Genomic DNA, 144,179 nt, shown 5'->3' with positions numbered 1-144,179 from the left:
AATCACACTCTAGGACTATATCATGGTAAGATATTGTTCATCTGTTTTAACTGTAGTCAGAAATGTACCTAAAAGGTATTTCCTAAACACATTGTGTTGCTAAAACCTTTTCTCAGAGAACACACACATTATATATTGAGTGTTTCCACAATGGTAATACCAAAATGACATTTTTTAAAGTCACAGTGAGGACACTTTGCGTACTTCTATGTATCAGCTTACGTTCTTCTCCCAATCAGTCTGTCACTAAAGACATCACATAGACTGAAAAAAAGGTTAGAAATATCTGTAAAGGGAAAAGTAATTAAAATGGAATGACATTTCAGCCTGGTGTCTGACAGATTTCTGTGTTAGCGCATAGTGTAAATAATGACCTTTGGAAGTATTCTTGTATCTAGGGCATGTAAGTAACTTGACTCTCAGTGTAGGGCTGTTTTAATTGGGAGCATTAAGAGTGTAATTGGTGTAATAAGGAGACGGAGAGCCCCCCTAGGGAGCAGTCTTCCTGACTATGGACAGTATCACTGTGCCCTGGAGCCACTGTGGCTGTCTGTTGACTGCCTGTGCCCCAATGTTCTCTATAACATGTCCTCTCCAAGCCTATATGACACACTATAGTTCTGCATCTATCTCCCATAGTGTGATACTGTTTCTGCTAATGTTTCTTCTTCTTCTTCTTCTTCTTCTTCTTCTTCCTCTGCTTCTTCTTCTTCACCCACTAACTGTCAGAGTCTTTCTTTGCATCTAACAACTCAAATTTTTAGAATCTGTCTTGTTGGCCATGGAAACCATATATTTGAGATAGCTTTCCATTTTCTTTTCTTGAAGTCAAAAATGACACTGCAACTACCTTGATACTGGCTCCTCACCAAAGTAATAGAAATAATGAAAGGATAATTGCCACTCTGAAATGCCTGTCTGAGAATTTGGATTCATGAACTGACATTAAGAGATTAAGGGTCAAAAATTGTCATTTGAGTCTTTGTGTTACATTTTTTTTCTTTTGAGAAAGACTACCAGCAAGACAAAACCTACATGACTTGTGAATGTAAGCCTAAATTAATTCCTAATCATTTTAATGTCATGCAGATGATTTTAATTTAAAAAACATGGGCTTGTGTAGGGACAAATGTATGATGAAATGCATGGTAAATTTAACCTAGAAACATTTTTCGAATTATTCAATAGGCCATATGTTTGATATCAGAGAACGACAACAGCACACGGCCAAGACTTCCCCACTGCTCCAAGGTTTTCATTAGGAGTGAAACCTGAGCAGATTTTTCAGATTTTCAAAATTAATACCGGAACTAGACTATTGGAGGCATGGGCAACCCACATTTTTGCTACCAAGGTGATTACCCTCTTTCTCTCAACATGAAACACGTCTCTTTCAACAGGAAGAGCTGCATTGCTGTCAGGAGCCATTAGAAGGTCAAACGTTCTGGCGCTTGGGAAAGCTCCGTCTTCATTAGGGAATTAGAATCAAGAATGTGCCAGCTAATTCATGTGTGAGAATTTCCCTTGCAATCTCTCCGGATGTGTTCAAATCCAAAAATGTTCAAATCCAGAGTATGGGGGCTAACGGTTCTCTTCACATGGAGCAAATCTCTACAGATGTACAGTCATCTCTTTAAAGCCAAAAGACCTATCAAGTGTTTCAGTGTTATTGCTGAGTAATAAAGGACTTAAATTGAATCATGACAATTACTTAGGTAATGTACTCTGGGACAAGATCATTCCTTGAAACATCGGAATATATTCTGCACTGTGTGTAAAAAAAAAAAAGAAAGAAAGAAAAAAAGAAAACTGTGAAAACAGTGAAAGAGTTTGTAGAGGGATCAGTTAATGACTGACAGGACCTCTTTCCCCTGGGTAATGAAAACAGTACAGCTGGGATTTGATTTCTAAAAACTGAAGTGTGAATTTCACAGTGTCTCTGTTCAGCTGCGGATCTCTTTCAAATCGAATACAGTAGTTTCAAGTTTTAAGTCTATGCTTCCCCGAAAACATGATGGTAACGTTTTTATAACCCTGGCCTGACTCCTGACATTTTCTACTTTACTCTAAAATCAAGCTATTTCATACCCTCACCATTTCTATGACTTCCATTCAGTAAACTTTTAATCAAGAACGTGCTATAATGCTTTGAAGAGAGCCAATGGACACTGCAGAGACACACTGTATGAGTATTGCCTTAATGTGCGAACCATTTTGTTTGGGACATTGCTGGGTTTCACTTCACCGTAGACCTCCAAACTCCAAACTGTGAAAGATAACATCAGAAGAGTTCCAATATGGCATGGGAAAGGACAACAGATGTATTAGTGGAAGCGTGTTGGACTGAAATTCCAGTGGCAAGAATCAGAGAATCAGTGCAATGTAAAAGTCAGTTTCATAACAAATTAAACCATACATTCATCTTTCTGCCAAATTTGGATTAAAAGCCAAATCCTGATTTGCTAATTAAAACAATTAAAATAAAATACTAACATACCACAGAAACTGCACTCTCTGCTTGTAAGTCCCTTTTCATTTGTAGCACTGCAGTAATATGCAGGCTGTGCTTAAACAAAACTCTTAAAATGCAACTGGATAATCAAACACCTTAGGACAAAGGGAGATCATTTCATTTAGTGTCAGCCAAACTTTTGCCTTGGGACTAGTCTCTTGCCATTTCCAAATATAGGAAAGCTATTACCACAAATATGACAGCTGGAGGCTTCAGGGTAAAACTCCTGGTTTGTCCTGCTAATTGAAAGCAAAACAGCCTGTGGCCTGGCAGAGGTAATGATGCCTTTTGCTATGGTGTGTATTGATTACAGGCTGTGTCCAAAGCCTCATAAAGTCCTCCCCTCCCTAGCCTGTCAGAGAGAGTTATGCTCCTGCACCATGAACTGCGCAACCCCTCAGCTAACTCACCCAGGGCTAGTAAAGCAGTAAAAGGGCTCCACGGTTGTCTGTGTAGCAAACTACCTCACCATCACCTGGGACAATGTTACCTCAGTGACGGACCAACCAACTGTTTTAAAAGACACCGCCAGCCATGAGGAGGAAGCATATTTCATGGTGAATTCTCAAAGGTTCTAGATGTTTCCCTGTTAGCTTGCAGGCTACATGAGAATCCAATGTTCTATTGATTTCAAAGAGATGTTGGCCAGGTCTGTTAGGGGGATATATGGTGAGATCTCTGTGAGCATTTTTGTGTGTTACTCAATAAACAGAGCTATAATATGCTTTTAACCAGAAAATAGTTACTTTCATACAGTTAAAACATTTGGCAGTGGATACTCTTCAAACTACTGCATGAACTCCTTCCTCCTCGCAAAAGATTTTACGGGCAGTGTAGGGTTGACAAGTATATTTTGATAAGTTGCAGAAATAGCGAGGAGCGAACATCAGAGTATCAGATGGCCTGTGCACTTGGGAAAACTGGAGGTATGAAGGGCACAGCAGAAGGGTTATCTGAGGTCTGATGATGCTATGACATTGTTTATGTCTACATATTTATTCCATTTTCACATGAGAGCTGAAAGAAACCTTCAGAGTTTCCTCATCTAACAGTGCTGCTTTGAGACATGATTACGCAGTGCTCACACATGTCTGTCCTTGGATCAGAGGCAGATGGTAGACACATGCCGACGGGTGAGGGGAACCTATTAAAACCATCCTCTGCTTCACTCATAGCACGGTCATGACTTCAACCCCCCACCCTACTACACCCCGCATTCTGCAAACTTTGACAGGTCCCCATTGAAAGTTTAAAACAGATATGTGGTCCTGAAGTACTGACAGTTAAGACTGTAAAGAAGAGACTCTTTATGGAGATGAGGACTGCATGTAGTAAAAAAGAAATAGGTATAGCTTGCAAAAATGATGATGATGATGTTGATGATTATGATTATGGCGGTGATGGTGGTGACAAGGTAAGCAGATATTCATTAAGGTGTTCCATCTACGATGAAAAACTTCACTTATCAGTGGACACCTGACTAAAAGCTAAACTGTAGCAATAACAGTGCACAGAAATTTCCCAAAGACACCCTACTAGTTTACAACTGAAAAGGATCAATTCAGACTAGAAGAAGGAGTCTATCCAGAGTACATGGGTTATTACATGAAGAACATTCATGAAAGGCACAGACAGGGAGAAAAGGACAGTGAGAGACAGAGGGAAAACAGAATGAGAAATAAGAGGAAAAAAAGCAGGAGCTTAAAGAGAGTAGCTTAGAATGTGTTGGGGGGGCTTTTTGCCTGAGGAGTTATTTTAGGAGTTGAATGGGGCCTGGAAAGACCCATTAGTCAGAAGAAAGCAGGACCACAATCAAAAACAGTCACTAGCTATTTCAGATATTTAATATTCGGTTTTAACCAGACATGCACCCTTCCTTGAGCTATTCTCTGTCATACCACCTTAAGTGTTTCCGTGGTCAAATTATAAAATCAGTATTAGGCTGAAAAAGCTGTGCAATGTAAGTTGTGCCTTCTACTAATTCACTTCACGAGCATAAACTCTTAACAAGCATTCTAGAGCTAGAGCAAAGACAAATCTCTGAGAGTGTAAGTTTTGATATACAGTTAGATTTTTCCCGCTGACAGACAAAACATGAATTAGTGTTACTGAGGACACGACAGCAGAGTCTGCTGAGGGGCTGAGATCCATGATTTAGAGCAATTCAAATAAAAATTAAAAAGTTTGGGTAACACTTTATTTTACAGTCTGCTAATTACCAGGTATTAAATAGGAAATGAGTTGGTAATAAAAGGAAAGTGCCAAAAAAATGGATAGGAAGTACTAAATAATGTCCTGATAAGTAAATAGAAACCCACTAGGAAACTAGATGGCAACAAAATATAGTTATTTGGAAAGTACCCATTAGAAATTTATAGTAAGTACTACGTTATTATCTAGCAAGTACATGGAGACCTACTAGGAAACTAGATGGTCAGGGTTAGGGTTAGGATTGTTGCCATCTAGTTTTCTAGTGGGTTTCTATGTACTTACCAGGAAATGATTTAGTACTTCCTATCCTAATAACTGTATTTTATTACTATCTCATTTCCCAGTTAATACCTGGTAATTAACCGACTATGAAATAAAGTGCTATCAAAGTTTGTATCCCCCCCCCCCCCCCCCCCCCCCCAAAAAGATCTTTTTACATAGATAGTGGAATTCGCAAGTGAGATTCTATTGAAAATGTTGAAATAGCTGTTTAGTGAGGTAACTGAAGTGTGCATCGGTGTGAATGGAAGAGGTTTACACATTCTACATAATAATGGCATGATAATTCATCACAGTCCCATTCATATCCAGATAATCAGATTTTCAAAGAAGAGTCCCTTTAAATGAGCACAGCTTGATAGTATTCTGGGTGGTTGCCTGGTAGCAAGTTCTGCCTTGAACATTTCAGCCCGACATTCCAGTCCAGTTTCTTACGAGTCAGAAGAGAAAACTGTATTTATGTATTTACTTATGGATCATATAATTTTGATTTAACTTTGTTGTGGACATGCAAAGCCCTTTGAGACTACACATAGTGATATTGGGCTCTAAATAAACTTGTATTATTATTATTATTTAAAGGGTGATGTTGGTTATGATAGAAAGGATAACTGAAACTGACATTAGATAAGATCTAAGAGCTGCTGTTTCTTGTGCAGGGTCATATGTGCTGAGGGTGTAGAGTGATTCGTACTGCTGAGAACACCCTGTGAGACTTCTGCCAACATCTAACGGGAAATCCTAAACCCTAAATCCGGTTTGTGTGCGAGACTGTTATTAATCCAATTATCAATGAGAAAATGTCAAGTCTAGACGCTACAATCACCGTTCCCATGGCGCTAATGGAGAATGACTCTGTCAGTGTTGTATGGATGCCAGGAGTTAAGCTTTCAGTGCATGGCCAATGTCTGTCTAATTTGTACAGATTAAACAGCATATCATTACTTAGTGGGTATGTGTGGTAACATGGCCAGATGGTTTTAAGACTGTGGAATTATCAAGTGAACTTCGCCACAAAAGAATTTGGTTTTCAAATCAGAATCATTTTCCCTCAATAGCAAGAAAATAATTTAAAATGTCTGTTTACTCTAATGCAAATGTAGGTGCTAACCTGCCACTGCATCCCATTCTGGAGTGCCACTTGTTTTTCATTTGTCACTCAGAAGATTCATGTGTGGTTTACTTTAAGGCCAGATGAAGTGAGTCATACTTGTTCGGTGCTTTTCTAACTGTTCTTACAGGATGTAGAAAGCACGGAAAGTAAGGTTAAAACCCAGCCTGCTTTTGAGCGAGACCTGGGTGCACCGAATTATGTGATTCAGAAGTGCCCACCTACCAGCAAATGATGTAGAGTAGAGTAGATGTAGTATCAGTAATAACTTAGTCTTGTGTGGATCAGTAATGCAATATATAGGAGCAGGAGACAGAATATTACTTTTAACTGTCCAAAACATTATGGACATACGTGGATTAGGAAGAAATCGGTTGCCAATATTAACTTGACTTTCTCTTATTCTAAAAAAGAGCCACGTGTGCACATTCATTGGCAGTGACAGATTCTGTGTGCCATGTAATATGTTGTCAAAAAAAGATGTTGAGAGCTTCTGAATGCACAAACATGGGATAATCTGTCAAGATGAGAGGACTCCTTGCAATGTGTAATCTCAAATCGCTTCATAAATGGCCAGCATCTCTCCAAAGCAGATATGGAGATCTGGTAATTATCAAACATCAACATAAGATAATCCAAAATGCCAGCCTGACCTGACCCTACCACTGTTTACAAATAAAAAAAAAAAGGTCAAGACTAAAGCCTGACTTCAGGGTTAAGACACGCAACGAGAAAATGCACAAAAATACCTAAGGCATCGAATCTATGATGGCTCACTTCAGTGAAAGGCAACAGATGAATTGGCCATCAAATGATACCCTTCAAACGATAATTGGGTCTTACAATTTCATATTAAAGCACTTCAAAAGTGGACTGTTTCCAGTGTCTGAAACCTAGTATCTAACCATATTAAAGTTGTTTATTCCAGATTTCAGAAACAAAGCAAATGTCACCTACACTGACACAATGTCAGAAAACAAATGGATAATTATGATCAATGTTTTCATGTGTGTGCTGTGCTGATTAAACAAAAACTTCGTCAGACGGAAGTTCGTGTCAGGGAATATTACCACATGAAAGCACAATAAAAGAAACTCTGAAAATGAAGGGTGGTTTTCATTCATGCGGAAAGGAAGGGTAACAGATATCCCACAGTGATGTAACCATACTGATGAACTCAAATATTGCTTGACTTTTGCATCATCTTTTGCTTCTTTTTGAAGTCTTGAAATACTGTAAATTTCAACATCAAACAACTTGAGGTTAAGACATTATCCAAAGTCTGGTTCAGTTCAGCACACACCACGGACAGGCTCCACCTTCAATATACCATAAAATAATCTCTCTCTTTCTCTCTCTCTCTCTCTCTCTCTCTCTCTCTAGTATTAGTTCCCGGTACTGTTGTTGACCCATAACTCACAGATATTGGATCCTCCCTACTGATTTAAGGCAGACCATTTTAATCACATGTCTCTCCAGTTTTTTTTTCTATATAGAATTCTGGGAGGTACACTGTACCCCCATAAGATGCTTTTAAAAATGGGCTCATTGGCCGTTTGGTCTTTCGCTTTTCCCCACCGTGACTAAGCATTTTCAAGTGTCCTCTGTTCTTCTCAACCTTAAATCCCCCTAAAATCGTCTGACTGTTAGTTTGTGCCTGTGTGTTTCTGTGTCCTTCTCTGTCTGCTCTCTGAGGGTTCAAGCACAGGTGTGGATTACCTCTCTCTCTCTCTCTCTCTCTCTCTCTCTGTATGTGTGTGTGTGTGCGTGCGCATGTGTGTGTGTGTGTGAGTGTGTGAATGAGTGTGTGTGTGTGCCTGTGTGTGTGTTTGTGTGTGTACATAAGCATGTGCGTGAGTGTTGTGATCTCTCTCTCCATGGTGGTCATAAGTACTAGTCCATCAGAGGTCAGACTGTGGCTGATGTGTTGGCGCCTGGCCAGTGCCCAGATGGTGGAATTAAGTCACACCTGGGTAAGAACTAAAACATTTAAGAGAGACCAGATGGAGATGATGGGGAGACATCCTACCAACCCACAAATGGTTCATTCAGTCATTACATTGTAATGGTTTTAATTAGAGATGAATTCCTCTTTTTCATTTTGATCCTCTTCTAAACATGACTGACTATGGTATTAATGTGTTTTTATCCGGAATTTACAAGTTACATAGAAGGCATTTAGATGGTGTAACCAGTGAGAACCACCGCAAGCCAAACAAAAGAACTGAAAGTTCTCCAAGAGTCAAAACCAGCAGGCAAATTTAAGCCTTATGTGGGTTTATGAGGCAAGATGAACACTAATACATTTCTCAATTAAAACTAATTGAGTGTGTGTGCGTGTCTGTGTGTGTGTGCGTGTGTGAGTGTGTGTGCGTGTGTGTGTGTGTGTGTGTGTGGGTGTATGTGGGAGAGACGGAGAGAGAGAGAGAGAGAGAGAGAGAGAGAGAGAGAGAGAGAGAGAAAGAGATCATATGTAAATGTGTATATCCCGGTGTGAGAAAAACTGACAATAGCAACTAATATATTCTATGCTGGGTGCAGCCCACAGGTCAGCCCAAGCTAAAAGCCTCCACTCCCTGGGTAACATGTTCAAGCAAAGCCCTGTCTGTCCTACACACCCTGAGCTTGTAAAACCTAAAGGTAAAACTCACTCTCTCTCTCTCTCTCTCTCTCTCTCTCTCTGTCTTTCCCCTGTTTTTCCTGAGCCTCTGGAATCTATCATTTTGGCTCACAGCAGCTAGCAGTTGTGAAAAATACAATTTCAGGAAATCAAGGAATCCAGTCATGAAATCTCAGTAGCCTACAACCTACAAGGCTTATATTGTCCTTTTTATGTCATTCACAGCGCTAATTACTATGACACATTACGGTTCCCAAACCAGTGTCAGTGCACTTTGTAAATATGGCTTAGGACCAGATGGCTCTTGAAAGGTCCCCAAAATGCCAAATACTAACATGGAGAGAGAGAAACTGAGCCACAGTTGTAAATTGGTAACATTCTGTTGAAATTACCCTTTTTAACAGTCTTCACCCAACATCACACCATTTTATCAGCCATTTAGCTTTTCACTACAGTGCAATTGAGGTGTCCAATATTGCAGTGGTCAAAAAAAGAACTGGTAGAGCTACACCCATAATTAGGAGCTTGTGTCAGTTTTTTTCTTCTCCTTTCAGGAGGAAAAAGTGTGTGTGCCAAATCCTGAAGGCTGGTAATTGTTGTGCTTACACTGAACAGGAAGAGAATATTCAATCTAACATGGCAATCACAACAGTAGCCATAACGACAGTCTAGAAACACACACTATGGTCCCACTACGTCAGAATAATTGCCCAGTGTAGCCACCTGAGACATTTTCCATCAGAGAAGACCATCTCTAGAAATTAATCAAGTAAATACATTTACATAAATGAGAGCAACCTTTTTTTTTGTAAGAACAGCCAACAATACGCCTGTTCTTCTATGACCTATTTTACTCAAACCTGTTGCAAATGCCTTCATGCACAATAATGTAAATGTTGACATGGATTCCTCTGGAACAAGTTCATTCAGAGGGACAGAGGCCATGAGGACTGCATTTACAGTAGAGGCTTTTGTTCAAACAGAAGATCCATACTTTTTGAACTGGTAAGTCTTCAGACTATTGGAATATGGGAATACCTCCAAGTCAAGCTGTGCCCTTGTACATGAGATAAATGAGAAATATGCATAAGCCAACCTCCATCTGTCATTTTGATAATCCCCATACTGTTACTACTCAAATACAGCCAAGAGAGTGTCAAAGAGAATGGAAATTAACCGACACAAATTAATCCTTTTTACCCAGCTCTAAATTCTTTAGATTGGCCACTCATGTGACTTTAGGACTTTTCAATAAGGGTATATAAGAAAACATGATCAAATTTGATTTAGCAGTCGAAAAAATATTCTCTTAAATGCATAAACAGTATTGAACAATAGTTTGAGTCATTTACACTTCCTCCCTTTGATTCTTACAGTAAGCCATAACAACAGTGTTGGTGTATTGATGTCAGCCTTTGCCAACTGTGAAAGATTTTTTTTTTTTTTGGTATAATTAATTTTTTTTTTTGAGGTATAATTTTCAGATTCTCCCCTGATAAACACTCCTCACCCAGCATTATTTCTGAACTTTGAGGAGATGTTTTTGGAAAACAGTGTATGGCGACAACATCTTCTGTTTTACTTAAATGAGCCAGTGAAATGATTATTATATTTACCCTGTCAGCTGAACAGTGCACTTACGTTTGATGCAGCGATTTGTCCCTGGAGCGACAGCCCATCCAGAACAACACTGTTGCCCCCCACACACATGTGGCCTGTAGCAGTTAAAGGGAAAAAAGGGGTTACAAAAACAGTTGCTCACCATAAACAACATAAACCAGTACGTTATGAACAGCGCTCCAATCACTCATAAAGGCATAATGGTCTCAGTGTTCAGAGTGCAAACTGAAACCTTAACATTTCAGTTGTGACCAAAGAATCAAACATGCTAAAGATTTTCATAGAGAGAGAGCTGTTATGGTTTCAGATTGCTTTACTGCAACAGGGGCCAGAGAAGGAACCTCACCTCTGAGAGGTATACATAATTGTATTTGATTTAATAACATTTTTCAAGCCTGTGTGTGTAACTGTATCTGTCTCTGTGGTTCTTCATGTCCCCAGCTCCCTCTCTCTCTCTCTCTCTCTCTCTCACTCACTCTGCATGGGTGTGTGTGTGTGTGTGTGTGTGTGTGTGTGTGTGTGTGTGAAAATGAACTCTGAGGTCTATCTGACGGAGAGAGGAGCACCAGTGGATATGAAAACGTACCCCTGTGCAGTGCATAAATCTCCACACAAATGAAGGGTGACAAGTTTAAAACGGTAATAACTGGATTCCTCACATAACTTTATCCGCAAGCGCCACTCTGCATAGCTCGACTGACAGTCTGTGACACATGAAAAGACACTGTGGCATTAATATAACCTAAAAACAACCTAAGTAATGTGGCATGACCTTGGCTCATACATAGCCATTTATAAAGAATTTATACCAGCCTCACAGTGTCTTATTCAGCCTGTCATAACAAATTAGAGCAATTAAACCCAATTTAAGAGTACGGATACGAATCTAAATTTCAATTATGTGATAGCTCACATCTTATAGCACAAACTGTATGTAAAATAGGATTCTTACACTTTTTCTCTAGGCTACATGTGTGGTACATGTTACACATACGACCTCATGCTTGATATCACATAAATTCATAGCACCTCAGAACATCATATTGCAAACAAATGGCAATGTCTGGATTGTTGCATTCAAGTTCATTAAAACCAAACAATAGAGGTAATTGTTTGTCAAGTATCACCATCTGTTCATCTGACATTCAAATTCCGAATAACTTAATATAGTTCATCCTGTATAGACCTATGATCCAAACTCTAGATGGGAGTGAGTTACTTTTGAATGGAAGGCAAACACAGGATAGAAAACGCCCAGGGAGTCAAATGTTAATTCTAAAGCCACATAGACAAGGCTGATAATCTCAGCGCATCATATAACTAAGCGGAAAAAGGTGGACTAGTGAGTGCCAGACAGAAGGGTGTTTGGTACACTCCACAGCGGTCTTCATCCTGACTGTTTGGATGTGCAGTGAGTGGTGTATGGCACATGGTTCAAAGTCAAATATAATAGGGATGTGGAAATACTACATGCAAAAAGAGGCCTAGGTCTAAGAGGGATGGAAAGGGAAAGAGAGAGAGAGAGGTTGGAATGAGTCAAATGAGTGGGAATTTTCAGAGGAAATGTGTCATGCAAACTCACTCACATTATTTGCCTGTATATGGTGATTCATTTGAAGTTGAAGGACCAAAGAACATATGAAAGAGAAAGTGAATTTGCCCAGATCATTTTTTTACACCTACTCATGATGCTCTCCTTTACAGGAAATTCACACTCATGGTTACAGATGCTGGTTGAAGCTTACATTTCTAAACCTGGCAACCTTTCTACTGATTGATGCTGAAAAATTCCAAGAAAAATGAGAAACCAGAGGATAACCAAATTACTGAGAAAACGATCCAAAAAAAGACCACCTGAATGAAGTATTGAATTATTGGAGATTTAGACACTTGGGGAATTCTATGACATAGAGTACAAGACAACCTGAGTATTCCATAACATTGATTCAGAACCGTGTTCTAGGCCTTTTGTCATTAGACTACTGTGACAGTTCAGGTGCCCTGGATGGGAACAGCTTATATCCACAAATAATAAACTGTCATGACATGCCGTCAGGCTAATTACTGGCCATTCAGGGCAATGATATGCAACATAATCTCTTTTCTCAGAATCATCTGCCTTTCCCATTCAATATGCAACAACTGATTCATACACTGCTTTCAAAACAGTCTACACACATACACACACACACACACACACAAACACACACACACTCACACACGCACGCACACAGGCGCACACACACACACACACACACACACACAAAACAATATTAAAAAGAATTCAAATTCAGAACAGGCCGTATATATGTATATATACGATTCCCCAAATTCATGTTAGCCTGTCCAGGCATGATACAAAAGCACACACACACACACACTTAGACAGAGAGGGACAGACAGAGACAGAAAGAGCAAGAGCAAGAGAGAGAGAGAGAGAGAGAGAGAGAGTATATTACATTTAAATAAAGAGTGTGTTTAAAAAAGACCTCATAACAATTATCAGATAAACACATTTATCCTTGTGCATGCACAATTCTTTGTCCATGTGACAGAAAAATGGGGTCATCACATGACAGTTGATTTAGTGAAAAGAACAAAGAATGGGTGGATTCATGGGGACTACTGATGGATCTGTTTGGAGTTACAAACCAAGAAAAATGATCGGATACTTTCTTTTTTTTTCACTTTTGAGAGGGCTGTCAGAGAAACAGGTGCTTCTGATCACTAAGTGAATTTACAAATGTGCCAGAGCTTTGTACAGAACCACATGGTTGTGTGCTTTGAGCATCCCCAAAAATACACACACACGTGCGCACACACACACACACTCACACAAATACACACAGGACTACAGGAGTGGCCCGTGGGCAGCTACACACAATAGCCTGTATGTGGGTCAGATGTTCCCTCTAAAGAATAGGCCCATACACTACTGTAAATATCCCATGTTGCCAGTCCTTTGACATCACCATGTTGAAAGAAAGAAAGAAAGAAAGAAAGAAAGAAAGAAAGAAAGAAAGAAAGAAAGAAAGAAATTTTCATTTGTTTATTAGAGAACAGGTGACCAAACGCCACTGAACCACAGTGAACTGAGCAAAACAAAAACAAACTATTAATAAGACTGACACAAGAGCTACAGGGGTTCACCCCTAAGTTTTCCTTAAAACAGGGAGATGCTAGAGCACTAATTTAGGGAGCAAGCACAGAAGCAGTGAAATAGCCATCACAGCAAAAAGTCATCATGAAGTTTGCAATTTCTCTACAGCACAAGAGTATGTCCTACTGACACAGTCAGTCTAAAGCCTACCCAGTGCTACGTTCCTGCACTCTTCCATGCCATGTATTTAAAGCAGTCGGGATGTCAGTATGATTTTAAAGGATTCCCAGTTGAGCTGCATAGTCCCACACTCTCTTCTGGTAAGAATGTTTACCACTGCATACTGTAGGTTGCCCCATCAATCTTTCACTATGATCCCTGAAGAGCCTGGTAGAAAAGGGGCCACCATGAAAACCAAACAACACGTTTACAAATACCAGCAGCTTGGAGAGTACTGCTGAAATGTTTTGCCAATATTGGTTTTTAGGGGGTAAGGGCTTTGCTAACATCTATATGTGACTCCTCAGACCTCCAAACCAACAGAGAAGTGTGCCTACCTTTGGCAAAATAAATGAAAAAAAATAAAGAAAATAGGTAAAAATATATATATATACATATTTATTAAATTAACCCCAAAACGCTTCCACATGCAAAACCCAGTTCGCAAACACCTACATAAGAACTGGTCTAGAACATGTGTTGAGAATAAGCAAAAACCTGGACTGCAATTATCATCAGGTGTGAGCTATATATTTACAAATAAGGTAATTGGGGGTTGTACCTTACCCAACAAGTCGCCTCGAGGCTGAGGATTTCCTCTCATGACTGGGTGTACTCTGTCTGGTGACAGTATGAGCTCTCTGAGGTGCGGATTGAGTTCTGCCCAGTTGTCGTGGTACTCTGCGAGGCTTGTTCAAGGGCACAGTGGCGCATTCGTCCTGTGGAGAAACCCTAGCTATTGCTGCAACATTTACGAGTCTGCTCTTGGCATTTTGTGGAGATTTAATCTCCGAGACAGTCTCTGAGAGTCTATTTTGTTGGAGACTATGACTTGTCAGTTTGTCAGTGGTAGACCCCATTTCCATGGTTCTCAGTGATGGACCTTTCAGTTGCGCACGCAGCTGTTCGGACGCTGCACGAGGTGCGGCAGCCTCGTGCCTGCCACCTGTGTTATCATCCTTGTGACTGTCGCACGTCTGCAACTGAGAGATGGCTAGTGCCGCTGAAAAGACCAAGATCCACACACAGGTCATAATTATAGACGAAAAAAAAGTATGTGAAACGATATGAATGGAGATTCCAAATATCTGTCTCCGAACACAGTCAACAGGACTCAAATCGCCCAAAAGTCATCTACGCTCAAGAGTTTAACTGACGCAATGACCCCAAAAAACTTTGTCCCAAAAAACTTTGTCAACGGACTCGAATCCAGTTCAGAGAGCGAGCTCTGTCTCTCATACTGTAACTCACAGGTAAACTACGCATAGAGCGGCTGAATGAAACAGAATGTCCAGACTCCTTTTCTCCTTTTAAATAACTATGCTTTCGATTAACGCATACTCAAATCCGCTGGTTTACGGAGCTGCTGGTTATTTACAATCCACGCGCAGTGTTTCATGGTTGTTGCGTTCCAGTGAACTGAGAAGTCCGGTAAGCCACGCGATTTCAAATAGGCTACTGAAGCTCTGATGCGACTCAGCGTTCAAGTACTCCGGTTTGAATCGTGCTGCCGCTTATCTGACCACCTCCTTGGATCTGAAGTCATAGGGAATTTTTGGACGGCTTGCGCTCTCGTAATCGGTAACTCCCCTTTCCCTCTTCCTCATGTCTACGTGGTTGAATGGATTCGCAGCCTGTGCAGGCTGCGCTTCACCTTGCCGTTAAATTCTGGAGAGTTACATGGCATCCTTCCAATTTCTTAAACTTCACTTTTGCGCACACATGTACAGCAAAATCATCCCGTGAACGGAGAAAATATGTTGAAATTCATTTTCATTTAGGTAGGTATCAGTAGGTATTTAGACGCCTTGCACATGTTCATTTTGACGGGGATTATCATTTGCCGGGGCTATTAAAAGACACTGCCACATTTTAAAAATTGACTTTAAAGTATTACAAGGCATAAAATGCTCTGCAGGGGCTTTGGTTTGATACTTTTGTTGCTGGTCGTTTAGCAGTAATTCATTGTGTCTATATTACTGCCCTTAAGTCTCTCTGTCTCTCTCTCGGTCTCTCTCTTTCTCTCTCTCTCTCTCTCTCTCTCTCTCTCTGTCCCTCCCTCCCTCCCTCCATCCCTCTGTGTGTGTGTGCGTGCGTGTGTATGTGTGTGTGTGTGTGTGTGTGCGTGCGCGTGTGTTAGTGCATGTGTGTGTGTTAGCGCAGCTAGTGTGTGCATTCCTTCTTAACTAAATAGAGTTCTTGGATAAAAACAGTCTTATATAATTTGTCTCATTCATTCTTTGTAGCCCATCCATGCTGTATCATCACTTTTTTCATTTTCTGTCTGGAAACAACACTTTTTCCCTTCCTCCCTGAATATCCCTCATTCCCTGAAGGTTTTAAACCATCCAAAGAGAATTGGCAAACATATCTCTCCCTCTCTCTCTGTCTGTCTCTCTCTCTCTCTCTCCCTCCCTCTCCCCTCTCCTCTCTCTCTCTCTCTAGCTATCTATCTATTTATCTATCTCTCTGCTCTCTCTCTCCCTCCCTCTCCCTCTCCCTCCCTCTCCCTCCCCCGTCCCTCTCCCCCTCTCCCCATCTCCCCTTCGCTCTCTCTCTCTCTCTCTCTCTCTCTCTCTCTCTCTCCCTCTTTCTCTCTCTCTATCTATCTATCTATCTATGTATCTCTCTGCTCTCTCTGTCTTGCTCCTCATCTCCTCCAAACCAACCAAGCCCCATTAGATACTCTCCAAAGAACACAACTGGGAAGGCTAGCACATTGAACTGGACATTTCCCCCATTCACTGGAAATTGCATAGCACTGAAAATTGTGAAACAGATATCTTACATCTTCTTGGAAAATGCCAAGTAAAGACTGATCAAGTGGTGGACTAAACTACAACTCATCTCCACAATAAATGTTAATGCAAGTCAATTCTATTAATCCATAACCACAACTGGAACTGCTGTTGGTTTTGTGGTTGTGAAAAAAAAAGATCTTAGCTCAGAGAAAAAGGACATCCAAAAAAACTGAATATTCAGTGGAAAAGCTCTAAACCTTTGTGAACTTTGCGAAGAAAAAGTACAGTCTTTTGAGGCAAAGAAGCACAAGAAAATGCCAGTTTTCACTGAGGAACTGCATGGAGTCCAGGTTACTATGAGACTGTGTGAAAGAGAGGAGGGGGTAACCATAAAGCTGAGTTACGGCACATTTGCATCTGAGCTAAAAAATTCTTCCATTATTATTTACAGTTCTGCCTATTTGCTGTATGTTAAGCTAAGCATTTCTATTTGTTAAAGTTGAAATTGTAAGATACATTTGGGTTGATTATGCCTCCATTTAAAAAATCACATGAAGAGAGCATCATCCCAGCAATACACAGTCATGACAGACAGACTATATTTCTTGAGTGAACAAACACATCAAGCAAACAATTCACATAAACATGGATGTCAGGTAAGCTTTTCTACAGAACACAAATATGTCAAGTAGGTTTTTCATTTTCTGACAATTACAGTATGTTCAATTGTCACTCTTCAGAACCTGCCCTATCACATTCCACTCTATGATTTTAAAGCCGAAAAAACATTCATGCACTTTAGCAAGTTGCACTCTGAATCATTAGCATAGCACCCCTCCTCTCGTCCACAGTAAATCTAATTAGGTAGAAGAGGCTCTGGTTGTCTTATGACTCTCCTCTCTCCTCTCATTCCAGGCCCTTGGCACTGGCTGACCCTGACATTAGGGGATCTTCCCCTGATTTTTTCTTAAATCACCATGGAAATGTATGCAGTTGTGTGGGTTACTTTTGACTATTTTTGGGATACTTTTGGTTTGTAGTGTTTAATAATTGTACTTAATGCCATTTGGCTTGATTAAGTTTTAAAAAGTTTAAAGTTTAAAAAAGCGACTTGTCTAAAGTTTATAGATATTTAGATAAAAACATTTAGGTCTTTTTTGTATTAGAATGAATTTATGTGATTTTAATTAATTAAGATAGTGTTTAGGAATTGTCACTGAACACATTGTGGCTACCTTAGTGCTTGACAGTGAGGATTTTATTAATGATATTGGTGATGACATTGCTTGAAAGAGGTTCATTTGTAATTAATTTGATTTGACACTTTGATGAAACTTCTACTAGCATTTTGTCAGGGTAGGGAAGGGATTTTTGGAACTGCCAGCTTCGTTATGAATGCACAGTGTTAATCTGCTCCAATTTGATAGAGTTTGCTGCATCTGGAATGACTCAGAGATGAATATCAGGAGGATATTGCTGGCCGCATCTGAGATCTTCACACAAAGATTCCTTATAAAAGTTCAGCATGACAACGAGGCCACTCCTCAGAAATGGCAAAACAGAAAACCAAATTAAAAAGATTCAAGTGGACAAACAGTTGAGCCACTTAGTGAAGATGAATCACAGTCACAAAAATGTATTACGCGCCACTGAGATCATTGCAATATTTAAATGAGTTAAACTGTCTACAGGGAGAGTGGTGTTATATCTAATTCAGAGTGTCCTCCTATGACGTTGTATCAAAGTTATGAGAGTATTCCACTTGGCTTGTGGATTTATCATTTGTCTTGTAATAGGTAAGAAGCTATTATATGATAGTGTTTATTTGTGTGTGTATATTCATGTCTACATATTTGAGTGTAGGTGTGTTTGAATGTGTGTGAGTCTGTGTGTGTGTGTGTGTGTGCGTGTGTGTGTGCGTGTATGGACATTTGAATGAAGTCTCTGATTTCTCCTTTGGACTGTTTTTCACTTATTGTCACACAATCCAAGCAGCTGCAGCAGTGTCCTAATGATGGATGGCATTCTGCAACCATTGAGTCATCATCATCTCAAACTCTGACAACCCTTAATCAATTTTAGAGGGGTAACAAAATCCAATGGATTGACCTGTCAGCGCCAAATCTCCCAGGAGGGCCCCATTTGCATTCATTTGCTCAGAGTTAAAATGACTGAATGCCTCTTCGCCACCAGAGAGCTAACCAAGGGGTCAGAGTTCAAGTGTACCCATTAGAAATCCAAATAGTATCGTTGCTCTGCAAATGTAGGGACCTCATTGTGACTTAGCCTCTGTAGCGCATTTGGAGGCATGGCCATGGAATCTTAAGTGCTCCATTTCAATTGACCCTTTTGAGAAATTTCTTGGTGGTGCTACACCCACAAAAACACTGCCCTTCTCTCCGCTGGGCCGGCAGGATGGTGCCCCAAGTGGCAAACAAAACCATCAAGAAAAACGAGGCCAATGTATCAGAGGGTTACTTTTATTTTCACATGTATACATGTAAGTAAACAAATAGAACAATCTAAACCACTAGACCATATTAAGGAAAGAGTATGATAGAACATAGAATTAGTTCTGCAGATCTCAAAAAACAAACAAAACTATTATAAATCCCCCTTTCTCAAAAAGAAAGACAAAAAAACCAACAAAACAATCGACAACTGAAAACCAATAATCACAATGAAAATAAAAAAAATAAAAATCTTCCAGGGCTCTTACTGCTTTCTCATCCAAAAAAAGGGGAGAGGTACAGAACATGATGTTCCAAAAAAAAAAAAAAGTCAGGATCTCTTAAATTTTCCCCAGGTGCAGGTAATCATCTTGGTTAAGGAAAACCAGTAAGAAGAGAGAGAGAGAAAAAAAGACACCACCAGAGGGAGGAACTGGGATAAACCGAGTATGTTAGACGAGAGGCAACCAAACGAAGAATAAAGTCTCCTACATTTTTGCTATTTGTCCTCAGCTGGCTTCTCCCTGCTCAGAGACAGTCATAATGCTGATATTGTTCTGGAGGGACCTGCAGCTGAGCCCTCTAAGCTGAGGTGAAAGAATACAGAACATATTTGTAAAAAAAAGTGTATTTCTGTTCTTTTTCTTCCCTTTAAGCAACAACGACTTTCATGGAGCAGACTGTGCTCTTTCTCTGTTAGGTCCATATTTTCTCTTATTGAACATGACAGCAGCACTTATGACTGAGGATATTAGAGGAGACTCTAGTTGCTGTGTGTTAACGTGTGGGAAAACTTTGAACAGACACTTGTGGAAAAGAAAGAAAACTGGAGCTATATTACATAGATAACTAATTCTGTTCCCCCCAGCCTCTGGGAAATAACCTGATTTGAGGTGAATATGATGTTCGCTGAGATACAGCTTGCATAGACTCTCTATTAAAAAAAAGATTTATTCTGATGTTAGCCTTAGTCTTAACCATACTGTGTCACTGAGATTCACACATTATCACACACTTTTGTGTGTGTGTGTGTGTGTGTGTGTGTGTGTGTGTGTGTGAGCGCGCGCACGCGTGTGTGTGTGTGTGTGTGTGCGTATGTGTGTGTGTGTGTGTGTGTGTGTGTGTGTGTGTGTGCGTGTGCATTCATATGTGTGTGTGTGTGTGTGTGTGTGTGTCTGTTCACATAATAGGTTTGGAGCAGTGCACGCCCAGCACAGAGGTACTTGTCTCTTCCCACAGTGGAGACAAAATGGAAAAATACATCAAACTATTTGAATGAACAAAGAGCTTCAGTAAGACCTCAAAGTTAAACTGGCCTCAGCATTATTGCCAATGTATTTTCTGTGTGTGTGTGTGTGTGTGTGTCATCCAACATTGGCACTGCTTACTTAAAACAATATAGTTCAGTTGACTGACTAGGTCCTCCATCAGGAGTGTGATTTGTCCGTGGTTTACAATATGACTTAATACACCAATTCATCCATCATGAAAATGTTTCAAGAATATGTCTGTATTTCCAAATGTTTATTAGTATCAGACTTTGTTTTGTGCTTAAATATCCTAAGAAAGGCTTTTTTAGAAACTTTTTAGCTTTGGTTTTCCAGTGCCTGTGAGAGCAGATGCAGCATCAGTTTTTCCCAGTTCACTCAATCAAGACCAGTATCAAGACGAACAAACGCACAGAGCTGGAAACATTCTTGAATAAAACCACTAGTTATAAACATAATACATTACACACACACACACACACACACACACACACACACACACAAACTCTGTCCTCAGGCCCGCATAAGTCTATAATCTATAACAGACAGGACTTTACAAGCATCGTATCTGGCGTCAAATCAGCCAAATGCATTTAGCCCTCCTGAGAACTTAGGAATGTATCATTTAATATCGGCTATGATTTCAGTATCTTTTCTCCATGATTCACCAGTGAGGTATGACAGGCCTCAACATGTAATTGTTTAGTACAAACCCCTCTGCTGGAGTTTAAATAATCCCTCCCTTTGTCCTTTCCGTGTGGCAGAACACCCTTTTGACCTCCTCTGAACCATGGGCTGATAGACAGGTGTTTGTTTTCTCTCTGGTGCTGAACTGACCCCCCAAGTCGAACACATATGTCATTTGGAGTTTGGGGGGTTCAGTGAGTGGTATGGCTCACTCCTGGCTGGATGGAGTGAGCTTAACACCAACGACAGCAACTGACACCGAGTCTTCATGTTAAGGAGTCTCACAGCGGAAACATAGATCAGCACCTGGACGTCCCATTTATGACAGTCTTTCTTTATAACTGATGGTGTTGGACACACTTTCAGACACGGACCCCACACCACACACACGATACATGAACACAGATTTGTCAACTCATTCTACTAGAAAGAATTCTTTATGCTTAAAGATGCCAATCCACAGTTTGGGAGGTAGGAACACCTCAGTAGACGCTCTGGTCAAGTTGAGGAGCTCTGCATGTGTGTTTGTGCGTGTGAGTGTGTTTGATTAGTCCAACGCTGGTTTTTGAGAAGGTGCCGTTTTTGAGGTGTTTCTAACCTAAATACCCCAAAGACCATACAGAGCCCACCACGGCCTAAATGTGGTCTCTCTCCAGTAGTCATGAAAAGATATATTGGTGTTGATGGCCCTTTATTGGATGAAACACTATACTGTACAGTCAGCACAACTGACATCAGTGGGAGAGAGAGAGAGAGAGAGAGAGAGAGAGAGAGAGAACACAGTAAAACAATATTTACCAACGCTTTTTTGCTGTTTGAATTTTGAAATCCAAAAAGTATATAAATGTGGAACTTGTAAGAGTTAACAGAACACAGAACAAGTTTTACATCCAGTATTAAAAAATAGTTTATGATTTGCTCTCAAAATGAAAACCAATGAGAATAATATCAACATCATTATATATTATTGTTACTATAATATTGCACATCAAACAGAAAACCTCATATTAACAAGAAATTCACTGAAGACAGGGCCATTATGTCAATGATAAATCAATCAGTGTAGTTTTGAGTGCTTTTCAGAATATGAAAAATCATCCATGTTAATGACAGTATGTCAAAAAAAAGGATGAACCTCTCCTTTACTGCTCAGTCCTAAACATAGACTTCTGCTTTCCTAATCCACAGATCTCAGCTGATTTCATTGTTATATAATATCAGACCACTTCTCCCTTTGATTTTAGCGTGCTAATAGAAGATGTTGTTCAAGTGTCAAATACACATCAAAATCCAGGGCGCCACTTAATCAACTGCTATAATCAAACCATAATTAAATCAATTAAAATCCTCTTTCATATGTCATTCTGAAATCACACAGAGTCTGTGACTGAGATGCTTGTGTATTGGTTAAGACTTTACTGAGGCTTTAATGCATCCCTGATATTAAATGTGTGTTGGATGATCTCATGGCCTTGAGAAATATAGCAAGAGCAAGCACAGATTCAAAGCTTAAGATGTTTTGAGCCACCAGTTAGATCAAGGAAAAAGAGACCCTGCCATGGGCTTGCGGCAAGTATACTTCTTCCAAAAACAAGTTTTTTTCCTCATCAGTACAATTTAGGCATTCCCTCACTCAACATCTAACACAGCTGAAATCAACACAATGGTAAACAGCCAAAGCACTTCTGTGAATAGAGAGCTACTTAGCAACACATGGGTGGACACACACGTACAACGGAAATACAAGGGCTATTCAAATGAAAACAGGAAAAACGGGACAACATTTGCAGTTTCACAATTACGATGAAATTGTCGTCATGTCACTGTATTTTTAAGGGTGCTTTCAATCAAATTAAACACTATAATCATTAGAATTCTGAACGTATCTTTAAGTCATCCTTGAGGCTTGCTGTGTTTACAGGAAGACAGCTGTTTAATATATCTTTGACATGAAAAAAAAAATACGTTTTTAAAAAATAAGTTGTGACATTTATGTCTTTAGTGTGCAGAGATGTAGCGTAGGTAGCCGTTTTTGTTCGACTTCTGTCAGTGGACCTTGGTTGGAACATTTTTTTTTTTTCCCTCCTGGTATAAAGTTGTGAAGATCTGACCAATGATGGATGGGGGTGTGTAACACAATCTGCGAAGGGCTTCTTCCCCATACATGGCCCATCTCTCCGTCTCTCATCTGACCTGGTCGTCTGTCCCGGGCTGTCTTCTGCTTCCACTTAACACCCATCCCTTCTACGCGCCTCCTCAGGAACCTCGGCCATGCCCCTGCTTCAGCATGGCTCCAAGAATACGTTCTCCAACAGAGCATGGAAAATTAAGGTCAACCTTTTTCCACATTAGGCAGTTTACTGCCCAAGATGATGGAAATGGATATGTTCAGCATTACACGCCCAGTGGAGAAAGCGGAGGGGGGGGGGGGGGGGGGGGGGGGCTAACGGGACACAACGCCATTCACTCATAATGGACTTTAGCCATAGCTCAGCTAATGACTACTGTCAACAGTGTTTGTGAAATACCTGAAGACTGAAAATAGCAGAGCGCATGACATTCAAGAGGGACTAAGTTGGAGAGGAAACTTAAGGATACAGGTTTAGAGTTGGTACAGAAGGGACTAAGTTGGAGAGGAAACTTAAGGATACAGGTTTAGAGTTGGTACAGAAGCCTGCACACACCCGCACCAGCTGCTGCAAATTCTGTAGTAAGGCTGAGCCAGTCATTCAAGCTCAGTCTGATTCATACTGTTCCTCAAAGTTTGTTTCACAACATCCACACACGCTAACACCCACTAACGTGAACGTTCACATATTCTAACAGTCTCATGTCCTGACGGCACACATCCTAGCATTCACGAACCCTAACATTCTTGTATGTATCCGAACATTCATGAATCATTGTTGGGAAAAAGGTTCAATTTGGGGGTGATCAGGTGGAATGTGTGTCCCATACAGTTTTTAGTGAATCTTAAAATGGTGTGAGTCATTACAGCTGTGTGATGAGAGTGGCTGGATGACTTTGCGTGTTTAGAAAGACACATATGCCGGTCTTTTCTTCTCTTTTCTTTGACTGACACTGGGGCTCTGGCATGATGGGAACTGAAGATAGGAGAGAGAAATGACAATTCTAGATCAGCAGAACGGGGGGGGGGGTATATCTTCTCTGCAATGTATTGTTGTGTTACAGGAAGCACATGCTGGCACCAGTTGTTAGTGATGATCAGTATTGCTTTAGCAATGTTCATTTATGGTTCGATGATCAGTTGTAGTCCAGTAGTGCTTTGGTACAACTTAGTAGTGACTCAGTATTGATCAGTAGTGTTCAGTAGCAGCTGGATTGAATAAGACAAATAAAAATACTGGAAAGGTTACATAAGGACTTATGTTTTCAACTATTTTGTGTGCCAAGGAGATCCAAATGAAACAGATTTTGTATTTGGCGAAGAGCCCACTCTGCCAACATCTGCACGAACAGAACCATACAAGTTTACTTTTCCTGTGTCACCTAATTGCTCAGGAAATAATTTACATTTCAGCCCTGCATTTGTTGAACTTTAAAACAGAAAAATTACCCCTGTTGTTTAACAAGGCAGCATAAACATTTCTGCATGCATGCAAATGTATTTATGACCTGATGTCAGTTTAAATCATACTTATGGCCACAGGCAAGCCATTGACGCCCTTCTGTGGGCCCATACGTATCATTTAGGGTGATACTTAAGCAAACACTCACATTGCTGTGGTATTGATGGGTAAACACAAATTATAGTTCAGTCTAATTCTCTTGCCAGTGAGTGTGTGTCATAAGATGACTGGGACATCCCTGACAGTAATTGTGATCTACCGAAGCAGAAACACGTGTTTACTGATTAACCATCCAGAGAGTTTCTCTCCATTTCTCCTTCTGTTTCTGTCTCTCTGTGTCTTTATCTTACTCTCTCTCTTCTTTCCCTCTCTCTCTCTCCTCTCTCTTGCTTGCTCTTTTTGTCTCTCCCTATCCCTCTTGAAAGTCAAAGATTCATTTATGACTCTTAGTCTCTGTGTAGTAGCTCTGCATTTCTATTCATTGTTTGGCACTTAGTAGTTTAAAAATATAATTATGAGTTTTACTCACAGATAAAGACTTTTGTTTGAACAGTAGGTGATACAATCGCTGGACTAAATAAGATAAAATGGAGGTTTGGGGATTGTTAGGATATATTTGGGCAGAGAGAGAGGGTCATTTTCAGACTGTGATTGCTGGCTCTGTCAACTAGTTGATGGCTTAGATGCAAATGGCATGCAAAGTAGCCATCAGACAACACAAGAAGGAGCGCTCTTTGTCAATTTCTCTGAATGTTACCCTGGGAAACAGTTTAAATCATTCAGGACCGGAGCTGGGGAACTCTTAGGGAGTTCCTGAACAAATTGTTTATTAATTTTAGCCTTGAGGCATTTCAATGAACTGATTGCCCTGAACATTCCACAATGCATTTGCTAAAACATGTAACCAGCTTTGTTATATTTATATTACAAAAAGAAAAAAAGCTCACGAAGCTATTCCTTAATTTTTTCATACCCATGACCACTGTGGCATTAATTGTGCAGTTCATGTGTCTGTAGCCAAACTCAAACCAACCTACTCGGATAACTCTACTGAATCCTATTGTTTATTAATTTCCCTTCAGTGTCATGAACATTCATAGCCAGCCTATAGGCTGCTTTTTATCAAGTGTCCATTTGGGAACCAGACATCTTGGCTATGAAATAAACAAAGCGAATATGTCTCCCGTAAGACATTCTCCAGTTGCTTTTGTCTCAGGGAGGAATACATGTCTAATTAACTGTGAGCACCAGATCATGTGCTTCTCTGATTTGCCAATTGAGTGAATAATAAAGAATGAGTTTCTCCTATTGAGTCAAATTAATGACTAAACTCTAACCCTGGGAGGCTGTGATGAGATTCAACCTTCCCTGTTAAGCCAATTTGGCCTAAATTAAGCATGAGATATGAGTGATTTATCAAACGATTTAGCATTGTTTTGAAGGAGGAAAAAAAAGCCTGGACAGACCAAAGATTGTGTTCAATAGCTGAGTTTGATTCCAAGACCATAGTGCAATGGAAAATATCTAATAGTTTAAAATGTCCAGGACATCTGGGATTGCTCCAAGTCACAATATAACCTCCGTCATTTCACACATTAGCTATTTTCTTCAACTACTAATTCAGAGGCTTGATGTTTGGTTGAACAAGATCTAAGTGTCTTGTATAAAGCAGCCATGAATTTTCTGACGGATAATGAAAGAGGGATTTAGTCAATGCTACCTCAACCTGACATACTGACCCTAGGTCAGCTCACTATCCCATCATCTAACGTTCTCCGTAGGAAGAACTGGTCCTGGGGTCAGTTCTTAGCGGGTAGGACCATGTTTGCTGTGTTGGCTGTTACAAGGTCAGAGATCTCAATCTTTCCTTTCTCATACCTCAGACAGATGTGTGGAAAAAAGGCCCTCATCAGTTACACCTCCTTTATTGCGTCTCTTTGAACTTTCTCTTTAGTTTTTTTGTCGGTTTGCCCTCAGGCTTTGCAGCAACAGCTCTGTCAGGTGGAGTGAAGAAGTTGGAGGCACTCAGTTTCAGGGTGTACTGCCAAACTTGCCCCCAGAGCTGAAACGAAGGTCGGTTCATTGCCTGCCCTTGAACAACATCTTTCTTTGAATATCTGTTGCACTAAGTATGCCTTCATGTACACAAAGCAATAGGGATCAACTTATCAAAGGGTCATTTCATTGACACCACTTCTAAGAACATGTGGTTTGCGGTTTGGCTGATGTGTTAAAGACAGTTATTTGTACGAGAAGAAAGACTAGGTTCAGACTTTCTTTTTTCCAACAAACATCATCTGTCGTACTCCACTTAAGTTTCACTGGTTTGTATGAAAATGGCTTGAGTAACTAGCTGACAATGGCTTAATGTTGTTCTCATGTTTAGGACCTCTTAAACCAACTTTTCTCATTGAACACAGGGCTCCTGATATACAAGAGAGAGAGAGACTGAGAGAAAATCAGATAGCAAGAGAGAAACATTCTGAAGGATGTCAGTGAAGAGACAGACATATGAAGAGTAAGAGCATTCAATCTTCCTCTTATTTTTCCACACTTACATTTCACTTTAGTTGTCTTCAAGATACTAAAACCTAACCAAAATGTCTTGGAAACAACCTCTGGGTAGAGAGCGATAATGAGAGCACAGGCACAGATAAATTCAAGTCCATATTACCTCTTTACAGCCTTTCTAAATTGAATTGTAGGAAGTATCTTTGTAGAATGGTAATATTTGTTCAGTAGTGTGGGCATTAAACTGGCAGCAGGCCTCTCTGACTGGGCGTAAAATCATTCTGCACAGCATTTTGGGTTCCCAGCAGTGTCTTAGAGGTAAATGCTCATTAAACTGTAGAGTTTTAATAAGCCTGCAGTCAGACATGCTGACACAGAGCCTGAGTGCCAGGAAAAGGCTTTTTAGTTTTTAGCCTTCAGAGACTGAGCATTCACTCAGCCACTCATTCACACACACGCACACACACACACACACATGTGCACACATGTGCGCGCACACACACACACACACACACACACTCACACACAACAGATAGGGGGCAAACAGTGGTGGGACTTTATCTAAGTATTTTGACTATCAGAGAAGACAGGTGTTCTGTCAGAGTGGTGAATGCATCAAAGTTTATGTTTCTTTTCAATTTACCTGGAAGGCCTGTTGGGCAATACCCACTGTAAATATTTTGGAAGCATTTACACTTTGTTTTGACCTCTATAAGATCGGTTGAACGTGTAATTAAACCTATATTAACATGCTATATGACTTGGGGCAATTTGCTGTTGTTGTTGTTGTTGTTGTTGTTGTTGTCGTTGTTGTCGTCGTTGTTGTTGTTGTTGTTGTTGTCATCGTCGCTAAGATATACTCAACATTTAACCTCTGGCTCACACTTGTACACCTACACTTTCATGCACTGACATATAGACAGCCTCACTCTTTCACTCATTCAATCACACACACTCACTCACTCAGTCTTGAGTCCATAAAATATTATCATCCAAAGAGGATTGTTATTCGTGGGTAATATTCTTGGTTGATCTGGATTTGGGCTCAGAGAGCATGGAATACACACACACACACACACACACACACACATTTGAACCAGATGTTCACTGTAACCTTTGGGCATGAGGAGTAAGCTGGATAGGTCTTTTTGTACATTTGGTCCAACTTGAAACTGACTTACTGAAACTAACTACACACCATATGGTCTATGCACACAGACACACACCAAAGCAATAAGCAGTACTCAGCATTACTGACATTATGCCATAGAATCTCAGCATGATTTGTAACAAGTACTTTCCCAGAAAAAAACTCTGTAGAGCAATATTTGTATATGTGATCCAAGTGACTGAAATGTTACAGTATTCAAAACAAAACTCTATTAACTGTATTCATCTTAACATCTCCAATTTTTTGGAATTTGTCTTTCATCTTTACCTCATCATCTTGGATTGTATAAACTGGCCATCTCATTGCCTTTCTTCTTCTGTAGTCAAAAACTGGATCATTTATTAATAATAAAGTGAAGAAAACTTTTATTATCCTATATTAAAAAGAACAGAAGTATCACTCTGTGTGATCAGTGTGTGGAAGTATTTGATGACAGTTTGAATGAAAACTGGATGAAACAAAATTAACAGACGTCTTTCAACATATTGCACTTAAATGTACAGAAGTTACCCAGTGAATGTTGTACTAATCTGGCACCAAAGGGACAAGAAAAACCTCAAACTATGGACTCTTTTTTTCACCTTATAACATGTCTGTGTGATGCCTGAGAGACAACTGTGTTATTAACTAGATTGAATTTGCGTCTTTTGAGAAAAGAACATTTGAAAAGACATTTGTTAGCTCTACAGTAGAACCATCTCATAGCTCTGCCTGAGAAGTGGCATAATTTCTGTATAACCATATTAGAAACATTGCCATTCAAACCAAAGAAATCAAGTTGCGCAACTCTGATAGTATTTTGCTGTCAGTGTGAATGGTCATACCAATAACAGTGTTATGTCCAAGCTGACTAAGGGAACACTGGTTGAGGAATGTTCCTTCAGGCAGTTAGTACAGTTGAACAGCATGGTAGCAGCATCTGTAATTTTGTCCTCTGAGTTACAAAAGTCAAGCTGTGAGACTTTAATGAGTGGGTACCCTCTGAAAGTAAACACTGGACAGTGTTTTGTGGTGCAGATGGTGGTGATTTGTTTTCTGAGTGACAGCTGCCTATACCTCTCTCAAAAGAGAGGATGGTCACTAGACTAAAACAGACTCTGGCCAGGTGTAAATCTCTGGTGGTCTTCTTTTACACCTGGACGAAGCAGGTATTAAGCCATCTGGTTCACTTTGATGGTCTGTATTTTACTTGGATGTCTGCATTTTTGCATATTTTTAAAAGTAAAATATTATCAGAGCAGATTGCAATTTTGGCAGAACTGTGGATTCTGGATAAAGTCACAGCAGTTTTGAATTAGAATTGTGGATATGTGCAGCTCAAGATGTTCATAAGTAAGTTTTGTAATACTGACCAGACTGATGGATTTCAGCAGTTCCTTTTGTCCTGACACACAGCTTGCCTTTCCTTTGCCGTAGGGCAAGTTTTTGCAACTCCAACAAGCTCACCAACTTCTTTTCACCAATGCAACATTTTTTTATTTTTTTTTTTCACAGATAACTCCGTAACAGTCAGTGTGTTGTACCATGATTTCAGTATACTTTAGATGCTGCCTAGGTTGTCAGGATGTAAATGGACTTACATTTCACAATATTCAGATGGTGAATGAAAACAATTCTAATTGGATCTGGTTAGTCTTCCTAGTATTTTCTTTTACATTACAGTTTAACAAGCTTGCCTCCGGGGCTTAATGATTTTTAGTAAGATTCAAATTGATTTCCTTTGCCTGGTTTCCAGATGGTACCCAAACTGAGATTTCCTCTCTCTCTTTCAAATTGCACATAATAACCCAATGATAGTAATCTATAATTCTTATATTGGGCCAAATTAAACAAATGTCTAACAGGTCTGTTTGGTACAATACCACCATTTGGTACTCTTTATTTGTTCAGTTATTGTTGGGTAGAGCAGTACAGTTTTTCCCTCAGATACTCATGTTTTCGCTATTCATTGTGGGAAAATGTATCCAACCATCTGTGCACCATACTTAGTAGAATAACTTCCTGTGTGTTGTGATAAGTTTATTTATCTGCTCAATTCATCCATGTTTTCAGCTGAGCTAGAAATGGCTTTCACTCCAAGAAACTTTGACAAATAAGTAATCAGTTTCCCAAACAAGAAAACTACAGTAATGATTATTCAAACACTTATCATTGGTTTCTGACTGTCATGCTCCAATTGCAGGCAACAAAACTGCAATCAAAAATAAAAAAAAGAAATAATAGCAGTTTGGATATCTACACGTAAACAAAATATGTTACTTCACAGTTTGTGAGAATCCACGCTATTTTGTATGTTACGATATTTACATTTGCTGATGTAAAACGGGTTCAAAATCATAAAAAAACTACTAAACAAATGTCTGTCAGGAATTTAACTTCTATCATGGCTTTTTTGGCCCAACGCTGTGATCTCTGCAGCGGAATGGCTGCAGAATGGAATGTTTCAAAATGGCATAGACATTCCATGCATTTCATCAATTATCTTCAGTAATTGGCTCCTACCGAAGGAGACATTTGGTATGTGGACACCTCCACTGGAACTACTAGAGTGTGTGTGTGTGTGGACGTATGTGTGTGTCTGTGTGTCACACACACACACAAGCACACACACTCACACACTCTCATAGTTCCAGTTGACAGGCACATAAGGACACACTCATGCACATCACCACTGAGGTTGATAAATTAGAGAGTATCACTAAATAATAACTTGCTAGTCCTGTAAATATGGCAAGAGAGAAAGCAAACAGCAGATCTCTTGTGGAAATAAACAGAGATTAACAAGAAATTTCTCTCTAATGTTATTTGGACATTACTGGAACAGCCTTTAAAATGTTACAAGGAAACAGAAGTCAAGGACCTGAAACACCCAGTTATTATGACAATACAGAGATTATCGACAAGACTGGTTAATACCATAATACCCCAAGAAAAATCTGCCAGTGGATTCTCTGTCCTGAGGAGCTGCAGCATGACCTTCATGCACCTTCTGGCACCAAACAAACATTTTGAACTTTCCTGCTTTCTCTGTCATGATCACTATCTCAACGATACAACATTTCAATTAACAGTCAAATGTCCTTCAGACAAACTCAAATGAAAGAGGTTCATGTAGACAGACGCTCCGCTGTTCACAATTTCCTCTGAATGGGAGCAAGAGCTGGACATGAGTTCTCAGCAGAGATGGGATAGTCACAATTACTGACTGAACTCAACAATGAATTCTTGCTCTCTGATGTCTGCTTTGAACTTAGATTATTGTCATTCAGTAAACTGAGTTTTGATTTCATTAAATTGCTTTAATGTTTCCTTTAGCAGCAAATATTCCTGTTTATGCACAAACAGTTCTATGTCTTTGAATATTTACGTGCATTTTTAGTGAGAACAGACAAAAAAAAGAGTAAGAAAAATCAAACAAACAAAAAAAGAACTTGTTTAGGTTTCAAGTTTCATTCATGCAAAACAAATAAATGACGTCCATAAAAATTAGCAGTATTTCTAAGTTAAAAAACTGCATTGCTTTAAATATCAAAACATGTAACCTCCTTTTTCCAGACACCATGTTTCTATAAGAAAGTCATTCCCAAATGTCTCACTGAGGGCCCATATTTTAATGTAAATGGGTAGTAAAAATGTCAGGATTTTCTCTCTGAAACTCTGAAGCTTAGAGGATTTGTTTGCACATTTCTTTAATAAGTGTCTCTGGTCAAATAGTGAAGTGAACAACCACCGTTCAGTCCATTCAACCAGTCACTATTAAAGAAACAGAAAAAAAACAGTACAATGTCTTTGCTACGATTCACAGTCCTGAACCAAATCAACATGCTAGGCCTTGTCTGTGGCCCTTGTCGTGTAATGACATGTTTTCTGCTGAAGTTATACGTTGACTGGTTTTTATATGATCCTCTTCCCAGGTGTGTGGGATATGCTATCCTCATCAGTGAGATGGAGAGAAAGGGCCTCATTTATCCCTTCTTTTCGTGTCTTGGATACTCTTGCCTACTGATCCACAGATAGAGTTATGTCATTTTGCTCACTCCTGTTGTATCTGTTGCAAATGGAGAAACCTGCTCCCAGATCAGTTCACTTTAAGTCTGTGTGGAGCCACAGGAAGCAGTTGCATAATTGAATCTGAGGACTTTCTGACCAACTGTGGAAGGTGGTATTTTAGAGCAACCATGTCTATCCATGCGAATAAAAGGGTATTCTGTTATCTAGCACATCATCAGGTTCTCAGAGACGCTAGAGGCTTCCGAGGAATCCAAGCAGTAAACAAATCAAGCAATAATATTATTTTGTCCCAGAAACACAGCCTATGCTGCCATGATTTTAAAAACTAAGGAAACAGCTGCTTGCAGAATAACAACAACCGTTATTTTTATCGTTGACTAAGTAACAAACTCTCTGAGTGAGCTATTTGTGCCGTGTATCAGCATAGTATCAGGACTTTTCTGTAAGTTAGACACACAATGTAGTACAGACCTCTAATTGAGATTTCATTGGCATGAACCTACACCATGTAAATAATAATGTGAAAGCAACTCTATAATGGGGTCTGTTTCAATCCACAGTGTTAGTCACTGGAATGTCTCGCTGTGGGCTATGCAAGATTAGGCTATGTCAAATTATATCTAAAGTAGTTACAGGGCATATGTTTGAGCATTTTAAATACAACCAACTGACAGTTGCCTACACCTTGCCACAAATTAGCGATTTACATAGTAACTGTGCAAGCTAGATAAAAGCTCGACCAAACGGATCACCATCGTGTCTTTGTCTTTGTGGTCCTGTCTTTGAAGCCCTCTAGACGCCAATCTCTCACAGCTCTTCCCACGGACGGTGGGAACATTAAGGCCGTGGCGCTACCCCACAACCCTCTAAAAGCCCTAAAGTCATCTAATGACCCACACGCTCACACGCTACGCTGTGGCAGTTGCTGTGCATTTGGGAGCCAGATGGGCTTATTTTTGTTGTTTACAGAGCCCCGTTGCTGCTGCTGCCGTTGTGTTTGAGATGTGTGACCACGTCTCTGCATTTTGGTCATGAAAATGGTGGCATTTTTGCCAAGCAGAAACAATCATCAAACCAAATCCAAAGAATCATCCGTGTCAAACCATAATTAAATAGCGAGGGGTCTTTTTTTGCAATTTAAGAGGTTTGAAAGCCAATAATGAGATGTGTTGACCAGTTAGTTTTAAACAAATAAAAACTGATTAAAGAAAAAGTCCCTCAAACTGATGTTGAACAGAACATGCAACTTTCACAAGAACCTATCAAATGGACAGCATGTTATTGCACTCCAATAGTAGAGATAATCTAGCATCAGCAGAAACAACATCTGAGCAAAAATAAGCAGGAAACATGTGTGACCTACAAATTAAATAATTGTCTTGTTTTGAAGGGCTTCCTCATTTGATATCACCCAGCCTCCATTTCATAATCTTTCACATGTGCAGGATTCAGTCTGGCCAGCAAAGTTCGCTAGTATGTTACAATGTAAAAGACAGGGTCCTAATCACTCCTTTAGGACTCACACTGACAAATCCCAGGCACAACACACACGTTACAGGAGAGCAGAAATTTATATTCTAACATATTTATGACTACAGATTGCATTAAATCTAACCTAGAGCCATTTTCTCAGGATGTCTCTGAAAACGAGTGCTCTTCCAGAGTCAGGAGGGTGTCCGATTTCGAGAAGTCTTGCAGTAGAGTTTGACTGGCATAACAAAAAGATTAATGAGGTTTGGAAGAGAAAAGATGAATGCATTAGTTTTTACTGGAAGAGGTGACTGTATACACACACAAACAAACAAATGCACACAAACCACTGCACACTCAGGCACACACTCAAAGACATAAAGCAGATAGTGTGTGTGTGATGCAAGTTTTACTGGCGTTGTATGTGAGTGTGGAAATGTACAAACATCACATTTATATATTTGGGCTGTCCTGTTGTACTCACTGCAAGATACAAGGGGACTTGGAGCGTCGCAGAGTTTGCGCTCTTGTGAGTGAGTTGGATTACGCTACGAATTTGGGAGCAGCTGCGGTTGGAAAATAGGAAAGAATCTCATGCCAGCATCATTCCTGGGCAACAGGAACGGCCAGACATTGGCACAGGTCAGTGCCTACATAGACAGGGGCATCCCAACCATCTTTTGTTCTGTGTTTACAATCTAGTCTCTCAGAAATATTCTGTTATAAGAACATTCTCCTCCCAGCTGTCCATGCTCAGAGATCATATTTTAAAAAATGTCTTGCGATTTCCTTTAGGACAGACAGTCGCCGTGAAAGTGTTTGAACATACGTTTGTAGTTTAAGGGATGATTAGGCATGGCCTTTTTTATGAATCAAGGCAAGACAAGAAAACAGTGAGGTACTCCATTGTTTGTTTTTATGTGCTTTTACACTTTCGAAGAACCCGAACAGACACTCACACACACACACGCGTGCACACATTTTATAGCGTTCTTCGACTCGTCGGTCGGTGAGCAAATCAGAGGGAGCGAATCGTATGCTCAAGGTCACAGAAACACTGGACACTGGGGAGAAATGTGAGGACTGTAAATGTTTCTTGAGGCAGAAAAATGAATGCGGCTCGACATCCCTGCAGGAGGACTAACCCTATGAATCAAGGTGGCCCACTCACGACCCATATTTTACCCCAGACAGAACAAGACCTGGGGAACACTCCATCTCTCTGCTAAACTTATTTTTCTTCTTCAATGACATTTTTATTCTCTGCTGTGGATGAGAGAGGATGAAAGATCCTCAGTTCGACTGACCCTAAGCCCGAACTATGTAAACACGTCCCTTTATGTAATTTTCGAAACAGGACTCGCGTAACACATGTTAAACCTTCTGTTTTCTACGGGGGAGATATATTTTGCCAGATCCACATGGCTGTCTGTAGCCTGATATTGAAGGCATGTTTTTGTTCTTTGGTACTGATGGTAATGTGAAGTCATTTCAGAGGCTCTCAGATATCTTCATGCATGCACTGATTAAGCTGGAGGTGATTACAAAGGATCTCGGGCTCTTCTGAGTGTACAGCACAACCATGCAAATCCTGTGGGAAAAACCAAACCATGACTGGTTCAAAATCAATACTTCACTAAACTTTCACATATATGTACAGGTGCTCCTCAACTAACGATGGGTTTATAGGGACGTAACCCCATCGTGAGTTGAGGAGCACCTGTAGCAGGAAAAAAAAAACACATAGTTAATGTAACAGTTCACAAATCAACTCCGCTGCTGAACTTCATGCCTCCACTGTGGCTCCTCTGGCACCATGGATCCAAGCTGCTGAAAGTTCCATTCTAATTATATCTACATAAGTAAGGATCCACGCCACGCCAGGAGAGGGAATTCAGAGGTTGCCAAAGTTACGGCAGTAATTTTTTTGGCAGTCGAAATTCCGGCCAAAAGTTTTTCAGATATATGTATCGAAACCCAATTAAAACATTTTAAAGTGTACATTGACTGAACAACAAAAGGTACAGGAATATGCAGTCCTTGTTCAGCCTATGAAAAATATCCCAAAAAAACCAAAACAACCTTCAAATGGTTTCCATGGGGCAGACAAATGTACCATAGGTGATACAGCTCATGTCTGCTTTTTGGTCTTGGTGGACTTTGAGAGCACTAAGAAAGCAACTGTATTGTGACAGTGAGCAGGAGGATTTGGGGGTTTTGTCAGTTAATGACCTCACACGAGATTGTCTATGTAAAGGTGCCAGCTGTAAGAGCAGAGACACTCTCAAAGGCTTTGTGGAAAACGTGAGTTCAGATCCTCTCAACACGCATGGTGAAGGATTGCAGGCCATGGTGAGAAAATGCTCTTCTAATCAGCAGCATTCCACTGCTTCATTCTCCCCGAACCAATTTGCCAGCTCCCTTCATCACTCCAGTCAGAACTGGGACCAGTTTGGGCCTTCTATTTAAGATGGCTTCTCTTGAAGATAGCAGATCTTCCATAAGTGCTGAAAGGAATCGGAGCTCCGGTTTGTTTGTTGCCTGTTATTCGTATATTAGTCACCAGGAGTCATCATCCTTTCTCTAGATTGTATCATCTCATATTATACTTTCACACAATCGCACTATGACAGGCCAATAAAACATCATATGGTTCAAGGCTGAAACTGATCCAGAGGCGACATGACAAACCCTGAAGATCTACCAAGACCTTTAGGTTCATTTATCATGCTGTCAGAGCCAGTTTAAAATGTTCTCTCGCTTTTTTCTGAATGATGATTTGAGTTGTTTACTCTGGTTTCGACTGTGTCCAGATCCAGCCTTGGTCGCACGGAATGTGAAGTCACTGGTGAACTCCAGGATTTAACTTAAGCCACACAAATGAAAAGACACATACAAACTAAACCTGTTGTTGAGGTCTGTTGAGGTCTGTTGGCCTATGTATTGTGAAGATAGCTTGTGATATTATGCTGATTATACGTTCCGCTCTGATTCATTGACTTATCTGTCTGCCAATTCATCCAATCAAAAGCTAGGAGTGGGGCAGCAGGCAGAGGGACAGTCCATCCCTGTGGGAGAGATCTGTCTGACACATATCTCCAGCTTTCTGATGGCACGATAATACTGAGAGGTACAAGTTTCCATTTACTTTCAGGTTGAACAACTCAACATTCAGAGCCCGTTCACTGTCTCCTGCTCTATTTGAGTAATGAAAACACTGCACATAAATTAGCAATAACTGTATGTGTTGCCTTTGCAATCCACTCTCAAGCACTGCATTCTCATCTTAAAATGAAGACAGGAACAATGCGAAAGTTATATTTCAAGGCAATCGCTGTTTAAACTCACAATTTTTGATACATTTTGCCAAAATCTGTAAGATAGGATGTTGTCACAGAAGCTTTGGTACTGGCTGGGTAGCAAGGTGTACATTTGCATATGGTATGGAGGACAGAATTTAGATGATCTGTACCACCTTACTTGGGTCTTACTGAGTCAATACATCAGAGAGTTAACAACTGGTCATATGTCAGGGGATATTACAGACTATTTGATGCTTTAGACTCTTCTTATTCCACAGTCCAGTCAGTGTGAAGGCATGTCTGCATGTGCAGGTGGAAAAACAGATTTCTGAGCTCTAAACAGGCATCAGAAAGTTTTGTTCATCGCAGTGGGACAACATTGCTCATAGGAGCAATCAAACATAATCACACAGGGGATAAGATAAACAATAACATAAACGAACAACTTTTTGGAATCACTTAAAATAAGAAACCTACAAGGGAACGGCAAAAGCATGCAGTGCCTTCGGAATGAAAAGCCAGCAGAAGATTCCTTAGTTCTTCAATCACAAATCTGCTCTTTGCCCAGGGAGAGCTCCTACAGAGAATTAGAGAAAAGTGTTGTTATGCAGATACCCAGTCCATGCCAGAGGAAAAGAATGAAACTGGCTACTTCTTCAAGTGCTTTCAGATGCCTGGGCCTAATCCCACAAGCTCTTACAAAACAACAAACCCTTCAGGCACGACACATACACACAAAGAAAGAAAGACAAATGGACACACTCACACACATCATAGCTTTGCACACTATGCTGATAACCGGCAAATAGAATAATCTGCTGACTGGGTTTATGGGATTAAACATTAATCCACGTAGTTTCCATTCTGTAATTAGTCTTTTCATAAAACTTGGCTCAGTGTTATTTATGCAAGCCATGACTCCTTTAAGGTAATCTCAGGTAATCTGACACAGAAACTATGGCAATGTACATAGAAAGATTCAGGGCTGAAAAAGGTCGCAAAACCTTAAATGTGCTTAAAATAACCAACATTATAAATGAAGCCCTTTTTTTTCTTGCCAAGGAAAGTCTATATTCACAACAAGAAATATAATATCGAGTCTTGTGAGCATCTGAAGTCTCCAAAATCCGGAGCTCTCAACAGACAGACTGCTCCTGTTGGTGGTGTCTGCTGCCTGACAGAATTAGAACACACACAACCAGTGCTGACTGACAGGAAAGAGTAGAGACAGCCATGCTGGAACACACACCTCACTTCCTGACCAAGAGAACATTCCTCCCTTAATTTCCACACTTAGAGAGGAGGAGATGAATGAGGGGAGGAAAACAGAGATGAAAAAAGAGGTAATTAGGATTTTGAGAGGAAGGAATTGAGTGAGTGGAAGGAGACGAGGAGAGAAGAAAAAAGAAAAGAAGAGAAAAGAAAAGAAAAGAAAAGAAAAGACAGAGTGGCTCCAGACATCACTAAAACAATTGGATTAATAGACAGGAAAGCATGTATGTTCATGCTTGGAAGGAGCTGATACTTATGAAAGATTTTCGGTAGTTCATCCCCCTTATACACATCCACATATGCCTAGAGAGAGCTGTGTGCTCCCATGTGAAAGCAGAGAGGTTCCGAAAAAAAAGAGAGAGAGAGAAAAAGAAAAATATAAATGGATCAATGGACCATGTGTTTGGTTAAAAGTCATAGGTCATATTTCACCATCACATGGTGTGGGACATAACGGAACTTGGTCTTCACTACACTGTATGGCACCATCACATTCCTAAGCATTACACTGATTGAGCTCATTAAACAGTCATGCAATGGGAGTCCAGTTAAACTGCAAATTTAATTAGGCAAATGTGTGTCCAGCCAGGAAGAGTACCTTCTAATGGGGCAAATTCAGGTTTAAGAAACAGTTTTGTGTGTGTACTGTAGGACTGTGAGAGAGAAAGAAACTGAGGGATACTGAAACAGAAATGGAAAGATTTAAAAAAAAAAAAAATCTGTTCATGTGTTTTTCTTATTTGCACTTTATTACATTTGTATAGATATAGAATGGAGACTTTCTCATAAACAGTAAGCCCATGCCATCATTTACTGAGTTAAGAACTATCCAACAAGTCAAATGCTGAATTTGGATGAGATTCCCTCCTAAATGTGTCACAGCTGCCCCCTGGTGTTTTTACATAGTAGTGCAAGTACGCAAAACATCGCACGACTTTCCCTACAGTCTGTGGTAAGGACAGTCTTTCCCCCAAGTGGAAGAGCCTGGGTGAGCCACACAAGACTAGGAAAAATTCCATAATTTAGGAAAGAGCAGTGATTGTTCTAATTATGACATTTCAATACACACAAGCACAGATCCAGATCTGACATTAGAGAGATGTGCCTTGACAATCATTCCTGTGTGTGTCAGTTAATAACACAGACCCTGAAGCAACTCTTATTGATGAAGGCCATTTTAATTGATACAGTATGCTACAACATTCACTCTTTACAGAGCATGTATTGTGATTATGTTTTTCTCTCTGCATCACTGCTGAGAGAGAATAAACTACAAAGCATTACCCAGAGATATCTTATTGAGTGTCACAACCTCACAAAATGCCCCATAAAAAAAAAAAAAAAAAAAAAAAATCAAAAGTCTCTCTTTGCTCAGTAGATACAACATGTTCAATGTACAGAACAGGCCCAGACATCTCCTGTAGTCACCGCATGGAAGTTAGCATCTGGTTGCAATGCCCGTGCAGTGTTAATGAAACACTAACATTACATCTGCAATCCCCTGGTATCAGCACCTGGCTCCAGAAAGGCCTGTCTCCACACACCAGACTGGGTAATTGGAGCCAGACCGAGCCCAGAGATGGGTGAGACGTCTCACTTCCACCCCTTTGATGACGGCAGTGGACAAGACAAGCTAGAGGAACATCACAGGAAAAAAAAAAAGATGGAAAGAAGTGTGGTAGAAAAGGGGCATCTGGTCTGTCCATGTGCCTGTCAAGCGAGTCGGTTCCACTTTGCTGAAGCAGAACGAGTTTCTTCCTGCAGGTGCAGTCTAGCACGTTCCAGAGGAAAGAGTGAAAGAAAAAAAAAAACGCTTGATGTACAATCAGTGGATAATCAGCGACAGTTGAAGCTGGACGATGCAGGCTTAAATGAAAGGTTTGAGTTGCTTCAGCAAAAGTTCCATGTACATATGATCATCTGAGTATTTAAGAGCAAAATCTATCAGCGCACACACACACACACACACACACACACACACATGCACTCAAACATTTCTCTGCTCTCTTGCTAGTGATGCAAAAATTGTGAAATACTCAACTACCTATTTAGTGCAAATGATAACAGTTAGATCATGTTAACAAAAATACTTGTACTTGTAATGTTTGATATCATTACATTTAGTAAATGGTAACAGTAACTCTATTAGGAGGCTGATGACCCTAGTTGATGTTATCAATACCCACTGAATGAAGGACATTGTGTTATTACCTAGGTTATCTCTCTGATGGTGTTGAGTGATACCCTGTACGTTTACTACAGTCACTTAATAAAGGGTTTTGGTAGTTTATTCATCCAGTGAAGAGGGGCCTGAAGGAGCCATTGGGCAAGAGATAACAAATCCAACAATAATCTCTGTATATAATGACTAAATTCCTATTCAACACGAAAACTCGCCCCAAAGACTTGATCAAATGACTACATTTACAGTATTTACATCTCTGTTAAAAACAAACTCACAAGATTTTCTCAGAATCTCCAGCCTAAACCTGCACTCATCAACATTAGGAAAAATGTAGATTAAAAATTAAAACTAGAACAAAAACTAAGCAAAAACAAAAAACAGCCAATTTAGGCCAAACCATTTTCAACTCTGGAATTTTCTTGGAAAGGTAGCTCTCCCAAAACAGAAATGAATTGCATTGGTGGTGCTCCTGAATACAATTGGAACTGCACACGTAATGACCATCTCAGTGTTACACCACTATTCAGCATGGCTGTTTATGCCTCGCAACTGCCCAGTCCTAAACAGGTGATTTCTGTCAACGTCAACGCAATATTTTTGCACTGAAAGAAACTTTCTGCTATGATATCATATTTTTTTTTTCCCTCCACATGCTAAACCTCTCTTTCAAGAGATTTAATATGTCTGGGCGGAGAGACTCTTCAAACTAAACAAACTACCTCTCTTAGCGTTCACCCAAAGGTCAGAGATGGATCTTTTTCAGGGGAGAGGATGAGCTTCTGAGCTCCATTAAAGGGTTAACAGTAACTGGAACTTGAACTGTCACAGACACTTAGATATTCATAAATATTTAACATAACGCACAGAGATTTCCATGAGTATGACTCATGGTGAGCTGTCCATCTGACACAATCCCGGTGATGAATGGTTCAATAAAACGTTAGCGCCCAAACGGACGGCAGCTGCGTTTGGCCTCATAATAAGGTCATGGCAGACGTATTTAGGACAGTCGAGTGTAAGCTCTGAACAGCAAAGTTCAAGTGACGTGTGATAACAAAAGAGAAAAACAAACTGGACAAGAAACCTGCGTTGAATATAGGGAAGAAGGAAAAAGTGTGTAGAAAATAGAGTCTGGTGTTGGCTGTGGACATGAAAACAGACAATCAATGGTCTGAATACAGCTCACGTTGTGTTATACTATACTTAGTTCTGCAGTACCATTCAACTACATCAGTAATTTCTCTGGAGGATCCACATTGTGTTATACTATACTGAGTCCTGCAGTACCATTCAACTACATCAGTAATTTCTCTGGAGGGTCCATGTTGTGTTATACTATACTTAGTTCTGCAGTACCATTCAACTACATCATTAATTTCTCTGGAGGATCCACATTGTGTTATACTATACTGAGTCCTGCAGTACCATTCAACTACATCAGTAATTTCTCTGGAGGATCCACATTGTGTTATACTATACTGAGTCCTGCAGTACCATTCAACTACATCAGTAATTTCTCTGGAGGGTCCATGTTGTGTTATACTATACTGAGTCCTGCAGTACCATTCAACTACATCAGTAATTTCTCTGGAGGGTCCATGTTGTGTTATACTATACTTAGTTCTGCAGTACCATTCAACTACATCATTAATTTCTCTGGAGGGCCATTTAACTCCATGTTTGATTTTAATAAATGATGAACCTGTATTCAGCCATCTTAGTGACCAAATACAACAGCTTATATGAGAATGAAACATTTACACAGGATAGATACATTTAGAAAAGGGGAACAAAAAGGAGACTTTGTAACATTCAACAGACTTTCTGTTTATCCGAACAGATAAATCCTCTCTGCATTAAGAACAAATGCACACGCCCCTGTTTTGGTCTTTAAAGATGCATTGGGGAAAAAAGAGAACGATTTGACATAACACAAAACACAACACAAAAGTACCCTTTGTATCCTGACATCATATGCCACACAAAAAATGAATGCATTCATGTCTGAGAAGCCCAAAATTTCTCTCCCACACACATACAGATCCATCTAATCTAATCTGGTCTGCACGACTGGGCTTATCAGCAGAGATGCATAGACACTGTTAAGAGATATCCGGGTGTATCAAGTTCTAGTAAGGTAAGAAAAATACCTACAGTTTTTTGTTTTGTTTTTGTTTTTCACAAGTTTACCGGGTATCTCTATTGCATGTATTTTGCATTTCTGAATAAAGTTTCCCCATTAGATCAAATTGAAAAACCTACAATACTTCATTGCTCACTACCATTCTAAGCCTATATCTAAAGTCGACTTCCCACCAGATATGTACACTCCTCCCCATAGACAGAAAGAGGCAAAGGGTTCAAATAAGGCAGGCTGCTAAAAGACATGTGAAAGCAGTTCAGTTACCATGCTTGGAAATGGCATGGTTGACCAATCAATGCAGGGTCTCAGTCATCCAGGGTGCTTCTGAACAAGGGAAGTTTGTTTCTTTTGACATACATGGGGGGGGGGGGGGGGGGGGGGGGGGGGCGCTATCAAATAGTATTTACTCATTAAACAAAATCTAATCATTTTGAACCCAAGTTCACTCATTCAGAACACAGACCCAAAACAAAAACAAACTCTACAGATATGACAACTTTTCAAGTGCTTCTTTCTTAAATATCCAACAGAAAGATGAAAAGATATACACATGCCATGAAACAAGAACATCTATACATAGTATTTACAGAGCTTCTCAAATAAAATAACAGCAATATATACACAAAGACAACCTTCCCTGAACAGTTAAGGCCAAAGTGCTGTGGGTGTGTGTAGTCCGACCACATGTGTAATATGTGGCTATGTTCATTTTAAATATTCCCAGTTTTGTTGAAAGCAAAAAAGAAAAAAAAAAAAAGCCTTTTGTTTTTTAAGCTTAATTACTCCCTCAAACATAAAGAAATGCAGCCAACAGGCTCTAGCTTCTAGAAATAATTTTTCACTTTGCTACTTTTCTCATCTGTTAACTACCTTTTTAAATACAAAAAAAAAAAAAAAAATCACAGATCTACGATATATATATCAGCCGTCCTCCAGGGTAAGCCAAAGGCATCGTGGGATAAAAATGTCTGCCACTGGAGGCAAACAGGATGCTGGGTTATTTGGCTCATATGAAGGATAAAGAATGACAGCATCCCTCTTTTCCTCAAACAAAGAGTGGCATGGATGGAGTGATCCAGACGAAGGTGTAAATCAGAGCATGCCAAATCCCTCGCTGCCTTCACTGATGGCCAGTTTCAGCAGCTTGTGCAGCTCCTCATAGGAGTCATAAGTAGGTAGGCACAGCTGGTTAAAACTGAGAGAGAGAGAGAGAGTGAGAGAGAGAGAAACATCAGTTTGAGAAAACATGTGTACCTATGTGCGACTTGGGAAACTGTGTGAATGAATGTGTTGCAATCACACACATACAGAACCTGTTTAAACAGGGACATGGAAGCAAGGGCTATGAGACATGTGTGACAGTGTTGGATTGGTTGACTAGACAAGTGTGTTTATGTACTTGATACATATGTGCAGCAGGCAGGTTGTGCATGTGCGTGGTCACATGATGTGTGCAACATGCCTGTGTCTTCACGGTGCTGTGAGTGTGTATGTGTTTACCAGGTGTGTGCGGTAGGCAGGGTGCTGTGTGTAGGTGCTGCTATGATCTGAAAGGAAGGGCAGAGGGTGTTGAAGCCTCCTGGGGGGAGCTGAGAGGAGCCGGTGGTGAACTGGAGCAGACGAGCCAACTCCTCTTGAGTGAAGGAGGACACCACTGCCCAGAACCACTTCATAACCTAAACAACACACACACACACACAAACACACATACAAACACAAGACAATTATACAGCTGACACAAAACAACAAACAACTCTCGGTGAAAGATTTTCAGATCTATAGGATTTTGCTGGACAACCTGAGCTATTTCTGGTAGATTTAAAAAAAAAAAAAAATGATATCAGCTGATCCTTCACATCTGATTTAACTTTGTGGCTGTAAATAAGACTGTGAGGGATATTTCACACGTGCAAATGCAACTAACACAACCGTCCGTTCTCTCACTTTTTCTCTGAAGTGCCATGAGCCTCCAACGATAACAGCATGAGCTTTGAAGTCCTGGACGTTAATGTCCCCGGTGCCACACATCAGCAACTGAACAAACGAAAATGACAAACCATCACAGCTGACTGATGAAACAGGTTAGGAAACACACCCAATCCGCTTTGACTCTGGCATGAGGAAACTAGAAAGTAACTTCAAAATAATTAACTGACCACGCCAGTAAACTGACAGACAGCGTCATCACAACTTAAACTTAATTTAACCTTCAACAATCATTGCCAGGAACAGAAATGTAAAACCCAAGAGGTATTCATTACAATAATACTTTAGCTGTGTAATTCCCTGCAAACGTGTTTCGTGTTTAAGCATGGTGACTCTTAAATTACAAATTTAATATAATTAGAGTTGATTACACTTCAGAAGGACAGAGGTGACATACCTCTAACTCATTTTCATCAAATATGGCTAGAAGGTTCTCTGGGACGAGCTCATTCAGACCTGTGGATTCCAAAATATTGATTCTTTAATTCTGAATAACAGAAACTCCCTCTGTTGAAATGACTGTATTTAATGAATTTATTCAAAAACAGATTTTGAAAAAAGTATTATTTATTTTGGATTTTAAAAGTCCTTTCATATTCTGCATATAGTTTTATTTAATCTGTGAACATTATACTGTACAGCCAGACAAGCGCAGCATTCAGTCAGAGAAGGGAAAAGTTGAACTTTCTTTTGAGGTAAGTCAACAATGAATAGAGCACTTTCCTTTTTTCTAAAAAAGTTAGGTTCAGTTACACATACAGTTTCTTTGAGGGAGAGCTGTACATTTCACTTGTGCCTGATGCTGTCTCACCTTTGAGGAAATGCTCCACCTCCTCTCGTACCTGACTGGCCAGTCTGTACTGGGCCAGCAAGTTCAGATAGTGGACCTTATTGTCATTGGTCACTGGGATCTGGGCCCCACCAGATATCAACTCCACCACCTGGAGATGACACACCAGTAAGTGCTGATACATACACATACACATACACACACACACACACACACACACACAACCTATATGCTCTGTAACTAATAAACTCACTCACTCAGTTACAACCTATATACTTTATAATAAACAGGCATACACACCAAGCTTATATGCTCTATAACAAACTTTACTTTATAACAGTCATTCACTTCATTAAAACCTACAAGGTTTATTATGAACACAGATATTCAGTCAGTTAAAAACCTCTAGGCCCAAGTCATTCACTCAGTTATATAAAACAGGAAACACAGTCTACCCCTCTCTCCAAAACAAACAAACAACAACAAAATATTAAACTACCTGACAGTCTCCGAGGAGCACGCATTGAAGAGAAATACTGTAATACATACACACACGCTCGCGCGCACGTGTGCGTAGCACGTGTACCTTACCACACGCACCCACACACAAAAACACGTCAAAGTCCTGTATACACACATCAATAGCTGACCTTTAAAATACTCAAAAATCCAAAACAGAGCACTGAGAATAAAAAGTCATAAACAGGCTTGAGAAAAAAATGTTTTGGTTTTGGCTGCTGTCACCTTCTCCAGCTGTCCTGACTTGCTGTACTTCTCCTCGGCAAACACCAGGTCCATTTCACTGACATCATTGTTTAGGATGAAGCAGACCTTGGTTTTATAGAACTCTGGATCGTCCGTCTCAAAGTACTGCAGTGACGAAGACAGAGGGTCAAAGAGAAACAGATCTTCAGCAACAAATTCAAACGCTGCATTTGTTTGTCAAATGGAGCAGATACCTCTAACCACAGCTATGACTGGTGCAATGTGTGATACAAAGCCACACAAACATTAGCACAATGCTGTCAGTTTCAAACTAAACTAAACAAGTGAATTAAGAGAGTCGAACGGTAAACAAGCAGGGTGGAGCTGTTGACATTTTTGCTAGCCTGGGTTTTGGCTCTCGGGACGCGTAAACACAGATTTATGTCTTTGGTTTTAGGTTCAAAAACAACTTCTTATGGAAAAATAAAGCGGCATTTTGACTGTCGATGCAAACCAGAATAGCAGGCGCCTAAACTGAGCGCTCACTGCAAGGGCGCAGACTCCTCTAACATTTCACTCAATCTGCTCTGTGACAACAACTCACATGGAAACCCACACAAACAATATTCTGTCATGAGCGTTTGTGAAAGCTCTTATTTTTGGCTCTTATCATTTTTACTCCTTTTCTTCTATCAGATACGATTTACGTACAATTTTTGATGAATCTGATGCAAACCTCTCTCTATGCTGGGCCATCTTCCTTACTTTTAAGCCACTGCTGGCGATAGTTGAAAGAACTGCTCAGTGTGTGTTGATTTTGCTGATCTCTGTCATAGAGAGGTAATGTCTATCTCTGAAATCTCGTGTTGTGACTCACCTTATAGTTCATGCGGAGGCCGATGATTTGGGCCAGGAAAGAGCGAGTGAACCTGGCTCGGACCAGCTGTTTGTATGCCCCTCCCAGAGCCGACTCATAAAGACACTTCCCCACCACGCGGCCAGCGAACTCGTACACCTTCAGCCGAAGGTGGGGGGGTCGATCAGCATTAGGGTGCACCTGGCCCACACATCATGCAACGGTGAGTTAGAAAACACTTGAAATAACTGATATTTTTTTTTTCTGTTTTATCATTCAGGGAAGGAAATAAAGGGCAGCTAAATGTGGAAAACGTCACAAAATGACTCAGTGTTGATTTTATTTTAGGCCTTCTATTACTGTAACTCATTTAAATGCAGCAGAAATATATGTATGCAAATTGATGCTGAATTTGGCTGCGTGGGGGGAGTGTGAGACAACATGCATTGTCTTGGTGAATAACTATAACACGAGTGACTCTGCATAAGCACACACATTCTGCATAAACCAAACCACAACCAAAGCCCGAAAAGCTGCTGACAGCTAAAGGGTATGGTTTTATTTTTCAACAACTAACAGTCTGTGGGTGTTTTTTTAGCTATACAATGTACACATCTGAGTGGGAGCCCACAGAGATGATGAGTGGGCCAGATACAGTGTTTTGTCTCCCTGTAACACAGACAGAGAAGTGTTTCACAAAGCAGAGTTAAATGAGAGAGAATATACCAGGCCCTGGTTGTTGTCGCTGAATCGTGTAAAAAGCTGATTGCTGGTGTCAAACAATGTTTTACAGATCAGCTCAAACCACTCTCGCCTTGGCCCTCCCCAGTCCAGTGCTGGAAAAATAAACACAAAAAAACAAACCCAGTAAAATTCCCAATCACCAGAACGTTCAGAAAGGAAAAAAGTGCATTACCAATACATTTTCAGTACAAAAATGAGTAAGAGTCATTTTGAGAAGATCATTAAGACTTTTGAAGGACCTAACCTTCCTCATCCTGGAACACCACCTCAAAATTCTTACTCCAGTCCGACACTGAGAAGTTTCTAGTTGCCTTCAGAGACTGCAGAAGAAAAAAAAAGAATGTTCTTTAGGGATTATGGGAAAAGAAGAAAACTGCAATGGTCTACAAAACAGGTGTAACTGGACTCTCCATTCATTCATTCATGCAATCATCTGTAACATGTTGGTGAGAACGTGCAGGAAACCTGCCATTTTATTGTAGCTTTAGAATGCTACGTCAACCATGAGACAAGTAAATATGCAGTATAACTACTCTGGCCAGGTTTTTCCAGAGATTAAATAATAACAAAACAAAACAAAAAAAAAAAAAAACAAATGAAAAAATGGAAACATGACAGCTTGCTAGACCAGCAGAAAGGCTTCTACGGGGTAAGTAAAACGCGAGCAGCGTGTGTTTACAGATTCCCGGATGTGTCGTTTGGGCTCTCTCTCTCTCTCTCTCTCTAAAAGCAGAGATCTGTGTCAGCATGCAACACTCACTAAGTCCACAGTCAAATGGCACCATGGGCTTTTCTTTTCTTTTTTTTTTTTTTTAAACAGTACGTGTTGCCAAACCAGCTGAGAGCATGTCCTTCATGCTGCTCGACTAATTTGCCTGGAGACGCTGCCTCTGATTGTTTTGACTGCCTGCGGCTCTGACCGCTGTTACTGAAGTTTGTGCCGCAGCACAAGCTCTGCAGACAGGACATTAGGCTTGTTGCCTTCTGTGTTGTAATTCTTCTGTTCTGACAGTTCATGCTGCAGTCAGACAGAGCAGACAGGCAGACTTTAGGCAGACTTTTTTTTTTATTATTATTATTTGGACACGTGAGACTGAGTCAGAAGATTACTGAAACAAGTACCAGATAAGGAATACAGTGTCCTCTTCTATACTCAAATGACACGTGTGGTGTTTCCTGTTGAAGCACTTACTTAATCCCTTGTTTTTCTCTCTCTTTTCTTTTTTTTTTTTTTGGTATTAATCCATTTCATAATGTCTCTGCCGTCGACTTTGTGGCTTTCTGTGGTGCTGTCACAGATGTTCTCTGACATCACAACATCAAGGGAATTTGGGGCGATAACATGAACACGGGCCAAGGACACAGAGCTAAACACATCTTTCTTTTTTTTTTTCCTAATGGATGCGAGAGTTGCCGTCAGAGCCTAAACGCTGGTAAAACAACTGACCGAGTCCAGCATGGAGTGACGGGAGATTTTCAGGCAGGTTTTGGTACGAGGTCTTTTGGAGTGTATATGTCGTAGCTCTCGCTGAAAAAAACACACTTTGTCCTGAAATGTCTCTGAACCACCTGCAAAACAAACAAACAAAAAAAAATTGCATAAAATTTACCAACCCACACTATCAAACAATTTTTTACATGCGCTCTGAGCCAAACTTCACACTCACCAATATTCTTATGGAGGAATCGGATGAAGGTGGCAGCCATGATGTTCCGGTCCTTACAGCTGAGTTCTACGGGGGGCTGAATGCCATCATCCACAAGTAATGTAAGGTACTTATGAATGGGGTCTGGGCCCAGGTAGGTGAACTGATATGACAAAAGAAAAACGACCATTCATTTTTATAACAGAAGGTCATCGGTCAGAAAGGTTTTTAAAGTTATTTCAAACATGATGTATGCGGCTCTCCGGAAGCAGATTCCTACATGTGGAACACAGTGCATTCTCAGACGATAATTCCCTATTCAAAAAACGACTCAGTCTGGTGCCAGTGTTAACATTGGTGCAGGAACTTATCACAACACTTTTGCCATATATATACATGTGTGTGCTCCAGAAAAGTCAAAACCCTAATCTTGTTTTTACAGACAGGTTTGGGACAGCATCACTGCTAGATTCAGTGTGTACATTTCACATGTAGAATAAAAACGGAACAAATGCTTTCATGTTCTCAAAAAGGGCAGGTTTCCTGTCTCACCTTTGTTCCTGGGCACACACGGAAGGTGAAAAGACGCCAGGGAATAATCTTCAGGTAAAACTCTTTTACTGAGAGTTGCTAAAGGCAAGAAGAAAAAAAAAAACATTACTCATCATACAGGTACCGGATTTATGGACTTAATTTCTGCTCAGTTTTGATGACAGTCCCTGTCAATGGCCTACCTTTGGTGATATGTAACAATAGACCTTTTTTGGTTTCTTGACTTTTTCGGGCTGACCCTCGACAGGCGAGTCATGCTCGTCCTCCTCATCGCCCATTGAGGGTCGTCTCTGCGGGGCGAGCAGAGAGGATGCTGGGAGCTGCCAGGAGGAACTGCTGTAGTTGCCTGTGCTGTAGAGATACGCCTCAAAATAGATGCTGATGCCGGGAGTGGACACATTCTTCTCCACGCAGTTCTTCTCATTCTCTGCACGCGACAGGGGTGATGAGAGAGGACACAGGACAAATGAAAAGAAACAACGACAGACAAGCCAAAAAAAAAAAAGACAACTAATAATATCTTCTGAAAGTACAATGTTCAAATTCTGGTCAACACCTTCTGCCTCTGTGTTGAGTATTCAGACTACATAAGACATCATTTGTGTGCTGATAACAGTATAAATGATACCTTTCTAACATATATACTACACAATTCATATATAACAAATACCATGAGATTCCCATACAGTTCCAGTGTCTGTCAGGCCTGTAATTCAGCTGTATAACCTTGTCTTTAACAGCTGTTTTTGCAACAAACAAAAAGACCTCCATATATGGGTAGACTTTTGTATTATCGGTCACTGACCGTCAAGTACGATGATGTCGAACTCGCCGTTGCTGAGTGGCTGATCTCTGTAGGTGATACGGCCTCTAAAACAGCCCTTTTTCTTCAGAGTCAGTCTCAGTAAGACCTGACACTGCTGTTTAATACAGCTCACAGACTTGGTGAAATACTCCTCTGAACTGTCCTCATCCACTGTACCCAACTGTCAGACAGACAAACAGATCCCATTCACGTTAAGCATATTTAGACATAAAAATAAACAAACAAGTACAAATCATCCAAATATACTTCAGTGGGCACTTGTTTCACTTTAAGCACATCAAAGGTACGTAGGCTCTGTAATTACTCTGCTGGAGATCTACAGTCCTTCACTAACATGCCTGATGAGACCAGTCAAGATCTTTAGAGACATCATAAAACCAGGGGTACCAAGCAAGCCTGGCTCTCCACATAGGATTCTGGCTACCGCTGCTGCTCTACATTTAACACTCTGAAAGCATTCCTCTTACTGCCAGCTTAAAGGTGTGTTGAATCAGGTGTGCTGTTCACTGACAACCTCTATCAGTAACAGGACTATTCACAGAGTACTACTCTAATTTTCATGAGGACGACCAAATCCTTCTGATTCCATGGGCGCTCTTACCGAGTGAACGTGGACATTGTAGTTGACTTCGTCGATGAGCGACACAGAGTTACTGGTGGGGTTTCCGTACTCATCCCGCGGCTCGATCTGCAGGGTGTGCTGCTGGCCATATTGCAAAACCAGAGTGGAGAAATGGTACGCTATCTTTGTTTTTGATGGCACCACTGTCCCTGTAAAACAAACACACACACACACCATACGCTGGATAATTTATTTCATATGATGTATCAGGATGAAGTGATTTCACCCATCTTGCTCAATTTTCCATTGTAACATTTACTACATTTTCATGAGCAATTTCATAAAGATGCTATTACGTTGGATTTCTTACAAAAAAACAAGAGCCAAAAATAAGATGACAAAACAAAGTCGAAATTGTAATCAGTCTGTACCACAAGCCTAAACACTGTTAAAAAGCAGAACGTTCTAGAATGAATGTAATTACATTTATCCCGACTTTTGGCGGGAATCTTACCAAAACACAAACAACTGCATAAAATGAGCCACTCTCTTCAAATATTTGTTTGCGTACACACTAAATAGAACTCTCTGCGCTAAGACAACTTCAAAAAAATTGCTTGATTGCCCAACTCCAGAATTTGGTTCTCATATAACAGAGAGACGTCCCCTACTGCCAAAGCTATGTTGGGGTGTGAGAGAACGAAGCTTAATCCAGTTTGGTTTAACACCACAGACACAGACAAAGAGCCTTCAGACCATTTTAGGCCAAACTCTTCTGTCTTGCCTTGAGTAAACAGGCTGCTAAACATCTACAGTCATTGGGAAACCTCTCTTACACACGGGTTATGTAACATAAACAAAAACATCCAGTGAAAGACTGCATCATACACTGGAACTGGTCACCACAGATAAAAATTCTGCGGTGCCGTTTCTCAACCCAGTCACACACCCTGCCCTGTACATTTCTGTATAAACCATGCATGGACACGTCAGACACACATCAGAGGCAGATGCAGATAATTCTTCAGTGGTGAGTCACTAAAATCTAATACGTCATGGTAGGACTAAAGGAAAAATGTGGAAGGTATGGGGATCTTGAGAACTGAGGTGAGAGAACGTTGATATAGTACAGCCTGAATCCTCCAGTCCAAAGAGGCGGTAAAAGACTTTAACAAGGCTGCAAAGCCCGTTCCAACACATTCTTCACCCTAAACCGGTGTCACTGCCCATACTCCTCTAAATGCTGAGACACTGTGGAACCAAAGGCCATTTAATCTCACTGTCAGTCTAAAGACACTACACCTTAACTCACACATCTTCCTCAGGTGTGACACCATGGAGTCCCTTACCTGGTTGAAAGACTTTGTAGTAGGGGCTGTAAGCCACGTTCAGACCGCCCAGCTTGACAGCCACCTCGTAGCGTCCTGCCTTGCGAACTGTGAAGGCCACTTTGACAACGTTGGATTCTGGCTCTTGCAGGACCTCCTGGGTCACTGGGATGTCTAAGGCAAGCTCTATATGGGTAATACTGACTCTTAGTCCCACCGGCCTGTGAGCAGGGAACGGCTGGCCATTTTTATAGAAGAGCTGAGACAAAATAACAGAGGGAAAAAGAAAGAAAAGGAGAAAGAGAAGAAAACAGACTCCTGAGTGAGGTATTTGTAATGATTATCTCTCATTGCTCTTTGCTAATAAATGAGTGATCTATGACAAAAGACTTGGCGGATGTTAACATCAGCAGTCTATCGGCACCTGGACACGGAAGCTCATCGTCTGGCCCACTTCCTGTGGCTCCTTCCAATCCCAGGAAACCTTGCATGAACGGGGGTCCAGGTAGTTCCCTCGGACATAGTCATAGATGCTGCGGTCTCCACGGCGACCAGGGTCCTCATTTTGAAGGAAACTGACCACCCGAGCTGCAAGCTCACACAGGAACTTAATGGTGAAGACAAAGGCGATGATGGAAACAGTTATTCCACCTAAAAGAGGGAAGGAGCAGGGAGGCGGGGGAGAGAGAAAAAGAGAGAGAAAAAGAGAGAGAGAGAGTTAATAGGAACAAAATAAGAGACCTGACTTCATATAATGACCAAGTCTAGATAAACATCGAGTTATGCAAAAGAAGTTGTTGCTCAAACAGCAGACCCACGTTGTTTTGAATTTTTGACAAATCACTTGAAAATGGAAGCATAAGCAGAGGACACAGAAAGAGAACGTCCAACCTTAGAGTTATTCTTCTACCATAAACCAGATCCTGTCCTAGAACTTCAGGACAGAAACCCACAAGGCAGGTATTCAGCAAAGAGTGTGATCACAGTAAAGGGTCTGACTGATTTCAATACGTCAACTCTTAGGTTTAACCATTTAAAATACTGCAACGTTAACCAACTGAAAGCCAGGATACAGATACAAGCTGATGTTGTAGTTTGTGGGGAAAAAATGTGTCTACCACATAACCTAATAAGTATAAAAATATATTTCCAATTATGACTTAAGAATAAAATAGTGAATTAAAAAAAACTTCATGTTGTTCCTTTTTTGGTTTAGGTTTTCCTTGCGTGTGGATGTAAACTTGAGCTGACAATGTTCATCTTGAAATGAAAAATAACTTAATTACTCCTGTCACAGCCAGTCCTGAAATTCAGGTAACGAATACTTGACCTCTTTCAACCTGTCATCCCTCTAAATATCTCAGGCTGCTTTAGAAAGGCACATACAAAAGTGATGATACATTTAATAACCTATACACCTTGATAATTAGTAATTAAATGAATATAAGCCATGCAGACCAATTCATAATGACAATTTACTTATTTCTCAGTTGTTTCAGGCATCACCAGGGTTTTAAGGAGGCTTTGCTAATACACATTTGTTGATAAGACTTTGTTAGCTGTATATAAAATATAATGCATATAAAGATCATTACTGAACACAAGTGTATCTAAGAAAAAAAAAGAAATAATGACTCACCAATCACGTAAAACATGAGGTCCCTTATCAGAAAGCACAGAGCTACAGTACAGCCAAATATCAGAGCTCCGGCTGAAAGACAGACAGACAGGCACACACACGCACACGCACGCGCGCACACACACACACCCACCCCTGTTAGATCACTTTAATACCAACTCTTACACAGGAACTCTGAGACACTAACTCCTGACCAGATAAGAGAAAGCAGACTATAGAACACGACAAAACCTTCGTCCGTGCCCATGTCCGATATTATTAACTGCCATTTGTGTATTTCTTTGCCTTTCTTTTCCACAGTGAGCAACATATGAAAACAGCATACGGAAGACATCAAGCTTCAGCGTCCACAGATGAAGCCTGTGATGTCCCTGACTTGATTTATAGTCCATCTACCGCTATTTCCTGTAGATACTGAGCTGCTATGAGCTCACAGACTCTAAAATAGTGACAAAAAACATGCTTTTCCAGATGGAGTGAAACATTAATTTATTAAACTAGTACAGGAAACACTGAGCTCAGAAACCAACTTACTAACAGAATTATACATATCTGATTCAATGAACACTATATGTTTTATGGTAATGATCCATGGCTGCAGAGCTAAAAGCTTTTTAGCCTCTCTGAAATGTACGCAGGTAAAGGCTCCTTTTTGTTTCAGGGAGTGACGAGTTCAGATAATGAAAGCTCTGACTTCTTCATGTCTGTTTGCCTTCTTCTGCTTTATATAAACACAGTGAGATAGCACTCCACTTAGGTTCAACTACCTCTTCTGAATTTCGCATCAAACCACAGCAAGCAAGAAAAAAAACAAAAGTTCCGCACAAACCCTTGGTAAATAATCTTGGGACAAGCCATCGAGAGCTGCTCGTTAAGTAACAGATCAAAATATACAACTGTCTAACCGGCTTAGCCGCAAGTCATCTGTCAGGTTGAAATAGTCACCTTCAACCTATATCTTTCATCTCATATAAGGCCCCACCTGATGCAACAGAAGCTAAACTGTACTTACCAATGGACCACTTCTCCTTTAGTCGCCTCTCAGCAAGGTTGTGTACCAACTGGGTCTCGTAGTCCTGGTCTCTGCTGCCCCTAGAGGCCTGGAGGATCTTAATGCCGGTGGACAGTTTAATATAATCCTCGTAGTAATAGCCCCATGCGGCCAGAGAGAGCTGAAGCTGGCTGTCAAACTGTGCTAAATCATCCAGATTAGTACAACCCAGAGTCTTCAGACTGCCAAGGAGAAATAGGAAAAACAAGATCATATTTTATGCGGCCTGCCCGTTCAAATAAGTCTGCTGCAAGGAGGTCAAACTCAAAACAAAAACATGGCCTTCAATCAAAAATTTCAGGTCTTCCAAATGTTATTAATAACTTCCAATACTAATTTATGCTGGCACAGATATAGCTCTGTCATTAAACAAAACATAAAATATACACTAAACAGCAGTGACTCAGACAACTCCACTACATCACTGTACCACAACTGTCTGCTCTGGCAACACTCTAATGATGCAGCACGTGTGTGAGACAAATGTATTTTACTGAATATTGACACAGAGTTAGAGAGAGATCAGAAATGTATCGTTGAAGTGTAGAGAGGCTTGTGCTACAGAATGTATAATAACAGACGCTACTGAGGAACAATGGAGCAGATTTACACTGAAGTGTCACACCCTCCTTTCCCTCAAACACCCAACTTTAACCCCAAAAAAAACATGAAACAAACAGATATGAACCTAAAATGACCTCAAAATATCTTTAATGATATTGAACATGACAAAAACATTACATACACTGCTGTTATAGATCTACACACAGAAGTTGTCTCGTATGTGTGCTGTATAGCATATGAGGTTGATCCAAAATGACCCTGATTGTATAACAGTTGCTTTGTTTCCAGCTGCACTTCCTGAGTCCTACTTTGCTCAGTCTGCATTGCTGCAGCTGGATGCTGCGCGTGTGTAACGGACCTTAAAAAACCACCCGTTACTGCAATGACCCCGCAGTACTGCAGTCGCCACCGCTCAATGTCACTCAGCTCAGCTGGCCGTGAAGAGCCAGCACTGCCCTCTGCTGGTCTACACGACTAATTACAGCATCCGTTTCCAGCTCAGCCCTACACTGACCATATAATCAGTTCCCACCGCTCATGTTCACACTGAGCTGACCAAGCAGCCGCGTGCTGGTTGCAGTGCTTTGTTGTTATAGTTCAGTGGTACTGCAGGACACAACAGAGTATGCAGTCCTCGTCCTGGTGGGAGGGAGGGCACAGCTATTCCAGCCTCACTATGGTATTCAGAAGCTCCTACGGTTATTTGAATATAAATGATGAAAGATGAAGGGTCATAGCAGTATCCGCGATGTGTCATGTCAGTGAGTTATACCAGACAGTGGTAATAGAGGTCGTCGTTACATCTGACGATAACTCAGGAACGGCAGTGACATTGTGTGTGTGTGTGTGTGTGTGTGTGTGCTTACGTGTGGTAGTAGTGCTCCAGGCCTTGTGAACACAGCCACTCTTGAAAGGCGAAGTCTCTGAGCAACTGGATGTGAGCATCAACAATGGACCTCCAACGCCGTGGCTCCTTCACCACCTCCTCCAGACGAGTTAAAACAGACAGACTCAGCTCCTCCAGGGTCTGGACATCTACACACACACACACACACAGAGCAAGATATTATGTGACTGCCTGATATTATGCAACCGACTGTTTTAACCACATAACCAAAGCAAACTCACAACTGTGTCAACAGAAACTCCCTAACATTTACTGACAGAGACACCCTTATCACTATGGTAACGAGAGCAACAACATCAACAAATTGAAGTAATAATTCAATGATCATAAACAAAGACGTGCATTTTTAAGCAACCAATTAATACGAGAGCACACAAATTCACCCATAGATATTCAAGAAACAGAACCTTAATCTTAAACATAATGTTTGAGAAGTTCACCCTTGGTTATGATAGGAATAACAATGCCCACACAGTCTACTTCCCTGCCAAAATAAAGGACACATCAACATAAAGAGTCTTAATAGAACATCTGACCTATTACAACTTCACTGCTCCTTAGCATAGATTCTACAGAAGTGTCTGGAACTCTGTTGGTAAGATGTGACATTATTTGTTCTGAAGAAACTCTATCATTTGGCGTTTGGTTAATGATGGTGGAAAGCACTGTAATTGACACCACTCTATTATGTTGCATTGTTCAGCGCTAAGCTAGACACAGATGTGCTGATAGCTATGACATGTGGTTTTTTCATAAGATTTCGGGCTTATCAAATCATTAAGTGACTAAGCATGATGGGGTGTGATATTACATACTCTGTGTGGAAGAACCTGCTTTCAAAATACCTCTACTCTCTGACATGCTTAAGCGTTTCCTGTGTTTTGGAAATTACTTGTAGGTATACACTCAAAAGCCATTAAGAGCAACAGCTCATGAAAACATAGGATACGTATTTTTAATTGGCTCAGATGAGAAAGGAGCAAACAACTGTGACTGAAACCAAGAGAACTGTCCTGGAGATTCACTGGTTGTCTCTGGCCGATACTTCCGCCAATATATAGATAAAACTGGATGGCACAAGATTTCTAACAGAATTTTTTAGACTGAGGCTAGAATGTGATTAACATATAATATATGTGTGTGTGTCTGTGTGTGTGACTTTAAAATGGTTTCACTCACCCTCAAACAACTGCTTATATTCAGACAGACTGTGTCCATGGAGCCATTCTTCAATCTGACTTTCCTTCCCTTTCTTCCAGCGCACTTCCCAGAAGAAAATCCAAGAAACTGAACAGAAGATGAGGGTCAGCAGGAAGCGTCGGTCCATCAGACCATCCTCATGCTGGTCTCAGACCTCAGTAGGGGCCGTACAATACTTCTGGACTTCATATGAACCGTGTCTCCGTCTCTGCTTCACTTTCACAATTTACACAGTCAAAAAAAAAAAAAAAAAAAACCTTCCTCAGAGCATTTTCCTCTGTATTCTCAAAAGTCCTTTGATGCCTCTGCTGTAGAAATATGATACACATGACACAGTTTAGTCATAAAGCGGGGGTCTGTTAACAGAACTGAATTAAATAGGCAAGCATGCACTAGGCTCGCTCTCTTCTTTTTCTGACATATACACTGTTACAGCACAGCCAACAAATGTGTTAATATTTATAAGTGCCAGAGAGTGGGTGTCGGGTTATAGTATTAGGCAATCTAGATACATGAAATATGAATGAACCAGGTCATAAGTGTAACATTAATTCAAAAGTTCTCTTCATTGCGACACATTCTGCTGAGTTTTTAAAGGCTCAGTGAACAGACTGGATGGTCTTAGTTGCCCTGTTCATCCCTGTGTCCTTGGCTTTGTAAGGGGCATTTGACACCATGATGACACAATCCCCATTTGAATAGAATATAGTCAAACACTTGATGTCAGCACTGCTTTGACAGACCACAACCCAACAGCCAGACGCTCCGAACAGGTTTTATTTATTTAAAGTATTTATCAGTCTCATCTACGGTATTTCCGACACAACATTCACCTGTTATTAAATCAGGACTATGGTAAAGTAGCTGACTGATACAGACACCAACCAACGAAATTCACTGAGCGTTTCTAAAGAATAATTATGAATGACTTTTAAATGCAAGCGGAGAATACATTGCAAAGCGAATGTGCTAAGAAAGTCGGTTTAAAGCTAATAGTGTAAGAGGAAAAGGTCTTACAGGTTGAATGAATTCAGACTGGTTAAAGTGACGCACAAGATGCATCGCGGTCGTATGCATTTAAAGCATCGAATTTGTATCCTTACACTACTGAGCTATCGACAACTAGACTTAAACCCTCCATCCTCTCTTCTTGCCAACCGCAGGCTATCGGCTATGCTAACAATGTCAGCGCTACTTTGAACATATGCTAGCTAAATTGCTCGGTACACTAGCACAACACGCTCATATCAATGCTTTAATAAGTTAGCTAGATGCCTAACAGTAACTACAGTCAAAACATCAAATTCAGATTACTTAACTACTTGATGGTCTATTTGTGCATTCACTTTCATACAAATAACAATTATTTTTCACTGATAAACAATCGACTCGACAAATCCATCTTACCTTGTGAGTGTTTATCTAGCTAGGTTCTATTAACAACCGGAAGATGCTCAGAATACGAGTGGGGGGTAACAACGAAAGAGACCCAGACCGTTAACTCGAGAGCAGAGAGAAAGTGTCATGAAGCGCTGAGACGGTATGACCATATACGGTATTGATGAGAGCGAGTTGCTTTCATTTTGTATTGAGGGCGAGAAAGAAAAAAAAGATTCTTCAACAATGGTCTGTATTTCTGAAAAAATCATAAATTTACCTGTAACAAAACAAAATTCGTTGTAGATGAAATGCTATCGATTCAAGAATTTTGGTAAAGCCCGTGAATCATGAAATATTTGCGTTGTGCTCAGGACTAATACTTGACATGGTATGAGCAATCAGTGTATCCAGACAAGTGTTTCATTATCATGTTTATTATGCCACCACAAATTAAGAAATATCGAATCATTGCGACGTTCAACAGCCAACGTTCCTATGCTTCCCTGCCTATGGCGCGACAAACGTTTCCATTAAACTACAGTTCAGATTACGGTCTGCTCTGTTTCTGTGATCTATGACACAGGCCCGGCCATATTGTCGCTTAGTGATGACGTAAAATCCGACGCGGTCGCTCACTGAAACACGAGGATTTGTAAAAGGAAAAATTTCACCTCGCTACGCAATGGTAAACTGAGTACATCGCATTAAAATTACCGGCATAATGGTTTTGATCATGCTTTTATTTGTGTCTCCCGAGGAATGGCGAATTGGACTTCTAGCTTTGAGAAATAGGGCTGTTTATTAAATAATACATACGTTAACTTAGCAAGGCGAACTCTGCTAATCATGGATCTTTCATGTCTTTCTTTCAGGGGAAGCAGAAGAAACAGAAGAAATATGCTGCAATGAAGAGAATGATTAGCTTAAAAGATCAGAGAATGTAAGATTTCGACAGCGTGCGTTATTAAATGGCACAGTCTTGTACAGTTTGTGGCTTGCTAACTAGCGGCCAGTGGATTTGCCTGGTCAGCTGATGTCTGAATTTTGAATCGATTCTGCGCTTAATTAACGCAACTTTATCAAATGTCTTCCAGCCAGGAAAAGGATCGTGCCAAAACACAACAGAAAAAGAAAGAAGACCCTTCAGCAATTAAAGAAAAAGAAGTGTGAGTATACCATAACATATACTAGATGTTAAAGTGTTTCGCTGACTTTACAAGATGTGAATGCCAACGCTGTCTTTAACCCATCGAACTAATCGACTCATACAGAGTGCAATTTCAGTTAAAAAAAATAATTCAGTACTACCATAACAGTTGTCTTTGTCGTCCTCAGGCCAAAATATCCATCATGCCTATTCTTCCAGTACAACACTCAGCTTGGTCCACCTTATCACATCCTGGTGGATACCAACTTTTTCAACTTCTCCATAAAGGCTAAACTGGACGTAGTACAGTCAATGATGGACTGTCTGTATGCTAAGTGTGAGTTCTCAGACCCTTCCATTAAGTTAGGCTTGTTGTGAATGTTGACTGATGGTGAAATGATGTGTATTGTGTTTGTGGTTTTAAGGTATTCCTTGCATCACAGACTGTGTCATGGCTGAACTTGAGAAACTGGGAATGAAGTACAGAGTTGCACTGAGGTAAGAACTTTCTTAACACACATAAACAGGCATGCCCATACATCCTCACATATCAGTAGGCTGTTTTAACCATTCACTTTGAACAATGATGCATGTTTCACTTTTATGTGTAAAAGTTGTGGAGGCCAAAGTCTACCTACATACCACACGATGCCTTAATTATAAAAAAAAAAAAGAAAGGCTCTCTTCCGGGTCATCAGTTGTATACCAACTTAACCCATGCCCCCTTTCATCCTTACTCTGTTTCTCTCTCCCACTCTCCTCTGATGTCTGCAGGATAGCCAAGGATCCCCGGTTTGAACGTTTACCATGCACACATAAGGGAACATATGCTGATGATTGCTTAGTGCAAAGAGTAACACAAGTAAGTAAACACTGCCATCTGTCTGTGAACCCAAGTCTCATTTTCTCTACCTTTCTTACATTTATCATAATCATTGTTCTGGAATATTGTTTAGCATCCCAAATAAACAATCCCTCATTTTCTCCAGCACAAGTGTTACATTGTGGCCACAGTAGACAGAGACTTGAAAAGACGGATTCGTAAAATTCCAGGGGTTCCAATCATGTACATTTCAAATCACAGGTAAGGAAAGCGGGAATGTTAAGGGCTTCAGCCTTGAGAACTTTGTGACAATAGCTTTGTACGTTTGCAGGGTGTTTAAACAGTACTGATGCAAATATGTGTGCTTACTGAGAGAGAATTTTCTTTACACAAGACAGATTTTGAAGAAAGCACTGGTTTACTTCTGTTACTTTACTGTTTAACATTTTACTGGCACAGCTAGTATCCCAAGCAAGTTGTATATCTGACAAATATGATGGAAAATGCATTCAGTACGAAAGGATTGAATCCTAATGAGATTTTACCACAAAGATAATCATGTCACCAGTACTCCCCTACATTTATAGTAAAGCCATGCCGGTATGGATGAGGTCAAATTGTGCATGGTCCTGTTGAGTGGAGACGTCTTTGATGTTTAGTTTCTTCTTGTAATCTCTGGAAAATATATTTCAAAGCAGTGTGTGTGTGTTCAATTAGTCAGAGAACCGTTGTTGTCCACTGATGGCAGAATCAATGTTTTAACTATGATGCTGTATATTCATCAGTCCAGAGTCATCGATGGTTAACAGTCTGATATCCTGTGCTATTTGCTAAATGAGTTGTTTCTCGTCCTGTACTGCTAATTTTTTATTTAACAGGTACAACATCGAGAGAATGCCAGACGATTATGGTGCTCCGAGACTATAATATTCAGAGGATGGATTTTGTGGTGGAGGAAGGTGGAGTCCAAAACTGGGATGTCACATTTGTTGATGTTTAACATTCATTTGCACACATTTTATCTGTCCTCCCCCAAGGAAGTTTCATACAATGTTTTGTAATTTTGAGTGAAACCTTTTTATTTTTTTCTGATCTGCTTGCTTGAGGATGAATAAGATACAAAATAAATATTTAACAGTACAATTTGAATTCTCTGTGCATTTTGTAAACCTGCTTTGAGTTGACTGAAGTAAAGAGGTAATTTTTCATTTACACCAAATGAAATAAAAAAGTATAGATGTATCAAGAAAGCTTAACTGCTATCATCAATAGCAGTTTTGGAAATGCCTTCATTTAGAGAAAAATGCAAAACAAAGCACAAAGGTAAACGGCACATATTTTAAATACAATCTTTTCATAGCAAAGCCTTTTAACAAAACATTTTTATTAATTTTGAGTATAACGCCTCGCTTAATTACAATGCTACTAAGACACCAGAGACATTAGCTTAATTGCAGTAGCCTGCTATGCGTCCAACTGGAGACCCTGGTTATAATCGGTTTATGTGGAGCATGCGCGGCACCAACCGGGAGCATGGGAGTGTCATCGCAGTACATTGTATTATAACGGGAATGAGAGCAGTCTCTGTGCGAATGCTAGCTGAAGGCGTCCTGCCAGGACGATGACTTGGACTGACAAGGAGCTTCATACGAATGGACAGAAAAAATATGGATTACTGTCGCTGACTAAAATCCCTGTCAAAGAAATGTAACGTTGGCGTGAGTTCGAGGTAGCGCTGATCTAAACTGAATGACCTCTGTTGTGCGCCGCCGGCATTAGAGATCTCTTGTTTTTTCGTATTTTGGCAATGTTATGTAGTGTTTCTTAAGTGTCTGATTACAAACGGTTTCCTCGATATTAAATTGCTGCTGAAGTATTGTATTTTAACCACGTCACTCATCTAACCAACAGTTGTTGAATCAGATTTAGCCTGCAGCAATTGTGAAATCTGTTTAAGCTTTTCAAGTCAGAGAAATTCACATCCAAATATACAAATTACTCTAGTTGCATAGTGGGCTGGTGTATTTTTCTGTTTTTGAAAACTTGGATGAGGAGAAATATTTTTAAGGCTTCTTGTAGCATCTCATATCTTTTCAGAAATCATGGCGGTATTATGGTTCTAATTGTTAACTCTTGCTGTGTGGATTATAGAGTTGCCGATGATTTCAAGTGGCGAGAGCTGTTCTGATCTGCATTATTGTCTTCGTAAGTTGTTTTTCTGGTATTCACATAATATACCCCACTGTTCAAGTCTGTAACAGATCGCGTCCTTGTGTATGTCTTAAACTTGGGTGGTTTGGCGATCATGATTCAATTTTCGTGTCTCAGTGTGTCATGAGCTTCCCATGCCAGTCACCTGTTGTGGAGGTGTCCGTCACTGTACATCTCCACGGAAACTGAGAGACAAGTCCGGAGCGGAGGTTAGGTTGAGCCAACCCTCTGCTGGAGCAAGAGTGATTGGGGTCACAATGCTTCGGACTAGCATGAGTTTGGAGGGGGTGGAAGAGAGAGATGAGGAACAAGAGGACGAAGGAGAAGAAGACTTGCGAGATGGAGGGGTTCCCTTTATAGTGAACCGGGGCGGGTTTCCTGTCAACGAGGAGACTTGGGAGCGTATGTGGCAGCACATAGCCCGGATTCACCCAGACGGCGGGGCAGTGGCGAAAAAGATTCGGGGAGCCAGTGACCTGCCTAAGGTATTTCACATAGTCTCCATAGTCTCAGCTGATCTAGGAGCATCGGCAAAACAGCCAGAAGCAGTACAAAATTAGGGTCAGAGATGCCATCTTCCACACAGGGCGCAGTTAAGACAATACGATAACTGTTTAATGTCCATGAAATTATTACGATTTAGGATTATTAAGATGAACATCCGCTAGACAGTGCACACCTGCATACAATTTTGCAGCCTTACAACTACAGCTTAACACAAACCTCTGCCAAAAAATGCACAACGTTGATACTTAATACAGAGCTCAGAGCTGCTTCTGAAATGCACATTCCACATTAATACACTGCAGTAAAACAAATCAATAATTTTAAATGTGGATGGGCATGCATTAGAGCTTTCAAGAAGACATATAGCCCCATAAAATACATTGTATATAAAACAAACTTAATGGGATTCAGAATTCTGTAGGGGCATATTTCTGAGACTGCAGAAATATTCAGTATCCTACACTGATAGTTTTGGGCATTGTTATAACCTCTTTAGGTCCCTCACAGGTGTATTTGAAATAGCTTTGGTGAATTCTACTCTCATCTCTGTGTAATATTACTAATGGGTTGCTAGTTTCAGTCGTGTTTTCCAGCAGAAACAGGGTGTGAGTCAGACATGGATATTACAGGCCCTTTGGTAATCTCAGTTCCAAAACAAACAGTGAAAAAGACCACATTCTCACACAAAAGCCTAAAAGATTATTATAGACATTCATAATACCACGTAACATTTCAGTAGTTTTACCTCTCTCTGAATGCTTTGTCTGTCCTCAGATAAAATGCTCTCATTTTGTTTAATTGGTTTCTTGTGAGAGATGTGAGGAGGCAATTAAGATTCTGGCTGTGGGGTTTTGGTCATCGTAAAATGGAAGGACTGTTTAACCGAACAAGTGGACGTTCTCTAGCCACAGGGAAAATGCTGCTATTGTGGACAGTAGCACTAGCAGTGCTAACATTAGCCCGTTCTCCTCTGACCCCATAGATTCCAATGCCGAGTGTGCCTACCTACCAGCCAACCACCAGTGTCCCACAACGCCTGGAAGCCATACAGAGATACATCAGGGACTTGCAGTATCCCTTTTTTTCCTCTTAACAGATACTTCATTGTCCATCTACACTGAAATGGAAGATGTGTAGGTTTTGATAATGAGTGATGTTCTGAGATAGCTATCCAGACCCTATGAATAACCATACCTTATACAGCAAATAATGAGGTAATATCATGTCCTTTGTTACCAGACTATTGTCACATGCATTATGCCTGGCTTCTGACACATTTCCGTGGTTTTACAACCACTTAGTGCACAGTTATAATAATGTGTAGTTTGAGTTAATACTGCTGCCATGACCTTAGAGCTGAAATGTAGCAGAGAAATCTATTAAGACAATGTCCTGGTATTGTTCATGGAAATGCTTATAGTCTCATTGGTATTTTTTTTCCTGCTGGCACACTGTAGGCTAGAACAGAGAACACATCTCAGCTGGATTTCCACCCTTAAATTATGATGTGTTTATCTTGGGAATGGCTGTCCACTTCTTTATGTCTGTTTTTTATGTCATACATTATTCATTTATGGCAAACTCATGTTGGCGGTTGGGAAAATTGGGTCACTGAGATAAAGTGCAGATGCTGATGGTGACCACTGAAATATTTACCAGTGCTGAATCTTTCAAACTCACCAACACAGCTGTATACAACAAGGCTGTGTGGATGACATGTATTGGCTGATAGAATTTGCCAGGATTTTATAGCATGCTCAGATTGCATTTTAGGGTTATAAACCACCTAAAAATGGCTGTCTCAAATGCCCATTTTCCCTATATCAACATTTTCCGTAGTGTCCTATATCTGGAAATAATTGATAGATTCACTGTATGAGCTTTTCATAGAGTGAACATCATATGTTTTAACAGCAAATATAATTTCAGTGAAATTGTTTTCAGATTTTTGCCTAAGCAGAGAGAAATGGAGCTGCTGAATTGTTTCTGACAAGAGCCTTCTTGAGTGCGTGACGTTTTTTATGCTCCGTCCATGATCTGTCCTTTCAGCTCTCTGTCCTTAACAGATTCCTCCAGGTACAATCACACTGGAACACAGTTTTTTGAGATAAAGAAGAACAGGCCTCTTACAGCGTAAGCATATCTCTGACTGAACCTTTATTGGTTTTCAGCTTTTGTACACCAGACGAACGGCTGTGAATGTACCACGGTGCAGTTAGCAGACAGAGAAACAAACCCAGCCTATTTTTATCGCTAGCCAATAAGACTGTGAAGTTTCAGAGAATCACTTCTTCCGTTCCCTGCTCTGGGGGCACTGAGTAAGCAAACAGGAAGTAGCAGAGGATGTTTATATGTTGGGGAATGATACTGGACAGATGATGAAACCAGCAAAGGGAAATTAAACAGCATAACTGCCCACAACAGGATATGTACACCGTGTTATGTCAGTACACACAGTTAGTTGTTGCTAGATGATGGAAATGCCATAAATCTAAGCATTGGAATTGATAGCTCAGCACAACACTTGCAATTATGAAAGGAATATTCAAGACGTAGTAAAATATGACAAGCATGTACATTTTTTATCTATAAAGTGTGTCATTTCTTTAAAGCTTAAGTGTATGACCTTTCTCTGAGGATGCAATGACAAGCTTACCTTTCCTCCTAGGTTGATGGACATTGCCAAGGATATGACCCGAGAATCTCTACCAATCAAATGTCTGGAGGCAGTGATTCTTGGAATGTATCCTTGTTTGAGGTGACAGTGATATGCTAATCTCTCCATGGTCGATTAGGGAGTTAAGAATTTTATCCTGATTAAATGAAATACCATCAAATTGAACAGCACACATTTTATTGAAGTAAGGACTCTGTCTTTTCAAACTTTTAAAGTCTATGGATAACAACATATACTTCTATGCGACTTCTATTCAATTTCAATTTAGTCAGTACCTCTCATTTTTATCTGTGTTCTTAAAGAGGTTTTCCATGGATATTGTGCAGTATGTGGTGTTCAGGCATTGTACTGTATAAAAAAAAAGAAACGGGATTTGGGAAAATGGATCAAGCATTAAAGGCTTTGATTTATTAAATTTAATGATTGAAACAGATCTGTCTAAACAATCCGACTGTTTGTGGTCTGGTGAAGCCCACCTATGTCAGAATGTTTCTACATCTGTGAGTTACTGTAAAGGACTCAGCTTAGGACATGGAGGATAAATCTCCCATTACAAAGAGATAATGGGAAAAGAATAGAATTAGGATTGTGATGAGTCAGTCTGTTCATCTGCAGCCTCCACTGAGTCATTTCAGGTCTAGGGTTTATGCTCTACAGACAGCTGTGTGCTATTTTGGTTTCTGACGGTAGAATAGAAACATGAAGACCTCAGGGTCTAGCCTTGATAATGCAGGTATTAGTATAGAGTAAACCAGTGCAACTGAGTCCTTTCTTTGACTGTTTTACACTATCAATGGTATGCAATGCAAATTAAATACAGACAGTCCTTAACCCATGTTTCAAGTTACCTCACCAACAGCATGCCGACTGTGGAGAGATTCCCCATCAGCTTTAAGACTCAGTTCTCAGGGAGTCAGTTCCGACACATCGTACTAGGGGTCCACAGCGGGGGTCGTTTTGGTGCTCTGGGAATCAGCCGAAGAGAAGACCTGATGTTCAAGCCACTGGAATATCGAACTCTCGCTGACCTGCTGCAGGAGTTCCAGGTGGCCTACCAGGGCTACTGGCATACGTTGCGAAAAGTGAAGATTGGCCAGTATGTCTCCCATGACCCGCACAGCGTGGAACAGATTGAGTGGAAGCACTCTGTGCTGGAGGTGGACAAACTGTCCAAGGAGGAGCTGAAGAGAGAGCTGGAGAGACACACCCGTGACATGAGGTTGAAGGTGAGGAGGTCTGGAGAAGTAGAGGTTTACATGGGACTTTTGGGGCAGACTTAAAGGAAGGTTTGTGTGAACTGGGGTGTTGGGGCATTTAGTTTTGGGTAGTTCAGATAGATGTACGGAGTCTAGGACAGGATGGCTTAGACAGTGTTGGGTTCCTTGAAGTGGTCAGTTCTTGTGTGGCTAGGACCATTAATATCTGGGTTGTAGAGGGGTTTGAAATCCAGATTTATTTAAAATTTGTAGTAGATAAATATGAGGTTGGAGATGGAACATCTTTTATGTAAGGAGGGGTTCTGGAAAATGAAATGATTTATCAGGCATGAGTTACAAGCATGATATTAAGTTCTAATACTGTCTTTTAGATAATTAAACTGGCAGACATAGTGAATCTTGTAGAGGTTCGTTATTTTAATTAGAAGAGGGTGAGAAGTTGTAGATTTGAAGGGGTGAAATCTTTTGCCCACAGGAGGAACAACTTGCCTCAGGACAAGCCAAAGCTGCACACAATTAAGGAGATTTATGATCAGCCTCCATTTCGTCGCCCTGCTGACAGCCATTATGGTCAAGATAACAAAACTTGCTGGGGATGAGTTTTCAGGGCCAAAATCTAAACACAGGTCAGGGAAAGCCATCATTTAGGGATTTAGAGGTTTAATTAACAAGACGTACTTTTCTCGTGGGGTCACATTGGAAGTAGCTCCTTTGCCGAGGACAACGTATAGGCAAAATATGATGTTGCTCCATACAGCAGTCACATTCAGGCAGGATGTGACTGCGTCAAGTCCACAGTTAAGGACAGATTTTCCGTTTGGCCCCACTAAACTTGCTGATGGGCCAAACTTCCTAAACTCTTAAGCAGATGCTTTGAAAAATGGGCTTGTATGAACTGTATTAGGATATATCTGTGCTGAACTACAGCCCATAGTTGGCGCAGATAGAAAAGCGGTGGATGAACTTTGTATTTAGCATAACAGACAGAAGAGGAGACAAAGCTATTTGCTCTAACCTTCACAGTCTTTTTTTCCAGTCAAGTCTGCCTGACAGGAACAAACTTCAGTAACCAGTCAACCTGTACAAGCACAAGGGCATCAATCAGGCAGTTCCTCTTCTTCACTGCACATGATTTTACTTGTGATGGTCACTCATCAGTCATCATTCTGAGTGGCAATGAGAGGAGGCACTGATTGTGTTGACGAACCCTCTACTCTTGTGATGACAGAATTACTTTGATTACTCTCTCCCCACAGTGCTTTGCACCGTGCGTGAGTAAGTCTCATCAATTCATGTGTGGTATTTTATGGGTAGGGCTGCTCTTGCTGAGTACGCGTAATTTCATTATAGATGGGGTGGAGCTCTCCTAGCATAGTCAAAATGTCTCCCTCAGCACATTACAACACACTGTGTGATGCTGGTCTGTGTGTATATCCAACACTGCGGACTAGACCGAAATCCAGTGGTGCTCTCAGGGTTTCCCTTACCCTAAAATATTGAAATCGGGAGCGATGGGCATGTACGAGAAAAAGGAGAAACTGAGACAATGATTTTGTGCGGTTCTGTATTAGAGCATTGGGGCTGTAGGTCTTGTGTGGTACTGTTCCCCCTAAGCCTACTGGCTGTCTTTCAGTGACAAAGTTGTGTGTCACATGATGAGAAAATGGCCTGAATGGACTTGCCTGTGTGTCAGTTGCATTGTCTGAGCCTGATGATGATCAAAAGAGCAGTCTGATCTCATTCTGTGCTTTAAATCAATTGTGCCCTAATCAGTGTGTCCACATTATAGAACCATGTGATTTTGACAAAATTGAATATGGGTAGAAAATTCAAACCACGTGTTCAAAGCTGTATTCATTACTGAGGTCATGTTTGGATGGAAGCTGGAGGCATTGGAGGTAATAATGTTAGAGGTTCTGTTGATAGGATATTAATTTGTAGATTTATTTTGATCATGCAGTGGACTGAAAAAAACTTGCATCCACAGTGGAGTAATATACATATTATTATTATTTTAATCATGCATGGCAGATTGGTAAGCCTGCTCCTCCATCACCCACCAAAGACAGGAAGAGAGACGTGGGATCTCCCCTGCGGAACCCTGGCAGCCCGCTGCGGAGGAACAGCCGCAGCGAGAGACGGTACTACGCAGCTGACTCATCACTTCATTCATACCATTCATTTAAACAACAACAGCCTCTATTTCAATGTCATATGCGTTTTATCGATGCCACTCACTAGTGTGATGAAAAATTCAAGATCCAAGCACACCATGATGTTAAGATCTAAAGACCTTTCTAAACTTTTATTTTTATTTATTTATTTATTTATTTTTTGGTGTTTTATGATACACACTTGTGTTATTTGCAATTTTATAGTGCAGTTATATTTTGTGACGCTCCACACACTCCAAAAGAGACCGTGACTAATATACCATTTGACCCGCTGTCTGTTTCTAGGCCCTCGGGAGAAAAGAAACCTCTGGAGCCGAAGCCCCCTGCAGATATGAATGGGTATCAGATCAGAGTGTGAGGACGTTCTCTGTCCCATAGACGAGATGAGAGAACTACTGTGTTCTGGGACTCTCAGGCCTCTGAGTGCCTGTAGGAGATATGAGTAGGGTAATGCTTATGAATATAGTGAAGTAGGGAAATGATGGTTGTGGGGACATTGGATTAAAAACATTTTCAGATTACTCTCTGAAAAATTGATGTTGAGGAAATGCAGGGTTTTGGTTAATATGCAATTTGAGAAAAGAAGAAGAAAAAAAAAAACATCGTTTTGACGTGAAAAATGGTTTTGATTACATTGTAGGTGTGCAAATTAGACCCATGATTTGTACTATGTTTAATCAGCCAAGCATTCCCCATCTCCACTTAAAGTTTCTGTGACTTTTGAATGGCTGAATGCTGGAGTGTGTGCAGTGGGAGGCTTCCGCTGTTCAGTGTATGTAAATATATGTAATCTGTCGCCTTGCTGGACAGTAACTAGGCTTTTATAGACAATAGTCTGCAATTCACGCATTTGGTGCCTTTTCTAAAAAATTGTTTTTGTGTACTTAGCATTTGAGACACTCATTAAGCAAACATGTTCACATTGTGTGACACTAGAACCCATTTTTAACCTCACCTAGGGCCTATATGATCTACTGTAGTTCAGACTACAGCCCTGATATGAAACAGGAGTCATGCCACATGCACCAAGGGCCATATAAACAATGATTTAGTATGTGTTCAACTTTTTTGTACAAATTTAATGAAATCATGCCAATCTTACTAATATTGTTGATGCAGAAAGTAGTGGTTTAGTTTCTGAGCCTATTGTAAGTGCTAAAATGATAGTTGACATTATTCATGAACCATGTGAAAATGTAGCCACACAAGAAGTCTTAAGTAAAAAAAAAAAAAGAAAGAAAGAAAAAAGAAGGATAAACATACTGTAAAAATTTCTTATTAAATTAACCACAGTGTATTCTCACAAATTACAGCATTGCTATCATTGCTATCGGTATCAAATGACCCTGAAGTCTGACAAGTTTGTAAAATCTATTAATGTCATTTTAACCTTTTTAATCATTTGAATTTCAGCTGGCCTGTGATGCTCACTCTTAATGAGATCCTTACAGTAAAGAACCGTTTACAGTGCTCTCTTCACATCTTCTAGAGTTAGATATTCCTCCGTTCAACTCTAGCTTCACCTCAACTACACACCAGTGGAACAGAGACATTGATTGTGCTGTGGAAGCCTTGAGTTTACTGCTCTGTTTTTCCTTTTGCTCAGTAATCACATAATGATATTTTCTACCTAGAGTGCATCAGATATGCAGAATTCAACACACTGTGTGATTTATCATGTTTATAAATTTTTACAATTATTTTTTTTTTCTTTTCACGTATTCTATCTTTGTAGAATTACATCTCAATCTTATGAATGCATGAATGTTGACTGTATCATAAACAGTTACTTGTGAATATTCTCTGCATTCTATGTGGAGTCTTATTCCAGGGTACTGTTTGTTAATCCAGACAGACAGATTATGATCTACTGAGATTAACACTGTCAAAAGAAAAGCAGTTAATCCAAAGCACGGCCAATATCACAAAAAAAACCCAAAAAAACATGGAAGTATTCTCAGCTGAAAAGTTGTGTCTTTTTTGTCTTATGACGTTTTTCTGTCTGTTTCTTCTGATGTGAATGAAGAGGGAGAGCTGAGTGCTGTCATCAAGCAGCTTTTCACCCTCACTCAACGGACAGTGAATTTTGGCAACCACTAACTGCCAAAAACCGCTAATTAGACATTTCCAGACTGAAACATTCCTGCAAAAGACAGGAAAGGCAGCATTTTTGGCTGTTGCAAATGCTTTTCTGTGACACCTGCAAAAGGAAATTTAGAAAAATACTGATTTTAACCGATGTGCTTTTTAGGGAATAATGTTGTATCCTATGGTTTTCATTCTTGTCATATATCACAAATCCATACCAAACAACGGAGTTGACAAGAGTGATAGCGGTGTTTATCTTTAGACGAACATATTGAATTTCCCCATGAAATGCCATGTTGCCATTCTTATACCAGTGTGATCTGTCTGTGTTTTGGAGAAACAAAATACTGTAACAGATAGGTCCCCAGTCTTGTCTGAGTCAGGCTAAACTGTGAAAAGTTCTCTCAAATCCCACATTTAAACACATTTTTCCAATTATGAATAAAAATGGAAAATATTTCAGGTTGTAAATATTCCATTTTCCATTATGCTTTTGGCTTGGTGCCCAGTTTAGGCTCTTAATACTCTACACTCTACTTGGACCAAATGCAGCATTGAGTTTGATGGAGTCTCACTGACATCTCCAGTAAATGTGAGAAGGAAAACCAGTTGCTCTGTACAAGATTCTTGATATTCACACGTGACACAACCGTATAAGAGTCTCTAATTGTGACAGTAATTGGAACTTACATCATACACTCTTGCTTTCCTGAAGATTCCCTTGTCAAATGAGCAAGCCAGTGTAAAAAGTAAATGAATTGCAAGTGTGCAGATTGGGAAATCTCGACAGGAAAGACCTGATGTTGACTAGCACACTTTTTCTCCAGTCACTGTTTGTGTGACTAGGGGAATTTTGTCCTATTTTAAAAACCTATTGACCTACTTCCTCCTCACTCAAACATGTGAGCTGCCTTCTGGCAATTCTTTGTACATTCACACACAATTTAAAGTCAGTAAAGAATTTAATACTACTCTCCAAACACATATTCTCCTGTATTTTTATTCCCTGTCTTATTCTCTTAATTGAACTCTAATAGAGTTGCTCACACAGTTAAGGGTTTAAATGTCCAAATTCTTTAGAATGTTCTCTTTGAAAACAATATTACATCACAAGGCAGAATTAATCCTGAATATTGTTTTAACTGAGACTGATGTAGAAGCTCTGATATTAATGAGTCGTGATTGGATGGCTAAAACCCAGGACTGTTTGCCCGCAGTCACCTCCAGTGATCCAGTGGGGTCTTGTAATGCTTGGCTGCCTCCCTCTCTAGTTAGCTGAATAATTCATTCACTCACAGACAGACACATCTTTTCTTAGCCTCAGTGTGTCTTGGTGGAGTAGAAGAGAGGATTATCTTGGATACATTATTTGATTATAACTGACTTAAATTCCTCTTAATCCAACCGTGGGATTAAATATGTAGATGAATGAACATAAAAAAACAGACCTGAGCCGAGGTCAATAATATGAAGGCTAAGGAGTCCTTATGTGTATACTACTGCAAACTGGGTGCAGGCTGCAGTTTTTGTCTGTCTTTTGATATGCAGGATCTAATGATTCATTTTATCAATCAGAGAAACCATAACAAGGGACTCATAACATCATAAGGTGCACACAGTGACAAGCTCAATGACAGCATTCGTCTCCTTAGTCCTGTATGACACTACAATGAATTTTAGATGTCACCAAAATGCACCAAAAAAAAAAAAAAAAACCCATGGGTGGCAGGTGTCTTGTTGTGACATGACAGCTGTGATATTCAGTTGCTCCTACTGCAGTGTGTGCCCACATTTATAATACATCCTGCCACTTGACAATTTATAATACATCCTGCCACTTGAATTTGTGACAGGATATTGTGAAGTGTCATGTGAGGACTGCGCATAGCGAGAGAGTTGTACAGTTTATTTCCCGCCCTGCCAGACCAAGCAAAGAGGAGAGTTTATGTGAGTTTAATTCAAAAGTGAAAATCTAAATCAAATCGCAGATGCACTCAATGAACCAGTCGATTTTTTTTCCCAAAATATTTATTCAAACATTTGTTTTCTTCCAATGAAAAAATTCTGCATGGCAATAAAGAACAGCAGAAAGTCCAAAAATAAATTAGGCACAAAAAGCACAAGGTACATCCATTGCTCAGTCATTTCAGAGTTTAAAAATGTTTTTCGAGAATTTATGTAAACACTCTGTTTTTTTTTTTTTCCTTTTTCCCATTTTACATTATGTAAACCCAAAATTACTTCACTTCTGATATCTATCACTCCAAATAATTCCAACAAAAAATATACAAACAAGTAGCAACAAGAAACTTTAAAGAGTCATACCTCAGCTAAAATTCACCTCAAGGCCCACTCAGCACAAGAGGGAGTGTCAAATAAAACATCCTTTCAAACTGGAGCTGGAACATCAGAGCTCACAATTTGAATAAGAGATGGAAGCAAAAGTTTATAATAACAAAAATTCAATGATTACTCTAGCAACAAAACTCAAAGCTACAATTCCAAAAGTTTTTTTGAGTTCACTCAATTCTGAAAAAAAAAAACATCTTTCGAAGAAGACTACTCTGCCCACAGACTAGACAGAGTAAAAATCATTGACTATGCACCATGTTAACTCAAATTTTTTAACTGGAGTTGCATTTTCTTAATTTTTTTGTCTTGTCTTTTGGAAGAAAACTATTTTGGCTAAGGGTACCAAAAGGAAAAATAATCACCGGTTTCCCTTCGGCCTGGTTTGCTCTAAGCTGGACAAGCTGGTCTGGACCTTCACCGACTGGCATCCAGTTGAAATTTGGCCAGCAGACTGAGGTGGTCAGAAGGGAATATTTCATTTGGAAGTCCTTTCACTGACCACAGATCTGCCTCAGACAGGAGTCCCAGACGGCCAAGCAACCTCAGCCCACCTTTGTTCTCTGTTTGTGAATGTCGGATTAATCAGCACATTTAAGTTATTCACATACTCAGAGCGACCCCATGTGCTACTATAATGCATTGTATTATATATTATCTGTCTTATTAGATACAGTCTCGTTTAACAAAAGAGAGAGAGAGCGAGCATGCATAGCATTTTCAATAGTGACCACATTATAAATAATTGTATAGAAATGTGGCACTGTTAGCCATTAGCCTCACCTTTCTTGAGAGAGTAAAAGATGTAGTCGACTGTGGCTCCTCCCTCCGAGTGCAGGGTGGTGACCTCATACTGCCCTGTGCCAGACATGACATGACTGTAGACTGACTTCAGCTTCAGACCATGACAGATGGTGTATCTGAATCTGGTGAAGGGAAAAAAAAACAAACAAAAAACACAAATCTAACATATATTAATGATTTTAATCTCAATCGGTATCTTAATACATATGCAAGGAACGGAACTTGAGGGAAGCCGTGTTTAAGACACTGGATTAAGGGTTTGTAAATAACGACTAAAACTCACCTTTTGTTACACCATTCTTTGTCCTTTAGGTCTATAAAGAATGAATATGATGGATTATTTTTTAGACAAGTATATGTGACACAAAGACTACAACAAAAAAATCTTACCAACTCTCCGACAGTAGACTGTTTATGTTCAGAGAATAGATCAAAAAGGGAACATACAGTAATTTTTTAGTGTAAAATGAAACTGCAACTGAAATAATGTAGTGTTGTTTGCAAATTTACTGGAGTTTAATTCTCATACACAAAGGACCGACTTGATTGCAATAATTCATCGCACTGGATAAGCTGACCATGTGTTCTGGGGTTCAACTAAAATACCACATTAAGTCATTTTCTTAAGTGGACCTCTAAGTGGAGATTCTTCCATCACCTTTTTTTTTATGTCATATTCAGAGGAAAAAAGCAGAATTTAGTCAAGTTTAATGGCACAGAAAAGCTGGAGAAGGCTTTCACACAAAGCATGCCATTTTTAAGACATGCCCATCCAAAAGATGACTCCGCAAAAATGAGAAGTCCTTTGAACTGACAAAATCTTCTGTCATTACATTTTAATTTATGCTCATATGCTCTTTAAGACAATGTTTGACCTGGAGTCAAGACTCTGATTAAGTCTGGCAGGACGACAGCAGTTAAAGCTAAGGACAGATGGGTCTGTTACCTGGTGTGTTGTCTGTCACTCCTGTTATGAATTCTAAGTCAGCGGGTCTGACACAGGCCGCAGGGCAATATCTCAGCTGCAGCAGGAAGTCATGGTTGTACTGGAGTTTCCCTACAGGAAGAGTAAATATAACCCAGCTCTGTCACACACAAAAACAGATCCGCAAAACGCTAAACTTGGACGTACACATTCCACCAACTGGATGTCAGGAAATCAGCCCAGTCAGCTACTTTAAGTAAATGGAGGCGACGTCTGTATCTATAATATAAGAAGTGACTGGGAGAACTATACAGACAGCGAAAAGTAGATGTCAGCAGTCGTGTAAGCTGTACGCAATGTTAAACAGTTGTTATTACAAATGCTGGCATTTTGTTTGAAACCTGTGTGTATTATCTACTGGGAAGAGTCAGAATGCATCACAGGACCAGAGGATCTAATGCTGAAGATCTAAGGCTGTAAAAAGCCACGATCATTTTATTAGCAGATATCACGGTAAAACAATAAGTGACTTCTGTGTCCACACACAACTGTTATGCTTTGAAAATTTGGATTTTCAGTTAAAGACTACCAAAAAAAAAAAAAAGGAAATCCGACAAAGAACTTATTGTGACAAATGTTGTACTCCCACTGCACAGTAGTGTACTGCATGGAGACCTTACACATTGTTACACACATACGGATATCAGCCTTTCTCTCTCTCTCTCTCTCACACACAGACCTGATGGTTTGGTGGTTTCAGCTTTGTGATCTGAAGTGTACTGACAGTTGTCATTAATGCCCAGAGTGTCAGGCCACAGTGGAGCGTAAAGTCTCCTGTAGTGGGTTTTATAGGACAAATCCTCTTGCCCCGATATCTGCAAAACACACACACACACACACATACACACACACACACAGAAGTTTAAAGGGGAAATTCATACTTGAGACTATTATAACACTTAATTCCGTCTATTGAAATCATTGACATGCCTTGTCAGATATGCCACTTCAATAGTCTGTTAATAAACGTTTTTTTTTTTTTTTTTGTTATTTACATTTTGAAATCTATTAAGTCAATAAATATGCAGCTTGTGCAAGCTGACAGAGTGAGTGGAGCTTTACATCTTGTGATCACAGCTTACAGTGAAAGAAACTATCATCTGTAAGACAGACACACTGCCTGTACAGTAGAATATCATCTGTAAGACAGACAAACTGCCTGTACAGTAGAATATCATATGTAAGACAGACAAACTGCCTGTACAGTAGAGTATCATATGTAAGACAGACAAACTGCCTGTACAGTAGAGTATCATATGTAAGACAGACACACTGCCTGTACAGTAGAATATCATATGTAAGACAGACAAACTGCCTGTACAGTAGAATATCATATGTAAGACAGACAAACTGCCTGTACAGTAGAGTATCATATGTAAGACAGACAAACTGCCTGTACAGTAGAGTATCATATGTAAGACAGACAAACTGCCTGTACAGTAGAGTATCATATGTAAGACAGACACACTGCCTGTACAGTAGAGTATCATATGTAAGACAGACAAACTGCCTGTACAGTAGAGTATCATATGTAAGACAGACAAACTGCCTGTACAGTAGAGTATCATATGTAAGACAGACAAACTGCCTGTACAGTAGAGTATCATATGTAAGACAGACAAACTGCCTGTACAGTAGAGTATCATATGTAAGACAGACAAACTGCCTGTACAGTAGAGTATCATATGTAAGACAGACAAACTGCCTGTACAGTAGACCATCATATGTGAGACAGACAAACTGCCTGTACAGTAGAGTATCATATGTGAGACAGCCAAACTGCCTGTACAGTAGAATATCATACGTAAGACAGACAAACTCAACTGCATGCTGAAACACTCACCATCCAGGCTGGCAATCCGTGGTAGCAGAGTTGTCCGCTGGTGATAAACTGGTACAGAGGTGTATTGGGCAATGAATTTAAGTCTCCACACAGAATGACCTCAGGAGATCTCCCTTTAATTTTACACTCTTTCACCACACTGTCTATCTCTGCCATCACAATGGCCAGCTGGGCCAGCTTCACATCGCCTCTCCTGGGATTGAACAAAAGGTGTGTATTGGCCACACAGATGGGACTGAACTCTGTCTCCTCCTCCGTGGTGCTGACTGGCTGGAGGAGAAGAACGATGCCTACGTTGTCCCGGTCCAGGAGCTCACACTGATGGCGTCGGAACTCCAACAGTCTGACAGACAGCTGCGAAAAACGATCTCTACGGAAACACACTGCGCAGCCATCCGTTTTGTCACCCGTACGTCGCTTGTAGATACAGGCGTAGCCTGAATAAGTCACAGGGAGACAAACACATTAAAATACTTCACTTCAGCAGCAGTGTTTCTTTATTTGTGGAAGTAAACACAAGTTAAGCAAGGCCAAGGTTTACCGCCTATTGTTCCTGACTGTTTTTGAAAATGAATGTGTGTATTCTCTTGAAAATTTCATAAAGCGAAACTGATTTATTTTTTATTTTAGTTTTATCTGTTTAAGAAAATAATCTCCCAAGCACATCTTATAGTTTTACTGGTACTTAAAAGCCACTGTTAAATCGGAAGACTGACTCTAACTCCGTTAAGTTCAAAATCCTCTTGGGATTTTGGGTTGTGTGCTCACCAAGGTCATGCAAGGCTGGCTGGAGCTGCTGGATAAAGTGATTCTCCTGAACTTCCTGCAGACAGATGATCTACACACAATGCACATATGCAAGCCATTCAACATTACATTTATATTTATTCATTTAACAAAGCGACTTCCAAACGTTAAATCATATAAAACCTAACACACAACATTAAGTATTTGATTCATCAGCACTCCTCCTGCAGGATACTGTACCGGCTCTAATCTCACTCAACCGATTCCACTTGAATGCTACTTAAGCACCTGATTAAGCAAATCAAGTCTATTAGATTAGGGGTGGAATAAGAGCGGGCTAGAAAGAGGGTTTATTACTGCTTTACTTTCACATTTGATTTTTAGTATGTGAATTTTACAGACAGTTAATTCTCTTGATAATGCATACCACACATCCATACTTCATTTCCCAAACCCCAGATGCCTTTAACATACCACAGCAAATAAGTGTAACTGAAAGACCACCCAAATTATTACATTAATTCAAAATTATGCACTTGAGTACAATAATAGGGACGTAGTTTTGAAACTGAAATGTATTAAACACAAATAACAGTTTGATATTAATCCAGCCGCTGAATTCTGAGAGTCTGGTGGACCTTACTGTCATGTAAGAAATAGGGCTGCTATTTAAGGATGCTCACCTCACAGATTTTAAATAATGCTCTGACAACGGTCATATTACATAACTTATCAAAATCAAAATCAAACTCCAATAATTGTTTGATTGTTTTCACAGACACCTTTAAATATTAGTCTAACTTTATATAACTTTATCTGCTTTTAAAGTGCGCCAGACATTTAAAAGGCACAGTCACGCTCTGAAGTCAGGTGTCACTCACATCAGGCTTCCAAGTCTGAAACTCCTGGAGGATGACATTCAGACGGTTGTCCCAGACTAGAACTTCCTCTGTGCAATGAGTGTACAGCTCTTGGTTTGCTTCCAGAAGGTCCTGAGCTAGGATATTGTAGGACATGACACTAAACTCAAAGTGGGGCTTGGGATGTGACACGTCCTTGGGAGAGGTGAGGTCTGAACGGGTCTCTGTGAGGTCTTCCCACACTCTCCACATTACTGCAAAATAAACAGTGTGGAAAACACATATGGTTTAAAGACAGCACGTGTATTGTGTTATAGTGATATAAATCTATGCTAAAGAACATAAAAAATGGAAAACAGTGTCAATTATAATTACAAAAGAGCAGTAGTGGCAACAATTAACATGCCAACACAGGGGGTACATCTCACGCACTGGGACGTCGGATTGTACAACAGATGGGCTACAATATGCAGTTGTACAGCTATGTAGAGTTCCTATATGGTAGGTATATCTCATAAACTGGCCAGAGTATGTAGGTCCAAGTTAGGTAGTTCCAGTAAAGCGGACAGTAAGTGTATACCACAAAATGAGGCTGACAATGAGAAAAACAAAAAAAGATAACACAAAACTTGTGTTCTCAAACCTTCGAAAGGCTCACTCTCCTGTAGTGGTGGATAGTAACTCATATTCAGAAACTCCCAGGGTGGACAGTGAACCATTTCAGTCAGTCCAGGTCCCACTGGAAAATGCCAACCAGGAGTATGCACAGGCTGGTATTGAACATAACTATCCCATGTCTCTGTGTGCCTGTCTGCCAGTAAAGCACTTAGGTCAAACAAAGGGGAGTTTATTTGGGGTTGATCTTCACTATCACCTGCACCTGTCTGTGGGTCTTGGTAAATTCCAGCAGCATAAGACGCTTCTGAAACAGTGCAGTTGTCAAGATTTAGGTGTGTGTCACAGTGGTCAGAGCTGGTCTGTTTTTCTAGCTCTTTCACAGATACAGTTCTCTCATTTGGCTGTGACATGGTTATCTTGGTGACCATTTCATCATGTTCCCTCTGTTTTTCCCTTTCCTGCAGGGAGGTAATCCTCCTTTCCTCTGGGAAGCCAATATTCCGTCTGTTGTCCGATGGCCCTTCCGTCATTTTCACTGTGGTGGCATTTTCTTTCGCCAGGACTCCCTCAGCTTCCTTTTCCCTCGCCCAGCTGGGTTTCTTCTTCTGAGGTGACATTTCTTCTTTTTCCTCTTCCTTTGGAGTGTCCCTCCACTCACTTGCTCCCTTTTCTTTCTCTTGAGTAACGTCTGTGTTCCCTTCCACAGATTCTAACTCAGAGTCTGTCACTGAGTAACTCCGCCACTCTCTTCTCCCATGGACGGTTCCCTCCTTCAGTATTATGTCCTTATTACTCCAGTCTTCCTTCCCTGCAATCCACCTGTTCTCCAATGGGGATCCTTGTTCCACAAACCTCTCTGTCTCTTTCCCTTTTTGCTCTCCACCTGTCTCTCTGTTTGTTGTAGGTTTAGTATCTGTGCCAAACCACTGCTCAAGAAAGGCAGTTTTCTGCTTATTAAACCTCCTGGAAGGGGCTCCGACACCATCCCATTCCTCTTTTCCATTAATGAACACAGAGGAGGGAGAACTCCACACAAACCCTGTGGAGAATAGAAAGATGAGTAGAAATCAAAGGACAAAGTGTGACAACTACAATAAACCGCACTTCTCTGTTTACCTAATAAAAACAATTCTGCATTGGCGAAAACCATGAACACGATTCCGACAAAACTATGCGAGTTAGAGACAAGTATGTCCCTGACAGTAATGTGAAGAGAATATCTCAGTTAATATGCCACTTCAATATTTCTGCCACACCCACAGATACGTCTTTACATGTGACGGACAAAACACACAAGTTGAAAACAAGTTCAGATTTCGACATTTGCTGTGTGACGAATAGCCCTTCATAGTGAGAGTTGCTGGCCAAATAAAAACGTATAAACTATGAACTGTACCAACCGCAATGCATTCGCCGGTTCGCGCTGAATCAGCTCAATTTAACGAATATACTGGCTAGCACGTTAGCTAGCTAATGAATGTATTCGGTGTAGTGTGGAATACTAGGTGAACACAGCCATGCATCATGCAGTATAACTGAAATGCAGCACGTATCCGCAAATTAGTTTGTACCAGCAATACACAATAGTGTTTCGTTATGTTTACCTGAAAAACTGTTGATGAATCGTGATAAGGGGTACAAGGCGTAAAACATTAAACTTCCAATCATGCTTTCCACGACGGTGTGTATTTTACAGGGAAAAAACTTTATTCATATCAGTTCGCGGCGCACTGCTCTCTGTCCGAGGCCCAGTCTTATAAATGCTCTTTCTGGTGCATCCAAAAATGACTTCAAGCAGGGTTTTAACGTAAAGCCAAGAACTACGTCTGCAAGTCAAGAACCACAGTTCTTGTTACATCCTAATATATTAGATAATGTGACCGGACTCCAGTAAACTCACTGAATTAACAACTCAAAAATAATCACTCGGGGAAACACGCCTGCCGTCACCGACTGACTGACTACTGTCTCTCCTGTATCTGCTGTCGCGTACATAGCGCATTCTGCTGGCGTTAAAGCCATCTATTGGTTAAGGCATGGCAGTTTAATTCTCAACCATTCCAAATCCTCAAAATATTTTACACTAACAGTTTTGAAACCACTGTAATGAAGATTCCAAAATGGAAACTGAAGCAAAATTGCATTTTAAAGTATGGTGTAAATTTTGATTTTCATATTTTAAATATCAGAATGTTACATTTAAAAGAGAGCATAGTTATTGCACTTTTCACTGACTGTAGTCTCAATGTGCAGGAATTTGTTGATTCTCCATACTTTGAGCCTGACATGAATTTTTCATGGTGCTCTTCTCATTGGTCAGTTGAAGAGAAGGTTGCACAACGGTAGCTTGGGTTTCATATGACCTTTGTTGCTAAGAAAGCCTTCTGTCTGCGTGGACCTGAGCACACCAGCAAAAACAGATTCCTGGATCTTAAAAAATATGTCTGCCAAACCTTTGTAACCTGTACTTGGAACAAAAGAATCATAATAAGGGACATGGATACATCTAATTTGTCTCTGGAATCTCTTAGTATAACTGACAGAGACAGTCCATCTATTACTGAGCTAGGCACAGAGGATGAATGGGACACAGACCTGGAGACTGAAGGTAAATAAGTAAAAACAAATAGATGCATAGACAGAAAGACAGACAGACAGACAGACAGATAGATAGACAGATAGATAGATAGATAGATAGATAGATAGATAGATAGATAGATAGATAGATAGATAGATAGATAGATGCGGTATGATACTGGTGAAACTTATCCAGTAAAACAAGATTGTTATGTTTTATAACATTTTAAAAAATCAGATTCTCTCCTCTAAGAAAGGACTTGCTTGGTTGTACAAATCAAGTGCAGTATACACATCAAATTAATATTCATAAGGAAATAAGGAACGCATAAACTTCAGCTATTTCAGTCATTAAGTACAGAAGGGAGAGATAGAATTTTGTTAGTTCAGGAGCACTATTAAATCACATCTAATCGATGACATGTTTTTCTCTGCTTCTCTGTCAGAGGTGAAAAAAAGCAGGAAGGATATCTCCACAGCAGAGCTGTACCTACAGGCGTGTAAACTGCTGGGTGTAGTTCCAGTCAGCTATTTCCTCCGAAACCTGGGTAGTGACACGCTCAACCTCAACCACCATGGCCTGGGCCCTCTAGGAGTGAAGGCACTGGCCATCACTCTTGTGGTGTGTGGTATATTCTTGGTGTTGTTGTTCTGAAGTTGTGTTTACGCAGTTGCTGTCTAATACTAGTCCATTTTGAACAGGCACATTTTTGTAACATTTGTATATTCCTGATTCCAGAGGATATATTCAAACACTTACAAATGCATTAAAATGCCTAATATTACACATAATGCACATTTTCTAAGGTTGTAAGCCTGAAAAGACCAGATACGTTTTTAACAACATCTGTTTTCAAGTATTTTCCATGGGAAGAAGTAGAAAAATTGTATGTAATTAAAAATTGCACTCCCATACTTACAGATAAGGTACTTAAGCTATTATGCTTATTCTTATTCTAATGTATACACACAGACTGACATGACTATTTCAACCCTGGAGCTGGCTGACAATTACTTGCTTGCTGAAGGAGCAAAATACCTTGTGGATATGCTTCGGGCCAATTTTACTATTCAGAATCTGGTAAGCCTAGATGAAGTAAACTGTCAGAGAAGGAAATGTGAATATGCACATTTAATCTGAAAATAAAGGAAATTAGTTATTTGCCTTTCCATCCTAAAGGCCATCCTAGAGGCATTGTTGTAGTTGAAAAGGTGCGGCATTTCAAGCATGTAAAAGTATGCTTTTATGTGTCCACTGTGGGGCAGCAGAGTACTAATTACTGTTGTTTTTATCCATTTCTTTTGCAGGATCTCTCTAACAATCATTTACAGTCTGGGGGAGCTGAATGTATTGCTAAAATGTTGCTGGATAACATTTCTATCAAGTCACTCAAACTTGCAGGTGAAGTCTGGATACATTTTTTTAGTCTTCAAAGCCTAAAACCCAGAACAAAATGAAACAAACAAATAAGGCAGTCTCCCATTTTCTGTCACCAGGTAATAAATTTGTAGACGATGATGCCAAATGCTTTGCGGAAGCCTTGTCAGTGAGTTGGTTTGAATTAGAACCTATTATATTGCAGATGTTCCTTCAGTGACATTAATACTGATTAGATTGTAGTTGTTAACATTTTGTTTTTTTCTTACAGAGCAACTACAGAGTGAAGGTGTTAGACCTGAGTCATAATAAATTCTGTGGCAGAGGTGGAGAGTACCTAGGCCAGATGTTAGGTAGATACCACTTGGTCATCTTCATTATATATCTCATATCTCTTGCCTGCCTGTGGGATAGAGTAAGAGAGAGAGAAAGAAAGAGACTGTCACTCCAAAGCACACAGCTATTAATTTTGCTGCAGATGGAGAGAGAGAGAGAGAGAGAGATTTTAGCTGAACAAATGTCAGTCCTATTTCATTTTGATTGCTATAGCCAACAATGAGGGTTTGGAAATCTTTGATCTGAGCTGGAATCACCTGCGGATGAAGGGAGCAGTGGCTTTCTGTGCGGGGCTTAAGGTATGGATGAGCTACATCAATCAACAATCAAAAACAATCTTAAAATAAGTACAATGCTGTCATTTAAATGTATTTCAGATAAGTGTATTTCATATTTTCAGTGGGAATCAAAGTGATACATATGGCAGGGATAGAGTAAAGGTTGATATGATCCCATGGATTCAAATTATATTCCATCTTCATAATTTATAACTTATGACCTATTATCCTTAAATATGCATTAAACTTATACAGGTCAATGTTACATTGAAACACTTGGACCTGTCATGGAATGGCTTTGGGAATGAGGGGGCGTTGGCCCTGGGTGAATCTCTCAAATTCAACAACACACTGGTACACCTTGATCTGAGCAACAACCGCATCACTAATGAGGGAGTGGGTATGCTGTGTAAGGGACTAGAGGCTAACGATACTCTCAGAGTGCTACAGGTGTGTGTGTGAAAGACATGCAGGCTCTCAGTCAATAGCATCTGAAGTGGTTAAGATACCTCTGCTTGCATACAGTGTTTTTGTGTTACTTATTTCATGTGATCAAATACCAATATTTGTATGCCTCTACAATATTAATGTTAAATGAATATAAAGTCATTACATGTCTGTGATGAGATTGCAAATGAAAGGCTCTAAAGCCATGCGCAATGTTACCATGAGAACTTGTTAACAGGGATGTTAAGAGGTCTTTAGACCTAAATGTAACTAAATGGCAAAACCTAAAATCATAGACGCACACACACACACACACACACACACAAACTAGATAGGCTTTAAATTGTGGCTGTAGGTAAGGAAAATGACAGAAGAATTTTTCTCAGAGCTTAACTGAAATTACTCAATAAAGTACATGTAATCTACAGACATAGTCATAAGTCTTTATGAGGTTCAAACAGAATGTACTTTTTTTCTGTCCAAATACAGCTGGCCTATAATTTACTAACAGTGGAGGGTGCTCTTGCATTGATCAACGTTGTGAAGAACACACCCAGAACTGCCCTTGAAGAGATCAACATTAGTGTGAGTGTGGTCCCATTCCCACACAGGAATGCTCACACACCCAACACTTTATACTTAGTCAACACATTGTCACCTGCTCTTAAAGTACTAAAGCACCTGGATTGTTTAATTCACCCCCTCCCAGAAGCAGCTTATCCACTTGCTGATTCCCATAAAATTATGTTTGTGTCTCAGGTATATTTCAGGTTGGACATATCATTTTTGAACAGGCCTGAATGTATTTTTCACAGGCAATTAATTAACACTAGCATAAGTAACAGACTGTAACTCAAGCAACATTTATGCCTTACTGAATCATGCTTATAAGACTTTGCCTTATATGTACATATCTATATATGTGCAGAATGTTCTGGTGAATGAGAACTTTGTACAGCTGTTAGAATTCACCTGTCAGGAACACCCTAGTCTGGAAGTGCAGTATGGTGGTGTAGGGGGCTTTATTGCCAAGAAACCTCCAAAACGCCCTGATCCAATGAAAGTCATTCAGGTAAACTAACCAAGTGAACTAGATGTGATCTGTGTGGAAGATATTTAGACATATTGCACTGCAGCGAAGACCAAGCAGTAACATGTTCATTTATACACACTAAATACATGTCTATATATTGTATATTGGATTTACACAATTAAAATGACTATAGTCAAATCAGTTATATTTATATGTCATGTCCCGTGCCAGTGTATTATATGTGATGTTTATTCATATGTCTAAAGTGTAAGCCAGAGATTTACTTTTAATGAATCGGTTATGCTATATGCAGTTGTACAGTTAAAGTTAGTACACATTTTAAATTTGTTTTATAGTCTTCTTTGTAGATGAACATAGGAGAAAAATAATGATTTCTTTTTTGTTAAGGATTACCTTGACCAGCGTAAGCTTCGACTCTGGGATTTCTTCCGGAACATTGATAAAGATGGCACCATGCGTGTCCCTGTCTCTGACTTCAGAAAGGCTGTGCAGGTACAAGTCCCAGAACTGGTTCCAAACCACTGACATTTAGTGATGCATTTCCCCTGCCTCCATGCCCTCAGGTGTGCCCACTCATATACTCAACACACATTGATTTTTTTTTCTATGTTGTCTGCTCTGTTCCCAACTGACATCTTCATGTTCCATCAGTTTGTCTGACCACCATCGCAACGTGTTTATATTGACCACTGGTCTTTGGAAAAGGGTGAAAATTTGCTTATTAATTTTTTTGGGGAACAATAACAGCTCTTAGATAAAAATGTTATTTTCATGTTGTTTTCTTTAAATTATTGGTAGGACACTATCAAACCAACCAACCTTAACCCTATTCATTATAAATATTTTCCATTCCAGCAATCCAGCATCCCACTGGACCGGTTTCAGATTGAAGAGCTGATCCACAGACTGGACAGAGAAAGGACGGGCATTGTAGATTACAGGTGGGCATTTACTGAGTCACAGGAATTGGGTACATGATACACAAAGCAATTATAACAGACACAGAAGACACAATGGAAACATTTTTTACCCATCTACTTCAAACTTCAAACCTGATCCTACCTATATATTTCAAATTGCATGTTTTAACCCAACTGCTGTGATGACTCCTTCTAGGGGTTTGGCTGACACACGGAAACAGATGATGCGAGACCATCGGCGGCAGTTGCGAAAGGTAGAGTCTCGGCAGAAGAAGGAAAAACAGAAGAGCGAACGGATACTAAAGACCTTCCAGAGTGCCGTGGAGGCTGTCACTCCCCGTAGCTCCATGGTGATGTCACCTGGGGGGACCAAAGAAGATTCCAGTGGACCCCAGCATTTTTCAGCAACTCCTCTCAGTTCCTGGCACCACATAGTCATGTCCAACAGCAGTCGCTACTCTGTAACCAACCTGAGCAGTGACCATGTCCACCTACCCTTGATTGCAGGTGCTATACCTTACCGGCCGCCAAGTTCCCCAGCTGTGCGCTCCTTTTCCCAGCCTAACCTGCTGGCTGAATCTCCGCGCCCATTGCTGACCAAACCTGCCTCTGCTCAAGGAATGCATTCTACATCTAACCCACATGTGGACATCACCAAGCTTAGCCCCACAGCCAATCATCTGACCAGATCCAGGCCTGCACTGAATGCCAAAAAGCCTAGCGCAAAAGTCAGTGGATCCAAGACAAAGAAAAAAAAGACAAAAAAAAGAGTTGATAAAATGTCTAAGGGACAGAAACAGGCAATCGTTACAAAGTAATTTAGATTCACACGCTCATGATTGTTACATTACGTGTATGTTGCAACAGATATTAAACTTGTAATATTAAAAAATTTTCATTTGTCTCGTGATTGTGCTGATCAAGTCAGAGAACAGTACATCTGAATCTATGTCAGATGAGTTATCTTTACTTCTCAATGATAAAGAGGACAAATTCTTATCCTTGTAGTTTTTAAGCTGCATGATGCATGATCACTTGAAAACAAATACTCATATGTACATGAAAATCTACATGACAGCTAGATACCGTAATCAATAGACACCATACAGAAAAGTTTTGTGGGTCTTGTGATATTGCCCCTGGGAATCATTTCAGGTGAAGAAACTCAAACACCATTGATGTTTGCTCATTTTGTAGTTTTATGGAGAAGCAATGACAGTTGAAAATTAGTAACTACAAATGAGGCATCATAGAACATCCGTGAGAAGATACCATGTGCTGATTGCCTTAGAGATATGACAGTCTTATAAAGCTAGAAAACCAAGTTTCTGAAACAAGTCCTGAGCCAGACATCGTGAGCTACCCACAATGATTGTCACTATCCTGTGCCTTGTCTTCCTGCAGTCTGCTGTAGCACTGTGGGTAAGTAATTTCCCTCACTTTAGTTCTCTGTCATAGTCATACAACAGTAATAATAATAAGGATTGGTATCTTTTTGCATTCCATAGCCTGCTAGCCTCTGGAGTGATGGAAACGAGACAGTGGTTCCAAGTGGTTCCCAGTGTACTTGTGAGGCATTCTTGCCTAGCAGCACCTTCCCCATAGGAGACCTGGTCATTGTGGAGCAAACTGCAACTGAGATTAGACACAGATTGGAATTGGAGATTAATAAAGTAAAGTAGACCAGAGGGGCTATCCTAACACATAGTTCTGCTTCTCTAAAGCACACTAGCTCACAAGGAACTTAACCAGATGAGTCAGTCAAATTCAGATACGCACAGTCTGAATTCACTTTCCTCTGTTCAGATTGAAATGTTTGTGAGCAAGATAACAATCTACGTGGAGAAGATTGTGAACCTGACGGTACAGATTGGATTGATGGAGAAAGACCCTGACTCATATACTGAGCTTCACATCCAGGAGGTGAAGATTTCTATCAAGCAGATGGAGGCTTTGATTGTGGAACTCCAGGGGTCTATCCAGACATCTTCCTCTGTGCTTATCAGTATACATGAAGAGGTATCCCAGAGAAATCTATAACTGTTGTGTTTCTTTATCTTAATCTCAGATGTGGCATTATTATCTTAAATATTACTCACTAAACATTTTTTTAATGTTACATGGAGGTGTCTTCACATTACCTTAGAAAAATATTTCTAAAGAGACAATTAATTAGCCTCAGGAATGCTGGTTGGCTTAAATTAAACAATTTTTTTGTCTCTAAGATTATCTCTGAGATCTTGGAGCTGACTCGTCTGGAGTCCTATGACAAGAATATGGTTCTAGAGATCCGCCGCGAATACATCAAATTGCAGGCCAAACTTGAAGAATGCGAGAGTCGCCACAATGAGATCTTCAACCCCAGCATTGGTGAGTCACCTTCCATCGCAAAGTAATACTCAGTATTCTGTGTGGCTCTTGAATATATCATCAATTTAATACTGTATAATTTTTCCTTTTCTGTGTTTCTTTCAGGATCTTGCAAACATGGTGGCATATCAAGACTTAGTAAGCCAATTATAAGCCAGTTCAATGCTCACCTCAGTGCTTCCTACAGATATGGAGGATGGGGTAAAGATACTAACCCTCTACCTGGGTCTGAAACCATGTACTGGTACTCTGGGTCCTCTGACACTTTGGTCAAAATAATTACGCTTTACTCGGATTACTACAAACTGATAATGAGACAAGCCTTTACAAGTGTAGATTTGTATGCACGATATGACTATCGAGGAAGAGGCAATAATTATATTGTGCGAGGCAACACTTTGTACTACCAATATAATAACCCCTTCAGCATGGCAAAATATAATTTTACCAGTTCGACAGCCACTTACAGGGCCATTCCTGAGGCAACCACAAGATTCTCCTACCGTTACTCAGACTATCAGAACTTAGACTTTGCAGCAGAAGAGAATGGATTGTGGGTAACCTATGCCACAGAGGAATCGCAGGGCAGATTGGTCATTGGTAAAATTGATGAGGGATCTTTTGCACTGCAAGAGACATGGGAGACTAGTATATTCAAACCATCTGTGGGCAATGCATTCATGGTTTGTGGTGTACTTTATGCTACCAGATCTGTGAATGTCCACACAGAGGAAATTTTCTATACCTATGACACAAACACTGGACAAGAGAAATATGTCAATATTCAGTTTGAGAAGTTCCAGGACTTCTACTCCTACCTGGATTACAACCCTACTGATCAGAAACTCTACATGTACAATGATGGCTACTATGTCAGCTATCAAGTTTGGTTCAGCTAGGGTTCAGCTACTTCTCCACAGCTCTTGATTTGAATGACATCCAGGTGTCACCAGTAGTTAGAATACATCTGAATTTGAATGTACTATGATATGGATATATGAATTACACTGTCTGTCTACTTGTTGAAGTAAGTCTCTAAAGAGAACAATAACACACATCATTGACATGTTTTCCCAATAATAAATCCAAATGAGCATTGCAATTTGTATATGTCATTCTTTTTTTCTCTCATTTTTTTTGTCATCAAAAATAGGTACCAACTTATACATCTTATAGAAATATTATCACAGTCATGATTGTTAATTAATGTTTTCAAGCGTCAGCTTAGTGTAAGAGGAATTTGGAGTCCCTTGTAATGAGAGTTGCTGATTCTCAGAGACAACAAACTTCATTTTTCTTTATTACATGATCATGGGAGAACCACACCTCAAAGACATGTGTGGGGGTTTACAAGGTAACCTTTTTCATGGAGCACAGGATGCTTGGTGTCTCCTCCCAGGTGTTGCAGACACACAAAGGCCTCGTCTTCTACATAATAAATACTCATTGTTCTAATACACAGATACATTTTTGCAGCATGTAGTAATTAAGTAAGCACAGGTCTCTATAATATTAATACCTCATCATGACAATAGTCATGAGGTATATTTTCCCTCGAAGAGTTACAGCCATAAAGCAAAGCGATATTTTTCCCACATTTGTTCTACTACTGTTTAATTACTTATTTTCTATCACTTTTTATTTACTCACTATTTATTATTATTTGTAGCAATAGAAGGGTAAAAATCTCTGAGAAATTTCCATATTGATGAGTACAGTATACTCCAAATAACCTTATGTTTGGCTAGCACACAAAATTGTCCATAGACTTAATGCTAAGTATAAGCTGCAATTTTTTGGCTCAGCAGCTCAGTGGATAAACAGTGAAACACCATTCCCAGGAAATGTGTGTGAGTGGGCCTTCAAAAACATAATTGGGGCTCCCTTACACAACAATCATCCCACAGATATACATCTCTCATCAGAGCAAGAGGGAAAAGGTGTTAAAAAGCTGTCATGTCACCAACTGACCAGCAAGTGCTGCTCTTCAGACAAAGAAAACTCAGACAAAAGAGAGAGCAAGAGAAAGGCCGTTACAATAGATGCCGACCAAAACAAGAATGAATGGATACAGATATGAATGAGATATGCATCATTAACAAGAAACAAGTAGAGAAACAAGTGTAACAACTATGTTCATATTAATGATACTACACTGTGTTTATTTCTCTCAGAACAGTGTGAAAGTTACCTGTGTACATGTATCTGGACCTACCATATGACACAGGCAAGGTGCAATAGAACATGCAGCTCTATGTTACAGTACAATTTAAGAGCATGACATAAGGGGAAAACCACAGATATAGTCTTCATTTAGTCGTCAGGGTAACTTCAATAGACAAAAACAAGTAAGAGTCTCAGGGGACTCAGGAGCCTGGATACATGTGCAAACCAAGAACTTCATTTAAAGGTTCCAGCAGATAGGACATTTGCAAGTGCAGGGTAGCATTGACAGGATCGCAGGAACAGGAAGACAGGTACCAGGGTAGACAAGGCAGAGTAAGGGCTAGGCGTTGGTCAGAATAAACAGAAACATGGCTTAGGAAAAGTCAGTCTAAGTAAGCGAGCAAGGGAAGGCAATGCAAAGACATTGCAAAGAACAGCTGAAACATATGGGGTGTATATGCAAATAGAAAACCACGCTTAATGAACAGAAAACAGGTGGAGGAGACAGTAAGCTAAAAAGTTAATCTTACTGGTAATTAGTAGACTAGCAACGCAGAGCACTGAATAATGGAACCAGTAGAGGGAGGAAACAAAATTTGTAATAGACAGTTAGCATAGAAATAAAAGGGCGCAATCAGCTTTTTGAACTCTCACATGGAATTCTGGAATCACATGCAAAAAACCGATCAACCTCACAAAGCTGAGATCAAGACAGTTATCCATTTTCAGAAATTGCAAGTTAAGGACTACTATTGCATGATCAGTGATGCTAAACGTAATCCTAAAGTTGAATAGAATGAAACACGACCCACGGTCATGTCTATGCCGCCTGCTGTTTTAGAGCAGCGATTCTAGTGCATAGTAAGGCCATAGCTGTAATTCTGATTGAGTTTTACTGTAAGAAAATGTTGGACTGCAAGTGTCTACAAGGTACAGTCATCAAACTCTTAGAGCATATGTGATGATAATGCTTTTAAAAATGATTAGATGATACACTTTTACAAATTTCTCTTGACAAATGCAAGGATGTGGTCAGCTTTTTTACATGAAAGCCTTTTACGTAATCACTATGGAACGAGTCTAGTGTACTAATAATGAGTTTTGTACCTTGAGTAATGGTGGAAAAATGTATGTTCATCCCATAGTGTATCCATTAAGTCACTACAATGCCAGTTTTGCAAACCTATTAATTACATTGCAGTTCTAAGCACAAAACATAAATTATCTCAAATATTTTTACAACTCCAATGTGCCTCTGTGGAGATTTTATAATAATAACAGACACTTTGCCACATGGATTTCCAAATACACCACGGTCAGTCGAGGGTATGCTACTGCAAGTGCTACATACAATGTTTTTTCTCATAGCAATTCAGTTCTTATGTCAGTAAAAAACACCTGTGTGAGAAACTAAACCACTCCCTTTCTCCACATCACCAAAATGACAAAGGAGAACCACACACAAAAGCACACTATGAATGACGTCATTTCCTAAGTGAACAGATGTACAACATGCTCCTAAAGTACGTACAAAGCAACAACAACCATGAGAATGAGAAATGTGTTTCGCATGGGCCTGATAAGACAGTCTTTAAAAGCCCTCAGATCACCAAAGGCATCCAAACTCTCCCTTAAGACTTAGTCAAGATGCATCCTCTTCTACTGCTCCTCTCCATCGTTGGTCCAACCTGTGCTTGGCTGGTAAGAAATTCTCCCCAATGTTTCTCTTCATTGATGCAAATCATTTTAATTTGTTAAGTATTCACTTTGTAATGGCTTCAGAGTTTGCTAATGGTTTTACAATGCTCAAAACTAATTCCAAGATCATATCCATTCATAAATGTCTTGAGAGGAAATGTGTGCAGTTTCATGAACTATTATCTATTTCTATCACTATGTGGCATCTTCTCAGCCATTGGAGGACTGGGGTTCTGGCAACGTAACTGCATCTGTTGGAGATTCTGGCCAGTGTACCTGTAATGTGTTTTTACCTGATATCACTTTCCCCGCTGACCGAGTAGAACACATGCAGACCTCATTCAGTGAGCTGACTCTTGAAGTGGAGCTAGAAATCAACAAAGTATGAAAGTTCCGTTTTTCACAGCTATGTAGTACATCACAATATACACATTATTTCTGTTACAGGTGTGATCACTTTGCTTTGGCATTCTCTGTAGCCTGATAGCGATTAGACCTACACTGAAATGTTTCTTTTCATCTCTTTATCACAGCTGGTCAGTTATAAGGAGCAACTGGTCATTCTTCTAGGACAGCTCTCCAACTTAACTCTCCGTGTGGAGATTCTTGAAAGTGGGCCAGACAAGTATATCAAACTAGAGTTTGAGCTCCTCAGGATTGAACTCAGAGAATTTGAGGCACTGGTCACACAGCTGAAGACATCCCTAAACTCATCTTCACCAGCTTTTGACAACCTCTATGCAGAAGTAAATTTCTGATTAGATCAAACGTGGAATATAAAGTGTCATATCTTAGCTCAACAAATTCTACATTATAATGCAATGTAATTTAATGCAAAGGTTCTAAGACATTCTTAGAGTTTGTTAAAAGTATAACAATTCTTCTTACAATAGTGCACTGATAAATGATTTTAGGTGTTGACTTCAATTCCCTTAGATAGCTTATCTAAATAAATTAAGCATTCTTTAGGGCCTTTGGTGGACGATGCTGATGCCACCCTGAGCCTCTATGTTTGATATGTTTTAAAGATTCGCAATATGAGCCGGACTGTGGATCAGCTAGAGAGCTATGATCAGAGCAACCTAGAGGTGATCCGTATTGAGTTTGCAAAACTACAGAAGAAACTGGAGAACTGTCGAGATGAACAAGATGACTTTTCCAACGCAGAGATTGGTAAATTGGCAATGTTCGGTTGGTTACAATAAAAATGCTATGATTCTGAACTGTTTGTTAATGTGATACTACCAAAGTTTAGATTATGGCTCCTCCACCCTTGAATGTTGTAATTACTCAGTCAAGATTTTTATTCTAATGTCTGATAAACAAGACAGTGGTGCATATAATAACATCTTTGTTTCCATTGCTGATTCACAGGCTCCTGCGAACACAGAGGTATCCTCAGACTAAGCAAACCTGTGATTAGCCAGTTCAATGCTCACCTCAGTACTTCCTACAGATATGGAGGATGGGGTAAAGATTCTAACCCTCTACCCGGGTCTGAATCCATGTACTGGTACTCTGGGTTCTCTGACACTTTGGTCAGAACAATTACACTTTACTCGGATTACTACAAACTGGTAATGAGACAAGCCTTTAAAACTGTCGATTTGTATGCACGATATGACTATCGAGGAAGAGGCAATAATTATATTGTGCGAGGCAACACTTTGTACTACCAATATAATAACCCCTTCAGCATGGCAAAATATAATTTTACCAGTTCGACAGCCACTTACAGGGCCATTCCTGAGGCAACCACAAGATTCTCCTACCGTTACTCAGACTATCAGAACTTAGACTTTGCAGCAGAAGAGAATGGATTGTGGGTAACCTATGCCACAGAGGAATCGCAGGGCAGATTGATCATTGGTAAAATTGATGAGGGATCTTTTGCACTGCAAGAGACATGGGAGACTAGTATATTCAAACCATCTGTGGGCAACGTATTCATGGTTTGTGGGGTACTTTATGCTACCAGATCTGTGAATGTCCACACAGAGGAAATTTTCTATACCTATGACACAAACACTGGACAAGAAAAATATGTCAACATTCAGTTTGAGAAGTTCCAGGACTTCTATTCCTACCTGGACTACAACCCTACTGATCAGAAACTCTACATGTACAATGATGGCTACTATGTTTCTTACAATATAAAATTCAAGACTGCTTGAGTTTCCATTTTGTTGAACAGCCTCACAGTTCAAAACATTTAGCTGATCTTACAATGTTTTTGTCTGAATACATGTAAGCTGTAGTTGTCTGTTGTAAGAAATTCTGCAATAAAATCTTTCTGAAGCATTACAAGGGCACAGTGCTCCTCTTTTTTTTAATCATCATCATTGTCATCATCATCATCATCATCACCATCATCATCATCAAAAGAATGTTGGTATTTAAGGCTATATAAAATAAAATAAACATCAGTAACATCACTGAGTTATGATAGTGAATGTAGCAGTAAGTTGTTCCTTTGTCAGCCAAACATGGGTGAAGCACATCTCTTAAGCACAAATAAAAGCACTTTTTTATTATTAAGTCTTAAATTAAAATTTAACAATATCTGAAATTCATGACACAATAATACAGCAGCTGTCCAGTTCTGCAAAGAAGTCAAATATCCCTTTTGTGCAACAGAGAAAGCATAGCAGAGCATAATGAGTGAGTGAAGGTAGCCCTCTTTTCACATAAACTTACATTACACCTCATAACTATCTTGTCTAATTTGACTCTAAGAGTGCTTATAAAAGTATCAAAACATAACCTTCAATGTCTGAGATAAACAACTTTACACATAATGGGCCACACACCGTTTAGCTTTTTTTTGTATCCTTCTCTCTCTCTCTGCTCTGTCTCTCTCTCTGCTCTGTCTCTCTCTCTGCTCTGTCTCTCTCTGACCAGTCCTTCTATATTGTTCTTTGTGCTCTGGGTCAGCTCTGACTGGTACAAACAAATTTGCTCCACTCAAAGGTAAATCAAAGCTAGCTATACCCTAGAACTGCCAATAGGTCTGGAGTAAGAATAAGAATAACACAAGTTGACCTATATGAACTGTACTTCACTAACTGCGACTATTCTTACTCTGAATTCTCTTCGTAGTGCAAACAGTACGGTTTTTATTTAGCTTTGTATTGGTGGATGTTGAAACATATTTAAAAACTAATGATGAGCAGCTTGTAGCTCATGAGTGTGTATAAAAGTACCATTCACTTTTTAAATGAATCTGTGTCCCTTTAATTTCACACATAAGCAGTATTTTCACTATAATCAGAGAGGCACTGCCTTCTAAAATACAACGCTGTCCCTTTAAATCCTGTAGCATCCACACAGACGGGGGGAGTGCGTGCACTCTAGTATCCTTAATGACATCATTGAGAGCCAATAGAACGCAGCACTGAGCTCTTCCCTGACTCTGACAGCTGTGCTAGCTGCCTTAAACATGGTCGGACACTGAAATGATGGAGTCAGGGCACAAGAGGCTCAGAGAAGGTACAGGCTGTCTCTCACTGTTTTCATTTCCACCTATAATCATGTCCAAGTTTCCCTCTTTATGATTGGGAGATACTATGTCTCCAAAAGCAACATCACAATAGGATACAATTTTAGAAGGTTAAGATGGATGCATTTGGATTTGCTGAAATCACTGCATATGGCATGCTTTGTTTTTCTCTTTTACATTATGTAATGTCGGGCGATTGAATCAGAACACATAAATGTGAGGAATCATTCAACGACTTTACTATTTTGCTGTTTGTATCTTATTTAGACTGTGGTGTGATGCATACTGGTTGTGTTCTGGTGGATGTTTTGAAAGAGAGAATAGAAGCTGCAGTGCAGTTCATTCTCAGTCCCTCCCACTCCCAGCTGTGTTGTATGTCTTTTGGGTGTGAGTGTGTGTGTGCGTGTGTCTGTGTGTACACGTGTGTGTGTATGTGTATGTGTGTGTGTGCATTAGCACATGTTTCATTAATCCGTGGCACAGCCATGTTGAGAAGTCGTTCCACACAGCTGAAGGACCTACTACAAATTGTTACACAGCTCTCTCTGTAATACACTCGTCTCATTTCCTGGTTTCCTGAAGACTCCATCAAGCTGTTTCACATATTGTTTTCTTTCTTGTCATGTACTTAAAGTAATGATGACAAGAGCATACAGAGGTAGACAAAGGAGACTGATAAGCACAATAAAAAGTATCTTAATTGTAATTGTAATTGTAATGTAATTGTAATATCCTGACATAGATGCCATATAGACTCTAGGGGTGTGACAGGGCATTGAAGAATCACATGGGAGCGTGCCTGAGTTATGATACGTTGGTTTAGAATTAACCGCTGTGCTTCACACGTTTAAGGAGAAGTGTTTATACTCAGTGACAGCTCCAGTTTAAATTGGCTTATGCGTTCAAGGCAGACTTATAAGTATTGATAACAGAGCTTGTCAATTTGTTCTTTGTTAATATCCCCAAAACTGAAAACTTTCTTGCTTGGTTAGAGTGAGGTAAAACAGATAGTGAATTTCTCCCAGGGCTCGCATCTATTATTCATGTTTTTCTTGTCAGCGGTTGAGACAGACCAGACCAATGAGACATGCAAGGCTTCAATTTCAATTTTCTTTCATATCAGCAAATACATTTTGAATGATGAGAGGTGAGAAGCCACTTATAGTTAGACACTTGCAAAGTTTTACTACAGAATGTATTCTTTGTGTATTCTAGAGCTGAGTTTGGTTTTTGTTATTTTCTCAACAATTTAAAAATATCTGATATACATTACATCTCCTCATAGCTTTTCTAGGCTGAAAAAATAAAACATGACAAATTCAAAACAATGTCTCATATTTACATAGGCAATCAGATAGATATGACTGATATTAGTTAATGAGAATTCGAATGCCCGTACTATAAGCCTTTTACTAACACTACTAACACACTGACTGCAGTCCACCCATGCACACAGTCTGCCTCAGAGTCTTTGTCTGCAATCACTTAATGAAGGAACATAATGTAATATACAGTGTATGGGACATGAGTCATAGCTGACATGCTGCAACTGCAGTCTCCCCCTCAGTGCTCTTCAGTGATACTCTCACTCTCTCTCTCTCTCTCTCTCTCTCTCACACACACACACACACACACACACCATATCCACACACACAAAGCCCCAGGCTGGTTATCAAATTGGATTTCTGATAAAAGAGAATTCATGTCTAAGTGTGGCTCAAACAAGTGAGTCAAGTAATTATGATAACACAAGAGGGAAGACCAGAAACTACAGGTCGTTATGATAGTGTTGACGTTTTAGAAAATGGTATAACCTTATTTGTATAACGGAGGACAAGATTTCTTTATTTTTTTTACATATTTCTTTTGTGTTGTGAGGTATTTATTCAGTGTGTGAATCACTGTCAGTGTCCTCCGTAAAGTCCTCTATGCTTCTTTAAAGGCACGTTTTTCCTCTTTTCTTTTCCTTTTCTTTTGTAACAGAAGAGAGACACTGATAAGGAAACTTACCACAGGAGTGAGGAAATGAGGTTTGTAAAGGATGGCGTGATCCTCTCACGGACATGTGGATCTTTTTAAGGGCACTTCCACATATATACACACTCTGCTTGTCGTGGTACACTGTGGAACCTCGTCCTGTCCGGACCTATGCAGAGCTGACCCCAGGAAGACATGGCTAAGAGAGACTATTTAGTAGATGCCGCCAAGCAGATCCGTCTGGCTCTGGACAGAGAGGTGAGCGAGGACTATGAAGCTGCTTTCAACTACTACAAAAATGGAGTTGACCTGCTGCTGAATGGAGTTCAAGGTAACGTCCATGGTCCGTGGTTTTCATAGCCTGAGATGAAACATTTTTATTATTTGTGCACAGTACCGGAATAGATCAGTGATATGATAAATTATTAATGTGCCGCTGTCTCACTGAATTTCACAAATTAAGTCACTGACGTCACAAAGCTCCCAAGTCTTGGATAATCTTTCTTATTTTTAACCAACACAGGCAGTAACCTACGTTTTCTCCACATTAAAAAACAAAAAAATAACAAAAAACACAAAAAATATTTTAAAGGAGGTGACTGAACAAATCCATCGGATTTCTCGTCAGGCAAACCTCTTTGCTGACTTGACCTATTTCTAATACAGTCTGTTGGTTCAGTATATGAAAGCCTATCGCTTTTACTGCTCAGTTTGATAAGATATACTCACAACAACAGCAACACAGCACAATATTGCATAAACATGTTAAGACAAACAGAATTTAGTGGAGACATTTTACAGCCTTCTTCTGCTGATAACTGGGCAAAAATTGAGAGACATGTGATTTACACCACGCCTGAAAGATTAAGGAAATCGTTAACCGCAAAAGTCGGTCAAGAATGAAACAGGAACATGCTGATTCCTCCAAGTCTAAAAATGCCTAGGTAAAAATGGGAAACAAACCTGAATTAGAAGAGATTGCAGATTACAGATAACTTGAATTTTTAACATTTACAAATGTTAAACAGTCAAATTGCAAATGAAGGCAGAATGAAACATTATTGCAAAAACTAAATCATAACATTTGACAAAAGGAAAAACCCCTTTATCAGAATGATCGATGTTCTTTTGACCTGTATTTTGTTCTAGTTTTTCAATGGATAGACACTCGTTGGTTTTTGTTCTGACGATTCTGCTTCCAAATGACTTTCATTTGATCAGTGGACTTGCCCAGAGTGACTGAATCTCTCCGCAGAACATACACTTGAGGTAGTGGGAGACCTGAACTGACAGTTTCATGTCATGAATCCCACATATTCTTCTCTTTCAGTGGATCCCAATAAAGAGCGCCGTGAGGCAGTGAAGCGTAAGACTACTCAGTATTTGAAGAGAGCAGAGGAAATCTTCACCTCATACCTGCAGGATAGTGTGGGCAAAGACACATCACAGTTCAGGGTATGTGTTCAGAGCCTGAAATAAGAGGTTAAACCCTTTACAATGGTAGATGTTACTATTTTTGTTGGTCCAAGACTCTGACTAATTTGACCTGTTACTGCTTCATGTGAACTATCACAGCAACAATTACTACTGATTCATTTGACCTACTACTGAATCATTTGAATCATGGCAATGACTATTACTGATTCATTTCAGCTATTACTGATTCCTTTGCGACCCTTAATGTAAAGTGTTACCCATTTGTGATATTACAGCAACAATTACTGCTGATTCATTTGAACCCTAAGGACTATTACTGATCTATTTACCACCAACACTGCAGTATTTACTGACACTGCAAGTGGAGAAAGTCCCTGCAGCTGTTTATACCAGTGATATCAACTGCAAATAAGTGTCAGTATTGGCAAACACAATCACCTCCTTTTGAATCTATAAACAAACATTTTCCACAGATGTCTAATGTTGAGACAGACATGACTGACTTTGTCTCTCTGATTCACCTATGACATTTTAAGGTATTCCTCGCCACGCTCCGAAGCCGAGTCATACACTTTTTTCAGTCTTCTACATTATGCTTTTGCGTAATTGTTGTATTCCATCTGCATCATTTAATTCGTCATAGTAATTCGTGAATCAAAGTCTTCTTCGGAAAATTCAGTCTGACATGTCCATCTCTCCCTCTGAAGACATGAGTCACAGAGCAGGCTAGATATCAGTATGCACTTTACCAGAGAGCAGAGTGAGATTAAGGCGTTTATAGGCTCTTACATTAAGGTTATAGAATAGACACGAAGATCACTAAGAGGGTTGTGCTGTCTTTGTTCTGTGGCACTGATCCTATTGCGATTGGTCACCAGGGTTACAGTAGCCTGAGATTTCGACCAATCAGAAACCTCAGCTCGCCAGTGGAAGATCTGGGGATGTGCAAAGTCATAGGCATTATTGACAAGGTGAGGAAACAATTCTCATGTGATTTAGTACACAATAGTTTAAGTGCGATGCTATTCTTTGTATACCAGGTGCACAGAGACTGAAACTCACAGATATATCATTTGAAAACAGACTTTTTTTTTTGCGAATGCTTTTGTCAGTAAACAGAAGTCAAACTCTGGTGCTCATACTGTTGTTAAGATTTCACATTGATCATTTCCACATTAGTTTCACAATTACTGTTTTTCCCTCACGTTACACGTTATGATCTTTGTGAGTGATTCTCTGTAATCTTCGAATTTCCTTTGCATTAAACGAGTTCTTTTAACCTATGGTGAACTGAATCTTGTAGGCCCAGTCACCAATTGGATGTAACAACCCAGCTATGAAAAATTCACTCAGATTGTTACATACTGTTTCAAAGATAAGAAATCATGAGATCCAACGTAGGAACTCTTTTAAGAGCATGAAGACCCACACAGATGTGTTCATTTTCTTTACATTCCCTTTTCAAACACATCCAGTGTAAGCTCTCTACCCATGATACATCAGTCCAGATTTAAAACATTTATTTTATTTGTTTCCTTAGGTTCTGATTGTCCAGAGTCTGATAAACAAGGAGACATTTGTGGTCAAGGTAAGCATTCAGCCAACAGTTCTGCACTAATGCTACAATTCGGACTGAAAGGTTGGATGCCCAGCCCAAAAGGTGTGCCCCAAGTACTTCGCGTATTTCGTTTTCTCGATCTCAGACGGGAAATCCGTAGTTAACGTTCATGGGAATACTTTAATGTCTCTGCTCATCCCTGTGGATCATTCATGGATTGATTCAACTAAAAGCTCCTTTCCCATACCTCTACAACTACACCTCAGGTTACAGAAACCGGAGACGTCTCATACTGGAGATGATCTTGAATAGTCCAGGACTTTATGTGCAGAAGTGAGATGTTATAGATTTTTTTTGTTGTTGTATGCTATATAGGTAATTTTGTTTATTTTCATACAGGACGGAATTGTTAGAATTGTTTTTGCATACACTGTGTCTTCATTATAACACAGACAGATATTTTCATTAATCCGTGAACTGTTGGAAATGGTTAACAGAAATTACTCAGGGATACAGTTGTGAGACATGATTAGAGCTTTGCTAAATTAGAGATTTCACCTCACTGCTGAAATCAGTGGTGTCTTTTGGTCACACTAAAGTGGTGAATAAGCATGGAACCAATGTTACTGCGATTCAACATGTTTTTTTTTTTTTCTGTGTTTTTTCTTGTGACCTGTGCTAATATGCAGAAACACCTTCACCACTCATTTTATACTAATTTGTTTCATTATGGATGATTTCACACAGTGCAAAATTGGTTCTAGGGCTAAGTTTGGGACACTGAACAGTTGCATGGGTGGCGGGACAAATGCAGGAATTTGTTTTTTAATTTTCCTGACCAGAGTTTGCCCAAGTCCAGTGGAGTGAGTCGGGACCATCCAACCATCATACCTCAGGGAGTTCCCTTCATGATGAAACTACTGAGATACTATGTCAGTGAAGATGCCGTGTACCTCCACCTGGAACATGTGACCGGTAAGCAAAGAATGCTTTGTAAAACACAGCTATAAAACGTGGTGTGTAATATAACAGCCCTAACACTGATATAGGCAGCCAGACCTCCACCACTGTTGGTCTGAGAGCTGTCAGGAGACCCAGCCGCAGCTGGTACTGATTTGCTGTAATGGGTACTGGAGCATCTCAGCCACTTGATATAATAAATTTGAATCTCATCTGTGCTCCCCCTTGCTCAATGTACCATACAGTGCTGTGCTCAAATATCATATTTTAAAAGACAAACAGCACTACCATTATACCATATCCATAAAAGTGGAATGATTTGAATATAGCCTAACCATTTTTCATTTCTCTGTTTTGTTAGGTTTATGCCCTAACATATGATGGTTTATAGAGGTGTATAAGGTTAATGGTTAGTAATTTGTACAATTCTGCTGGGACCTTTTTTGATCTCTGAGCATGATGTGTATGGTAAAAACGGATTCAAATATCTGAAATATAGCATGCTCATTCCTTGCCATTTTACAGGAGGAAGACTTTTTTCAAAACTTCACAAGGTCAGGACTGCAGCAGTAAGGGAACATCCTGAATGTTTGAGTCCCAACCAGCGTAAGTTTCAGATGAAGAACAGCTACACTACCCCTGCCATCAGTCACGAATGCCTTCAGAATGGTAAAGGGAACTCTAGGATGGCCATAACTCTGGAGAGGGAAAGCCCAGAAAGCCCAGTTATGGACTCCTTTGTATCTTGGAACGAGGCTCAGCATCAGCTGGAAAACTGTCGGACGCACTCCTATTGTGAGGAAACAGGTTGCTTGCAGAATTCCAGGTTGGAAGGGTCAAACATCCAGGCACAAGACTGCACTTTCTCTTTTACAGTGAACACAGATGATGTCCACTCCTTCACCAAACCAGCCAATGGTCTGTCTCCTCAACCTTGTTCTCAGGAAAATATTCCACTTCCTATTCATCCGTGTGTTCTTGTAGACACCCGGGATTCTCTTAGTGTCACCTCAGATCTCTTAGGAAATGATGTTCGCATTGAACGGATAAATTCTAGCCTGGATTTCGACATGGCTTTGAATGTTGCTGGTTTAGCCCAGGATTGTGGGAATTTGACCCTAGCAGGGTCAAGCTCTCAGGTTCAGGAAGGTGATAGCATACCTCAAATCACTCCAAGCTCTCTGCATGGCACACTCTCCCAAACCAGCGGCAGTAACACTGTCAGCATCCATTCTCAGAGGATCCACATTGTTTCCGATACGCTGCAATTTCCCCTACAGAACCAAAGCCAGGACAGAAAAGAGCCAGCTCATACCAGTAACTGGCAAACTGGAGACACAACAGGAACAGGTTTGCCACTAAATGCTGCGTCAGAGCTGATTCCCAGTTGGCAAAGGTTAGAAAACTCCAGCACGAAATTAGAAACTATGGAAAAACCCGAAAGAACGCAGATTTTAACTGAATTGTGCTCAGGAAATTCTCAACCATATCCCAGCCTGAAAAAAAGCCAGCATCCAAAAGAAGAGGGCATCTCTTTAGACTTCAAAGGTATGACTTTAAAAGAGAGGAGTGCAAGCAGGAATGCAGTAAAAGAGATCAGAAAGGAGTTTGAGGATGAGAGTTGGGAGATGCTAGGTCCTCTGGGAAAAGGCCCTGAGGGAGACTCACTCTCTCCCAATGGTAAAGCTTCCCGCCAGGATGAGAGTGGGTCACAGCAGCCTGATTTGGAGCCGCTAATAGAGATAGATGGTTGGTGCCACCTGCCACAGTTTAAGGCCAAGCGTCGCAGCACCAGATCAAAACAGGGTAGATGGGGTCTCCCAGAGGATCAGGTCCGTCTGTGGGGTGCTCAGGTTCTCCTGGCACTGGAAAGTCTTCATGAGCAAGGCATTGTGTGCCAAGACCTCAACCCTAAGAACATCCTACTTAATAGCAATGGTGGGTTTCCTCTGATACACTTGAAACTAAAATTATGTTGTAAAAGTACCAGCTATACAAAACATAATACACTAAGTACAAATATGAGTCAATACTCAACTGACTTTCTAAAAGTAGATCTACATTTTGTGAAATTAAAGGAAACATTGTGGTCATGCTGTGCATTGTCAAAGGCTTACTCTGTTATCTTGCATTATTTCAGTATGTTTATCGCAGACTGATCTTATGTGTCACTTTCCTAATTTAAAGTGTTGTGTTTTGAGCAGGAAAAGTGTGTCTAACTTACTTTGGACAGTGGAGTGAAGTTCAAAGGGAGATAAGCCCAAAAGCTATGGAACAAATGTACTGTGCTCCAGGTAAGCAGATCATACGTGCTTAAAAAACAATGGATCTGTTTTGCAATAATGCCATCTAGTGTTGTAAAATGAAAAGGAGGTATTACATATATGTACAGTATATTTTACAGTGCACTATCAGGCCTGTTTCTTTAAATGACAGACTTGTATCATAATTATTGGAGTACCTATAAATCACAACATGTTTTAAAATGTGCTGCTATCTACAGTTGTGTATCTGCAATCAGATTTTATATGGGTGAGAACCACTTCAGATAAGGTGAGATTCCCCTGATAAAATTATGTGTGTACTGCCAACAGAAATAGGAGGTGTGGCAAAAATCACAGAGGCTTGTGATTGGTGGAGTCTGGGGGCACTGTTGTTTGAGCTTCTTACTGGAATGGTGAGCACAAGCTTTCTAGTGTCCTTTTAGTCTGAGATAAGCATTAAAATGGGTGTCCAAGAGGTTTTGAGGAAACAGTTTGATTTTTTTTTTTTCTAAATTTCAAATATTACTTTTTATATATTTTTCCATATATTTCTTTTTTAAAATACTTACAGAAAATACTATGAAGTCTGTAAACCGCATGGTCTATATTTCATTTCAACTGGCAGCAGTTTGTGTACCCTCAGCTCTTTAAGAGGAGGCTTTCCATTCCTACTATACACTAACACTGTGCGGTACTCTGTGTGCTTCAGCCCCTTTGGCAGTGCCACCCTACAGGAGTTCATCCTCACACACAGCTGCTCATCCCAGACCACCTCAGCACAGCCGCTGCCTCCTTGCTTACCGAGGTAAACTCGCTGGGTAATGTACCTGCGGTTCTTCAAACCACTTTACGATTTGGAAATGTATGCATTTAAGCACCTACATTCATATTGTTTCATGTTGTCTCAGTTTATATGTGATTCATATCAAAACTAGATAAACTAAAACTTTTGTAAGTCAGTTGTTATGCATAATCTGCTGTTGCTATAATTATGCAGAAACGAGTAAATGAATGCTTTGGTTATTTTGCTCCACAGCTTCTTCAGTTCGATGCTGGCTATCGTCTGGGCTCAGGAGGGGGTGGCGTGAGTGACATTAAGTGTCACCCATTTTTCAACTCAGTTCCATGGCACACACTGGGCAGTTAGTAGACACAGCCGGGTACGAGAGCAAGAACTGAACGGGCAAATCTTTGTCAGATGTTCAATGATTTAAACAGCACCCTGTAGTGATTTTAAAAGTGGTCTATACAGTGTACTGCTACATCCTAGTGGTCAAAACAATAAGTGACCGCATAAGGTTTTTGCAAGAAGATGTTATGCAGTCTGGAGTAAAGGTGTTACCTAACCACCTGGGCATTTTACACATCATTTGGCATTACCACATCACATTTTACTTCAGAATAAAGTTAGGGTTGGGGTCAAGGATGGATTAAACTGACCAGTGGTGTTTGTGAGTGTGGTGATGCCAACTAATGTATGTATGGCCCCAATTCCGGCCTGCAGAGACTCAAGTCTAATTTGTTGTGAAACTGTGATAACTGGTCCTGAGTCAGCTTGTCTACGAGGCATGTAACATCTGTGTGCAGAAAAACAAGCCCATCAGCCCATTTAAGCACCATGCACCTTGTCAGCCAAAACTTATAAGAATGATGTCTCCACAAACTCATATTCCCCATTCAACTGAAGGGAGAATTTATGGAGAGTTTATACCATCATGTGTCCTCCAGTCATTTCCATGGTGTTTAATGTAATGTAATCTTTTCAAGACTTCCTTGGAGTTCATTAGCGTCTTCACATCTAATGCAGTAATCACACTTCCACTGTGACTAATAATGTCCCCTGTTGAAGTAAAATGCAATATTAGCCTACTGTAAAACCCTGAGTTTGGCCCTTATTGCTATGCATGATCAACAACGTCTCCCCAGTTTTGATAAACGTTGACTAGGCATCAACATTTTGAAGTTGTGCTATTATTTATTATGTCTGAAACTTCATATAGAGTCCAATAAAATAACCAAAACTTCTTTAAATTCTCTGGATCTTGCTTGTGTCACACGTTCCTTTATAGGCGCCGCATCAGAATTGCTAACAGCAGTAGTCAGGGGTTTTTCAAGTTTCTGAGACCACAAGAGAAATGGAGACTTCTTGGTGTTTCTTCATAGACAGTACAGTTTCCTGAGTCGACAGCGAAAGAAAAAAAAAATCACCTCACTCTGCAAGGTAACATTCAGACAGTTTTACGTATAGTGTTTCAGTATGTCATCTCTTCATCACACTTCATCCTGAGCTGGAGGGGGGCATCACATAATTGTTCTCATAATGTACCATCCTGACAGCTAGTCGGAGCAGAACGATTACGTAACTGCAAACAAATGAAGGATGGAAAAAAGAACAGGGGGGAAAAAACACTGTATAAAACTGATGCTGTAAAATAGCCATAAAAAAAAAAAGAGAGAGGGAGTCCACAATGAGCATCACTTAGGACCAGTACTTAGAGAAACATTTTATTGTTCACCATTTTATATTACTGTCATCACTGCACTTTGTTTTGTGTCAGAGCTTTCCAGAAATAGTAAAGATGATTTACTTTTACATTACAAGAATACATTTGTTCCCTTTGCTTTGAGTCATTAGCTGGAGGAGTTTTAAAGGAGCACCTGAAAGTGCTTGAGCATGTGTAAATGACTTAGGAGGAAGCGTGGGAAGAGCCAGTTATTACTGTCCCAAGACTATCTCCGCATGAAGCTGGACTAGTAAGTAGCTCAGCCACCACATCCTGTCTTGCTTCTCAAGACAGGGATGGGCTACTAGTTTCAAAGAAATCCACTGTGGCTTTGGTTTCTCATTAGGCAGAACTGATAGGCCTCTTGATGCTCTGCAATTAACCACAGTGCAAGTGCTGCTTTTGAAAGTCTTTTTTCAAAAACAAAAAAAAATTGTGGTAAAGAGCGAAACATCGTTGATGAGAAACTTAATCCTATGCGAAGCAATGAAAGGATGTTTTTCTTCTTGCTTTTTGGGCGTTAGGTAGATCATTCAACTAAATGTTCCTCTGCCTTTGATTAATGATATTCGTGAAAAATAATCAGTAATTGCCTTCATTAGCACTGAGCACAAATCTTTACACAACATCCCACACCAGTGTATTACTTTAAAGGTATTTTCAGAAACCCAAGACATTTATCAAGATATGATCTCCAAAATCCAATTAAATATGCATTTAGATGGACTCTGTTCAGATACTTTAAGTAGACGTGGAGGAAACTACTATTGCTCAGATATTCAGAAATAAGTTGTATTACACATTTTGTGTTGTGTCCCCTAGCTAAACTGATGACCTAAAAAACGAATATATAGTAGCAATAGTGACTTTACTTCTCTTTCTGAAATCCTCAATTAGTTCTCATTTAACCACTGTAACCAGTGACCTTCAGAATGATACACCAAGTTTATTGGCCCCAACCTGTGTTCAACCGTAGTGATTCATATGATTTCACAGAAGTTGCTTCCACTGCCAGGTAGCACATTTGAAAGTAAAGAAAACTCAATTGTGTGCAAACCTCAAACCTTCTCACAGTTGGTGCTGTCACATCATCTGGAAGTGCAAAAATCAGACAGGGGATCTACGAAAGGTTGCTTGAAAGGTCTTGACTATTGTTTGGCAGTGACAATGATCATTAAATGTAATTCACATGGCATCGCCATGACAAGTTTGTTAACCGCCTGACAAAATAAGAAAGATGTTGATCAAGGGGTTATGGGGACTTCATAGAGTCACTGCCTTCGGCGAATATTTGTCACAATGAAATACTAATGTCTCAAGCATGCTATAGCTCTGACCTGCAAACATCACATTAACCTACGCACAATGCCAAGGCAGCACTGCTGTAGCTGCACAGACTGTGTGTCCTTGTGTGAACTCATCTCACTTTATACTGTTCATGACTTGAGTGAACTCCAACAATGAGAAACCTGCCAGAGATTTAAGCTTTGGAGAGAAGAATGGTCTAATGTTGACATCTAATGGCAGCCAAAAGTGCTTCCACCAGGTTTTTTCAGTATAGAATTACCTACCTGCCGATAAGTTTTATGCCCCACAATAGCATTTTTAACTAATAAATAACTCGGCCTGTCTTACTAAAAACATGCTAAATACAAGTTATCCAAAAAGAAGTCAGAAGTGTTGGATTTCACATAAGCATTGTGTTTAAGAACCTTATATCTTGAGAAAATACTCAGACAGATGCAACACACAATATTTGTTTATTTTATTGTTTAAAATCTTGTTTTTTTTCCCCCCTTAAATAGTTCCGCTTATTTCAGCATTGCTGGAATTTGTTCCTAAAGAGTTCAGTGAATCTGACCTCAGAGAGATGTCATGAACATACTGCCATTATGAGTACATATAACATTGAATACAAAAAAAGACAGAGTTTCTGGAACATAGTGTTTCTGGTTCTGTTCTGTTCATCTGGTGACAAATTGCAGCTACTTCCAATACCCCTTTTTTTTTTTTAACATGAAGAATATGAAATACAATATACTGCTTACTACTATGCTTACTTTTGCCATTTAGAGAACAAATAGCTGGACAAGGAGTTGGAACAGTTTTAATCCATATTACTTGAGTTTGGAAAATGGCTATAAGCACATACGAACTTAATGACAGCCCTGTGCTAAGTAGAAAGTCTGTTCAACTGAACACCCAGCCCTGCAAAAAAAAACAAACGTTTTGTACAATATATTTTTAACAAGAGGTCTTTTGAATTACCAGCCTGTGCACAACTCAGCTTTGGCCCACCCTCTCATTTTTTTTTTTTTTTTTTTTTTGCACGTGTCAATAAATCATTTCAGTAGTGAAATACTTTTTCCTTAGTAAACCAATTCAGCCATCTGCAACAGCAACAAGGGAAAGGTTAAGAACCATTGTGTTTAAAACAGGATCACGTTTTTCGTACATCTCAGGGAGTTAGGCGGCCATTTGAGAGTGCACTTGACTTTTCCCCTCTCTCTCACATTTCGAGCAGAAGAACCCGGGGGTCCTCCACCACAGATTTGATCTTACGCAGGAAGGTGACCGCCTCTCTGCCGTCAATTAAACGGTGGTCGTACGTCAGAGCCACATACATCATAGGCCTGATCTCAACCTGAGGGAGAAGAAGGGAAGACAGTGAGGGATGGAAAAAAAAAAAAGAACGAATGGGAAGAGACAGAAAAGGAGAATGGACTGATGTATTTGAAAAGGAGTCAGATGCAAGTGTGAATGCTTGATGTGAGGAGTTCAGAAAGCTCAGATGTTTCCAATAGCATTCAGTGCAGTAAGAGTTTGCAGTTTCTTTTCCACCCTGCATACAAACTGACATCCAACAAACACACATTTTTGACATTTTCTCACATCCTACATGACAGGACACAGAACCAGCTCACCTTGCCCCCGACCGCCACAGGCCTGTCAAAGACACCATGCATGCCCAGAATGGCAGACTGAGGAGGGTTAATGATGGGTGTCCCGAACAAGGATCCAAACACTCCTCCATTACTGATGGTGAACGTTCCTCCATCCATGTCTTCAACAGCTAGCTCATTCTTACGGGCCTGTACACGACAAACAGCACATACACTATGAAAAACACACCATTACAACTCCTACATACATTTTACAAGACAAAAAACCCCATACAATGTACAGCTGTACACAAGAGTTTTATGAGTTTGAAGTTGCAGCTCTAAAGCAGTATGACTACCTTACCCAGATAGCTTGACAAAGGTGATACTTCACAAACCATCAACAGGAACACACAGAACAAAATAATTTTACACTGAGAATTTATGAAACTCGGCCCTGTGCTTGTGCTAGTTACTAATTTTAACATGGTAGCAGCTTCATTCAAAAATAACTACTCAGACCATGTACGTAAACCAGCATGTCCTGCTTGCTAGGCTAGCCAAGTAGAACTAGAGAAGGACAAGCCACTACCCTTTTTAAAAAAAAAAAAAAAACACCTGTCTCGCCCATGACACAACCACAATATTTATTTGGGTCACTGCACTAATTTATTTCAGAAAAACTAGATGTCTACTTAGCTGTCATATACACACGTATTCAACGGGTAACGTTAAGAAAAAAAAATTGATTTGACAGCTGTAATGTTTGCTATCACTTATTTGCTCCAACAGTGATATTTTTTTTTTAATAGCAACAGTCAAACTTTTTCACTCCAACTTAAGCTCTTCTACTCTTCTGTATGAAAAACACTACTGAAAAACAAAAGGCTCCGGTGTAACCAGTATGAGTGTAGACTGCAGTACCTTCTCTCCCAGTTCATTAATTGTTTTCTCAATGTCTGCAAAGTTCATTCCCTCTACTCCTCGGATCACAGGTACCACGAGTCCCTGAGAGAAAGAGTGTGTGTGAAGCAGAGAGGGGGGGGGAGGAAGATGTGTGTGTTTAAGTCAAAAGAGCAGCCAAAAAAGTCATCACAGAAAGCTTCAACGACAGGTGTTAAAACTCAAGCCAGTTAATGATGCTAACATCCAGCTCCATGTGAGGACACTGTATGTATAAGCACAGAGCAGTTGGCACAGAATATTACCATTTAGTATCTCTGTCTTGGACAAGTGAGTTACACACGTTAGCATATTTCAATACGACTACTTTGGTATTACAGAACCACTGTCTAAGCCTTTAAGTACTAGCTTTAGTTCAGTTTGTGTTTTCACAACGGCATTACGTCATATGAGACGACTGTATGTTGTCCAAGATCTGACGTCATTCTCAATAATCTTTCATAATCAAAAAGATTCAATAATATATTCCTTTCTCTCTCCTAAATACAATTAACACTGGCAACCAAGCTCTGTTGATTTACCTTTGGTGTTGCTACAGCCACACTAATATCAACATAATCCCGGTACACAATTTCTTTGGTTGTATCATCAATGACTGTAGAGAGAGAAGACACAACAGCAATCAGTGTGTACTCATGAACATATCTAACCATTTAGATCTTGTCTGCCATTAAATCTACCTTGAAACAAGTAGCATGGGGGTAAATTAAAAAAAAAGACTACATGTATGTCCAAAGCAAAGAAAATGAAATGAAGCTACAAGCTGTGTGTGGCTAACCACAAAACAATTTTAGACACGTTGGCTCGCTGCTAAGATGAAGCCTAGTTTACTGTGGCTTGTCTATATAGAGCAGGGGTAGTGAAGTTTAGAAGGAAACGTAGGGGAAAAACAATCTGTAAATCGTGTTTAGACTCAGAGCAGCCAACCGCTAAACCGCGCTCACTCGCTTTCTGTTCACTCTGAAGTGGAGACATATGAAAACGTATGAGACTGGCATGAGACTGAAGGGGACAAAGTCATACCGGCGTTGACAGCGGGTTGGTCAGTCAGAGCGTAGGCAGCAGCCTTCACAAACGCTGACATGAAGCCCAGTTTGATACCGTGTTTCTTCAGGAAAGCATCTTTGTACACCTTTCTCATTTCCATGATGTTGCTGTAGTTTCCGGATATAGGACAAAATGATTTAACGTTATTATTTAGATAAATGAAGTCAGACAGCATGGTTAAGGAACTACATTTGTTAAGGAACAGAACATCGTGTAAACAAAAACAGCACCTGTTCAGAGATGATTGTTGTCAATTAAAGAGAGCAGGGTGTTTAAGATTTAACATTTTGCCTAACCTACAAACAAAATGCCAAGAAGGCAAACATCAGCATTTGTAAATTTGGTACACACAGTCTATGGAGAAGCTAGTTATTTAGTTTTTTAAATGCTACTATTTATTAACTTTAGAACAGAAATAAAGTCTTTGAGAAGTTCTTGCTGAAGACAGTGTTTGAATACTGCTCTGCGTCAGTATTGCAGTGAATAGCTTTGTACGTGTATAGCAAAAACAGGGCACTTTTTCATCTCTTTGTAATCATCCATGTTCCTGTCTCTAACCCTGTTTAGGCTCTAGGGTTTCTCCGCTAACAGCATTAACACAGTCCCAAGATACATACTCTCCGAGAAAGGAGAGAAGATGCGATAAAAATCTTCACTTTCCAAAACCTCTCAAATCTTATTGGCTTGTCATAAAAGCTCATACAGTTCCGGGCCCCTCCCCCTCTTTCCAAGGCCTTGGTCTCGAGGGATCTGGCCAGGTGCTCTTGGCCTCTGACCGACTCTGCTCCTTCTTCTCCAGACTACCCTCGTCTGCCGGAGTCTTCCTCCATCCCATCAATGTCAACCTGATTAGCCTGAGCGCTAAAAACCCCAAATAGCTGTAAGTCAACACCATTTACGCTGGCTAGAAATCCTCAAAGTGTCATCTTCTGGCTGAAGGGAGGGGGTTTGTGGACATTAACGTTTCCTTGTAAATTAATAAAGCATGTTTTACCCAAATCTTATCTCTGTTTTTACCGACATTACGACCAAATATTTACATTCCACGCCTTAAGAGGGGGATTGGGTTACCAGAGGCTCTTCCTGTCGAGCCGATTCCAATCTATAACCATTTGTGTGAACATTGCTGAGCTTCTAATCACATTTAGTCAATAAGCCTGATTTTTATTGAGCCACTGACTCTCCCCAAAGTTTACGGCTGGTGCGAGGAGTCGGCTAAGGCAATGTGCTTGAGTTTAGAGGTTATGCTGCAAATCATGGCAAACAGGGCAGACGCAGCATGAAAGAAACAAAAGCAAATAAGCACACCCCCTCAAAGAAAGAAATATCCTCTTTCCTCTGTTCTTTTTATGGCTGTCTTAAGCTTGAGTGTTTAAGATGTATATGTAACTGGTTGATATGACATTTTCAAGTAATAATGGATGCCAAATTGTCCGGTATTGTTTCTTTACATTGTCCGACAGAGTATGTTAAGTAAACGCGGACAGAACTGTGGCGCGTGGCATAATTTTTAGCTTAATAATTATTCATTTTCAGGGATGAAAAAAAAAATCCCCTCACAAAGTTCCCCCATGTTTACAATGTACTTTAATATCAAAAAATCTTTCATCTTTAGACATAGGTCAACCAAAAGTAGGTTTTACCATGACCCAGCATCTGTAGGTATGTGTGACAGTTCTTGTATGCGTGTGGGGGACCTGTATACCAAAACCATAATGTCTGTTTCAAAATGACTCAACACATGGTCGGGACTTAATTACTTACTACTTAAAGAAAGGGAATAATGAGGATGCCTCCTCATCAGGGAAGGAGGAGGGAATGTGTACATGCGTGTGTGTGTGTGTGTGTGTCTGTGCGTGTGAGTGCATGTGTATTTGTATGAATGTGTAAATGTGCGTATGCGTGTATATGCATGCGCGTGTGTAGGGGGAGGATGTTTTCCGGTAGCTCTGACCTCATGTCCACTTCGTTAAAGGTTGTCAGCATGGCACAGGTGTTTTGGGCCTCCTTCAGTCTCTGGGCAATCCTCAATCTCATGCGATTCATCTTTACCTGATGTTCACACAAAGCTCCAGTCAGTCACTGGCCAAATAAGACTGCATTAATGCAGCTGAAGACTTTTCTAAAGGTCATAACCGCAATTTCCTCCATTTGAATTTATAATAATAGATTATAAATGTGAAAATACAGAGAGCAAAATCTAACTGGCACCAAAGTGAAACATCAATAAATGAACAGTGCTTTCAGACAGTAATTAATATTTTAAATCGTGACACACTGGGGTTTTAGCTTTTCTTTACATCCAAACAAACAACTGAGAATTTGTTAAAGGGGGAAGCTTGCTTTTTTGACATGCAGGCTACTAGTATATTAGAATTTATTGTTTGTTATTCTAACTCTAATAAACAGCCTAATGTTTTAGCAATGGGTGCCGCCCTAAGTAAACTTGATGTGTGCTATATGTTTGCTGTAAATAAACAACTGGCAGAAAGTTAAGAAGGGTTTAAATTACTAGACATCCAACTTAAGGGAAAAAAATTAAAAAGTTTGTGTCAAATCAAAAAATGTTGAAGACATTAACAAATTCCAATGTAATTAGAATGAACCCCGTATATCAAAGGAACAGACTTCCCCGTTAACTTGCATATACAACACATAATTAAGGTTCTCCCAATAGATGCTCTACCGGAGAGAGTAATTTTAGTTTCTCTGGGTATCTGTTATCTTACCCTATGCTCTGACCGGGCACCCTTAGGTCCAGCATCAGTTGCTGTGGCAACAGGAGCTGGTGTGGGTTTGATGGCTGGAGCTGCAGCAGAGAAACAGACCAGAGAAACTGAAGAGTGTTAATCACATACTGAAACATATACATCAGCAACCGTTCTGCATGTGCGTCTCAGGGCTAAAAGACACACATGATATACCGTGTGTTGGGGACTAAGCCTACTGTGCAAAGGATCAAATCTGAGTCATATGTGATGATGTAGATGACTGAAGAGCAAGACTGGAAACACTGTATACGATAGTAAATATGGTTAGAATAAAACACAAGTTTGTAAATAGCAGGATTAAATGCTGTGGTCTGCATCCACCTCCAACCATGAATGGATCTGTTCAGCTCAGCATTTTCAAGAGCCTTGGAAAAGTCAAACTATGAGCAACTCAGAGCACGTCTGTTCGTGGTATTCAAAATGGTCATTAGACTGAGGGGCTGCCACTCTGACTGACCTGGTTTGGCTGCCATAGGCTGAGTGGGAACAGGTGGCACCAGGGGCATGGCGGTTGGTATAGGCCCAGCATCAGGGGCCGCAGGGGGTGGTGGAGGAGGAGGAGGGGCAGCGGCTGCAGGGGCTTCAGGTGGCGGAGCAGCAGGTTGTGGTGCATCAGCTGCCTTAGCAGCACCAGCTGAAGAGGAATAAACCAAATGTTAGCTCTTAGACAAAGTCACATGTCTTCTCCAACAAGACTACTGCACATCTCATACATATGGAATTATATTCAGGAAGCCCTGCTCATTTTTTTTTTTTTTTTACTGGTCACGGCATTATCTTCAAATTACTATCCATAACAACACCGTTACAAGATCTAGAGTCATGACTGGCATTGTTATAACTGTTTAGTTCCACTACTACTTTATCAAGGACACAGAATTCAGAAACATGGTTCTGAGTTCATGCTATGTTTTTTTTTTCTTTATAGATTACTGTATACAAAACCCAAAATACACAAATAATACAAAAAACAATAACAAACAAACAAACAAAAAAAAACAGGCAATATCAATACTGGGCCTGAGAAGGTTACTAACCTCCTTTTTTTAGTTTGAATAGAGGAGTACCTCCCTCTACTTTACCACCATCAGGAACCAAAAGAGCCTCAATCACTCCTGCAGCTGGGGAGGGCACCTGCACCGATGTCTGATGGGAAAGATAACACGTGTTAACACTGACAGACATGTAGCAAGTACTTCATACTGCAACAACACTTAAACAGTGTCTATTACACCCAAGAAATGTCAAACCTAACAAATACTCTCCCGTTGACTGAGCATCATATATCTCTCCTTTTTTAAAAGTTATATAATTCAGACATGACGTTTGGATACTCAGGGGTTATTTAATAAAGCAGGATTTCTCAGTCAACTGGATACTATTAAACCAAAGTCAAGACTGTGCTGTAGGAAAATTCCTTAGCTCTTCTCTTACTAGAAGGTCTGACCCTATGGTATATGATATGTAGTCAACTAAGAAAAAAAAAAAAAAAAACCTCGCTCAACAAAAATGCACCTCACATCTCATAAAATAATGATAGCAGACTGCAACAGCAGACCCAGAATAGACACAGAAGAAGGAGTCAAAAAAGCATTACAGTTACAGTTAGACCTCTAAAAACCAGCCAAAATAAAGTGCAAACATGCTCTATACCTTATCGGTTTCGATTTCACACACCACCTCATCCTCAGCAACTGTGTCTCCAACAGCTGGAAGAAATGACAACATAAGGAGAATGAACAAACTGACAGAGCTACATTAATGGGTCAAAACAAACCACGAAGAGGAAAAAATGGCAACAATAATTAAGAAGCCTGAATCACCTTTTTCCCACCTCACATCCCCCTCTGTGACAGACTCAGCAAATGCTGGCGTGTTGACTGTAATTACTTCATTCTCTGGGGAAAAAAAAGGAAGAGACTAAAGATTAATATTAATTCTAATTTTTGAATTAATTAAATTCAACAAGTTCTTTCTTATTTAGAATACAATTTGCAGATGGGATGACAAAACACGTGAATTAAATAAACAAAAAGAAAACTAAACCATTGCTAAAATTCAAAGAAAATGCTGTTCCACCACAACATTGTGAGGGAACATTTCTACTGTATAAAGCTATATTGTTCTAAAAAAAGTAATAATGCCTTCATATGAAGTAGTGCCTCATTAGGCCGCAATAAAGCATACGAGTGAGCTGTGCTACATACTGTGAGCAGCAGATGTCTTGAAGTATCTGATCTGGAAGACACTGGGTCTGGTCTCACATTTCCTACAATGGAAAACGAAGGTATCATTTAAACAAAGTAATTTGACAACGTGGTCAGAAACTCCAAAACAAATAAATAAATCACATAGAATAAAAGAAAAGAAAAGAGTGAAATATAAGTCAGGTGGTGATAAAAACTTTTTGAAAGCTTCTCAAAATTACATTATGCATTAGCCTACTCACGTGCTGTTTTGAAAAGTGACGCATTGACTCGCTGATATGCCTGGAGGACAAGGAAAAAGAACCTTAGATAAGGATTTTTCTAAATACTCTTAAAAGGACTGTTATCTTTACCAGAAAGTTCATACAATTATCTTATTCCGATTTAAGACAGTGATAAGAGAGAAAGACAGGCCAAACATTTACAGCTCAGCTATTCTCAGTCTACAAGGATGGCATGAAGCATAGGCAAAACTTACTTGACGTAGCCCGCCTTGCTAGTACACTATTACCCTGGAAAGAGAATACAGTAAAAACAGATTGAACTTTGGCTTTATAACAAAATTTCAATAAGCCTTAACAAAGCCAAGCAACAAACGTTTACGTGAAAGTTTAACGGAATACTGCAGAACATAATGTAAAGAGACCTCTCCACTGAAGAATACGTTTGCTCTAGGCTTTGGGCAGGTATTCCACTTTCAGGGTTTTAATATCATTTCCAGTTAATTCATGCACAGTCAAGTAATATATACTTTGAAGACAAAATGTTTAAAAGAAATTTTGAAAGGTCCCCCCCAGCGGAGAAAAAACACATTTAAACTACCCTGTGGAGGGAACCATTGGCTTCCCATGCTATTTTTAAGCATGTCCAGCTGCCCACTGTCAAAACATCTCCACCATTGGTGAAAGGATAAGAGACCCTGTACACCTCCCCCTCTTGAAATATGTACATGTGACATACTAGAGGCATGGAAATATGTTGACAGTTCAAAACTCAGCCAACTGACAGCAAAAGAACAAAATTTATGGGAGTAAATCAAACATAACATTGCAGTTCATCTGTGGAAAAGAACTCACTGGTCATGGACAAAGTCAATGATAATAACTGTATTAGAAGCCTCAAAAGTGTTTTATGCAAAGAAGCAACACGCACATAGGTACTAAATCATGCTAAGTTAATATTTTATTGTCGTCTCTTCCACTGGTAATGTTAGACAAACTAAGCCTAAATTACTGTGAAGCCATAATTTAGCTAATGCAGTAATTTGTCTAAACCTTAACGTTGTTCTCTGTTTTACGTGAGAGTTCATCTTCTGTTTTGTCTATGTAAAGTAAATATGGAGGGCACCAAGGTTAGTGGGACTTTGACATGAGCAAATTGGCATACAGTACAGCTCACTGAGGCACTGCCATTGCTTTAGAGCATGCTCTCCTGCTGCATGTTTTGTTCAAATGTAATGGCGGTGAAATAACTAAAACTACTTAACTCGTCCGCAAGTGATAATTAACATATGGTGGTCGTGCATCTCATTAGCTAAGAGGTTTACTTCCGGTCATTCATAAATAACTCAATTACCTGTCATGGCATAACGACGCACTCTGCTTAAATATGGTTTTAAAAAGGTCGGGAAGGAAGGTGCTTGCTGGGTTTTTTTTTTTTTTTGTGTGTGAAACTCTTATTCGAGAAAACGCTGACAGATCCAATGAATTGACTCTGGGCTGAGAACTGGGAGGTGACAGGCTAGAGAACAACGTTATGGCAACAACGATTTTTAGAAATGACCTCTTGGTCTAATCACGTGAAATTCCCAATCCCTTCAGACCAGAGCCTCCGACCTCCTGATTGGGACCAACCCTAAGAAAGCCAGTTGATTGTTCGAATCCCCACTAGAGCCGCCAGCGCGGTTAAGGGAGAGAGGTTTACTCGGCACTGCCCTTGACTGACTAACCTCATCTGCACAGCCATTACCTTGTGGAACAGGCTATGCTGCATTCCCTAGTCAATAAAGCGCCAGTCTAAAGTAGCTCAAGCAAACAGTGAATAAGAGCGTTTGACGCTTAAAAACTGTCGGAAGCAGTATCTTGCCTGGCAAGTTTGATTTGACTGGAATTGGGTGACATGCTGCCCTTGGCTGTGGTTTCAGAGAGGCCTAACTGCGGCCTACTGCCATTCAACAGCCTTCCTCTGTATGCCTAGACATGACGCTAACGTATCATAATACACAAACAGAGTATGTTATCTTACCTGGCGGAGGACTGAAAAGGAACGACCGAAAGTCCGGGTGAGACACCGGGAATGGGATAACATATCGGCTGCAATGACAGCAGACAGTACCCGACCGCAGTAGGACTCAGAAATCTCCTAACGGTAAAGGAACAGGAAGCGCCGCGGGTTAAACCATGTACAACTAGAAAGGGGAGTCACAGGGATATACCAGAAAAAAAAACAACTGTCTACCAGACATATTCTCCTGGAGGAAATACAATGTGGTTCTCCTTCTTATCTCTCCCAACCTTAACAACTGTAGGGGAATTAATAAAGTTGATATTAGATAAACGAAAACGGGCGACTTCAAGTCTGTAATGTTCACCACATATCGGTAGTGCAAATACATTGTGGGTTAAACCAACGGCCGGCGTAAAAGGGAATTGGGATATACCAATCGTGTAAGTGTACCTTAGTCCCTGTATGAGTTACTCTTTGTTTGGAAAATTATATTTCAAGCATGACCTCTACTTGTCATAAACAAATATCCATTCCCAGATCATGAATAGACCAGTGATAACTATTTATCTTTACTCATCAACACATTAGCCAAATATACGGATATTTTTCCAAGTTTTTAAGTTTGGTGTTTAAACATTATCAGAAAACATAATATAAAACTAAATGTAGTCCTTACCCAGCTTGGCAGGTCATGTAGTATTCAAAAATAATGTCCTCTACAATGCCCCATAATTTTTTAGGTAAGAAAATAACGATTTTCACATCATTTTCCACTTCTTTGACATAGGCTGTGCATCCTCGGCAGTTTGGACGCAGGTTGTGAACCACACTATTAGGCACGTGACTTATTTGCCTACGATAGCCACACCTATCTCATCGACTTTACCGTGTGGGAGGTACTCCTGCATACACACGCACGCACACACACACACACACACAGACATAGACACAAGCACACACACGACCGCACGCACATTTCTTTCACTCGCACTGTCACGGATCTCACAGACGAGCTTCTTCAAAGCAACAGGTGAGGTGCCTTTAATCTTTCGCTTTACGACCTTTCCCTCTTTCCCTTTTTTTCTTTCTTCTTTTTCTCTCTACATCTTCTACGACAATTCACCTTCCTAGTGAGTTGTTTTCCATTCTCTTACATTTTTGTAGTTTGGGGAAGTCAGGAAAGTTACCTTCAGTTTAGAGAGTTTAAATGTGATGTCTTATTCGAGTAAACATAACTGAGTGCTTCTGACTTGAACCAAAGACTATTTGTGAATTTATTCATTAGAATATTTTTAAGCTGAGAATTGTGACCCCCCCAAAAAAAAGACAAAGAAAGAAACTGACAAAACTCCTGATTCTGAAAATAACGAGTAGTCAGAGTATTCCGTCACGATTTTTTGCAGTGACTTTTAACGCTCGAAATCCATGTCATTTGGCTTGTAGGACGAGAATATTGATTATTTTTTATTACTGTTATTTGTTATTATTTATTATTATCATTATCATTATTGTTTATTTTCATAGTAGTGTTCGGAGAGAACAACATTGTTTTTGTTTGCAGATTAAATTGTGATATAATGTTGTGTATATTTTATGTATTTAAAAAGAATATTACTGTTCCCATTTCATTCTTTTTTTATAACTGTAAATTTGATTGTGACAAATAAATCATTTAAACTTTATTGTTCTAAGACAATCACAAATCACAAACAGCAAATTCTAGACAATCAAGGAACTGGTGTTGGGAATCCTGTGGAAAGATAGATTTGATGTATTTTTTGGCAACTCTATTGTTCAGCAACCTTAAGTGTGCTATTACAGGATTAGTTATTTGTAACTGGTTTATCCTGAAACGTTTTTATGGCTTTTGTACAAGTCAGAATCAGAGATCTTCATGCAAAATAGAAATAATGGATGTCTCGGGTTGATTCTTTGTAATAGGATGTTTCAGTGCCATCAAAACAATTATGGTAGAAAGGAGAAATAAGCAATGTGGTGAACATATTTAAAAAATTTAGGTTAAAATTTCAGACAGTAATTCTTTAGGATGTCTCTTGAAATGTCAAATTTCAGATCAGGAAAATTAATTAGCGGTTCTCACAATTAGGTTCAGTGATAGACAACATTATTTTGGGTTTTTTCTAAGTCTGTCAAGTTTTATTCATAATAATTTTTCTTCAGCTGTTTTGTCATTAGTGACGGAAAGTGATTTAAGTTAAGGATTTGAAAATTAATATAACACTTGCTGAAATAAAATATTGCATCTTTTGTACAGTGCTCTTTGAAGCAGATTATAGAATATTGTTGTTGCGTTTGTAAATCATGATCGTCATATATTGCTGCTCCCCATTTTACGTAAGTGGATTTTCTAGGGTGGCCTCATTACAGTCATCTTATCAAATATTTTAACACCAAAGAACTGTTTTTAACATTTATCTCTATAAATATATTGATCACCTCAGAGTTTAAAGTTGATTTGAACTTCCTGTTTGGTGTTACAATTTGGTTTCTATCAGGAAACAGAGGGGAGGTTTGATCTGCCTTGTTATATATCGCTTTGAATTTCCTTCAAACTTTAAGCCCATGTGAAAAACTGTAGTATTAGGAGTCTGGTCAAAACATTTACAATCAATTGTTGTAATTTTTGTTTCATTGTAGGTTTCTACATTGCAGTATGGATTTTAGTGTCACATTGCATGGGAAAATTCAGTTTAAAAATACTACAATTGTAATGAGTCAATGTATAATTTGTTTTTTTCCCCAGGTATAGATCACCATCTGTCTCAAAGTTTTCTCATTTTCATTTGTATTCACCTTGGTCTAACTGAAGTGTCAAACATCCAAATCAGTAAGTCCAGAATGAATCTCAGTCTGCCTGACCAAAACATGCACAATCCAAATGAGGGCAGCCTGGAAGATAACAAAGCAGACTTACTGCTCCCCTGCTTCCATAGAGGCATGTATGAGGAGCCCCTCTCCACCTATCCTAATGGCTCCATCATCTCTCACCTCTTACGCAAAACCATACACAGCAAACGCAACACACTGAACAGTAGCCTGCTTTACTTCCCTGCAACTGCCATGACTGGATCCAACATGGTTGACACTGGAGTTAACATGGCTGACTCTACTCAAGAGGACCAGAGCAGCATCTCCTCCAAGGACAGTTTGGGGGAATCAATTTCACCTGGGGGTCTTCCTTCGAATGGGTTGACCTCTGAGGTAGAAAAGCCTTTAAATGACCACCTCCAGGCTAAACGAGCCCGTGTGGAGAACATTATCCGGGGCATGGCAGGCTCACCCAATGCTAGACTTCATGGAGAAGGAGAGAAGAGTGAAGGTGAAGCTTCCACTGGTGGAAGAGAAGTCTGCAAGGAGAATAAACGCAAGCAGAGGCTCCCCCAACACCAAGATCACAGTGAGCCTATGGGGTCGGCATCCAGCCGAAGCAGCAGTGGCAGTACCAAAGAGGAGGAGTGCCACAAACTGAAGGAGCAACTCCAGAGCATGCAGCGGCTTCTACGACAGCTCCAGGAGAGATTCCTCCAGGTGTACAACCAGACTGGATCAGGCAGTGGAGAAAAAGAAAGAGAGAATACCAAACTTGATGACAGAGAGTCATGTGAAACACTTGGTTTCCACCTCGACAGTCACTTCAACAAAAAACTTGGTAATGTCCAAGCTAACTATAAAGACAAAGCAGTCAGTGACTATGTAACACACCAAAATGATTCCCACAGTCTCCGGGAGACACTGAAATGTGAGCTATCCAGAGCCATAAACGAAAGCGTCGACACAGTCTTCAGGAAACTTTCCATGTCATTCCCTTGTCAGTCTCCAGAACCACGCCAATGTCAAAGTCCTGAACACAGTGGAGTGGCGAAACGGAACCAGTTATCTGCCGCTCCTGACCTGTCAGACTCTGAAGACGCTGTCAAAACCCAATCTCAAGAATTGTATGAGACCGGTACCAACCGTAGCCCAGAACATCAGACTGAAGCTTTATCGTTGGTTATCCGGAAACCTCCTCTTGCTCAGCTCAGCTCTGTCAGCCAGACTGTGAAGAGGCCATACCCCATCCATCAGTCCCCTTTCCAGTTCACCTATGGCACACCTCTTCATGACACTCAGATCCTTGAACATCTCCTCAAATATGGACCACATGCTAACTTCGCAGGCCTCCACTGTCCCCCTCCTTCCTTGGACAGGTCATCCCCTGATTCAATGGACCTTTCCTGGGATAGCATCACCATGAGGTCCAAAGTGACCTCTGGACATCTGAGCCAACACACCCGTACTGCAGGACTGGGGCAGGTTTCTGTGGACACACTTTGTCTCCCTCAGGTTAAGATGGAGTGTGGGGACCTACAGAGCATGGCGGAGAGAAGCACCTTCATGTCACTCAATATATCCTTTATAAAGCAAAAGGGGAAACATAGTGAAATTTTATCATTTAGACTTAGGGAAATATTTAAATTACCGGCAAATATTTTTATGTGAATTCTTTAGCTCTCAAAGCTTTTGTTGAGTCTCAATATAAAATCTATTTATTAGTTAATGCCACACGTACATGCAGTACAGCAATTCTTTTGTAAGGGCTCATTCATGGTGTTTATCCAGTTCTTTCTTTTAGCTATCTAATTGCCCTGGGGTGTTCTGGTGGTTTTTGTTACTGGTGGCTTGAGTTGTGAATCATTTTAAGAACATGATACAGTGAAATATGTGTGTGATGGTTTATATTTACACACTGTTTTACAATGAGCGAGAATGTGCTCACACATACAATATTTTGAACTTTGGCTTTTTTTTCTTCAATCTATTTTATGATCCTTCTACTTCATCATGCAATGTACTGTCATTTACATTGTTTTATATATATATATATATATATATATAGTATTTAACAGAGAATCCACCAAACAGACGTCCAGCTCTACATCCTACCTCCACAAACAATGACTTGTTGAATTGAGTGCAGCACAGAGCAGTTCCACTAACACAGACTTCAAGGAGAATTTTTACTTTGATCTTAGTAACCCCAAAGAAAATTGTAGTATCTTCTTTAATCTGAGCCCAGTAATGACTTTAAGTCCAGAAAAAGACAAATAAAAAGGAATACAAGGCTTTGATAAGAATTGTCAGGAACAAAAGCCAATTTTCAAAGGCAGAAAACGCAACAGTTTCTGTTCAGGAAATTCTCTGATTTTTTTTCCCTTTCTGTCTCTGACTTGAAAAGCTGCAGAATATGTTTCTGTACTCTTGATGTGATTGGAGTGGATCAGAAAGGTCACTTTTTTGTTTTTTTGTGAAAAGCAAGCTCTTTTCTGTCATTATACCTCAACATTAGTTCCTACTGCATGTTGGATGTACCTGTTTACAATATACTGAACGCTTTGCTTTTAAATATCCTTACGTTAGAAGGCGGGGGCAGAGAAGATTATTGTGCACTATACCTAAGCTGATGAGGTGTAAGGGTAAACAAAGTTGGGTTAAATATTTGGAAAAAGGAATGTGTAAACAAGCTTTTGATGAAGCAACTGCCAGTGATAACAGGTAGATAGATAAACTGAATTTCTGTTTTGCTCTATTTGTCTTTCATTTAGATATAAAGGTATGATCTGCCAAATGACAGTGATGATGCATTGAGATTTTATCAGCTTTTTAATACACATACACACCCGAACACACATGCACGTGCCCCCATGCGCGCGCACACACACACACAGACGCACACACACGCGCACACACACGCACACGCACATACACACGCACACACACACACACACACACACACACACACACACACACACACACACACACACACAAACAAACAAGCAAATAAACATGTATCATTGTATCACAGCAAACATTGCTGTATATTTTATAGAGATGTTGTATTTCTACTGCATTTTCAATTTTCTAAGTCTTTTGCCTCAAGTTGAGAATTTGACCCTACTGTTATTGTTTTGCGGGAACAGACATGGGCAGACCTGGACTCACTCCATACAGGTTGATTTATTAGACATTATCAGGCCTCTCTCAGGATACGTTTTATCTCTTCCCAGCAAAGAGCTGCAGCACACCACTCTTTGAACAAATTCTCATACATCTTTTATTTCCACTTCCCCCTATTTCAAAGGGAAGGCTTCTTAATAAATGCACATTCTGTTGTGACCCTGCACCAGATAATAAGATATTACCTGAGGTGTGATTCTTTTTGTGTAAAGAGAAGATTCAAGGCATTTCTTTCTCTCCCATCCATCACATTTAACAGTTTTTTAGAGTTATTCCTAAGTGTGACAGAGTATCCTCCTCATTGGGAAAATCACATTTCCAAATTGAATTCTTACCCAAGTGCTTCTGCGACAAAACAATTACCACTGGCAGGCATGATTCTAAAACTTGAAAGAGGAAGTCTCTAATTGAGGTCTCTAATCTAATTCATTAGGCTTTTTTACCAATTAGCATGTGCAGTTGTGGCTAAATTGACTCTCTGGTTTGTGTACAATTGTCTAAATGTAATCATTTGGGCTGGTGAATGAAAGGCATTGATTTTTTTTTTCTTTCGTGAAGGACACCACATTCTTTTTTTTTATTTTTTTTTAGCTTAGACGGTCAATAGACTTACAGACATACCTGCAGAGCTAAAAACTCCTTTTTTAGAGTTATATTCAAAGATTGAAATTGCTGAGATCCTTTTACTGACAGCAGAAAGCCAGCAGCCAGCATAGAAAAGTTTAACACATCCCCATCTGACCTTGGACTATAAATGTGAATGCGTATATATCAAATTACCAAAGCACAGAGGCTATAGCCCATGCTCATAGATCTATTTTCAAAGTAGATCTATGACTTAAACAAAACTCGTGGATGTCCCATAATCTGTTTGAGCTAAATTCTTGTCTCAGACGCTTTTTATTGAATCCTTAACTTTGACTACATACAGGAGGGCCTTACTCCCAACCATCTCAAGAAGGCCAAACTGATGTTCTTCTACACCCGCTACCCTAGTTCCAATGTGTTGAAGACGTTTTTCCCTGATGTCAAGGTAAGTCTTCAATAAACTAAGTATCTGTTTTCATTCTCGGGTACTGTGTATGTCACTTGTAAATGGCACGTACATTAGCATACTTAAATGAGAAGTACTACTTCATGCTTGTCCTATTTTAGGGACACTCTCCATTATTTAACTGAATCCTCATCTCATGGCTACCAAGTAGCATAGATCCCGCCATAGAGCCCAGCATGGTCTCATTGTAGTGATGAGTTGACTAACTCAGCCAGCGTCTTGGTATGAATTCGGTGTTCTACATTTGGTACCACATTTGCTGACTGTATTTATGGGTCCAAAAGTTATTTTGGCTAAGTGTGTGAGTGAAAGACCCCTCTTCCTTGTTCTGAATCCCTCTCCCTGTTCCTCTTGCTCAGTGTCACTCTCTCTGTTGCTTGCTTATAGTCAGGTGGAAAATTAAGCAGTTAGTGCTCTCTGTTAAGTGCCTTATTTGGCTTAACCATGCAACGTGTCTTGTAATGTGAGAAAATGTAGTGATTGGCACACTGGTCTCCCTCACCTATACTGAGATTACTGTTGAGTAAAGTTATGTTTCCAAGCTCATACGTCCTCAAAAAAACCATCATTCCCCCTGTCCTTGACCCCACAAACTGGGAGAAAAAAAGAGAGGAAAAAAACAAAAGAGATCTGTGTACTGTCTTCAGTTTTATGTCAGGGTCAGTCCTTTATAAAAGGTGAAAATAAAATACAAAATGACATTAAACAAAACACAAAATACTTCAACAGACAACTAAATCCACAATAATAAAAAAAACACTCACATACATTACCAACTCTCCTTTGGCATGGCCATCCAAAGACTGTGAGTTTATCTCTGACGGAGAAAAAAAAGGTCTCTCAAGTCAGCAAAAGAGGACAAAAGAAGAAGGAAAAAAAAGATAGTCCAGCCTCCTCCATTCAGAGTTGACCCTCCAGCTCCAAACAGACAATTAGGTGTCAAAACACCACACACGGCTCTGTTAGATGGCATTCATTGATTATGAACAGGAATTTAGACCAGGCCAAGTAATGACAGTGTAATTAGCCCTGAGGCAAAATTTACTGATGACACATCCAAGTAAGCAGAACCTAAGCGCCTAAACTGGAAGTGGGTTGCTGTCACAGCACTTCGAACAGGGTGAGATCACAAACAAGATGCTCCACGTCTTTGGAAAAATTTCTGGCGTCTAGTGTCAGATGTTGTCAGCCTATTACAGTGTCGTGATGGTGTGAATAAAACAGGGAACTTTAAGTTGCTGGACACATTTTCAAGAAAGTAAATGTCTGCCCTCTTAAGAAGAAAAAAGTGTGCCAAATACCAAAGAACATTAGCCTACTGTATTGGTTGCAAAAGCCCAGTACACTGCAGTACAGGGTTATTTTTCTTTTTCTTCCAACCAAGCTCTGCAACAGTAGAATTCAATGGATTTCAATGGATTTACATAAAAAGACTCTTTGACTCGATATGTGAAATAATTATTTAACTTCATAAACGCTGGATCACTGAGATCACAAGTCTGCTGTGTATCTGCACATACCCACTTTATTTAATGAATATGTTCACAAAAGTGGTTACTGTAAATACAAAAATCAACCAAAACTCTATACATTAGCTTAAATTAAATCAGTAGTCAACAACAGGGTTCTCTATCAAAGTGTACATTCATTTGAATTTTTCTGTGAACAGCAGATTGCAGTGTGAATGTATCTTATCTACCCTGACACCCACACCCCTTACCCAAAGCCCTCTACCCTTCCTGCTCAGATTGACCAGGGCCTGGAAGGGGGGTGGGGGGTTGTTGAGGAGGGGGGGGGGGTGACTGGTTTACCCTGACCCCCAGGGGTCAGTGAGGAGAGCCAGGGCAGTGTCTCCTCCATGTCCAGAGCTGGTCCTTCTATGGGAAGTCAGAGCGAACAAAAGCAGAGCTAATCCCACTGTCTGATTCCATTCCTATCAGAGTAACTCACCGAGAGGGAGGCTTCCTTCTTCTTCCCTCTTACGCTCTTGCTTTCTCACCCTGGGCAAGCGGGAAGGGGGTTGGGGGGGGTGAGGGCGTCTTTGATGGCGGTTCAGCCTCTGGGCGTTTTCTTTTTTCCCTCTCATGTCTTTCTCGGGTTAGCAGATAAAATAACAATGCTTGGTGTCAAGATTGTGTATAGACCAGCATTTTTGTGGGTGTTGTTTTATGTGCACAATTTTCTTGGGGAAAAGTCATTTGATAATGATTTTAAAGTGAGAGAAAGAACAGTTTACTGTAATATTAATTCAATTTGAATGAATAAATGAACAGTTAGGTGGCATGCAACAGTGTGTCACATAAACAGAGATACGCATGGAAACCATGAGAATGCTGGTGTAGACTCACTAGTGCTATGTTTAAAATGCCTGTTTAAAAAGCCAAGCTTGTTTAAAACTCCACGAATCATCTCTCTAATCTGTCTTACCAATAGTGCTCTGACAACATCTGATAGTTGCTGCTTTGATTTGTAGATGCAGAAGTACAGAGTAATTTTCTTTCATAGTAATTAAAATTTTCTCACACATGCTCTATCTGTCTGTTATCTCTAGTTCAATCGCTGCATCACCTCCCAACTGATTAAGTGGTTCAGTAATTTCCGAGAGTTTTACTACATCCAGATGGAGAAGTTTGCCCGCCAGGCCATTGTGGATGGAGTAAACGACGTCAAAGATCTGTCTGTCACCCGGGATTCAGAGCTTTTTCGTGCCCTGAACATGCACTACAACAAAGCCAATGACTTTCAGGTACGTCAACCGCACACTCAGGTTATCAGACAGAATCAGCCTGGCCATGAACTTTAAATCAGTCATAGTATAACATACAATTAAAAATATCAAGTTGTCTTACTGCATTGCGCTGCACAACCTTGAAACCCCAAGTTCACTTAGAGCAACTGAGTATATGATCTTTAATTTTTGTCTCTTTTCACCCCAATTTGCAATGTTGAATGGCCTTAAAGTTTAATTAAACTTCCAAGTCCCTCTTGAGGCAACAGCTGCAAAGAGTGCTAGCACACACTTCTGTCAGTACATTTATAGCCAGTCACCACAATTTTCCATATTGTGAGTTGTGTGGTATTATCACGTAGGAAGTCTCTGTGTGCGCTTATTTCTGCCCACAACTCTTGAAAAAAACCTGAGTAATACTTACATCAGAATATGTCTCACAGCTGGGATTCAAAAGGTAAATGTAGGATGTACCTTTCCACCACAACAGAGTACCTGACCCCAAGTGTGGTACGTGGGAGCGATCTGCATAGACTATTTCATAAACCACGGCAGTGACAGTAATTCATTGTCCCATAGGGGTGAACTCTGTAAGAGATGTGACTGAATGGAACACTGAGTAAATGTGACTGCTTTTTTCAAATGGAGACATAGTCATCTCATTTGGTAATATGTCATGTTTTACGTTTGGATGTTGATGTTGGCGTTGATTTAAAAACAGTGATTTAAAGCGTAAGAGATAGAACCACGAGTATAAAACTCAGTGGAACAAATGACATAATTTTGTATTGACAATCCGCCATAAACCGTAGGACTGAGCATTTTTGGATGGTTAGTTGAAGGGTTAGATGTTTGGATAAGTATTGACATGTAGTAGGTGATAAGACAGGGCATGCAGTTTGATCTGACTGCTTGCTTACGGTCACGTCTGGCCTCTCCCTGTCCCTCCCCTGACCTGCGTATAACTCTGCACCTGTGGTGTCGCAGGCCTTCTACAGCCATTATCCAAATGCTCAGCACCCCTTTATCCAACTGTGGGAAGAGGAAGCCACAGAATCCCACTAAAACAACTGGGGATTAGGGCCATAACCATGCCTGAGTGAGGCTGGGATTGCTACTGATGCGGAATGCTGAGAAAGACGCTCCGGAATTGGAGGGCGAAGGGCCGGACGGTGAGAACAGGCTGAGACAGTTGTCTTTACCTTGGGACCAAGACATTCCTTTCCCAGGGATGCTTTTGTGCGCAGAGCCAGAGGGAGAGAAAATAGCCCGCTCTGACTCCGACGGTTCGCTCAGCTATTCTACGGGAAATAATGACAACCGAAAGACCCTCCTTCTTCCCACCATCATCCCCCCGCACCTCCACCCCTCCCCATGCCCTCCCAACCCCTATCCAAGTCCCATCGAATGATGCGTGCACCAAAAAAAAAAAAAAGAAAAAAGAAAAAGCAAAATGGAGGCAAAAAAAAAAAAAAAAAAAAAAGCTGGCACTGAATTCCTGGGAAGGGACCGAGGGCTTTTTTCATTCATTTTCCAAGCAGTTAAGTTTGAGGCAACAAACTACGAAAAAATCAAAGCATCTGTCCGCTGCAGTCCTCTAATGATTGTGACACTGTATTTGTTTAATACATTTAGAGAACAAAGGTAAAAGGAGCCGCTTGTGTAGACATGAGCACAGTGAAGACTCATGCTTATAGGTTGAGGGATCTGCAGTGTTGGTTCAGAATGCTGTTCTATTGGACAGTTTTAAAGGATGGGAGAACACACTTGCCTTTCACTTGTGTTTTGTGCTATAACATCAAAGTCAAGGGTGGGAGTGGGGTGAGGTTGTAGACTGATAAAGACGTGGTTGGCTTAAACTAACACTGAACTGCACAAACTTGCTGTCATTATAGTGCAAAGATGAGCATGTGATTTTAAATGACTGGACTGTGATGACCACATACATATTCATACAATACTGTGTAGAATCCATTTTGTCTTTGACCACACAAAAGTGATTTTTTTTTTATCTTTATCTTTAACAGGTGCCTGACAGATTCCTAGAGGTCTCTGAGATCACTCTTCATGAGTTTTTCAACGCCATTTCGTTAGCCAAAGATTCAGATCCTTCATGGAAAAAAGCCATCTATAAAGTCATCTGTAAACTGGACGGTGATGTCCCAGAAGAGTTCAAATCTCCCTCATACCTGTAGATAGTGTTCATGTCTGTGTTCAACTTTTTAAAAAAATCTCTTAGGTTGACTAGTGAGTGGTTACAAAACATATTCATGCTCTTTGTGTTTTTTATTACATGCTGCTTATGGCTGTTTAGGTAGTGTGTGACACCAAATCTGATGGAGGTGTAAAGAACTGTGTGTTTCACTGAGGTGTTATATAATTGTGTTCTGTTATGGTTTATATACTATTGGTGTCCATTTTTCACAAGGGTTTGCTCAACTTGGAATCATGGGATTGACTGCTATTCTATTTAGCTAGAGTTTGAAATTGGTCACATCCCATGGGATGGAGAACTTGAATTTGAATAATTCAATCCGTTCAAACAAATTTGTCCCAGCCAGTTTGACAGATTACCTACTGCTGTATGGCCACATGGGAATCAGTTCCGGCATTTTGAACTGAGCACAATCCTGTTTTCAGTGTTCTATGCCAACTTTGTAGCATTACATTTCTGCTGATTGGATGAAATGGGATTATTACAGTTTCATCAGCTTATGTGTACTTTTAAGTGTCACTGCCTCTTACTTATGTATTGGCTGCTAGTTGTTAGTTATCACATTGTGGTGCTGTCTTTTGCATTGAAATGAAACATACTCTGTGACTAAAGCAAAATCCTTTATTTTATTTTATTTGTTATTTTTGCTTGAATTAGTTGAATTAGAATTAATGTTTGAAGATATATTTGGATTGAAATATCTGCTGAATAATTATATAACTTTCACGTAAGTAAAATAGAACTCAAACATGTGTTTGGACATTTGAACTGTTTAAATCATATTCCTAAGCATTATCTGTAATATCAAAATGCACCAATTTTATGCCACATCTGTAGAAGCTCCTGAATAAATGTACATATATTGTACTTAGCCAAATGATCTGGATTTATGCAATAACAAAATAATCAAAATATGTGCGTGCAAAGGTCAACTGTGTGAATTATGTTGACTTCTGTAGAGTGAAATTAAATGCAGAAATATTTATGCATAGTTAAGGAAACCTGATTTATTTTGAAAAACACAGGAAGCTAAATTGCAAATCGTGTCTAGAAATGCATGGTGTTAATAAGCTGTGTTAATAATCAGTGTGTATTAAAATATTTGGAATTGTAGACTAATGTGTAAACATTTATATTAGGGAGGACAAGTTTCATCAGATCATGTGTTTGGCTTTTTTTTTTTGTTTAATCAGTATAGAATTAGTTGGAGGTATGAACAGTGTGGCCATTCACATTTTGGGAGAACAGAAGTTGTAAATGTTCTGAGATCATTTACAACAATTTAAACATATTTTTTAAAGCCAAAAAAAGGGTTTTATTTACACTAATGTTGCAAACTGTTTAAGAACTGTGGCATATTCATGTAATTGTTTGTTTGTAATTATAACATTTTCCTTTCTGTTATTATGTTAAACTTTTAATCTGTTACATAGCAATTTGATTAACTGTTCTTCTCCAAAAATTCGTTAACTTGCTTTTCCATTTAACTTCCTGGACATTACCCAGTGTGCAAAGCTCTATTGAAAATATTTTCTACCCAATTCCTGACAACTAAGGTGCCACTAATCCAGAGCACAAAGACATCTGCTGAAAACCCAACAGACTACGCTGCTCATATTGTTTCCTACTGCCAATTCAAGTCGTATTTCTAAGACCAGCATTCACTGGTGTGGCCGGCACGAGAGCTCACAACTGCCACGTCTTAAAAACAACAACAATGCATTCTATCCTCATGAGTAATGTGACCTCATGACAGAGTTGTGCAGTCAAAGCAAAATTCCACCCGTGTTGTCGCTCTTTTACCTCCAAGCTCAAGCATAGAGCCGACTAATCACTCTTCACTGCTGTACGTGTTGCTAAGCCACATCATCGACCACGGAAAGACACTCGCCCTTTCTCTCTCTCTCTCTCTTTCTCTCTTTATGTGCATTTTGTATTCATCTCTCTCTCTCTATCCACCTCTCTCATGGATCAATTTCTTAATAGATCTGGCCCATTTGAGTTAAAAAAATTCTAATTTTGTTGTTTTTCTTTTTCTTTTTTCTCCCATAGTAATCATATCAACCATATTATATTTCACTGAATGTAACACACAAGGTTTTGTTCATTTAGATCAGCACGATTAAGGGCATTTCATCAGCATAAATTGCTTAAATTATACATGGGATTACTGTACATATTCATGAGGCATTTAATTTATTTGTGTTGGCTTGTTTAATGTCAATGTTTAATCATTTTGGCAGAGACGTGGTAAAACACAAACATATTAATCTAGAAACCCTGCAAGGCACCCAGGCAACAATTACATCTGAAATGATAAAATTAAAGAAATTAAAACATTCGTTCAATTAGCTTTGTGAGGAGAAGAGAAAGAAAAAGGGTGGTAATTATTTAAAAGACGTTCTGTTTCAATTAGATGAATCTCCCAGACATAAATTGACTTACATTTTCAATTACAAAAATGTCACAGGTTGCGTTGAAGTGTTTTGTAAATTAATTTGTCATGGCATTTTTTTTTTTAAAACATGACATTTGATTGGTTTGATGATGACTGAAAAGCAGAGGAAATTAATTGTTATGGTTTTGAGCTTCTGAGTACAACTGTTTCAGTTTCAGATTAAGAGTATGAGACACCTTTTGGAGCAAGGCCCTACCAGAGTGCTAATGTGACAGTTTTCTTTAAAAATAGACATGATGGTACGGCTTCTGCAGGGTTGGAAACGCTATGCAACGCTGCCAGCAGACTCACTACCCTATTTTAATTACATGTACTATTCCACAACTCTTTCCTCCAATATTATACCTAATTTAATTCCATCCAATGGAACTCAAACTGACAGGAAAGAAATAAAACGTCTTAGGGTTATGATCTCGGGTGTTTAGTGGGGTGGCCATCAGAGACTGGGTGGATCTAACATCCTGACTACTTAAAAGAGAATGTGAGAATGATGAAACCAGAGCTGTCATAAAGAAAAATATTTAATGTGCAATTTGGAGACAAGTACAATGACTGTCTGGACCAACTGGGAAAACACTGGCATTTTATTCAGCGGTATGTAAATCTTTCATGAATACAAACTCTGAAACTGCCTTCTTTGAAACATAATAAAAAAAAGGTAAGAGTTTTCAAGAGTGCACTCCTGAGACGTAGGTCCTGTGCTATTCTGATAGAGCAATGGCGCCACCTAGTGAATACAAATGGAACAGAAGTAAAAACTCACGATCCCCTTAGTTTTTTCCATCTGTTCTTCATTCAGAACACTGAACCAGCTGATAAATAGAGCTTCAAGTGGACATTCAAGCTGATATTGAGAATGGTTCAGGAAAAACATTACATGGCTTGAATGAACATGCATGGGTAATGAGAAATGCTTTAGTTTATGTTCATTTCCTCAAGATGAAAAATGCCTTTGCATTAGTGCCCTACATTAAATATACTATCTGCTTGGTCTGGACGATGGATGAAATATGTATATATATTTTTATGTATATATATATAAAAATGTGAGCGTTCCTCTCTTGTTGTTAAAACTCAGTTTAACCACAAGAGGGCAATACCTGAACATCCAAATAACAGATAATATATGACAATGTTAACTAACCTAAAATTACTTCCACAGCTGGCTTGAATTTTATTCCTCTGATTTACATTTCTTTGTCCCTGTGGTGACAAAAGTCATAATCTCACTGCTCTAACAAAGACATATATCCTAATCCCATTAAAACATTGCCTGTCTGCTTCGAATGATTTTAGTATAAAATTATAAATGCACGCTACTATCATCATCAATGTAGAATCAAAATACTTATTGAAGTCATCAGTCTCAACCTCACACCTCAGCATCACCGAGTCTTTTGGCTGACTACAAAACAATATTTACATTATCTGAAACAGAAACCAGGAAATGTAGGAAAAGAAAACCGTAGGATTGGGTTATGTTGTTATGTTTTGAGCACAGGCAATGCATTTCATTTCTGGCTCTAAGTGTCTCTTCACTCACGGGCGGCCGGTTTGAGCCCGAAGCCCAGAGCCCTGAGAGAGCCAAACTTGAGTGCTGAGGAGGCTGACTTTTGCCTGCCCTTCAGACAGCCACTCCTTCGCGTAGTTTTGCGCGATCACCGGTAAATCTTTATTAATTTTAATTGGAGCCCCCATTTAAAAGAGCAATTAAAGCGGATTAATCGAGCCCATCCCGTATAATGTCTTCTGTTAATTAGTTTGTCAGCACTGTTTTAATATCGCCTAATGACTTCATATTTCAGAGCTGACATTAAAGAGATGCTGAAAGAAAAGAAATGGCCTTATCAGGATGCAGGGCTTTAATGGGAGACGTCCTCCCGCCACCAGGCAAGGTCAGGGCTGCCAGGGCCGCAGGGGAGGAAGGGTAAAGAGGCTGGGTGGCATTAGGCGCTGGCTCTGGAGATCACACACTCACGCTACTGTAGCGTTACAGTCTCAAAGCTGAGTGCCGGCAAAGCACTCGGCTCTTAAACCGAGGAGAATACACACTGCGTCCTACTTGAGTATGACTTCAGAGATTAGAAACCTTATGGGTGGCGCTCGGTCCTTCACTTTAGAGTTGCCTTCTCCTGCGGCTTTGAGAAAGATCTCTGCGTGGTTTGAGCAACTATTTTTTGGGGGGCCTTAGATAAACCCTGTTTGATTGCTCTGTTGTTGCGATTTTTTTTTTTTATGCTGCTCTGAACATTTCAATTCTGTTGCAGTCTAGGGGTGTTCTAGTCTCATTTTTTGTATCTCCCTTGTTCTTCAGTGTATGTGTTGCACTCTATCCTGCTGAGATCTTGTAATCTTCACTCACAGGAGTGAACACTATGTTCAGCGGTACAGTATAATTCATTGTGGACATACACTGAGTGGATAATGCTGTTCCCTGACTGAGGGCTACAGAAGGCCATCGGAGTGACCTCCTGCTGACCTGTCTGTCTGAGAGCTCCACAGATGAACGGGCACTGCTGGGGACAGACAGAGGGGAGGAATGCATTTGCATGATGTCATAGACACAGCCCCAAACCTCTCCTGCTCAGACATATCACAAACATGACACATACGTGGCAGTGCTCTCCTGACAAGATCTATCACCATCACAGCACCAAAGCATGGAGGAATGAGGTAGATTTCTGGGAAGACTGTAAATATCATAACTCCATAAGTAGACACTGAATGAAACATGATTCCTCTCTGCAGACATTGCATGATCTTTATACAGTAATCAGTCAGCTCATGGTCAAACAGGGATTTTGTGTAGTTCATGAATATGACACAGTAAAAAAAAAAAATCATTAATAAGAATGCAGTCTTAGAACAAAAACAATCATATACATTCTGAATTCTTGCCCAGCTCTGTTCCTTCCTGCTGAGACTGAGTCAGCACTAGACCTTGCAGTGACTGGCAGTGTGAGAACCCCCATTACTGTGCTAATCCTCTCATAGCTTCTGTGTCAGGGTATCTTCCTCATGCTTTTGCCCCTCCTCCTCACTACCTCTCTAAAACACACAAATGGGGGGAGGTGCTCCGTTAGTGAAGCTGGGTAAACCCAACAAGCCTCAGGACCAGCAAGGAGAACTTGCCCCCCCCCCCCCTCCTTCTGCCCAGCCATCTGAGAAAGCTCCATATGTTAGCTCTCTTAACCCCCCCAATCATGTTCTCCATAGTCCCTTAGCCAGCACCCCTGCTAACTGCCCCCAAAGCCAGTTCCAGTGATGTTCTTATTACGGGCAGGAGGAAGGGAGAGGGTGGTCTCTGTTCCACATAATCAAAGTTTGGAATCACAGAGAAAGTCTGGTAACCCACTGTGTGGGAATATTTTTTCCACATGCAATTAGAACAAAGACCAGTGTCCAACAGCACTTTGGTTTATTGAGCTCTACTTTGCACTACATTGTGAAAAACCTGAAGGAATATATCATCCCAACTATCATCCCATTTATTTTCAGGGAAAGTGATAAAAAAAAAAGAAAGAGAGTTAGAATGATGGACCAGAGGTAAGAAGTTGACTGAAAAACAACAATGTGGAGAAAGAAGCTCATAGCGTTTATTGTGGCTCTGGCGTGTGTCCCTGCTAATTTGTGCCTGCCTTGCTCGCGTACCTCCACCGCTCTCTGCCGGATTCATAAATCTCGTTCCCATTATCCCGCTAATTAGCCAGGATTACAGGAGCATGTAATGCCCCCGCTTCCCCATAGATTGATTGGAGGATGGTCTCTTTGTTTTGAAATCACTTTCTGATTGATGTACAGAGCCCTAGTTTGCAATTGTAATGGCCCAGATGTTAACAATCAAATGTGTTTCCGCTCCAGGAGGCAACAGTCTGTCATGGAAGAGGAGCTAGCCGACCGTGTAACGACACATCACTGGAGTGCAGAGAGGAGAGGAGAGGAGAGGAGAGGAGAGGAGAGGAGAGGAGAGGAGAGGAGAGAATGGGACTCAGGGTAATGTTTCATATCGAAACAGACAGGGTGCAGTAAGTCCCTCTGTATTGTCTTGTACAGGGTGCAGTAAGTCCCTCTGTATTGTCTTGTACAGGGTGCAGGAAGTCCCTCCGTATTCTCTTGTACAGGAAACCAGACTCTTAGTGAAGGTGTGTTCTGCAAAACACTGAGAGGGATATGCACTAAAAATAGATTTTTAAGTTCTTGACACAAATCATTACATGACTTGATGTTAGTATCATCTCTTGTTTTTTTTGTTTTTTGTTTTTTTTTTTCACAGAGAAGATTTAACTCCAACATCTATCACAGGTAAATTGAAGAGTTTGATAGCACCAGAAAACTGAGATTTCTGTAAAGTAAAAAGCATCAGTTCAGCACTTGTACATAAGGGCCGGGCTAATTTCAGTCTCTTACAATAAAACATTACACCGAATAATCTGGATGTGCAGGCAAACCATTATATTTTGTTTACTTCTGTTTCTCACACATAGTCTTGGAGCAATCGTAATTTTTTTTTCAAGTTTAGAGCATCACCTTTAAAATATGTGGTTAAAGTGATGGGCCAGTAGAGGGCACAATTGTCTTTCTGAACTCCTCCTTAACCTCTCCACTCTCTTTCCGATTTCTATACACTTCACCAATAAATCACTTTCCCACACACTTAATGGATATGGAGTCAGATCATGAGTGAGCTATCTGCAGGGTGATAATTTAACTGAAGATCTCCCAAACTGATTGTGGTGAAAGGTTATTTATTTCAAAAATAATGCGCAAGGTAAAAAAGAGGAAAAAAAAGAAAAAAAAAGATTGGGTGAGTGTGGGGGGGTTTCGGAAGACAATTACTGTCAGGTTACAGGGGAGGGCTGCACTTAAACTGGTGAGCGTGGAAATTGGGTTCACTTTGGCAGGGAAAGCATGAATGCCTGGCTCTATTCCCTCTTAATGCATAAAAGAGTCACAGTGTATGTGTGTGAGGGTGTGTGTTTTTGTGTGTGTGTGTGTGTGTGTGTGTGTGTGTGTGTGTGTGTGTGTGAGAGCGCATGTGTGTGTTTGTGTGTGAGTGAGTGTGTTGCCAGGCTTGAGTGTTTAGACCTTGAGAAATGCCCTATTTGTCCTGGGCATTTGTGGAGACATGCTTCTCTCTCTCTTTCCCTCTCTCTCTCTTTCTCTTTCTCCCTCTCCTTCTCTCTTGCCCTCTCTCTTTCTCTGAGGACAAATGTTGTTACATACCTCTACCAAAAACATTGTATGTGATTCCCTCTGCTCTTTTTGGTTGTCTGTTGTCTGAGTATTCTGATCAAGCTTAAAATCCATTTCAGTCTCTATCCTTGATAAGATAAAAGATTCCAGCCCAAGCTCCCCATGATGAACTCTCTTTAGGCCTGCAGAGACTGCCTGATTAGAGCAACAGGGGAGCCTAAATGCTCAAGTGTGTGTGTGTGTGTGTGTGTGAGTCTCTCTCTCTCTCTCTCCAAATGACCTGTGTTTTGAAAAGGAAGATGAGTAACAGTTTTACAGTAAGCACAAACAGAAATGCGCACTAAGGCTTGCCGTACCGATTCCTACTTAGAGTTTAAAGAGTAGAGTAGTTGCAGTGGTTTCTCTAAAATGTGATATCAACTTACAGTGTAAAGGCACTTTACCTAAGTCTCCTGAGACAGCCAGGGGATCTAGCCCCCTGGATACCTCCAGGGATTTAGTGCTAGAAGAGTGAGAGAGAGAGAAAGTGGTATTTGCTGCCCCTGCCCAGTCAAAAGGGAAACAGGGCAACTCCTATACAAACCATTTCACTAGCCTTTTACCCCCAGGGTGTGAGGGTCCCCAGATGTCCCCTTACCTCAGATCCTGATGAGTGTGGCTCAGAACGGGTCACTTTACTCCAGAAGTCTCTCATGGGATGCCCTGGGCCCAGCGGTGGGTGGCAGCCCCCTCTTGGGGACAGCTGCACCTCACGTTTGTCTCCCTGGTGCCCCAGGGGGGGTACCTGCTGCTCCCCCTGTGCCCTAGTGGCATGTGACAAATGGTGATATGCTTCTGCGCTCCTGCTTGGTTAGATCAGAGAATCCTGATGGAAATCAGAACAGAAGGCAGACACATGGGTGCTTTTGTCTGCAAGAGAGAAAAACGGAGAGAGAGAGAGAGAGAGAGAGAGAGAGACTTACCAATTTACCAACTTTTATAACTAAATTTTCATTGGAAAATAATGAGAAAATAATAACACGAGTACAGATTAAAGCCATTGTTTTAAGTATGCGTTTCTTACATACCTGGAGACACTGATGAAATGAAATATTATAAATGTAAGTTGAGTCACAGTTCAACACTTGTTTAATAGTATAAGCGTGTGTATTAATTACAGGTGTTCATCTACTAGAAGTGTTTTCCTTCCCGATCTGTTCTTCCATGCTGTGAAAGATGTTCTGGAGGGATTTTGATGAACATACATATTGTAAATGTTTATTGATTGGCGTTAATGATTAACATTAACATAGCTACATGTCTCATCAAACCTGGGGTCTGGTAATCCTACCCCATCTCTGTCTTAGCCATTATCTGTGCAAGTTGTTGTGCTGCATGATAATTCACCATAAATAGCGCACTACCATTAAAGTAAATGCAGTAAGCATCCACAGAGGTCAGGAAAAAATCCTATCTCCACTTTATTCTGCAATACATGTAGAAATCCAATAAGTATTATTTTACATTTGTAACTCAGATAAGCAACTGAATGAGATCAACAACCAGTTTTAGAAAAAGCTTCATGCAAAATAGGGTTTAAATCATGCTTCACATGGAGCTCTTGTGCATCACCAGAGAGAGAGAGAGAGGAGAGAGAGAGAGACAAAAAGAGAGAGAGAGAGAGAGAGAGAGAGACAACAAAACCCAAAATGACAAAGAAGCCCTGCCTCCTTTTCAAGTTTCTGCACCCCTTATTAAAAACTGGAGAGTGATTGATAACCTGCCATTTATTAAAATAATCAGGACGAATCCCTGGCCGGCTCGGCCAAGTCTCCCTCCCTCCCCATTTTTTATCCAGCTCCTATCACCCCCCAACACATCCCCTCGCCATTCAAAGGCTGTAATTGAATGAGTTTTTGTCATTATTGTGATTAATCATATTAATTTGTACTAATTAAGAGATGGTTGGTAGTGATGACAATTAGATTAATGAAATTAGTTTTAACTTTCTTTTTCCTCCTCGTGCTACCTCTCACTTCTCTTCTCTCCCTTTTTACCTTGTAACGCACACAAAAAAGGGGGAAAATCATAGCAAGACTGTTATGAAACAGTTGGCAATCTGGATTTGGGGACTAATTGAATGTCTGATTTTATTAATGATGAAATTTATAAAAGTCCTGGAGGGGGGGGGGCGGGGATGGGGGGGTGGGATTAACGCAGATTCAGCTGGAGCAGGGAGGGGAAATTAATTAAAATTCCTGGAGATATTCTTCATGTTAAAGGCACAAACCCCATGGCCTGTGAGTCTGATACACTGGTGTTCCCTTTGCTTTTACTACAGAGGGGAGAAATATGATCTTATAAGTGGTGATTTAGATGAGCTTCAGAGGACTCAGATTAATAAAGTAAACTATCTCCAGGTGGTGCTCTGATTGGCTGAAAGGTGCACTCAGCGACCAATTGGCAGGAGGCAGATAATATCTGCTTTTGGAACGCATGTTAGATCTTTAGATGCCCAGTCTCACTGGATAACATCCTCTGTCACTTGTCACATACAGCTACGGGAGTACTGTCACAACACCACCTACATATTCAGTCTATGTTTCAAATCATTTTTCAAACTGAACAAGAGCAGGTACAGAATTCTGTGAAAGTCTTTTTGTTTGTTTGTTTTTTATTATGAGAAATAATTAGATTTTCACACAACGAAACTGCCTCATTTCTCTACCGCACCTGCCCTATCAGGTTACATATTAGAGAAAATGCAGAGGGGATTTTGTCACGACACAAGGAAAAAACAATGACCTAAACTTGTCTCTATACAACCACCTGTTCTACTGTTGTGATAACTGCAACTAGTTTGAATATTTGATATCTCATGTATTTTCTGTCATGTCAGAATCCAAACATTTACTGATTGTTTAAGATATTCATGCAACTGTACCAATTCAAATATCATTCTTTATTTTTTTATTTTTTTTTTTTTGCCATGAGATTCAAGTCATTTGCTTGGCTATCGCTGGATGATTGACATTTGAGGTGGGCTCCTTGGCTGTGGGTAACCTGGGGGGAGATGGGGATTGGGAGGGGTGGTTTGACAGTTGTATTGGATGGGGGCTGGCTGCTCCTCTCCTCTGTTTTGCATATTCACAGTGCTGTCTTCCTCTCCACAGGGCGATTCATAATTAACAGCTGTTGAGTTGTCAGGAGCGGCTCCGGCCGTGGCACATGCAAATGTGTTTGTGTTCTTCCCTTGGACCCTGGTGTCATGACTGCACTTAACAGGCCATGATCTCACTCCTTTTCTCTCTCTCTCTCTCTCTCTCTCTCTCTCTCTCTCTCTCTGACTCTTTCTTTCTGTATGCACACACACGCGCGCGCGCGCACGCACACACACTCAAATGCATGTCTCTAAGTGATTTTGAAGGATAGGTGTCCACCTGTAATCTTTAGAGCAGACATTCTTACCAAACTCCATCACCATCCCAGTGGCTGAATCCTCCCCCCCTATTCACTCCTGGTCCTGCCATAGATGACCACGCCATAAAGTCCATCCTGTCTGAAAGGCGGGGGGGAAAGGAGACTGTATGAAAATGAGCCCATTTGACTCTGTGCTATGCTCTGTGTGCGTGTGTGTGTGTGTGTGTGTGTGTGTGTGTGTGCGCGCGTGCGTGCGTGTGTGTCTGTGTGTGTGTTTGTCATGTTTGTTCAACTGAAGTTGAAATGTAAATATGGACTGTGAGATCTCTATGGTGATAAGCTGCTTGAAATTCCTCTAAACAGGTAGCTGTCTGCTGGTTATAAATGATACCCATAAAAAGAGGGTGATTCTTCAAACTGATAAAGGTGGAAAGTAATTGTTTGTGCTTGCGCAAAATTAATCAGATCAAAACAGGTGCAATCATTTTAAAAAGACAGAGGCCCTATAAAATAAAAAAATCAAATGTGATAAAGTATTGGGCTATCAGGTCTGCAGTCTGGAGGTGAACATTAAAATAATATGGAGGGATAGCACTTAAGAGAGAGACAGAGAGAGAGAGAGTGAGAGAGAGAGAGAGAGAGTGAGAGAGAGAGAGAGAGAGAGAGAGAGAGAGAGAGAGAGAGAGATAGGATTATTGCATATATTTAAAGCGGGGTGGGAAATGTTTATGTGTGTTAGCTGAGGCACACAAAAGGGGCTTGAAAAATACAAGGTCACGAACGGAGCGGAGTGCCACTCTTGCTGACTTTACGAGCAAAAGAGAAAAAGAGAAAGAGACAGAAAGCCCCAAAGGACAGCCGCACTTTCCCTTTTCCCAACTTTTACCTCAGACGAGAGAGAGATAGCGGTAAATAAAGTAAGAATTCTGAAAAGGATAAAAATCATTTGCAGTGACAAACCTCTGAAATTTCTGACAATCCTAGAAACAGTTTTTTTTTTTAATCCATGAGTTTGTTTTTGGCAATTTATCTAACTGTTCGATTGTCAGCTGGGTTCATCTTTAGGATTTCAAGGGGATTGGAACAGAACTTTTGACAAAATAACAACCATACGGTTCACAACACAAAGACGTTGTTGTCTTTCTATTACTGAGTATTTGCCTACACTAATTACCTGTGATCTGATCTTTTGTGCCCACGACCTCTCACATAGCAGTCACCTCAGTCTGAGTGAGTGAGGTTCCCACGCGCTTCTGCCCACGCGTGTGAAACCAGTCACTGCATCTTTTCACACTTCACGATGCGCAGGATCTGCGAGTGTTGTAATGTGCTTGGTGGA

The 144,179-nt window shown here is 40.1% G+C and overlaps 10 protein-coding genes across 10 annotated transcripts in view; 6 read left to right on the top strand and 4 right to left on the bottom strand.

The window, feature by feature from the left end:
• Positions 1-14,706, bottom strand: part of LOC115804559 (latent-transforming growth factor beta-binding protein 2-like) — a 94,074-nt gene extending 79,368 nt beyond the window's left edge. The window contains exons 1-2 of the mRNA XM_030765103.1: positions 14,240-14,706; positions 10,375-10,448 (exon numbers count right to left, since the gene is read on the bottom strand). Coding sequence (XP_030620963.1) covers positions 10,375-10,448; positions 14,240-14,706 — 541 coding nt within the window. The remainder of the gene's footprint in view (positions 1-10,374; positions 10,449-14,239) is intronic.
• A 28,727-nt stretch (positions 14,707-43,433) lies between these two features.
• On the bottom strand, positions 43,434-57,956 carry arel1 (apoptosis resistant E3 ubiquitin protein ligase 1). The gene is made up of 21 exons (XM_030782032.1): positions 57,809-57,956; positions 56,589-56,757; positions 55,120-55,340; positions 54,108-54,179; positions 52,893-53,119; positions 52,490-52,727; positions 51,180-51,349; positions 50,558-50,738; positions 49,935-50,179; positions 49,753-49,830; positions 49,222-49,363; positions 49,002-49,123; positions 47,799-47,874; positions 47,537-47,646; positions 46,832-47,011; positions 45,994-46,119; positions 45,271-45,400; positions 44,857-44,915; positions 44,418-44,507; positions 43,974-44,149; positions 43,434-43,668 (listed from the first exon to the last, which is right to left on the bottom strand). The coding sequence occupies exons 1-21, from the start codon at positions 57,954-57,956 to the stop codon at positions 43,566-43,568; spliced, it is 3,063 nt and encodes a 1,020-aa protein (XP_030637892.1). The 3' UTR covers positions 43,434-43,565.
• Positions 57,957-59,836: 1,880 nt separating this feature from the next.
• fcf1 (FCF1 rRNA-processing protein) lies at positions 59,837-62,289 on the top strand. The gene is made up of 8 exons (XM_030781492.1): positions 59,837-59,894; positions 60,082-60,149; positions 60,304-60,375; positions 60,545-60,693; positions 60,782-60,854; positions 61,131-61,218; positions 61,346-61,440; positions 62,058-62,289. Exons 1-8 carry the CDS (start codon positions 59,892-59,894, stop codon positions 62,104-62,106), a joined length of 597 nt encoding a protein of 198 aa, XP_030637352.1. The 5' UTR covers positions 59,837-59,891; the 3' UTR covers positions 62,107-62,289.
• Positions 62,290-63,345: 1,056 nt separating this feature from the next.
• vash1 (vasohibin 1) lies at positions 63,346-70,767 on the top strand. Its single transcript, XM_030779833.1, has 8 exons — positions 63,346-63,384; positions 63,508-63,875; positions 64,880-64,968; positions 65,974-66,030; positions 66,566-66,640; positions 67,419-67,800; positions 69,823-69,932; positions 70,251-70,767. The coding sequence occupies exons 2-8, from the start codon at positions 63,525-63,527 to the stop codon at positions 70,321-70,323; spliced, it is 1,137 nt and encodes a 378-aa protein (XP_030635693.1). The 5' UTR covers positions 63,346-63,384; positions 63,508-63,524; the 3' UTR covers positions 70,324-70,767.
• A 4,052-nt stretch (positions 70,768-74,819) lies between these two features.
• On the bottom strand, positions 74,820-81,927 carry angel1 (angel homolog 1 (Drosophila)). The gene is made up of 11 exons (XM_030764982.1): positions 81,864-81,927; positions 81,220-81,298; positions 80,285-81,078; positions 79,663-79,895; positions 78,803-78,872; positions 78,035-78,471; positions 76,871-77,006; positions 76,153-76,263; positions 75,490-75,520; positions 75,181-75,328; positions 74,820-74,963 (listed from the first exon to the last, which is right to left on the bottom strand). The coding sequence occupies exons 1-11, from the start codon at positions 81,925-81,927 to the stop codon at positions 74,820-74,822; spliced, it is 2,247 nt and encodes a 748-aa protein (XP_030620842.1).
• Positions 81,928-82,617: 690 nt separating this feature from the next.
• lrrc74a (leucine rich repeat containing 74A) lies at positions 82,618-88,428 on the top strand. The gene is given in 14 exon segments (XM_030764854.1): positions 82,618-82,875; positions 83,285-83,458; positions 83,810-83,917; positions 84,145-84,238; positions 84,334-84,383; positions 84,486-84,567; positions 84,764-84,849; positions 85,084-85,278; positions 85,765-85,860; positions 86,204-86,347; positions 86,717-86,821; positions 87,185-87,270; positions 87,446-87,977; positions 88,405-88,428. Coding segments are annotated over 14 exon segments (2,034 nt in total).
• A 189-nt stretch (positions 88,429-88,617) lies between these two features.
• On the top strand, positions 88,618-90,518 carry olfm4.1 (olfactomedin 4, tandem duplicate 1). The gene is made up of 5 exons (XM_030764729.1): positions 88,618-88,671; positions 88,758-88,922; positions 89,056-89,268; positions 89,475-89,619; positions 89,725-90,518. The coding sequence occupies exons 1-5, from the start codon at positions 88,618-88,620 to the stop codon at positions 90,516-90,518; spliced, it is 1,371 nt and encodes a 456-aa protein (XP_030620589.1).
• A 2,914-nt stretch (positions 90,519-93,432) lies between these two features.
• olfm4.2 (olfactomedin 4, tandem duplicate 2) lies at positions 93,433-95,657 on the top strand. The gene is made up of 5 exons (XM_030764604.1): positions 93,433-93,486; positions 93,698-93,865; positions 94,017-94,229; positions 94,512-94,656; positions 94,858-95,657. Exons 1-5 carry the CDS (start codon positions 93,433-93,435, stop codon positions 95,655-95,657), a joined length of 1,380 nt encoding a protein of 459 aa, XP_030620464.1.
• A 13,766-nt stretch (positions 95,658-109,423) lies between these two features.
• dlst (dihydrolipoamide S-succinyltransferase) lies at positions 109,424-119,917 on the bottom strand. Its single transcript, XM_030772864.1, has 15 exons — positions 119,797-119,917; positions 118,031-118,064; positions 117,795-117,834; positions 117,553-117,614; positions 117,169-117,243; positions 116,999-117,054; positions 116,383-116,491; positions 115,803-115,979; positions 115,304-115,383; positions 114,529-114,626; positions 112,551-112,681; positions 112,049-112,122; positions 111,489-111,572; positions 110,607-110,774; positions 109,424-110,326 (listed from the first exon to the last, which is right to left on the bottom strand). The coding sequence occupies exons 1-15, from the start codon at positions 119,857-119,859 to the stop codon at positions 110,192-110,194; spliced, it is 1,386 nt and encodes a 461-aa protein (XP_030628724.1). The 5' UTR covers positions 119,860-119,917; the 3' UTR covers positions 109,424-110,191.
• Positions 119,918-122,637: 2,720 nt separating this feature from the next.
• prox2 (prospero homeobox 2) lies at positions 122,638-131,770 on the top strand. Its single transcript, XM_030788372.1, has 4 exons — positions 122,638-124,185; positions 126,719-126,826; positions 129,399-129,593; positions 131,603-131,770. The coding sequence occupies exons 1-4, from the start codon at positions 122,638-122,640 to the stop codon at positions 131,768-131,770; spliced, it is 2,019 nt and encodes a 672-aa protein (XP_030644232.1).
• The last annotated feature ends 12,409 nt before the right edge of the window (positions 131,771-144,179 follow it).

Source organism: Chanos chanos, chromosome 1 (assembly GCF_902362185.1).
Source record: "Chanos chanos chromosome 1, fChaCha1.1, whole genome shotgun sequence".
Lineage (NCBI taxonomy): Eukaryota > Metazoa > Chordata > Actinopteri > Gonorynchiformes > Chanidae > Chanos > Chanos chanos.
This window is presented reverse-complemented; position numbering and strand designations above follow the sequence as displayed.

Bases quoted from the DNA above. Each gene is read 5' to 3' on its own strand.
- arel1 (XM_030782032.1), bottom strand. From the start codon at position 57,956: ATGGACCGACGCTTCCTGCTGACCCTCATCTTCTGTTCAGTTTCTTGG. The intron at 56,758-57,808 runs GTGAGTGAAACC...GTGTGTGTGTAG, and splicing joins ATATAAGCAGTTGTTTGAGG to ATGTCCAGACCCTGGAGGAG. The intron at 49,124-49,221 runs GTGAGTGTGAAG...TTTGTTTTGCAG, and splicing joins ATTCCTCCATAAGAATATTG to GTGGTTCAGAGACATTTCAG.
- fcf1 (XM_030781492.1), top strand. The intron at 60,694-60,781 runs GTGAGTTCTCAG...TGTGGTTTTAAG, and splicing joins GGACTGTCTGTATGCTAAGT to GTATTCCTTGCATCACAGAC. The intron at 60,855-61,130 runs GTAAGAACTTTC...TGATGTCTGCAG, and splicing joins AAGTACAGAGTTGCACTGAG to GATAGCCAAGGATCCCCGGT.
- vash1 (XM_030779833.1), top strand. From the start codon at position 63,525: ATGCCAGTCACCTGTTGTGGAGGTGTCCGTCACTGTACATCTCCACGG. The intron at 63,876-64,879 runs GTATTTCACATA...CTGACCCCATAG, and splicing joins GAGCCAGTGACCTGCCTAAG to ATTCCAATGCCGAGTGTGCC. The intron at 64,969-65,973 runs GTATCCCTTTTT...AGATTCCTCCAG, and splicing joins AGATACATCAGGGACTTGCA to GTACAATCACACTGGAACAC.
- angel1 (XM_030764982.1), bottom strand. From the start codon at position 81,927: ATGATTGGAAGTTTAATGTTTTACGCCTTGTACCCCTTATCACGATTC. The intron at 81,299-81,863 runs GTAAACATAACG...TATTCTCCACAG, and splicing joins ATTCATCAACAGTTTTTCAG to GGTTTGTGTGGAGTTCTCCC. The intron at 78,873-79,662 runs GTGAGTGACACC...CATTGTGTGTAG, and splicing joins TTCAGACTTGGAAGCCTGAT to ATCATCTGTCTGCAGGAAGT.
- olfm4.1 (XM_030764729.1), top strand. From the start codon at position 88,618: ATGATTGTCACTATCCTGTGCCTTGTCTTCCTGCAGTCTGCTGTAGCA. The intron at 88,923-89,055 runs GTAAAGTAGACC...TCCTCTGTTCAG, and splicing joins TGGAATTGGAGATTAATAAA to ATTGAAATGTTTGTGAGCAA. The intron at 89,269-89,474 runs GTATCCCAGAGA...TTTGTCTCTAAG, and splicing joins TTATCAGTATACATGAAGAG to ATTATCTCTGAGATCTTGGA.
- olfm4.2 (XM_030764604.1), top strand. From the start codon at position 93,433: ATGCATCCTCTTCTACTGCTCCTCTCCATCGTTGGTCCAACCTGTGCT. The intron at 93,487-93,697 runs GTAAGAAATTCT...GCATCTTCTCAG, and splicing joins GTCCAACCTGTGCTTGGCTG to CCATTGGAGGACTGGGGTTC. The intron at 94,657-94,857 runs GTAAATTGGCAA...GCTGATTCACAG, and splicing joins CTTTTCCAACGCAGAGATTG to GCTCCTGCGAACACAGAGGT.
- dlst (XM_030772864.1), bottom strand. From the start codon at position 119,859: ATGTTATCCCATTCCCGGTGTCTCACCCGGACTTTCGGTCGTTCCTTT. The intron at 112,682-114,528 runs GTCAGAGCTACC...CGGAAACTACAG, and splicing joins TTTAACGAAGTGGACATGAG to CAACATCATGGAAATGAGAA. The intron at 112,123-112,550 runs GTATGACTTTGT...CTCTCTCTACAG, and splicing joins CCAACCCGCTGTCAACGCCG to TCATTGATGATACAACCAAA.
- prox2 (XM_030788372.1), top strand. From the start codon at position 122,638: ATGAATCTCAGTCTGCCTGACCAAAACATGCACAATCCAAATGAGGGC. The intron at 124,186-126,718 runs ATATCCTTTATA...AACTTTGACTAC, and splicing joins GCACCTTCATGTCACTCAAT to ATACAGGAGGGCCTTACTCC. The intron at 126,827-129,398 runs GTAAGTCTTCAA...TGTTATCTCTAG, and splicing joins CGTTTTTCCCTGATGTCAAG to TTCAATCGCTGCATCACCTC.